Source organism: Rhinoderma darwinii, chromosome 3 (assembly GCF_050947455.1).
Source record: "Rhinoderma darwinii isolate aRhiDar2 chromosome 3, aRhiDar2.hap1, whole genome shotgun sequence".
NCBI classification, from domain to species: Eukaryota; Metazoa; Chordata; class Amphibia; order Anura; family Rhinodermatidae; genus Rhinoderma; species Rhinoderma darwinii.
Window position 1 is genome coordinate 146,180,855 of NC_134689.1, and position 144,179 is coordinate 146,325,033.

Below are 144,179 nucleotides of genomic sequence, written 5' to 3' on the forward strand. Positions count from 1 at the left end.
AACACTGCGCACCTGAATAAAATAGTACAAACACTGTGCCCCTAAATATTATAGCACCATAGACTGCGCCCCTGAATATAATTGTGTCAAACACTGTAGATAGCACCACACACAGCCCCCTGTAAATAGCGCTACACAGTCCTCCCCCTCTATAAATAGCATCACATAGCCCTCCCCCTCTTGTATATAGTGCTACACAGAAATCCCCCTTAGATATAGTGATACACAGCGCTCCCTTCTATATAGTGCTATACAACAATCCCCCCTTGTATATTGTGCTACACAGCGTCTCCCCCCTTGGACCTGCAGCTCTTGTAATTGCTCCGTATAATGTCCCCCGTAGCTGCCCCCACAGTATATTGCCACCCATAGCTGCCCCCACAGTATAATGCCCTTCATAGCTGCCTCTACACAGTATAATGCCCCCATAGCTGCTACACAGTATAATGCCCCTATAGCTGCAACACAGTATAATGCCCTCATAGCTGCAACAGAGTATAATGCCCCCATAGCTGCTACACAGTATAATGCCTCCATAGCTGCTACACAGTATAATGCCCCCATAGCTGCAACACAGTATAATGCCCCCATAGCTGCAACACAGTATAATGCCCCCATAGCTGCTACACAGTATAATGCCTCCATAGCTGCAACACATATAATGCCTCCATAGCTGTGACACAGTATAATGTCCCCATAGCTGCGACACAGTATAATGTCCCCATAGCTGCGACACAGTATAATGTCCCCATAGCTGCGACACAGTATAATGCCCCCATAGCTGCAACACAGTATAATGCCCCCATAGCTGTGACACAGTATAATGCCTCCATAGCTGTGACACAGTATAATGCCTCCATAGCTGTGACACAGTATAATGCCTCCATAGCTGCTACACAGTATAATGCCCCCATAGCTGCGACACAGTATAATGCCCCATAGCTGTGACACAGTATAATGCCCCCATAGCTGTGACACAGTATAATGCCCCATAGCTGCGACACAGTATAATGCCCCATAGCTGTGACACAGTATAATGCCCCCATAGCTGTGACACAGTATAATGCCCCCATAGCTGTGACACAGTATAATGCCCCCATAGCTGCAACACAGTATAATGCCCTCATAGCTGCCACACAGTATAATGCCCCCATAGCTGTGACACAGTATAATGCCTCCATAGCTATGACACAGTATAATGCCCCCATAGCTGCAACACAGTATAATGCCCTCATAGCTGCCACACAGTATAATGCCCCCATAACTGTGACACAGTATAATGCCCCATAGATGTGACACAGTATAATGCCCCATAGATGTGACACAGTATAATGCCCCATAGATGTGACACAGTATAATGCCCCATAGCTGTGACACAGTATAATGCCCCATAGCTGCAACACAGTATAATGCCCCCATAGCTGCTACACAGTATAATGCCTCCATAGCTGCAACACAGTATAATGCCTCCATAGCTGTGACACAGTATAATGTCCCCATAGCTGCGACACAGTATAATGTCCCCATAGCTGCGACACAGTATAATGTCCCCATAGCTGCGACACAGTATAATGCCCCCATAGCTGCTACACAGTATAATGCCCCCATAGCTGCAACATACTATAATGCCCTCATAGCTGCTACACAGTATAATGCCCCCATAGCTGTGACACAGCGTAATGCCCTATAGATGTGACACAGTATAATGCCCCCATAGCTGCGACACAGTATAATGCCCCCATAGCTGTGACACAGTATAATGCCTCCATAGCTGCTACACAGTATAATGCCTCCATAGCTGCAACACAGTATAATGCCTCCATAGCTGTGACACAGTATAATGTCCCCATAGCTGCGACACAGTATAATGTCCCCATAGCTGCGACACAGTATAATGTCCCCATAGCTGCGACACAGTATAATGCCCCATAGCTGCGACACAGTATAATGCCCCCATAGCTGTGACACAGTATAATGCCCCAATAGCTGCGACATAGTATAATGCCCTCATAGCTGCTACACAGTATAATGCCCCCATAGCTGTGACACAGTGTAATGCCCTATAGATGTGACACAGTATAATGCCCCCATAGCTGCGACACAGTATAATGCCCCCATAGCTGTGACACAGTATAATGCCCCCATAGCTGCTACACAGTATAATGCCTCCATAGCTGCAACACAGTATAATGCCTCCATAGCTGTGACACAGTATAATGTCCCCATAGCTGCGACACAGTATAATGTCCCCATAGCTGCGACACAGTATAATGTCCCCATAGCTGCGACACAGTATAATGCCCCCATAGCTGCTACACAGTATAATGCCCCCATAGCTGTGACACAGTATAATGCCCCATAGCTGCGACACAGTATAATGCCCCCATAGCTGTGACACAGTATAATGCCCCAATAGCTGCAACATAGTATAATGCCCTCATAGCTGCTACACAGTATAATGCCCCCATAGCTGTGACACAGTGTAATGCCCTATAGATGTGACACAGTATAATGCCCCCATAGCTGCGACACAGTATAATGCCCCCATAGCTGTGACACAGTATAATGCCCCCATAGCTGCTACACAGTATAATGCCTCCATAGCTGCGACACAGTATAATGCCCCCATAGCTGTGACACAGTATAATGCCCCATAGCTGCGACACAGTATAATGCCCCATAGCTGTGACACAGTATAATGCCCCCATAGCTGTGACACAGTATAATGCCCCCATAGCTGCAACACAGTATAATGCCCTCATAGCTGTGACACAGTATAATGCCCCATAGCTGTGACACAGTATAATGCCTCCATAGCTATGACACAGTATAATGCCCCATAGCTGCAACACAGTATAATGCCCTCATAGCTGCCACACAGTATAATGCCCCCATAGCTGTGACACAGTATAATGCCCCATAGATGTGACACAGTATAATGCCCCATAGATGTGACACAGTATAATGCCCCATAGATGTGACAAAGTATAATGCCCCATAGCTGTGACACAGTATAATGCCCCATAGCTGCGACACAGTATAATGCCCCATAGATGTGACACAGTATAATTCCCCATAGATGTGACACAGTATAATGCCCCATAGATGTGACACAGTATAATGCCCCATAGATGTGACACAGTATAATGCCTCCATAGATGTGACACAGTATAATGCCCCATAGACGTGACACAGTATAATGCCCCATAGATGTGACACAGTATAATGCCCCATAGATGTGACACAGTATAATGTCCCATAGATGTGACACAGTATAATGCCCCATAGCTGCAACACAGTATAATGCCTCCATAGATGTGACACAGTATAATGCCCCATAGATGTGACACAGTATAATGCCCCATAGATGTGACACAGTATAATGCCCCATAGATGTGACACAGTATAATGCCCCCATAGATGTGACAGTATAATGCCCCATATGTACGTACCTAATAAATAAAAAAAACATAATTGCTTACCTATCCCGGTTCCCACGACGGTGGGGGATGCTTCTCCTCCTCTGCACTGTCCCATGAGTGACTCCGTGCAGACAGGCGCGATGACGTCACTACATCGCGCCTGCCTGCACCGAGCCGCTCACGGCACAGTGAATGCTGGAGCGAGGCTCCAGCATTCAACCCAACTGAATCTGCGTCCTGTGGACGCAGATTCAGTTGGAAGCGGGCAGCGCGGCAGCGCTGCATAGTTTTTTAAGATTGTGTGCGGTTCGGGCCGCCCGAAACGCCCATATTATAATCCGCCATTGAGCATGCTTCATTGGATGGTGTATAAACGGATCCTTTCTCCCTAGATGCATTGCTTCGAGACGAGGATAGCTTTGTATATAGAGCACTCGATAGCATGGATCAAGAATAGGGTGTGCGGATCTGTACTAGGGAGCTGTACGGTCTCTGTTCCCTGTCATACAGAGTCCGCCCATCGCTCTGCACTGTGATTATGGCCTATTACACACAAGAGCTATAAATGCAAGCAAATACTATGTTGTCATTTTTTGCAGATTTCATACATTTCCTTTTTTTGAATACTTCAAAGATGCAATGGAACTTCAATCACTTTACAGTTTAGATGAGTTTTTTGCAGCGAAACACATTTGGGTATGTTCACACAGGACAGATACGCTGTGGAAATGTCCGCAGTGTATATGACCTAGCACTCACATGGAATTCTGGCTGAAAGTCTGCACCAAAATGTGGTGCAAATTTTCTTCTGGATTCGCCACTATGAAACGCAGTGCCAAGAAATTTTCAATACAAAATTTCCAAGTGTGTAATTACTTCACATATTTCAAAACACACTACAAATGACAATTACCCCCTCCCCAAGAAAGAGTAAAAACAAAAGAAAAAAAAAGTAGATTTCCTTAATTTACCTTAACCCTTTCAGGACCGAGCTCATTTTGGCCTTCAGGACCAGCCCTATTTTTTCAAATCTGACGTGTCAATTTATGTGGTAATAACTCTGGAATGCTTTTGCCTATCCAAGCAATTCTGAGATTGTTTTCTCGTGACATATTGTACTTTATGTTAGTGGAAAAATGTTGTCAATTAATTCATTCCTTATTTGTGAAAAACACCAAAATTTAGAGAAAATTTGCGAAAATTATGATTTTTCTAATTTTAAATGTATCTGCTTGTAAAACAGATTGTAATACCACACAAAATAGTTACTATTTCACATATTCCATATGTCTACTTTATATTTGCATCATTTTTTGAACTTAATTTTATTTTTCTAGGAAGTTACAAGGCTTAGAACTTTAGCAGCAATTTCTCACATTTTCAAGAAAATTTCAAAAGGCTATTTTTACAGGGACCAGTTCAGTTCTGAAGCGGCTTTGAGGGCCTTATGTACTAGATAGACTCCATAAATTACCCCATTTTTAAAACGGCACCCCCTCAAAGTATTTAAAACAGTATTCAGAAAGTTTCTTAACCCTTTAGGCGCTTCACAGGAATTAAAGCAAAGTAGAGGCGAAATTGACCAATTTGATTTTTTTTGCTGAATTTCATTGGTAATACATTTTTTTCTGTAAGACAGAAGGTTTTACCAGAGAAATGTAACTAAATATTTATTGCCCAGATTCTGTCGTTTTTAGAAATATCCCACATGTGGCTCTAGTGTGATAATGGACTGAAACACCGGCCTCAGAAGCAAAGGAGCACCTAGTGGATTTTGGGGCCTCCTTTTTTTAGAATATATTTTAGGCACCATGTCAGGTTTGAAGAGGTCTTGTAGTGCCAAAACAGTGGAAATCCCCCAAAAGTGACACAGTTTTGGAAACTATACACCTCAAGGAATTTATCTACGGGTACAGTTTGCATGTTGACCCCACAGGTATTTTGCTATATTTATTGGAGTTTGTCTGTGAAAGTGAAAATCAACTTTTTTTCTGAAAAAAATATAAAAAAAATAATATTTGCAAGCAATAAAGAATAAAAAAGCACCCCAAAACTTGTAAAGCTACTTCTCCCAATTACGGCAATACCCCATATGTGGTTCTAAACTGCTGTTTGGACCCACGGCAGAGCTCAGAAGGGAAGGAGCACCATTTGGATTTTGAAGCGCAGATTTTGCTGGATTGGTTTTCAGTTCCATGTCGCGTTTGCAACGCCCTGGAGGGAGCAAGACAGTGGAAACCCCCCAAAAGTGACCCCATTTTGAAGAATACACCCGTCAAGGAATTTTTCTAGGGGTATAGTTAGCATTTTGACCCCACAGTTTTATTGCTGAATTATGTGGAATTAGGCAGTGAAAATGAAAATCTACTTTTTTTCTGAAAAAACATAGAAATGTTTAATTTTTACAATGAATAAAGGAGAAAAATCACCCCAAAATTTGTAGCGCAATTTGTCCTGATTACAGCAATATGCCATATGTGGTAATAAACTGCTGTTTGGACCCACGACAGGACTCAGAACAATATTTGGCTTTTGGAGCTCAAATTTAGGTGGAATGGTTTTCGGGTGTCATGTCGCATTTGCAAAGCCCCCGAGATACCAAAAAAGTGGAAACCTCCCAAAAGTCCCTTTAGCGGACTGGAACAAGCGATCATTAGGTCGCTGGTACAATACACTACAATACTAATGTATTGCAGTATAATATCATTTTTACAGCGATCGCTGTTCCTGTCCATTAGTCCCGGGTGTCAGTTGTAATACACAGCAGACACCTGCAGAATATGGAGCGGGCGCAGCGCATGAGCCCACTTCATATATAACCCCCCGCACCACGACATGCTATTAAGTCATGGTGCGCGAAGGAGTTAATGCGCAGCAGATGATGCAAAGTGAAAATTAAAATTTTCCACTGATATGCCATTTTAATGCACACTATGTTGTGCCCAGTTTAAGCCACTGAAGACAAATACCTCATACAATGTTGAGCGGGTTCTCCCGGATATAAAATATCATATATGTGGACGTAAGCTGGTGTTTGGGCATGCTGTGGGGCTCAGAAGGGAGGGAGCACAGATTTTGCTTGGTAACTGTTCTGTTTGGGGTTTTGCTGGTATTTCAGTTTATATTGTGGGGGCATATGTAATCTGTGCGGAGTACATCAGGATATAATAAAAGGGTATAATAATGGGGTAAATAAATAATCCGCAGATATGTGGCCGATGTCGCACTGATAAATGGCGCCCGATCTTATCCGCTTTTGGACACTGCACAATTTCTGTCGCTATATTCTGAGAGCCAGAACTTTTTTTCTTTTTACTCCACCGGAGCCGTGCGAGGGCTTATTTGTTGCGGATCAATCTGTAGTTTTCATTGGTACCATTTGAGGGTACATGTGATTTTTTTAATCACTTTTTATTAGATTTTTTTGGCAAGCAAAGTGACAAAAAAACATAAATTCTGACAATGTTTTTTGCCTTTTTTTTATTTTTTTTACTGTGTTCACCGTGCACTATAAATGAAATTTTACTTTATTCTGCTGGTCAGTACGATTACGGCGATACTATATGTATATCTTTTTTTATGTTTTGTTGCATTTGCGCAATAAAATCACTTTTCGATAAAATAATTTTTTTTTTGTGTCACAATATTCTGAGAGCCATAACTTTTTTATTTTTCAGTCAAAAAAGCTGTGTAAGGGCTTGTTTTTTGCGGGACGGGTTGTCGTTTTTATTGGTACTATTTTGGGGTACATGCGACTTTTTGATCACTTTTTATTTTGGGAGGGCTGATGACCAAAAAATAGTGATTCTGACATGGTTTTTCAATTATTTTTTTTGCGGTGTTCACCGTGCGGGAAAAATAATATTATAGTTTTATAGTTTGGGTCGTTACAAACGCGGTGACACCAAATATGTGTACTTTTTTTCCTATAATAAAATACTTATTATAGGGAAAAAAATAATTTTTTGTTTTTGTAACTTTTATAACTTGTTTTTACACTTTTATAAAACATTTTTATTACTTTTTTTTTTACTTGTTTTACTTGAAGACCTGCAGCACTGATCGCTGCTATAATACATTTGTCCTGCCAAAAAGTACATCTGAACATTTGGAATAGATAGACCTCCCTCGTCTTTCTTTTTCTGTAGGGAATACAGTTTTATTCTTGAAACAAGGCCCTTCCATATTATATCCCTACGAATTGCGTCTATTGTTTTAAAGATTTTGTAATTCAACCATATTGGACTATTTATCAAAACATATAGAAGCTGAGGATGAAGTACAGATTTAACCAGTGTGGCACGCCCATGTAGAAAAAGTGGGAGTCTTGACCAGATTTTTACATTTTCTCTAAATTTAGTTACTAGGGGTTTTATATTCAATTCAACATATTTGTTGTCAATACTTACATCATTGCCGTAAAGATGCATAACTGCTCACCACATCTGATCCGGTGCAGCCCAGACTCCGGTGATCACATTGCAGGCCATGTGACAGCTTGAGCCCCTGATTTGATGCCGTAGTTGCATGGGATAAAATGTCACCCCTGGAGGCTAGAAGCACAGAGAAGAGCCGGGGGAACAAGGAGCCATCACTATGGCAACACCAGTGAGGTAAGTAAAAAGTTGTATTATTTATATTTGTTATTTTTTTGCAGTAGATTCCGATCTTTTCCACCTCAAATATGATAACATTTGCTATTTTTTTTAAAATTTGCACAATAGTGCATGTCTATCTAAGCTGCGAATTAAAAGTTTGCACTGCAGGTTAATTTATGCACATTTTCTCAGCGAGTATCTTCTGTAGTGTGTGGATGTGATTTGTAATATGCTGCAGATTTTTCATCCAGAAACCCGTATGGAAAATCCGCCAGAAATCCACCCTGTGTGAACATAACTTAATACTTTACAGTTCCAAAGTATTTAGGAATAGAAACACATAGTCCAGATAATTAGATGTGATGCCCATCTGCGGACTACAATTACAATGAGAAGAAGAAGAAGAAGAATCAATTACAAAAAATCAATAATAAACAGATTGTTGAATATTTAATTGGTCTACATTCTTGGAAAGCATTTACTTAAAAGAACAAATGGAAACAAAAAAGTACTGCAGCTCTGGTTCTATTGAAGTGAATAGGAGCAGAGCTGCCCTAACCCAGCACGGCCACTATACAATGTACGGAGCCAACTGCTTCCGGCACCGAACACTGTATAACCCCAGCTGCTGGAGGAAGCCAGAACAGCTGATGAGTGCGGGATCCGGGTGTCGGACCCCCACCGATCATATACTGATGACCTATCCTGTGGATATGAAAAACCGGCCCATGACCAGTAAACCCCTTTAATAAAAGAATATCTTCAATTGGCGGTTGTGAATTTGGACTAAGTTCCAAAGGAAGGAGCTTTTCTTAGAACATTCATACGCATTTATTTTTATTTAACAACTCAACGTATACATAGATTGCAGGCACTACTTCTATAAAGAAGAGCATAAGAAATACACAGTGACATAAGCGGCCGGTGTGATGATGAGGCTGGAGTTTCCATTCTGCTTTCCTTATTCATTAAGTTTCCAAATCAAGATCCCATAAAGCTTCTGAGAGCAAAGAAAAACATCCAGACTGTCATACTAAAGGAAAAAATGTCTTGCTTTATGAATAAAATTATTTCATGATCAGTCCAGTCGAATTAAAACGTTGGTTGAGAGACTGCTGAAACGTCAACATTGAACGAATATTGTAATTCATCACAGGACACTTCCATTGATCAAGAATATAACACCTTATATTCAATGTATCATGGAATCCCTCTACTGCTTTTATATACATTCTCTAAAGTCAAGCTGTTGTATATCTCTTCCTTCCTAGAAAAAATTCCAACTGGAAGCTACACCTACTTTATTAACTCAGGTTCATAGGCAGTGTGTCATTTCTTTATGTTGGGTCTTATTTCCTGGCAACCTCAGGTTTGCACAATCTATATGTGAGTTTGTATGTTTTGGAGGAAACTTGAAGGATAATTCACATCTGTGGCGTGGCTTACTCTTTAATGTAAAGTTGACTTAAGGAAAAACGAGACAAGAGCTGCATTTATGTCCTGTAGTTGGCATAGTCATTTATGTTATAGGTCTGCATAGTCCATTGATTGTGTAAAACAGGGACTTCACTATGAGCGGGTGTTTCTGCTGCCGAGTTATGCCAGGTGCAGTATATTTACCAAGTGATAAAAAAAGAATATGTGCAATAATAATATTTTTGCCATAATAAGAAGCCTGTTCTAGCTGGACATGTCAAGTGTTATTTTGTAGTTATGGAAACACTGTGAAATCCATCTGTTTCCATCACAGTTTAGATGGGTGCAAAAATAAGTAACAGGAAGTGTGAATTAAGCAATGGAATGATCTGAGCTCAGTACAGTCCCTAGGGGACCTGAGTAAGAGATGAAAAAAGAAAGTGAGACAAAGTAAGTGAAAAAGTCACAGTTCCAAGCATGTGTTTGCAATTGAGCATTTGTTCTGGAATAAGTCTGTTGAGACAGATAGATCTGAGTCAAGTGGAAAAAGTGCTTCAATATATTAAACAGATCTAATGTAAAAAAAAAAAAAAAAGAGAGCTACTGTAATCATACAACAGGGATGAGTATTCACAAGCTGTGCTTCCTTAGAAAACACCGGCCAGTTGGGCAGACCCACAAATTATTGTTAGCATAAGCCCATTTCTACCAATCATTTTATTTAACCAGTTCATGATTTTGGTATCTAGAAATAAATGTAGGTAACTTCTTGTGAATTTAATATCAGAGGAGTTGTCCGAGACTTAAAGAAATGAATTAGGGTGCTGGATATGTTAAAAAAAAAAATGCTACATGGATGTATTGCACGTCATCACTGCAAGACAAGCAAAGAAATATAAAAGATAAAAACCTGCAATTCAAAAGTAATATTACCGCTCTATAAATCCCTTGTAAGGCCACATCTTGAATATGGAATGCAGTTTTGGGCTCCAAATTCTAAAAAGAATATAGGAGAACTGGAGAGGGTTCCAAGGCGGACGACTAGATTATTAAGACGGATGGGAGGTGGTACTTCCAATAAAATTGGACTTGTTCAGCTTGGAAAAAAATAAGCTTTAGAGGTAATCTTATTAACATGTATATGTGCGGTCAATACAAAGAACTAGCACATGATCTGTTCTTTCTAAGGACTCTGCAAAGGACCAGGGGATATCCATTGCATGCGGAAGGATGACGTTTCAGACATCAACACAGGAAAGGGCTCATTACTACCTCTTGGGGTAGGGCATCAACTATGGAATGCCCTACCCCAAGAGGTAGTAATGGCAAATACCATGTCAGCATAAAAAGGCTAGATGCTTATTTACTGATGAATGGTATTGAGGGTTATATAACTAATCAAGCAAAGAAAAATTTGTAATTAAGTGAGAAAGTTTGAACTTAATGGACCTGTGTCTTTTTTCAACCTATGTAACTATGTAAAAAAAAAAGGCAGGGACTATCAGAGCATCTGTGCTGGAGTAGCGGATGTAACAGATGAGTAATGTTTCTTTTTTTTTTCTATAACATATCCAGGAGCCTGGTTCATCTTTTTTTTTTTAAGTCTCGGACAACCCCTTTAATATTTAAAGAAACAAAAAGATTCTGCAAGACGTGAAATTGAGTATAAAATAGTGGTTTTTTTTCTTTTTTCATAAATTTGCCACTTTTACAACGGTGCGGTTTTGCTGCTTTTTTTGCCACACGTGCTAACTGCATAGCGGCGGCAGATCCCAGTAAAATCGCTTTAGTTTCTGCAGTGCAGTTTTCGGCCACATGGCAAAACCGCACTGTGTGAATACACCATTATAGCATGTTCACATGTGGCAGATTCATTACAGTCATTTCTACAACTGAAAGAACTGTTCCATATACCAGAATGGGGTTGTAGCATGTGCATGGATTTCTGCAAGCCACATTCAGCATAAAAAAACTGCCATACTTCAAGCATGCTGTGGTTTTAAAAAATTGCCACTGTCCCATGAAAAGGCCACTAAGCCACAGCTGCATAAAGGTGAAGACTAAATGTAGAGGTAGCATGTGCATGTGTGCGGCTCTCTCCAGTCTATGCCATAAATGTCTAAAGTGGGAAAACCCTCTTTAACTGGTTCCCGACCGCCCACTGTATTTATACGGTGGTCGAGGTCCTTAAAGCCCGCGCCATAGTAAATATGCGGTGTGGGCTTTAGCTGGCTACCCTAGCGATTGGGCAGCTAAATGTCGGGTGCCCTGCAGTTAGTTATTGCCAGACACCCAGGAGAAAAGATAGAAGCGTTTTTTTACAGTTTCTGTCTTTTCTGATCTCTTGTACTCGGCGCCACATTTCTATTTTACTTGATATGCCGAAGTGCAACTTCTGTGGAGCCTTAAATTATATAAAGGTAAAAGAATAGGCTTCAACTTTATCATTTTAGTCTCTCCCACCAAAAATACAGATTACTCAGATTGCTGCAAAACCTCTGTCGGGGTCCCTCCATGAAACCCCGGTTGGGAAACTCTTAAGGGGCACACTAAAACCAGTGCTCTACATTCTGTCAATGATCTAAGATCTAACTTTCTCTATTATCCGAACCTCCCACTTCTGATTAATTCCCAACTTCTACAGTGTAAGGGCGGATTCACACGAGCGTCTGCATTTTGCGCGCGCAAAAAACGCTGTGTTTTGCACACGCAAAAGGTACTTGACAGCTCCGTGTGTCATGATCATATGGTGCGCGGCTGCGTGCTTTTCACGCAGCCGCCATCATTATGACACTCTGTTTGTATGTTTGTAAACAGAAAAGCACGTGGTGCTTTTCTGTTTACATTCATAGTGTTACTGCTGTTGCGCGAATCACGCACACATTGACTTCAATGGGTGTGTGATGCGCGAAAAACGCCGAAATAGAGGACCTGTAGTGAGTTTGACGCAGCAGACTCACGCTGCGTGAAACTCACGGACAGTCTGCACTGCTCCATAGACTAGCATAGGTCCGTGCGAGGCACGTGAAAAGCACGCGCGTTGCACGGACGTATTACACGTTCGTGTAAATCCACCCTAAGGCTGTAGATTGTAAGCTCTTGTGAGCAGGGTCCTCACCCATCATATTTGAATTATTAATTTGTTTTGTCACTATGTAATGTCTGATATTGTCTGTGTATATTCTCTCTGAATTGTAACGTTCTGCAGAATATGTTGGTGCTATATAAATAAAGATAGTAGTTATTAATAATAATAATAATAATAATAATAAGTGGTAGCCTCCTTTGGAAACTCAATACCTTACATCAGAATTAGTTTTGTACGGGAAAAAAATAGTTATCTTGTTGTAAAACACTCATGGCCTATTTTTAGGATGTTTAATCAGTGGAGGTTTAACTCCCGAGACCACCCATGATTAGCAAATGAAGTGGCCGCGGCTCTCCATTTAACGTTGCAGCCATTTTACACAGCCACGGTAACTCAGTCCAATAACTTAACCCCTTCCCGACATTTGACGTATCCATACGCCAGAGTCGGGTAGGGGAAGTATGGAACGGGCTCACGGAGTGAACCCGCTCCATACGATGCTGGTGTCGGCTGTATGTTACAGCCGACACTTCAGAGTAATGAGCGGCATCGTGCTCGAGCGCGATCCCGCTCGTTTAACTCGTTAAATGCCGTGGTCAATAGCGACTGCAGCATTTAAAATCGTTAGAAAGAGGAGGCGACCCCCTCTAACAGCTCATCGCGCCCCCTACAACGCAATCGTGGGGGGGGGGTGATGGTTGCTAAGGCTGCCTGGGGGCCTAATGAAGGCCCCCGGGTCCGCCATCCTTGTGCTCCTATTAAGCCCTGCCTCCGGCAGGGCTTAATAGAAGCCTGTCAGAGTCACGATATACTGCAATACATTAGTATTGCAGTATATCGTGCAAGCGATCTAACGATCGTTGGTTGAAGTCCCCTAGGGGGACTAATAAAAAAAAGGTAAAAATGAGTAAAATTAAGTTTTTTTTATGTAAAAAAAAATTAAAAATGAAAAAAGTTAAAAAAAAACCTTTTCCCATTTTTCCCCTAGAGCATAATAAAAAAATAAACATAATTGGTATCACCGCGTCCGTAAAAGTCGGAACTATTACAATGTATCATTATTTAACCCCCACAGTGAACGCCGTAAAAAGAAAAAAAATTGGAAACGCCAGAATCTCTATTTTTTTGGTCACCTCATCTCCCAGAAAAAATGAAATAAAAAGTGATCAAAACGTCGCATGTACCCCTCAATGGTATCATTAAAAACTACAGCTTATCCTGCAAAAAATAAGCCCTCATACCACTTAATCGACGGAAAAATAAAAAATGTATTGCTCTCGGAATTTGGCGACACAAAATAAATTAAATTTTTTACACTTAGGTTTTTACTTGTAAAAGTAGTAAAATATAAAAAAAACTATATATATTTGGTATCGCCGTAATCGTATTGACCCACAGAATAAATTTATCATGTTGTTTTAATTGCACAGTGAATTCCGTAAAAACGACGAGCAAAAACAATGGAGGAATTGCCGGTTTTTAAATTTTCTACCCCACAAATATTTTTTTCCCCATTTCCTAGTACATTATATGGCACAATAAATGGCACAATGAAAAACTACAACTCGTCCCGCAAAAATCAAGCCCTCATAGGACTATATCGACGGAAAAATAAAACAGTTATGACTTTTGGAAGGTAGGGAGGAAAAAACGAAAATGAAAATCTGAAAAAGGGCTGCGGCGGGAAGGGGTCAAAGCTGCAGTACCCAGCACAGCCGCATTTATGGACTAGCTGCTGTGCCTTTGTAAACAATGAAGGGGCCAGGGAAGCAGAGGTAGATTCACAAAAATACTGGTAATTTATACATGAATTAGGGAAGTGTAAACCTCATTAAGTAGATGTTAAAGTCTTAGGCCTCATGCACACGACCGTAGCCATGTGCACGGCTCTGATTTTCGGGTCGGCCGGCCACGAAGTGACAGCCGTGAGCCGCCCGCAAATCGCGGGCCGTGCACACGGCCACGGTCATTATTTTCAATGAGCCCGGACCGCAGAACAGGGCCGTAATAAGACTTGCCCGTTCTATCTGCGGTGCGGGCTCCTGGGCCATGCACGGACCGTGAAAACCACAGTTGTGTGCATGGCCCCATAGGAATGAATGGAGACGCAATTCTCCCATGGATTTTCGGGTGAATTTCTGCCACAAAAGCACGTTCGTGTGCATGAGGCCTTATATGTGAAAAATATTCCACAGCACTCACTTGATTATATTCTTTCCACTTCAATTTTGAAGAGGAGATGCAAATTCCATGTCCAGAAATCCCATCCAGACAAATGACTCGTATACAAAACTTGAGGACAGCATCAGTATGGCAAAAATATATCAATGGCAATGCTTGAGAAAGGCTCCTGTGGAGTCGAAATGTAGCTGTTTATTTTATATACTTGGGATGTGTTAGACTGGGTTCACACAGTGTTTTTTGCAGGCGGAAAATCTGCCTCAAAATTCAGTTTGGAATGTTGAGGCAGATTTTGCTCTGCCTGCACGCCGATTTTTGCAGTGTTTTTCGCACGCGGCCATTGAGCGCCGCGGGCAAAAAACGCCGCAAAATATGCTTTCTCGGCCTCCCATTGATGTCAATGGGAGGTCAGAGCCGTAAACACCCTTCTTTTTCCCGCGAGACTGTTTATACGCTCGCGGGAAAAGAACGCCTCCGCCTCCCATAGAAATCAATGGGAGGCATTTTCAGCTGTTTTTTGGCATGTCAAAAAACTCGTCAAAAATCTCTGTGTGAATTCCCCCTTAATAAACACAACTATATTTTTGCCATACTGATGCTGTCCTCAGGTTTTGTATAAAAGTCTTATATGTGATCATTGCAAAGAAAATCTGTGTCTACAAATTTACAGAGCAAATAAACCACAAAGATGTAGCAGCACCCTGCAGGCGCTAAGATAAATGCAAACATTGAAAATATGGATTAATTTAAATTGCATTACTGCTTTATTTACTATACTTATAAACATGAGGCTCGTAGCACACATTTTGATCAAATTGTGTGAGCCCACCTGCCACGACAAGGCAACCTAATATAAGAGGTCCGGTCCCTACACTGAGCATTATACCTGTACAATAGGATTCTCGCCTCTTTCTTGAAAACACAAAATGAATCCAGGTGCAGACATTTCCAGAGTAGACATTTAGAATTACCGGAGAATGCATTTAAGATAAACTTTTCATTACCTTATTTCAACAACTAATTCATAAGGTTGCAAAATTCACAGCAATTCTAATACAATTTTCTCTACAGCTCACATACTTCAATAAACTCTAGAATAATGCATGTGTTTAGCTCAGAGGGATGAGACAAGCTTTCTTGACCACTTAATACATATAAGCATGCACTGTTTTTCCAACAGATAACAAATCGTAGCAGATACTTTAATGCCGGCAGAATGAAATTCTATGTTCTCAGAGGCTGTGGCTAACCGCTGCTTAAAGTCTGCTCCTCATACATGATAGTAAATGAAACAATTATATGCACTGAGGCAATCTGCTAATGTGCTGTCACAATTCCAGGTCAGTAAGTATATTGATGTGGTGACTTTTCTCATTTAAGCTATTTAAAGTTCATATCGAAACATTATTTTCTTTTGCCTACAGTCCTTTAAATTGACAATAAACTTGGCTTCCCATATAATGCTGTGACATGAAGGCAGCATTTGCAAAGCTTTAATAATTCATTGAATTTTTCATAGTGCTAGCTAAGAGGAACCAACATGATGAGCCTATTTTATTTACAACTATGCAATGGTAGAAGTATAAACCTCTTTAAGTATATGTCAAAGCCTTTGGATTTTATGTTTTTTTTTCTTTTTTATTAAAATAATTTTTTATGCTAATTCAAACCGATGTTTCTACCAAGAGTCTTAGCAATCTGATGAATTTTTGAGAACATGAAAAACATATGGACTAGGTCTGATGAGAGCTACTATGTGAGTGGACAGGGACATTGCTGTAGGTGGTGCAGAGGGTAACAGTCGCACCATGGCCCTATTGCCTGAGAGGGCACATAAGAAGACACCAGTTTTCTAAATGACACATGGGAGGGACTGTTAAATATTTTGGATTCGGGACCAGGAGCTTTAAGCTATAACTCTGGTCAATAAAACAAGAACCAAAAAGTAGATTAACTCCTCCAATTTTCCTATTAGCATGTTCATCTTAGCTGCCCACACACATTGATGCTTATGGTAGTAGGAGAGCACTGGCATGGTTCAGGACTATACAGAATAGTAATTCCCTCGGAAGCTCAAACCTGCCAGATAAATTTTCCTTTCATGATCAGAAACTTTCATACACATGCTATTGGTGGATCAGCAGGTTATGGACCTTGGGTGTGATTCCTTCTCCATTAAAGCTAGCCCCAGACATTACATTACTCTTGGAGTATGGCATGGTAATAAAAGGACAATGTAAGGTCTATAGAAGGTGCCAATTGTTTCTCAACTTTTCATGTTACAATAAACAAAGATTTAACAGGTTCTCTTCCTGTCCAATCTTTTTATTTTCCTTTAAAAAAAAAAACACAACATAGGTATCTGCCAATCTTTTCTACTGAAATAATATATAATTCATTCAACAGCTATTGCAAGCTCATGGTCCATTTAAGAGTCAAATGTACAATGACAAATAAGATTTATGGAAGTCACATTTCGAAATAGACATTCTGCATTTCATGATGTGGTTTTTTTTTATCATCAGAGGCATTGCTAGGCACCCAACTGAAACAAATCAGAACTAAATAAACTATTTCAGTAGAGAAAACTAAAATTTTCTCCTGTATAGTTGTAAAAATGATAATAGAAGTTCTTCATCATGACCACAGGAGACTTATATCATAGAGTATCTTGATGAAGAAACTAAATTTTCTTTCCATCTATGGAATTACACTTTTCCCTTGTGAGTGACAGTCTTGTTGTCCAAGGTCGTTCATTTGACACTTCCAACTGAAGGGAAGCGCTCTCCAGTGATAGGTTATGGATTCTGCTAAATCAAATCAAGTTGACTTTGCCCCTGGACTTTTACAGCAAGTTCTTAATGAAACATTTGGTTCTTTATACACATATCATATTGAAACTAAAGTTACTGTGACTTCTTGAATTCTAGACAGTAAAAATATTATTAGAGGGCCACTAAAGAACAGCTTATTGAAAACTACTAATGTCATTCACATATATGTAAGGAAATGATCCTGGAGACTTCCTATCAGTGATCCTACTGATGAAGACTACAGCCTGCCTTTCACCAACCTGAAATGAAGGAGCCAGAGATTGTATTGAATCGCACATTCTATATATATATATATATATATATATATATATATATATATATATATATATATATATATATATATATGGGTTTAGTGTTCCTTTAAAGGGGTTGTCTGTTTTGGACAATCCCTACTTGAAAGAAGGGTTCCTTTATAATAGGCATATCACAGGAATGTAGATACAATTGAATATTCCTGCTGGAGCGGAATCCCCGGCCAGAGCATTGCCGACGCCCTGGCCGGGGATTCCGCTCCTGGAGAAGCCCCTGACGTCACTATCCATATATGGAGAGTGACATCAGGGGCTCCTCCAGGACAGAGATTCCTGGCCAGAGCATTGCCGATGCTCTGACCGGGTATTCCACTCCTAGAGGAAACCCCTGATGTCCCTGTCCATATATGGACAGTGATGTCAGAGGCTTCTCCTGGAGCGGAACCCCGGCCAGAGTGTTGCCGATGCCCTGGCCGGGTATTCCGCTCCTAGAGGGAGCCCCTGACGTACCCATATATGGACAGTGATGTCAGGGGCTACTTCTGGAGCAGAATCCCCAGCGCTCTGGCCAGGGATTCCACTCCTGGAGAAGCCCCTGAGGTCACTGTCCATATATGGACAGTGACATCAGGGGCTCCTCTGGGGAGCACCAAAGGTGCTATGTACAGGGAGGGGTGGTGTAGTGCTATCTACAGGAGGGTGTGTGGCAATATCTACAAGGGGGTGTTGGACAATATCTACAAGGGGGTGAGTGGGACACTATCTACAGGGGGGTGGTGGCACTATTTACAAGGGGGAGAGTGGCAATATCTACAGGGGGATGTGGCACCATCTACAGGGGCCTGTGTGTGGCACTATCTACAAGGGGGGTGTGCCATTATCTAAAAGAGGAGGTTGTTCATTATGTACCATAGAGTCTCATTAGCCTCAGTTATACAATGTTTTAGTCAGGCACACTGACCTCTTTAATTTACTTTTAAATTATTGCTATGTTAACTACCTTATATAACTATATTGCTTGTAAAATGTACAGGTGGGTTTTATGCTCGAGTTACATTAAAAAAAAAGTGAAAACAAAATTACATCTCATTGATCGGCAGAGAAACCAAACATGCTGAGGGGGAAGGAGATGTCAGAAAAGAAGTTGGGGTAGGGGGGGCACCAATCTGAACCTTTGCCCCGTGTGCTGGAGAACCTAGCTACGCTTCTGGCTTATCATAAAGTATCCCCCTGCTGGGACCCACAGCGATGAGCTGTAATCTGTAGGGAAACATGGAAGTGTTTAATTTCCATGCAACACTTCCACAGGATAAATAAATCATTACACAGTGCCTACCCAAATCAATGGGTTGCCTATGTAATGCAGGACAGGACAGGGCAGGGCCTTTGCAGCATTTTAAAACGGCTCTCCACCTTGGCTAAGAGATGAGGATCTTCAACAGGGGATGTAATAGGATATATAGTTTATAATTTAGGATTCTCTAAATTTGCCAACCTCTTTAAACATTTGAACCTCTGATTGCAGACTACATCAATTGTGTATTGCGTAGATTTACTGCAATACAGAAGAATGCTCTAATAATTGTGATTATTCTGGGGTTGAAGTAACGTTTACTTCGCAATAAATTGCTAAAGGCCCTTTTTCACAGGCAAATGATCAGCCGATCATTTCCCCATGTAAACATGGCAGTGAATAGTTGACAAATAAGAAAACACTCGCATCTTTTATGCGGCCCAAAAAAATTAGCATTTGTAGGCAGCACAACTTCCCGTGCTAACAGGGGATGGACTGCAGACAAGATGTTACACTGTATGGGGGCCAAATGATCGTATTAATGATAATTTATCTAAGCACTCACGATCATTGCTCTATGTAAATGGAGCAAACGAGCGGCAATTGACATGCTATTTTCGTCGATCAGTGCTGATTACCGTCAGAAAAGTCTGCCTGCATAAAAGGACCTTTAGTAAGAGATAGTGAATTGAAGGAGCTTTATATCTGGTGAGATTCTAGAGAAGGGATACGACAGTTCCTTATTTTATGTGAGTTAAGTCTTACTGGCCTTTCTATTATTGGAAAACAAGGCTGAGCGGTTATCAGGGCTGTTATGTAAGATGATTTTTTTTTAAGTCAATTCACCCTTGGCAGTTTAGGAAAGTAGGTCACTGCTGACGTCAGATAAGCATTCATCCGTCAAGAAGTTGGTGATATTTACATGACTTTACCTTACCTATTATAAACCTTTGATAAGCTCAGTGGTTAGACAAACCATTGAGAATTTAAAATCTCTAAAATATGAAATATTATTCATGTTAATAAAAAATAACACTGTACAAGACATAAATATGTATTCTTTCTTTAAACCTATATATAAGCATACATATATACAGGATGTAAGGTAATTCCTAAAATAGGAAATGTTACCTTATGCAATATAAATAACTATAATAAGAATTACATCTTACTATTCATGTATTTACAGGATGGAATTACAATGGTTAACATGGTCACTGCGGCCTCATTGAGTTAACCAGGGTGCTGTGGAGTTTGCTGCTTGATTTAAATTACAGACAGCAGATGCAACTGTCTAGTGAATTGCCGTATCTCCTGCCAAAGGGAAAGGCAGGGTGGCTCATGTAATATTGGGTGGTCCTTCTGATACAGAATGGGGTACTACTACTGACAATCAATGGCAGTCTGTCAGTTCTGTTGTCTATCATTCATGCTGTTTTCTGTTCTGATTGATGTGGGACCACTAAAGCAAATGGCATCAACCTGTGGTAGGTAGATTGCAAGGAGGTGGAAGCAGTCTCATACATACATGCCACCTGTTTCATTCCATGAGTGGGGAGCTAAGTAAGTTATAGATGTAGATGAGGAACTAAACTTAATATTACTGGGTTTTCAGGGAATGAAAACTATGCCACTTAACAACCACTTTCCTGAGCCAGGAATTTTGACATTTTACTTATTGGTACAGTATATGAAAATAATTGTCAAATATTTATCGTTAGCAATCTTCCATTTTGAGCTTTTCAATTGGTGATCTATCCACCGCTGGGCCATTAAAAGGGTTATTCAATGAGCTCTCTTGCAAAACAAACTGCAGGCATGAACTCAATATCAATGGGTAATGATAATAATCAATAATAAAAATTAAAATGACTATTTGAATATTGCATTCTGCCTGTCACATGTCCCACTGACTTGTCTCCAGATCTATGACTTACTATTCCTCGGGGAGCTGTCATTCTCAGTACTTAATAATGTAGCGTATTTTAGACCAATGAAATTGGAGTGGACAATTGGAGAGAATTGTGCCTAATTTTTTTAAAAGGCTCATGTCTCTTAATAAATCTAGTGCATTTGGAATTGTTTGACGATTTGAATTTCTTTTTATGCCTGCTTTACATTTTCACCACTAATTCTTGCCTTTTTTTAACCTTTGTCTTTGATAAAGGAGTCTAAAAGTACATTTACAGCATGAGCATGCCTGTTTTTCTTGCCTTTTTTTTGTTTTGGAGTGAGAAAACAAATGTTACAAATTGTAAATAACAAGAAGCACTACAACTTACAATAAAGGACTATGTTAGCATGTATTACAAATACAACCAGCTGAAATACCCTAAAGTGTATATGGGCCCCTCCAAAAAGTCCAACACCTAGGGCACTGAGAATAATTTTAAAGTATACCTCTCCCATACAGATAAAGTAAAGGCACACTTTAAGTAACTACTGATAATGGGTAGGAGCTTAACAATTCAAAGTAAACTAGATCGTAGTGAACGAGATTCACAGATGCGGTAGCAGGGCCGGACTGTCCATCTTGCAGTTCTGGCAAATGCCAGATGGGCCATTGAACAGTGGGCCACCCGCTGGCCTCCCAAACAATCAGTGTCGGCGGCCTGCTGCCTCTCTGAGGGGGCGGCGGTGTCACTGAAACCAGTCACCGACACACCCTCCTGCACCAATTATACCTGCCTAACAATGACGCTGATTGTCAGGGCAGAATGACTTCCTGTAATGACGGGGTAAGGAGACAGAGAGGTGATTTGCACGACCCGTCCTAGTCGACGGCGTACAACTGGGCGACGGTCCCTACGCTCAATACGTGCACGAGAGTCAAACAGACAAGGGTACACAGAAGCTAAGGGAAATGGAGCAGTTGCCCACGGCAATACCGTGAGCAATAAGAGTAGTAAACGAGTAGTAGTAGTGAACGAGTCAAACCAGGAGTGTACGAGGTACCAAACGCAGAGCAGGACCGTAGTCAGCAAAGCCAGGGTCAAAATGAAGCTGAGGTCAATAGGAACAGCAGAGCCAGGAAACAAGAGAGAATCACAGGCAAAGATCAGAAGCAAATGAAGGTATACATAGATCGAGGGCAGGAGCTAGAACCGTCTGGCCAGGCTGTGATAGGTTCTCCCACTCCTCAGCCTACCAGCCTGAGTGGTAGCAGATCGAGTCACTCTATCAGACCTAGGAGCAGATGCAGACTGATTAACCACAGGCGTCGACACAGAAGCTGTGTCTGGCAGATCCATCACAGTACCCCCCCCCCTTTTATGAGGGGCCACTGGACCCTTTCTAGGTGGACCTGGCTTATTGGGGAACCGAAGATGGAACCTCCTGAGCAATACCCCAGTGTGAACATCCCGGGCAGGTACCCAAGTCCTCTCCTCAGGCCCGTATGCTCTCCAATGGACCAGATACTGGAGGGAACCTCGGACCATCCTGCTGTCCACAATCTTGGCCACCTCGAATTCTACCCCTTCAGGGGTGAAAACAGGGACCGGAGGTTTCCTCGAGGTAACCAAGGATTGGGAGCAGCGTTTCAGGAGGGAGGCATGAAACACGTCGTGTATTTGACAAGACGGGGGTAACTCCAGCTGGAAGGAGACAGGGTTAAGGACCTCAATGACCTTGTACGGCCCTATAAACCGGGGAGCAAATTTTTTGGACGGAACCTTAAGACGCCTCTAGGTTCTTCTGAACCTGGGCCCAGACTGTGCACAGTTCCCGATGAACGACATCTACCTCGCGATTGTTGGAACCACCAGGTGAAACGGAGGAGAACCGTGGATTAAACCCAAAATTACAGAAAAAGGGGGAGACCTCTGACGAATTACTGACCCGGTTATTAAGGGAAAATTCGGCGAGGGGAATGAAGGAGACCCAATCATATTGACAGTCAGAGATAAAACACCTTAAATATTGTTCTAGAGACTGATTAGTCCTCTCAGTTTGGCCATTAGTTTCAGGATGGAAGGCCGAGGAGAAGGACAGATCAATCTCCAACTTTTTACAGAAAGCTCTCCAAAACAATGAAACAAATTGTACCCCTCTGTCAGAAACAATATTGACAGGAACCCCATGGAGACGCAGGATGTGTTTGACAAACAAGGTAGCTAACATCTTGGCATTGGGTAGTTTCTTGAGGGGCACAAAGTGGCACATCTTACTAAAGCGGTCTACTACAACTCACACCACCGACTTGCCTTGAGATGGAGGCAGATCGGTGATAAAATCCATGGAGATATGGGTCCAAGGTCTCTGGGGAATGGGCAAAGAACATAGTAAGCCCGCTGGTCGGGACCTGGGAGTCTTGGACCTAGCACAAATTTCACAAGCGGCGACGTAGGCCTTAACGTCTTTAGGCAACCCAGGCCACCAATAGTTTCTAGCAATGAGGTGCTTGGTACCCAGGATGCCAGGATGGCCAGATAGTGCAGAGTCATGATTTTCCCTGAGTACCCTTAGCCGGAATTGCAGGTGAACAAACAGCTTGTTCTCAGGAAGGTTCCCGGGAGCTGAACCTTGATCAGCCGCAATTTCGGAGACTAAGTCAAAATCAACAGAGGATATTATTATACCTGGGGGCAAAACACAAGCAGGATCTTCCTCCGAAGGAGGGCTGGCCATGAAGCTATGCGACAGTGCATCAGCTTTAATATTTTTAGACCCAGCCCTATAGGTGACCACAAAGTTGAATCTAGTAAAAAACAACGCCCATCGAGCTTGTCTCGGGTTTAGCTTCCGGGCAGATTCTAGGAAGACCAGATTCTTGTGGTCGGTAAGGACCGTTACCTGGTGCCTAGCAACCTCCAATAAGTGGCGCCACTCTTCAAATGCCCATTTAATGGCTAAGAGTTCGCGGTTGCCCATGTCATAGTTACTCTCAGTGGGTGAGAACTTCCTGGAGAAGTAGGCACAGGGACGGAGATGGGTGAGGGACCTGGTACCCTTGGACAAGACAGCACCCACTCCAACCTTGGAGGCGTCAACCTCCACGATGAATGGCTCCATTTGGTTAGGCTGAATCAGCACTGGGGCAGAGATAAAGCACTTCTTAAGGATCTCAAAAGCCTGGACCGCCTTCGGAGGCCAGTGGAGTAGATCAGCACCTTTGCACGTAAGATCCGTAAGAGGCTTAGCGATAACCGAGAAGTTAGCAATGAATCTCCTGTAATAATTAGCAAACCCCAGGAAGCACTGTAACGCCTTCAGGGAGGCAGGTTGGACCCATTCAGCCACAGCCTGAACCTTGGCAACCTTCATTAGGAGTGAGGATTTGACCCAAAAATGGTATCTCCTGCACCCCAAACACACATTTTTCGGATTTAGCAAAGAGTTTTTGTTTTCCCGAAGGGCCTGGAGCACCTTCCTGACATGCTCAATGTGGGAGGACCAGTCCTTGGAAAACACAAGTATGTCATCAGGGTACACTACAAGAAATACCCCCAGGTAATCTCTTAAAATCTCATTTATGAGACTCTGGAAGAACGTGGAAGCATTACAGTGAGGAGTGAGGATTTGACCCAAAAATGGTATCTCCTGCACCCCAAACACACATTTTTCGGATTTAGCAAAGAGTTTTTGTTTTCCCGAAGGGCCTGGAGCACCTTCCTGACATGCTCAATGTGGGAGGACCAGTCCTTGGAAAACACAAGTATGTCATCAGGGTACACTACAAGAAATACCCCCAGGTAATCTCTTAAAATCTCATTTATGAGATTCTGGAAGAACGTGGAAGCATTACACAACCCAAAGGGCATGACGAGGTATTCGAAATGACCTTCGGGCGTGTTAAACGCAGTCTTCCACTCATCCCCTTCTCTGACTCGGATAAGGTTATAAGCCCATCGAAGATCAAACTTAGAGAACCATTGGGCCCCCTGAACCTGATTGAAGAGATCAGGAATCAAAGGAAGGGGATACTGGTTCCTTACAGTGACCTTATTCAAGTTTCGGTAATTGATGCATGGCCTAAGACCACCATCCTTCTTCCCTACGAAGAAGAAGCCAGCACCTACCGGAGAAGTAGAGGGGCGAATGTAACCCTTGGCCAGGCTTTCCTGAATATATTCTCTCATGGCCTCACGTTCGGGACAAGAGAGATTAAATATCCTACCCTTAGGGAGCTTAGCTCCTGGTACCAAATCGATTGCGCAATCATATTCTCTATGAGGAGGTAACACTTCGGAGGCCTTTTTAGAAAAAACATCAGCGAAGTCCTGAATAAACTCAGGTAGAGTGTTCACCTCCTCAGGGACAGAATTAAAATTAACAGAAAAACAGGACATCATGCATTCATTACCCGAATTAGTAAGATCCGCAGTACTCCAGTTAAACGTGGGATTATGCATCTGCAACCAGGGAAGGCCTAAAACCAAATCAGACGGTAATCCCTGCATCACCGGTACAGAACACTGCTCCAACAATGGAATGGAATGGAATGGAATGGAGCCAACAATGAGTTCAAAAACAGGGGTATGCTGCATAAAATAACCATTAGCAAGTGGAGTGGAGTCGATACCCACTACTGGGACAGGTTTAGGCAAATCAATCAATGGCATAGCTAGAGACATAGCAAATTCCACAGACATAATATTAGCAGAAGACCCTGAATCCACAAAGGCACTGCCGGTGGCAGACCTACCCTCAAAAGAGACCTGAAAGGGAAGCAAGATCTTATTATGTTTCATATTTACGGGAAATACCTGTGCGCCCAAGCGACCTCCCCGATGGTCACTTAGGCGCGGAAGTTTTCCAGCTGCTTATTCTTACGCCTAGGACAGTTGTTCACTTGATGCTTGTCATCCCCACAGTAGAAGCAGAGACCATTCTTCCTGCGGAGCTCTCTACGTTGTTAGGGAGACACGGAGGCCCCTATAGTTGCATTGGTTCATCCAAGTTTTCCGTGGAAGAACGAAGCAACGGAACCTCAGGCGCCATCATGGTGGAGCCAGAGGAGAAGGCACAGAAACGTTCAAGTCGTCGTTCCCTGAGACGTCGGTCAAGACGTACCGCTAAAGCCATAACCTGATCTAGAGAGTCAGAAGAGGGATAGCTAACTAACAGGTCTTTCAGGGCGTTCGACAGACCCAATCTAAACTGGCACCTCAAGGCAGGGTCATTCCAGCGAGAAGCTTCACACCAGCTGACTCTCGGCAAAGGCAGTCTTGTCATTCTCGTCATAGATGAGCCCGAGAGCGGAAAAAAAAGGTCAACAGAGGAAAGTTCAGGGGCGTCAGGAGCCAAGGAGAAGGCCCATTCTTGGGGCTGTCCTGGAGCCGGGAGACAATTCTACCCACTCGCTGGCTCTTAGAACCTGAGGAGTGGGGCCTTAGACGGAAATAGAGTCTACAACTCTCCCGAAAGGAGAAAAAAAGTCTTCCAGTCCCCTGAGAACCGGTCAGGCAACTTGAGATGGGGTTCAAGAGGTAAGGTGGAGGGCACTAGCTTGTTAGCATCACGCTGGTCGCACCTCTGAGCCAGGGCTTGGACCTGTAGGGAGAGACCCTGCATTTGCTTAGCCAGGGTCTCAAGGGGGTCCATTGTAGTAGGAATCAGGGTAGAAAAGGTATATGAGCCTGTGATTATGTAATGACGGGGTAAGGAGACAGACAGGTGAGCCCTAATCTACCCGCCACTCAGTCCCTGCCTACTTGCACGACCCATCCTAGGCGACGGCGTACAACTGGGAGACGGTCCCTATGCTCAATACGTGCACGAGAGACAAACAGACAAGGGTACACAGAAGCTAAGGGAAATGGGGCAGTTGCCCACGGCAACACCGTGAGCAACAAGAGTAGTGAACGAGACGAGTCAAACCAGGAGTGTACGAGGTACCAAACGCAGAGCAGGAGCGTAGTCAGTAAAGCCAGGGTAAAAATGAAGCTGAGGTCAATAGTAAAAGCTGGAACAGCAGAGCCAGGAAACAAGAGAGAATCACAGGCAAAGACAAGAAGCAAATGAAGGTATACATAGACAGAGGGCGGGAGCTAGAACCGTCTGGCCAGGCTGTGATAGGTTCTCCCACTCCTCAGCCTACCAGCCTGAGTGGTAGCAGATCGAGTCACTCTATCAGACCTAGGAGCAGATGCAGACTGATTAACCACGGGCGTCGACACAAAAGCTGTGTCTGGCAGATCCTTTACACTTGCCCTGCCAATCAGTGCCTTTCAACGATGCTAGCATCGCGATGATGTCATCACACCTCTTCCATTGTTTAAAGGCGCTGATTGGCAGGGCAAGTCATTCTGCCCTGCCAATCAGTGCCACCGTTCAGCCCCAGCAGACCTGCTCAGAAGAGAGCAGGCCTGCAATGACACAGGATGGCGTGGGAACAAGATCAAGGTCAGTATGTAAAGTTGTTTATTTTACACTATCTACATGGGAGGCTATATGTGGGACACCAAGCTGGGCTATATGTGGGGCACTATGTACAGGGGGAGCTATATGTGGGGCACTATCTACAGGGGAGGCTATATGTGGGTCACTATCTACTGGGGGGTCTATATGTGGGACACCATATACATGGGGGCTATATGTGGGACACATAATACAGGGGGGCTATATGTGGGGCACAATCTACAGGGGAGGCTATATGTGGAACACCATCTACAGGGGGGGCTATATGTGGGGAAATATATACAGGGGGTGCTATATCTGGGGCACAATCTACAGGGGAGGCTATATGTGGGTCACTATCTACAGGGGGCTATATGTGGGACACCATCTACAGGAAGGGCTATATGTGGGGCACTATATACAGGGGGCGCTATATGTGGGGAGCTATCTACAGGGGAGGCTATATGTGGGGCACTATTTACAGGGGGCACTATGGGGGGCACTATCTACAGGTGGCTCTAAGGTAGGACTATCTATGGGGAACACTGTGTATGTGTGTGGGACACAGTGTATGGTGCTATTATTATCATCAGGGACACAGTGTATTGGTGCTATTGTAATCAGGGACACAGTGGCAAACTTTAGAAATGGGCTGTGGCCAGGAGAGGTCATCATAGAGGCCTGTACCGGATGGAGAAGAAAAGAGAAAAAGAACAACCAGAATCTGAGATCGTCACCAATGAGTCACTTAATATAAACGTTTATTCTGCCTCTAATCAGTACTGTAGTCACTGTATAATCTGCAGCGAGATAATGGGTGGTATGATTTTCTCTTTTTTGTGAAACAGCAACTCACAGCATATCCTTGCCATTGTTCGTTCCATGCTGGAAGCTGTAGTTTTACACCGTACAAACCTATACAACAGGGGTTGCACTAAATTGAGCTGTATTTGTGCTGGTGCTGTATATATGTATAAGCTTTGTTCTGGTGCTGTATTTATGTACTGACCTTGGTTCTGGTGCTGTATATATGTTCTGAGCTTGGTTCTGGTACTGTATATATGTAATTAACTTTGTTCTGGAGCTGTATACATGTACTGAGCTTGTTCTGGTGCTGTATATATGTACTAAACTTTGTTCTGGTGCTATATATATGTATGAGCTTTGTTCTGGTGCTATATATATGTATTGAGCTTGGTTCTGGTGTTGTATATATGTATTGAGCTTGGATCTGGTACTGTATATATGTAATAAGCTTGGTTCTGGTGTTGTATATACAGTATGTATGAGCTTTGCTCTGGAGCTGTATATATGTATTGCGTTTTGTTCTGGAGCCATATATATGTACTGAGCTTGGTTTTGGAGCCGTATATGTCAGAAATTGGTTCCATTGTTCGGTCCATGCTGGGAGCTGTAGTTTTACACCGTACAAACCTATACGGCAGGGGTTGCACTAAATTGAGCTGTATTTGTGCTGGTGCTGTATATATGTATAAGCTTTGTTCTGGTGCTGTATTTATGTACTGACCTTGGTTCTGGTGCTGTATATATGTTCTGAGCTTGGTTCTGGTACTGTATATATGTAATTAACTTTGTTCTGGAGCTGTATACATGTACTGAGCTTTGTTCTAGTGCTGCATATATGTACTGAGCTTGGTTCCGGTACTGTATATATGTAATGAGCATGGTTCTCGAGCTGTATATATGTACTGAGCTTTGTTCTGGTGCTGTATATATGTACTGAGCTTGGTTCTGGTTCTGTATGTATGTACTGAGCTTTGTTCTGGTGCTGTATATACGTATGAGATTGGTTTTGGTGCTGTGTATATGTAATAAGCTTGGTTCTGGTGTTGTATATACAGTATGTATGAGCTTGGTGCTGGAGCTGTATACATGTATTGAGTTTGGTTATGGAGCCGTATATATGTGTCATGTCCGTGGCTGCGGGCTGTCAGCTCCGTTCCTCCACTGACAGCCGCAGCCACGAGTCGGCAAGCGATGGCCCCAGCCTCCTCCTCAGGAGAAGCCAGCGCTCGCACCTACTCGCCAATGCAGGGTCCCGTAGGGTGCGCACGCGCGCTCATGCCCGCTCTTAAAGGAGCAGCGCGCGCACCGGACCTCGTTCCTGACCTTTGACCTGTGAGTACTCTGGACTATAAGAGGGGTCAAGCCCCCTAGTTCTATGCCTGAGCTTTGTTGTTGTATCCCTAGTCTGTCTTGCAAATGGCCCCCTAGTGTTTCCTGATTCTGTTCCTGTATCCTGAATCTAGTGTCGTGCTTGCTGTAGCCATGCTGTGCTGTATTCCACACCTGACCTGCCTCTCCACACCTGACATCCACCTGCTGCCAAGTTCCTGCCTAGCCTGCCTCGCTACTGTCCGAGCTGCCACATGTACCATATCCGAACTATAGACTTTGACCTGCGTCCTGTTGGCCAGCTGCCATACCGCCAAGACGGTACAGCCCAGTGGGTCCACGGACCCTTCGCGACAGTAAGATCAGGCCATGGACCCCGCTGGTCAATCCAAGACCATGACGACGTCACAATTTGGGCGCATTTGCTGGATCTCCAGTCTCGACAGGACCGACTCCTCCAAGCTTTGAACGCTCTCATTCGTCAGCAGGAAGCAAGAGCTGCCGTTCCTCCTCATATAACTCCTGGCAGTGTTGATCCTCAGACTACACCTCCTGGCAGTGTCGACCCGCGTTTTTCTTTGCCACTTCCGGACTGCTATGATGGAGACGCAGGTTCCTGTCGTGGATTTTTGAACCAGTGCCAGATCCATTTCAGCCTGTGTTCCAAGACATTTTCATCTGACGGCGCCAGGGTTGCATTCATCATTTCTCTCCTCACCGGAAAGGCTCTTGCATGGGCGAACCCTATCTGGGAGAGACAAGGACCTGAGACCCGTGATTTCCAAGCCTTTCTCCGGACCTTTCGCATGGTATTTGAGGAGCCTGGACGGGCCTCATCTGCAGCGGCTGCCTTGATTAAGCTACGCCAAGGAGACACCTCCGTGAGTGAGTACGCCATCCACTTCCGCATCCTGGTGGGAGAACTGTTGTGGAACAATGAGGCTCTGGTGGTGGCATTCTAGAATGCACTGTCCCCTAAGATTAAGGACAAACTTGCCGCTCGAGACCTGCCATCTACCCTGGATGACCTCATCCTTCTGTCCGCCCGGATTGACATACGGATCCGAGAATGCCACCAAGAGGTTCGTCGGGAGGGAGACCCTCTTAGTCTGGGACCTACTTTGCAGCAACCCCTGCTGTCCTCAGATGTCGATCCTCCTAAGGAATCTGTGATGATGGACCGGGGTAAGCTATCCACCCAGGAGAGACAACGCAGATGCACTAGGGTTGCTAGGAGCGACAACCCTGGGTAAAAAAGGACTTTCATCCAAATTGTCCATACCAGCGACTATAGTGTCCGGCCAGAGAATGCATCAGGTCTCTGCGTATCTGGACTCGGGATCCATCCGTAGAGACCTGGTGTACCTTCTTCAGTTGCCTACCACCCCTATGGAGAGCACGTTGACAATTGCTTCTGTAGATGGTCTACCCCTGCCTAACCCAGTTGTTGCTGTGATCAAACCACTGAGGTTCCAAGTAGGGGCCCTCCACTCCGAACTGCTGTCATTCTATATCCTACCCAGAGCAGTTGATCCTGTGTTGCTGGGCCTGCCTTGGCTCCGATTGCATGCCCCAGTCCTGGACTGGAATTCTGGAGAGGTTCTCCAGTGGGGCCCCGAGTGTCACAATCGTTGCCTGGGACAGATTTATTTGGCTCAGCCTCCTCTGCCTCAGTCACTGGCAGATTTGCCGAGTCATTTTGCTACATTTGCGGACGTCTTCAGCAAGAAAGAGGCGGAGACACTGCCACCACATCGGGCGTATGACTGTCCTATCGAGCTGGTTCCTGGTGCTTCCCTTCTCCGTGGCAGGGTATATCCTCTCTCTCTGCCAGAGACTCTGTCTATGCGTGCATGTGCAGCATATGTCCTTGTTGTAACTGGTGTGCGTGCGCATGTGTCCTTAGGTGTGCCTGCGCATGAGTCATAAGTGTGAGTGGTGTGCGTGTGCATGTGTCCTAGCTGTGAGTGATGTGTGTGCATGTGTCCTAGGTGTGAGTGGCACGAATGCCTCATGTGTCCATCTTGTTCGTTGCATCTGTGCGTCGTGTGAAGGAAGCGAGTGTGTGTGTATACGGCTGAATATAAAATTGAAATCATACTATTTAGTTACAGTATGGTGATATTTTAGCATTTTATAATGGTATAATTTGCAATCTTTCAACGTCAGTATTAGGCCATGATCACGCAATCAGGATTTGATTAGGACTAAGTCCCTGATTTCACACCTAAATCCCTTTCAAATCCACTAACATTCTTCATACATTACAGGTGAATGGGCTATTTTATACATCATTCACATGCAGCTGAAATAAGTCCGCAAAAAATTCTCTACAATAATGAGCATGTTCATTATTCTCATGGAAAAGCAGTGGATTCGTTGGAGTTATCAGGACCTATTCCTCTTTTCATTTACACTTGTTTTAATAAATCTCCCCATGTCTTGTATAGCTGAAAGGTGGTCCCATTTACTCCAACCCAACACTGGCGGCTGCGTATGGCCTGCGGTGGGCCTGTGGGTTTAAAAATGCCAGGGCTGATTTTAAGTCCCTGGGCGGTAGACACTCCTTTGTTGAACGCTGACCGTTGGCTGCTATAAACCATTTGACAAAACATTGCCAGTAAAGTCCAGAAAAAACTCCATTAAGTTGTTAGCTTTGTGGGGAGAGAATGCCTTGGCTGGTAGTGTGCCCATTCATGCTATGACCACAGTTGGCATATGAAACGCATAAGCGGACTGGTCCTTTGTCTTTATGTGCTAGGTGAATTTTTAATATTTATACAATAAAGTCCTAAGATTGCTTCATGAAGTGCTGGATCGTACCTTTAGTTTGCTGCTGTGGAAGACGCCTGGGACAGGGCGAGGTCCGGGCACTGGATCACTGGACACGATGAGCTGGAAAAATCTTTTCATTTTACTAAGTGTGCTCAATCAACCGGCAGTCACACTCCATGGTAATAGTTCGTAACGTCACAAGAACATTTGGTATGGTGGAAAATAGACTGAATAATAAATGTGGGGAAATGTGCTTGTTCTTTTTTAAAAATGTAGTTATATATTTTTTATTTTCAAAAACCTCCCTGTGCGCCCATATTGGAGAAACAATTTCAAAGATTATTACAGTCTCCAGGAGGTGATGGAGCACAGCCCCTTTCCGGAGAGACCAGGGAGTAATGGGGAGATGCATACAGAGCCTTATCGGTGTGTGTGTAGTGTTACGATTATTTCTTATCTAGAACTAATAAAATAGAATTGTAATTATCTTGTCCGCCTTATAATAATGAGATGCTCTGCTCATCCTTTCCCAGCTATACAGCAAAGCTGACAAGTGAGCAACAGGGAATCGGAAGCGTCAGCCTATTGTGACTGCTTTAGTGGCCAAATTGAATAGTCACATTGAAAAAAGAATGTTTATAATAAAAGACTGGTTTAAATAATGTCATCTTCTAATAATACATTTCCTTTAATCCTTTTGTGTGGCTAGCTAGGTTAAATTCTTGGATGTTGTGGTATAATAAATCCTAACCTGCAGATCAAAATTAAGAGGGAAGAATTTACACTATTTACTATTGAGTCCTTCCACTGAAATTCACAAGCAATTCACTAATGAGTATGATCAGCTGTACATTCAAGGCTTCAAAGTGAACCGTTAATTTTCACTTAGACTTTTTAAAATGTAAAATGAAAAATGTAAAAGAAAAGCTTTTCTTATGTAGGGTGGCTAAACCGGCTGGAGCAATTATTGGCTGTGAAGTCTGGCGATTATCAGGTATTTATGAGGAGCAGTATGATAGTAGAGTAACTAAAATCTTAGGGAATATTTCACGTCCGTATAATAGTTTATATGGCTACCTACCAATCTGGAAGGTGATATCATATTATTAGAGCACGAATGAGCAGGTTCAGGGAGAGTTTCTATCCTACTGCAGTAAGGTTTCTAAATAAGCAAATGTGATTGTATAAACGGAGCTGGCCTAATGTATTTCTTTTCCTATATGTTCTGACTGTTTTTGCTTTTACCTGCTACAATGTGTAAATTTCAAATGTTTTATTCTGTGATTGACGTAGTTTGTAATAAAGATTTCAATTCTACTCAAATAAAGCCTGAATTATAAAATTTAAAAAATCCTATTATATTTCATACAAATATATTTTCAGAAAGTAGACATCTAAACTTGTAAAAATGCCTTCACAGCACTTTACACTCATGGGCGCCTTCATGAAATTTTGCATTAAAGCGTAAGGTTTTTTAAAAAATGCATAAAAAATCATGTTGTGGCAAAAGTCTGCCCGAAGCAGAGCCTAAGACGCACAACCCCTCCTAAAAATAATAGATGTAGAGTTCATACATTCCACTTATGTCTATTTCAGTAAACATCTGAGTCATAAAGTCAACAGATTTCCTGATTAGGCGCAGGGGGTGATCGGATGTGCAACTGCTCATCTACTCTCTCCTTTAGTAGAAAAAAAAAAGACCCCCTAAGTGTGAGAATTAGAGATGAGCGAACCGGGACAACCGAACCCGGTTTCGGTCCGAACTTCCGGTAAAGTTCGGTTCGCAGCGAATCCGAACTTCACCGGGTTCGGCCGAACCCGTTTTGACCGAACCCGGTCAAAAACATTATACAAATCGGCAGCCACTTATCTCTATCAATCACTGATAGAGAAAAGAGGCTGCTGATTAAAAATAAAATAAAAAGCATTTCATACGTACCCGGTCGTTGTCTTGTTAACGAGTCCCTCTTCTTCCTCCAGTCCGACCTTTTCTGACGCGGCAGCCTGTGATTGGCTGCAGAGGCCTCTGCAGCCTGTGATTGGCTGCAGAGGCCGCGGCAGCCTGTGATTGGCTGCAGCGCTCACAAGGCTGCATCGTCATCAAGGAATGTCGGGCCGGATGTCGAGAGGGACGCGTCACCAAGGCAACGGCCAGGAGACCGGACTGGAGGAAGCAGAAAGTTCTTGGTAAGTATGAACGTCTTTTTTTTTACAGGTACTGTGATCGGTAGTCACTGTCCAGGGTACTGAAACAGTTACTGCCGATCAGTTAACTCTTTCAGCACCCTGAACAGTGACTATTTAGTGTATGTGCACACACACTAATTACGTCCGTAAATGACGGACGTATTTCGGCCGCAAGTACCGGACCGAACACAGTGCAGGGAGCCGGGCTCCTAGCATCATACTTATGTACGATGCTAGGAGTCCCTGCCTCTCTGCAGGACAACTGTCCCGTACTGTAATCATGTTTTCAGTACGGGACAGTAGTTCCACGGAGAGGCAGGGACTCCTAGCATCGTACATAAATATGATGCTAGGAGCCCGGCTCCCTGCAGGGTGTTCGGTCCGGTACTTGCGGCCGAAATACGTCCGTCAATTACGGACGTAATTAGTGTGTGTGCACATACCCTTACTGACGTCACCTAGCAACGCTGCCGTAATGATGGGTGCACACATGTAGCCACCCGTCATTACGGGGCCTCATGCACACGACCATAAAAACACCCGTTATCACGGGTCGTAATTACGACCCGAAATAGCGGGCCCATAGACTTCTGTTAGCCACGGGTACCTTCCCGTTTTCTCACGGGAAGGTGCCCGTGCCGTTAAAAAGATAGAACATGTTCTATTTTTTTATTTTACGGGCCGTGCTCGTAATTACGACTCGTAACTACGAGCACGGCCGGCCGGCCACGGGCAGCCGGCCGCTTTTGCGAACCGTGCTGTCATTATAATTATAGCAGCACGGCCCGTAAAATAGAAAAATAGAACATGTTCTATTTTTTTAACGGCACGGGCACCTTCCCGTGAGAATACGGAAAGGTACCCGTGGGTAACAGAAGTCTATGAGCCCGTTATTGCGGGTCGTAATTACGACCCGCAATAACGGGTGTTTTTACGGTCGTGTGCATGATGGGAGCACGGCTCGGAAAAACGAACGGCTGCCCGTGCTCATCTCCTGAAATACTCTGTGCTGCCTTAAACTCTGTGGACAGGTCAGGATCCTGTTTCTTTTAAATGCTGCTAGGGAACCCGCTCGATCCACTATATAAGGCTACGCTACAGTGCAGCATTTAAAAGAAACAGGATCCTGACCTGTCCACAGAGTTTAAGGCAGCACAGAGTATTTCAGGAGATGAGCGTGCAGATTCAGTGCTGTTGTGAACTCTGCTCTTACCATTACGTAGCTCTCAGTCTGTTATCTCTCCTCCACTCCTGTCCTCAAGAACACCTTCACATGATTGCCAAGTCACCACGTAATGGTAAGAGCAGAGTTCACAGCAGCACAGAGTATTTCAGGAGATGAGCGTGCGGATCTTGTGCGTGGTGGTGACTTGCCAATCATGTGAACGTGTTATAGAGGACAGGAGTGGAGGAGATGTAACAGACTGAGCTACGTAATGGTAAGAACAGAGTTCACAGCAGCACAGAGTATTTCAGGAGAGGAGCGTGCAGATTCAGTGCTGCTGTGAACTCTGCTCTTACCATTACGTAGCTCAGTCTGTTACCTCTCCTCCACTCCTGTCCTCAATAACACCTTCACATGATTGGCAAGTCACCACCCCGCACAAGATCCGCACGCTCATCTCCTGAAATACTCTGTGCTGCTGTGAACTCTGCTCTTACCATTACGTGGTGACTTGCCAATCATGTGAAGGTGTTCTGGAGGACAGGAGTGGAGGAGAGGTAACAGACTGAGAGCTACGTAATGGTAAGAGCAGAGTTCGCAGCAGCACTGAATCTGCACGCTCATCTCCTGAAATACTCTGTGCTGCCTTAAACTCTATGGACAGGTCAGGATCCTGTTTCTTTTAAATGCTGCACTGTAGCGCAGCCTTATATAGTGGATCGAGCGGGTTCCCCAGCAGCATTTAAAAGAAACCGTGTTTGTGTATGTGTGTTTGTGTATATATGTGTGTTTGGGTATGTGACTTTGTCTGTTTTTGTTTTTATATGTGTGTGTGTATATATGGGTGTGTTTGTGTATATGTGTTTTGTGTATATGTTTGTGTATATATGGGTGTATTTGTGTAGATGTTTGTGTGTGTTTTTGTATATGTGTATATGTGTGTATATGGGTGTGTGTTTGTGTGTATATATGGGTGTGTTTGTGTATATGTGTTTGTGTATATGTGTGTTTGGGTATGTGTGTTTTTGTTTGTATATGTGTTTGTGTATATGTGTTCGTGTATGTGTGTATAACTGTGTGTGTGTGTGTGTGTGTTTGGATATGTGTGAGTTCGTGTATATGTGTTTGTCTGTTTATGTGTGTGTGTATATCTTGTTGTGTTTGTGTATATATGTGTGTCTGTGTATGGTTGTTTGTTTGTGTGTGCGTGTATATATGTGTGTAGGAGAGTAGAAGTATTGGTATTGTTCACATTGATAACTGTTTTTTTATGTTGTTGCAGATTTTGATGTACCGATTGGACTACATCTACGATTCGTTGGACTACTGCGTAGATCTGCGTTTTTTCAAATTTTAATAAAATGGTTAACGAGGGTTTTGTTGGGGATTTCTTATTTCAATAAAAAAGAATTGTCTTTGTGTTTTTTTTTCAAACTTTATTAGTGCCTAGATAATGGCAGTTGGCTGATTGACAGCGTCCATTATTAAGGCGGTACTTAGTGTTAGCCGGTGCAGAGGCTAGCACTAACCACCCATTATTACCCCGGTACCCACCACCACCAGGGGTGCCGGGAAGAGCTTGGTACGATCCAGTACCCGACCATCTGTTGTGATGGTCGGGTACTGGGGCGGCCGTAGGCTGGTATTATGAGGCTGGGAAGGGCCAAAATCAGTGGACCTTCCCACCCTTGTAATGCTAGGCTGCTGCTGCTGTGTTGTATCGGGCTGGTTATAAAAATGGGGGGGACCCCCACGTCGTTTTTTTTTTGGAATTTAACAAATTTAGCAATAGACGGGTCCCCCACATTTTTAATAACCAGCCATATACAAGGCCGCAGCAGTCTGGCATTACATGGGTGGGAAGGGCCACTGGTTTTGTCCATTCCCAGGCTAATAACACTGTGTTGTATGTGGCTGGTTATGATAAATTGGGTGGAACCCCATGTCTTTTTAAAAAAAAAAAATGTAAATAAATAAATAATTTAAAAAAATGACGTGGGGTCCCCCCCACTTTTATAACCAGCCAGATACAAACAGCAGCAGCAGCCTAGCATTACAAGGGTGGGAAGGTCCACTGTTTTTGGCCCTTCCCAGCCTCATAATACCAGCCTGCGGCCGCCCCAGAGCCCGACCATCACAACAGATGGTCGGGTACTGGATCGTACCTGGCTCTTCCCGGCACCCCTGGTGGTTTTGGGTACCGGGGTAATAATGGTGGTTAGTGTTAGCCTCTGCACCGGCTAACACTAAGCCTCGCATTAGTAATGGATGTTGTCACTCAGACAGCGGCCATTACTAAAGTGGTAATAATAAAATTTGAAAAGAAAAAGACAAAGATATAGATAAAATATTTTATTGAAATAAAGCACCCCCAACACAACCCTCATTAACCATTTTATTGTAGAAAAAAAACCGTCATCGAAGTAGTCCTCGAAACCGACGTAGTCCAAACACCAAACCTGTAAAAAAATAAAATAATGAAATAAAACATGTCGTAGGCTTAGATTCAGTTTAATGTGTGATACTGACTGTTATACCATGTATAGAAGCCTGCCGTGAAGTTGACTTAGATACAGGGCGCCAGCAGACAGTATCATACATGGCCATACATACATACATATATACAAATATACATACATATATACAAACATACATACATACATATATACAAGCATGCACATATATACATGCAAATATACATACATGCAAACATACACACATATATACATGCAAACTATCATACATACATGCATACACACACACACATGAAAACATACATACAAACAAACATGCAAAGATACATAATACATATATACAAGCATGCACAAATATACATGCAAACATAAATACATGCAAACATAATTACATACATGCACATATATATATATATAAACATACATGCAAACATACATGCAAAAATAAAAACATGCAAACATACATACATGCACATATATACATACATACATGACAACATACATACAAACATACATGACAACATACATACATGCAAACATACATACATGCAAACATACATACACACATGCAAACATATATACATGCAAATATACATACAAACATGCACATGTATACATACATGCCAACATACATGCAAACATACATGCACATATATACATACATACATGACAACATACATACATGCAAATATACATACATACATACACACATGCACATACATGCCAACATACATGCACATATATACATACATACATACATGACAACATACATACATACATATATATATATACACACATGCAAATATACATACAAACATGCATACATACATGCAAACATACATTCATGCAAACATACATGCAAACATACATACATACAAATATACATACACACATGCACATATATACATACATGACAACATACATACATACATACATACATGACAACATACATGCAAAAATACATACATGCAAACATACATACATACATACATGCAAATATACATACAAACATGCACATATATACATACATGCCAACATACATGCAAACATACATGCACAGATATACATACATACATACATGCCAACATACATACATGCCAAAAAATAATAATAATACGTTCATACTTACTTTCCTCCTGTCCGGCCTCCAGCGATGACGTTTCATTCATGTCGCCGCTGCAGCCTGTGATTGGCTGCAGAGGCGGTCACGTGGGATGAAGCGTCATCCTGACGTACGTGACCGCCACTACAGCCTGTGATTGGCTGCAGCGGCGAAAGGGATGGAACGTCATCGCTGGAGGCCGGACAGGAGGAAAGTAAGTACGAACGTATAATTTTTATTTTTTTATTACATTTAAATGGTATTTTCCGCGCGCCGAGCATGTACTGTGAAGGTTGCTGAAAGAGTTAGTGCAGCCCATTAACTCTATCAGCACCCTGGACAGTAGCATGCTCGGCGCACGTAAGTGACAGGTTCGGTCAGAACTAGTTCGGTCCGAACCGAACTTTTTTGTGAAATTCGGCGAACTAGCCGAACCGAACTTTTGATAAGTTCGCTCATCTCTAGTGAGAATCATATATTCTATCTTTTTTGATAAGAGGGGTAATAATATGAAGTAAAAGAGCATATATCACCTTCCTCCAGTCACTGGAGGCTGTACAGGGTGAGAGATGACAGTAACAGGCTGTGATTGGTCTTACCGCTCTTCCCCTTAGGGTATGGCTACATGTGGTCTATTCGCTGAGAAATTTTCAACAGAGTTTTCTGTGCAAAAAAATATGCAACATTTTTGCAGTATAAATTGACACGCTGCTGTGAAATTCCATACAGCAGGTAACTTTCCGCACATCTTTCCTGCGGGTTTATTCTGCAGCATGTGGATGAGTGCTGCTACTGTAAACTCTGCAGAAATTCCGCAGTGGATTCACAAAATGTGGCCTTGTTCACATCTGTGTCAGTCTTTCCATTGTTGTGCTCCGTCAGAGGAGCAGAACAATGAAAATACCTGAAGCACCGGATCCATTGTACAACAGACACCATCGGTGCCCGAAAGAAGCCATTGACTTAGATCGTTTCGATCGGGTTTCCGTTGGGGTGTCCATGGTTTTAATTGAGACAAGTATTTAAAGTCTTGTTGTATTATATCTGTCATTGACATTAAAAGGGTTAAATGTGTATAAGCGTCAATCATTTTCTGGATTACACTGGAAGTATTTTCCTAACCTAAAGTAAAGACATTTTCCTATGTAATCTATTAAACAGTATAAGGTGTAACCCCTCATCGTTTTCAAAATAACTCTTCAAAAATTTAAAATGAGAAGACTCATTAACCCCATACAAAGAGTGCTAGAAATGGCTTCAGCACTCTTGAGCATGTACATTAATAATACTGGTAGGGTGCTTGATTTGTGACGGTGACAACCGATCACTATTGTCTGGCTTGCAAGTAGGATTCTTAGTAATAATGGGCTGTTTATAACTTTATTGGAAATGCAGTAAATGTATTTCCAACAAAATTGTATTCCTTAATATGTGGAAGTGAAAAGGGCTCATACACATGTCAATAGCATATGCACAGAACCTACATGGAATTCCTATAAGGGTGCAGTTACACATGGCGTATTTGCCTTATATTTCCGCGGCATAAAAATACACTGCAGAAAACTTTACAATGGCCAATGGGAAAAACATTTCTTAATTTGTTGCAATATTTTTCCTATAGGATTTCATTGTAAAGTTTTCTGCAACATATTTTTATGCTGCAGAAATCAGAGGCAAACGCGGCATGTGTAACTGCACCCTAAGTCCATATTACCGTCCAGAAGTCTTAGTGTGTGCCGCTATACTGTGCATCCCTCGCTCAGGCATCGCATTTGGTCCTACAAGCAAAACTTTTAGTGGAGATTACTCTACATAATACGCCATGTGATGGCAATCATGAGAATCCACACAAAAAAAAACTGTGTCTAATTGGAGGTACTTTATAAGCTCGTATAACTTTACCACACAGATAGGCAAGATGGCATGAAGCCTAAATGTTTATGTATGCATTGTGAAATATTTTGAAATAAATAAAAAAAACTGTTCAAAAACGATATAAGGCTATGTTCACACAGAGTATTTTGCCGAGTTTTTTGACGCGGAAACCGCGTCGCAAAACTCGGCAAAAACGGTCCGAGAACGCCTCCCATTGATTTCAATGGGAGGCGTCGGCGTCTTTTTCCCGCGGGCAGTAAAACTGCCTCGCGGGAAAAAGAAGCGACATGCCCTATCTTCGGGCGCTTCCGCCTCTGACCTCCCATTGACTTCAATGGGAGGCAGAGAAAGCGTATTTCGCGCTGTTTTATGCCCGCGGCGCTCAATGGCCGCGGGCGAAAAACGGCGCGAAAAACGGCGTGCAGGGAGAGGAATATCTGCCTCAAACTTCCAAACTGAATTTTGAGGCAGATATTCCTCCTGCAAAATACCCCGTGTGAACATACCCTTAATACTTTTTTTTAGCCAGTCAAAAAAATAATGTTAAATTTTCTATAATTATTATATAGATTACAAGTCAAATGTCAACATAATATAATGCTACTTCATTCATTAATAAGATCCTGAGGTATCCAATTTTTGGAATCATGAAATCTCACTCCGGGTACGCTGCTGCAGGTATTCCCAAAATGTGAGACCTATCTAAGTCAATGAGATGTGTTTCTATATGAGACGGTATAAATAAAAGCACCGTGTCTGGCATTGTAGAAAAGGGTGTCCTTCCCGTCATATTTTAATGACAAACTAAGAATAGATTACACTTATTCTCTTATCAGGTATGCACCAGATTCACGTTTTTTAAAGGACATTATTTTAATATTTTGAAAATCCTTTTTATGCCAAACAACTTATGTTCTTAACTCTCTATGAAAAGGAATCCAAATAGAGAATATGAAAAACCGCTATAAAATATACTGTATCAAAATAAAAGGATTATAATTGAAATGTAAATGCAGACTATTTAAAAGCTTAACAACCTTAATTCACGGCACAGCCTGAGCGACTACTAGGATATGCAAGAGATTCCACTGGGACCACAGATAACAAAAAGGGTTGGAAAAAAACCAGACATAATAGGAATTTCAGAATTTCCTTGTTAAATTAGAGAAAGGATGTTTAGTGTACTATACTAAAAGCAGGTTAGAATAACCTTCCCTTAGTTCATTCTAATTACTGAACAGGAAATTGCATAATCTGCTGAAAATCATCAAATGAATCTGTTTCAAAATAGCACGCGCCAGATAATTGAATTATCCCATACCTTAGTTTTTATTGCACATTAAGGGCACGGCCAGACGTGGCAGAATTTTTCCGCTGCAAATGTTGGTGCAGATTTGGGGCAATTACGCAACGAATCTGCAGCAACATTTGCATATTTGACAGGTAATTCAGACGTTGCAGAAAACACAGCGGACTTGCCACAGATCTCAGTTTTTGCATTGCAAAGGCTGAAATCCGCAGTGAAATTCCGCTTCTTCTCCGCAACAGTCAGTGCATGCTGTGGAGGGAAAATTCTGCACCGCAGCCTATGGTCCGCAGCGGGGTTTTCCACAACGTCTGAAGTAACTTGCATAAAAATGTATTGAAACAAATGTATAAAACGGCCGCTGGAGAATTCCACTGCGGACTGTCCGCAGCAAAATTCCACAGCAATTCCGCCATGTCTGGCCGTGCCCTAATTCTTCCAGCGACGGCACCTTCATATGGACACATCGCATGTATGAAGGCTTTTGCTGGTAAAGGCTTTGCTCACACATAGTACACTTTTTTCACCTACAAAAAATAAAAAATTACAGACAAAGTATGAATTTCCATTCACACAATGGGGGAGATTTATTGATACTGATGCACCTTGCACTGTCAGCACACGTTGTATTCATAAGACCACTTTCACCTGGCAGCATTCTAATCAAGATTTTCCATCAGTATTTAATAGCCAAAACTAGGAATGGGTTCAAAACATGGAAGAGCTGTAAATCTTTCCATTATACTTATCCTCTTTGTAGGTACCACTCATAGTTTTGGCTTCCAAATACCAATGCACAATACTAATCAAAAGTGGCCTAAGGCCAGGATCACACACACATTTTTCATGCAGTTTTTGGCTCAGTTGTATTAGCCAAAGTCAGAAGTGGATCCAAAAGGAAGGAAAGGTGTAAATAAAAGACTGATGTATCTCCTTTCTTTTGTGTCCACTTCTGGTTTTGGCTGAAAAAAAAACTAAGACAAAAACTGCATCAAAACTGTGTGTGTGATCCTGGCCTTTGGGTAGATTCACAAACGGGAGATGTGTTGTAGAGATTTCTGTGACTTAAAATCAGTTCCATTCATCTGAATAGGGTTGTTACTCCAGCAAGTATATGGAATTCTGCACGTTCTATTTAGATGAATGGAACTGATTTTCGATCACAGAAATTTTTGCAACAAAATCTGTTGCCTGTGATTCCACCCTTATATTCAAGAAAGGTGACATCATGCAGAACCAGAAAACATACATACTGAACATACTTATGATGCAGGGAGTCCAGTGATTGGTCTCTTAGCGGACATTGCTTCCCATCTGTATGAGCATCTTAGGCCCTGTTCACACAGAGTTTTTCTGCCGTGCTTTTTGCCATGGAAACCGTGGAAAATTGACTCCCATTGATTTTAATGGGAAGTGGAGGCGTTTTTTTGCTGCGAGCAAAAAAAACGCTCGCGGGAAAAAGAAGCGACATGCCTTATCTTGAGGAGTTCTCACCTCAAAAACCCCATTGAAATCAATGGGAGACGTAAATAAACACGATTTTTTAATGTGTTTTTTTGCCGTGAGTTTTGCCAATTTTTTCCGGTAAAAAACGCTTGCGGTTATTCCATCTTTTTGTTGAAGAGAGAGCTAAAAAAAAAAAAAGCCTAACAAAACGCGGGAATAAAATGAGTGTGGTGCAAAACCACTTAAAAAAAACCGGAGCTGATTTTTCCAGGCAGAATTTTGTGAACATACCCTTAAACATGTCTTCCTTAGTTTGTCTATTATTTGCTTTATTGGCTTGATAGTGTGGTTTAAACCAAGCACAATGCATACATTACATAAAGTCATTTTATACAAGAAGGCAGGTTTAACCATAACAAGAACTCGCTAAATAATTGAAATGCCATGGACATGGATATTAGTACAGTCATTTTTTGTATCTTCACAATGATCGTAGCTACATTTTAGCACCATCAAAACGCTGCATGTGGTGTTTCTGATAAACTGGTATATACAGTGAAGGAAATAAGTATTTGATCCCTTGCTGATTTTGTAAGTTTGACCACTGTCAAAGTCATGAACAGTCTAGAATTTTTAGGCTAGGTTAATTTTACCAGTGAGAGATAGATTATATAAAAAAAAACAAAAAAAAAAAACACATTGTCAAAATTATATATATTTATTTGCATTGTGCACAGAGAAATAAGTATTTGATCCCTTTGGCAAACAAGACTTAATACTTGGTGGCAAAACCCTTGTTGGCAAGCACAGCAGTCAGACATTTTTAGTAGTTGATGATAAGGTTTGCACACATGTTAGATGGAATTTTGGCCCACTCCTCTTTGCAGATCATCTGTAAATCATTAAGATTTCGAGGCTGTCGCTTGGCAACTCGGATCTTCAGCTCCCTCCATAAGTTTTCGATGGGATTAAGGTCTGGAGACTGGCTAGGCCACTCCATGACCTTAATGTGCTTCTTTTTGAGCCACTCCTTTGTTGCCTTGGCTGTATGTTTCGGGTAATTGTCGTGCTGGAAGACCCAGCCACGAGCCATTTTTAATGTCCTGGTGGAGGGAAGGAGGTTGTCACTCAGGATTTGACGGTACATGGCTCCATCCATTCTCCCATTGATGCGGTGAAGCAGTCCTGTGCCCTTAGCAGAGAAACACCCCCAAAACATAATGTTTCCACCTCCATGCTTGACAGTGGGGACGGTGTTGTTTGGGTCATAGGCAGCATTTCTCTTCCTCCAAACACGGCGAGTTGAGTTAATGCCAAAGAGCTCAATTTTAGTCTCATCTGACCACAGCACCTTCTCCCAATCACTCTCAGAATCATCCAGATGTTCATTTGCAAACTTCAGATGGGCTGTACATGTGCCTTCTTGAGCAGGGGGACCTTGCGGGCACTGCAGGATTTTAATCCATTACGACGTAATGTGTTACCAATGGTTTTCTTGGTGACTGTGGTCCCAGCTGCCTTGAGATCATTAACAAGTTCCCCCCGTGTAGTTTTCGGCTGAGCTCTCACCTTCCTCAGGATCAATGATACCCCACGAGGTGAGATTTTGCATGGAGCCCCAGATCGATGTCGATTAACAGTCATTTTGTATGTTTTCCATTTTCTTACTATTGCACCAACAGTTGTCTCCTTCTCACCCAGCGTCTTACTTATGGTTTTGTAGCCCATTCCAGCCTTGTGCAGGTCTATGATCTTGTCCCTGACATCCTTAGAAAGCTCTTTGGTCTTGCCCATGTTGTAGAGGTTAGAGTCAGACTAATTAATTGAGTCTGTGGACAGGAGTCTTTTATACAGGTGACCATGTAAGACAGCTGTCTTTAATGCAGGCACCAAGTTGATTTGGAGCGTGTAACTGGTCTGGAGGAGGCTGAACTCTTAATAGTTGGTAGGGGATCAAATACTTATTTCTCTGTGCACAATGCAAATAAATATATATAATTTTGACAATGTGATTTTCTTTTTTTTTTTTAATATAATCTATCTCTCACTGGTAAAATTAACCTAGCCTAAAAATTCTAGACTGTTCATGACTTTGACAGTGGGCAAACTTACAAAATCAGCAAGGGATCAAATACTTATTTCCTCCACTGTAACTCTGGAGCAACATTCTGTGGAGGTTTTTTTTCTCAGAATGACTGAAATGCAGTGTACCCACAGTTACTTCAAGACTGACAAATTGTTTCAAATACATTTGCCTGGTTTGGTAAAAAAAAAAACCCTAACTGAATGTTCTTCATCTTCACCTTCACCTTAGGCCCTGTTCACATCTTCGCTGTAGGCTCCATTAGGGGCCCCCATCACAGATTCCACCGAAAATAATCGGAAACAATAGTACAGCATGCTACTCTATTGTTTCCGGTAAATCCATGGACACCCCGACGGAAACCCATTAAAGTCAATAGGTTCCGTCGGATGCCGGTTGTCTTCGTTGTTCAACGGAGTCTGCGCCTCTGCCATTTTCAATGTGCTGCTCCTCTGACGGAGAAAAACAACGGAATGCCGAACGCAGATGTGAAAGAGCCTTACTGTTCATATCTCATTATGCCTGAAAATGTTGTTTTACAAAAGGATTCCTTCCCTATAAGTATTACCTGCAGGGTATTAGTATTATTTTATTGTTTGAATTTGCCCTGCTTTATATCCGTTTCTTTCGATTTCTTGATTTTATTCTGCTTATAATAGTATTTCATGGTGCTTGTATTTATTACTGGTGTATATTTATGTAGCTACATAAGACTCTAGGAAGTACTGCTTGGGTTATACTAGGACATCTAGTGGTAGCTTTATAATTTGTTCCCTCAATGAACGGTTACTAGAAAAACGTTCTCTGTTTACTTGTGGTACTTTACATGTGGTTCTCTATAGAAAACCGTTTTGGGACATTTCCTAGAACTGTATCTTTAAAAAAAGAATCACCCTGTGTGAACCCAGCCTTTTGCGACTACAGTGGAAATTCTATCATTTGCCTTGGCAACTTGAGACAATCATCTCTCTGCTCACTGAAGGACTACAGAAACATTGAAAATAATGAACATTTGTTAGGCAATATGGCAACAATTCCCACTTCAACCCACAGAAGGGAATACAACAATATCAATTCTGCGCTTGCTCACAAATTGAGATCTCATAATCTTAGCTTCTATAGCAGGCTAAATGGTTACATAGTTACTTAAATTAATTATAACCCTTAAAGGAATTTTCTTATAACGACAACCCCTTTTCAAAATCAAGCCAGGTGGTCGCCATAGGTCTGATTTCTCTCACCCCCAGTGGAAATGTAGTATAACATGCTGACCATTCAATAAAATAACCGTCCATGTAGTGCAAGGTCCAACAGAGCGACTATCTGTTTTGGCACATAGTGGGGGTCCCAAGTGTTAGACCCGCATCTATGACATCCACATTCCCTAATACTTCATATCTGCCACCCTCTAATACGTCTGAACCATAAATGTTTATGCATTTAACTTATTACTGCTATGATAATCCTTCGCAATGTGGATAAGGCTAAACATTGTTTCCCACATTCGCTTCTGTAGTCCTTGGCAGCACACAGCTCTTTCACAAGTGTTCCTATTTTATTGGAGATTCTGTCTCCAATAAAATAAAATGCTTTTTTCAAAATCTGCAAAAGGAAGCTCAAACATATAAATATCAAAGACACATAACACTGCCTAGTACCAATTTATACATACTTCTATGAGCAGATTCCAAGGCAGCATATCTATTAGAGCCAATTGTTGGACTTTGCAAATGCATGTGTTCCTTTTCAATATTCCAGTTGATGTTTTTTATATAAGAAGACTTTAGGTAATTCATAGCAAAAACAAATAATGAAAGATAGGGTCCTTTTACACTGGGCAATATGGGCCATGAAAACGAGTACCGATCTTGTTGATCGGCGCTCGTTTGCGCCCTTCACAAGGAGCAATGATTGGTTATGTATGGAACAAGCCATAACTATGTAACCATAAAGCCTGCTATAGAATTTGAAATGATAATTTCTTTACTACGATCGTTTGTCCCTATATTTTCATCATGTCGGCAGCACATCTCCCTGTTTACATTGGGTTTCCGTTTGACTTTCCATTCATCTGTTCCATCAGTGGAACAGACAAATGGAAAGACAAACGAATAGTTTCATTTTTGTTTGCATTACCATTGATTTCAATGGTATTTTTTTTTGTTCCAGTTTGCTTCAGTTTGCCTCCATTCTGCTAGGTTTTAGTTTTTTTAATGGAAGCAATAGCGCAGCACACTACGCTATTGCTTCCATTAAAAAACGGAAACAGGAACTCAGAGATTGAAAACAGGGATGGTAACAAGATGATGATGTCAGACTGATTACGGAATAAACGGATGATGGGTGATGATAACAGTCAGATGAAACCAAACAGATAATAATTGATGATAAGAGCAAACTCTAACTAGCTCTCCCTATATCTATCCCTGGATTTGTCCCTAAGCATTGACCCTAACAGCACACTACTTACCCTCACTGTCCCAAACACTGTCCTTAATGGAGTCCCTAATCTGCAGACTGTCCTTAACACAGTATTAGAAAAAGACAAGAAGAACACGGTACAATTGAGATACGAAAAAACAAGACCAAACACTGAAGCAAACAAGTACTGAGGAAATATAAAACAGAGCTGGAAAAACACAAGACTTGGCTGGCAACATACTATCAGCGTAGAACAAGCAAACACACCTAGCAAACTATCACCAACACCCGAAATGCTGAGACCAGGTATTCTTAAGGAGAGGCAGACCAATCAGGTCACTCTCTCTAAACGGGCCACAGTGACTCACATCAGGGTGGTCACCCGAGCTGCACTGAGGAATCAGCTGTGCAGCAGTTGCTTTAGCAACTGCAGCAGCTGCTGCTTAATAGCAAGTAGATGATGAGAGTGCAGGAACAGAAATGCTGCTCGGAAAAATAACACTGTTTTTATGTTTTGCTTGAAGTGTTCCTTTAAGACATTTATATTTTGCCCTTTTTTAAATAACCTAGCCAGAATTCAAGTAGACCTATTTTGGTCCTTGTGTAATAGACACTGAAGCAAGGAAAGTAGTGCTTGTAATACATTTTTGCCCCATCTTAAGAATATACAGCTGTGCTGGGAGGCTTATCCACCGATTTAAATTTTTTATTTTTTTTCAGAGTTCATGCCCAGTAAGTTTTATGTGTACTGCGCCATTGGCTAAAATGTCTGCATTGCTTTCATGCTTTGCAGTCCTGTCCTGAGCATGTGGTTTCTTCATCATTTAGTTCTAAACATATAAATGAGACTGGCAGACAGCATCTTTCTTTGTCTATTCTGGCAAAAAAAAAACAATGGTAAGCAGGTGGCTCTAACACAAGTGTCACTGCAATTTCATGTTGGCTTAGTCAAAAGAAAGAATTATTCTGTGTTCAGTTCTTTACCATTTTGTAAAATAATTCCATGCACAAGAATGTACAATTTTTTTTTAATAAACACAAAGTATTTATACTGTATACTTGCAATAAATCAGCTTGTAATATAACGGTATATAGTAACCATGATCGGCTTACTGAAGAATATAGTAAATGGACAAAGTAAGTGTAAGAAGGGTTTAATAGATGTTTGTTTGTTTTATTAAATTACCTTTCTGCCCAAATAATAACATTTACATATGCTCTTGAATATTCCTCTTCCATTAGTCTGCATATGATTTCCCGTGTTAGAGCAAGAGTTTGTGCTCCAGAGCTGCTCTTCCTACTGCGAAAGCAGAAAGTTGCAACCATAGTCAACCATTTTAGAGTTACAGAAATGAGTCTTATGGTCACCTAACCCCTTAAAAGTATATACATTTGCCCCCCTTGTCAATTTGTATGTTACTCTCATAGTAATGCCCTGTGACTTCTGTTTCTAACTAGATTTGTATACCAGTAGAAGTTGCTCTTGCCCTGAATACTCACTTGACAGACCAAATCCTGGGAGCCAAGAATACAAACTTTTCCTTTTACAGTTTTCATAAATTTTATAACTATTAATTTCCATGCATTTCATAGCCTAGCAGAAGAGAGCTATAATAATATGCGTAAGACATTAGTCTAAATTAAAAGAAAATATATAGTGTTTTAATAATGTACCCTGTGGCACAGCTCTACAAGGGACTTTGAAAAATAAATGTAAACAGGCTGTAATGAATACTTCTAGCATGCAAAAAATATTCATTGTTGAGAGCAGATAAAAACATTATTAGAACGAGAAATAAATGTAGTGTGAACTACCCGTTTCAATACTCCTGCACTGAGAAGTGAAGTTTGGACTGGTTTGTCACATCATCACCCTACAATTATACTATAAATAGAAAAACACACACGCACAAACATACATATATACATACATACATACATACATACATACATACATACATACACACACACATACATACATACATACATAAAATCTCAAACCAAGTGGTGAAGTGGAAACATTTCTCCGTCACCTAGAGCCATAGAATGTGCCAAGCATATAAAACACAAGTCAGGGCAAAAGATCATTCTATGCAATTTTCAAGGGGAAAAAATGTCAGTAGCAGAGAATATTTCAGCAATAAGGTCAACCAGGAGAGAATTCTGGGATAATGCACAATAGTCCACTGAGATCCCACTTCAAAAAATAACTACAATAGATGTCAGTTCTCGAGTTCTACTGTTATCCCAGTTGGTTACACTGAAATAGATGATCTTAATGGCAGCATGTGAATGAAGTATTACCAATGACGTCTGCAAAGAGCTAACTGCCAGTATCGCCCACTGTTATCAACACAACCAGTGAGGCAGGGAGTAATAAAAAATTGGCTTTGAGTTAATTTAACTATTACTAACTGCCTTTGTATTATATAAAAAATGCATTGAAGACTGTACCTGGTAAAAGGTATTTTTCTATTACATTTTCTCTTCTAATGGTAATGGAACATATTTGAAATATTCACCTTTCAGTTATCCACAGCTTTTCTGTAGCTACAGTCATGAACAATTTTTGTTGGCATAGAAGAAATTTCCCCTAAGAACTAATTCAAATAAGCATATTAAATATTCATCCATGTTAGTTCTGTATTTGGAAGGTCCGGAATATGGATAGTCAAGGATGGGGAACCTTTTTTCTGCCAAGGGCCATTTGGATATTTATAACACCATTCGTGGGCCATACAAAATCATCAACCTACAAATTACTCTGCTACATTTGGTCAAACATTTCATTAACTCACCCCAAATGTTATGGCTGGAGCTGCTTCTCTTTGGTGAGGCGTGTGATGTTAGCCGGTATTGATGATGTTACTACTGCCGTCGGTCAGTCTGGAGTGCAGTCGACTCTTTAAGTTTTGAAAATAAGTGCTCGCAGCAGTAAGTTGCTCCGACTTACTTAAAGAGGCTCTGTCAACAGATTTTGCAACCCCTATCTCCTATTGCAGCAGATCGACGCTGCAATGTAGATAAGAGTAACGTTTTGTTTTTTTCAAAAACAAGCATTTTTGGGCAAGTTATGACCATTTTTATATTTATGCAAATGAGGCTGCTGCTGCAGAATCAACTGTAGCCTCTGTCGCCTGGTGCCAATGTGTCCTCGCTCGTCCGACACGATGCAGGACCTGGGGCAGGAAGTGACGTCACAGCGTGATCTCAAGAGAACACGCTGTGTGTCTGTGCACTGCCAGAAGCTGGGTGTTAACGAAGAGAAGTGGATGATGCTGATTCGTCAGCATCATACACTTCTATTCACAACGCCCAGCTAGTAAAAGAAGTAAAAACGCCCAGATGTACGCACACAATACACGCCCACTTGGACATAACTTTAAAAACGCCCAGTTGTACTTAAGAAAGCCTCATTTGCATAAATATAAAAATGGTCATAACTTGGCCAAAAATGCTCGTTTTTGAAAAAAAAAAAATGTTACTCTTATCTACATTGCAGCGCCGATCTGCTGTAATAGGAGATAGGGGTTGTAAAGTCTGGTGACAGGAAAACTCCTTTAAAGAGGCTCTATCAGGGACATTTATGACATATCCACTGGATATGTCATAAATGTCAGATAGATGCTTAAGCGTCCCACATCTGGGACCTCTATGTGTTTTTCGGCTGATTTTCGCCTATGAAAAAAAAGACAGCGTAGCTCGCTGAGCTACACTATTTCCGTAACTCCCATAGTAGTGAATAGCAGTTACGGATACAGCGTAGCATGCAAATTACGCTGTTTCCATAAATACTATTCAGTTATATGAAACTTACGGAAACAGTGTAGCTCAGCAAGCTACGCTGTTTTCTTCTTCATAGTCGAAAATCACACGAGTCAGCAACAACACAAAGAGGTAGAACGGGGTTGAGGGGGCCCCGTTCTAGAGATAGATCTGGGACCTGCATCTATCTGACATTTATGACATATACTGTGGATATATCATAAATGTCCTTGATGGAAAAAAAACTTTAAGTCACCTGACCTTACTTCATGCGTTTAGGACAGGTCCTATGTCTAAACTACAGCTAAAGGTCTACATTTAGGCCTCAGCTAAGTTTCTACATTTTAGGTCAGGAGCAGGAGGAGGGAAGATGCAGCCAAGTACTGTCATTTACGAGTAGTGAATGAGGATGTGGCGGTCTGAGTGAAGAGGTCAGTGCGTGCCAGCTCGGGAGTGGACCAGTCCAGTGACCTGCCCTGAGTCATCTGACCTCACGTCACTGACTCAGGTCAGGTGACCGGACTGGTCTACTCTTGTGCACCGACCTCACACAGACCGCCGCCACCACCATACTTGGCTCCGTCCTCCCTTCTCCTAAGGCCTTATTTACACAAGCGTGTTAAACGTCCATGTTACGGCTGTTGAAACAACGACCATCCCACAGACCTTTGTAATTCAATGTGGGCGTTCACACGACCGCTGTTTCAACGGACCGTGTGAAGGGTTCGTGGGAAAATAGGACATGTCCTATTTTTTCACGCTTCACGCATTCCCTCCATAGACTCATCTATGGGGGATGCGAGACATCGCGTCCCGCAGCGCAGAGAACGGAGGCACGTCGGACGTGAAAAACTTCAGTTTTCACGTCCGAGATGCGCAACGCTCATGTGAATCCAGCCTAAATGTGAGTGAGTAGGGCGGACGAGGCGGCAGCGCGGTCTGCGTGAGGTCGGTCCGGACAAAATGATCCCACCTGTGTTCTAAGTAGTCATTCCAACCATGCACACAGCCATATAGTTTATGCCTTTGTTTCAAATATTCAACATGTTCTATATTGGTACAATATTCTATCCTTAAAATGCAGCTGAAAAAAAAATACTGATACAACAGAAAGCTTTAAAAAAAATACAGACACTATGCATAAATATGGTGGTCAATACAGACAGGAAAAAAAATAAAAATCAGTATTCTGTCCGTATTTATCTCCATAGTTCAACCATGTTTAAATCCCCTCTTATGAATGAAGCCAATGGCATGCTTCTTTAAAATAAACACAGTTAATTTATGTAATCTCTCATATAATGTAGGACTTACACTACCGTTCAAAAGTTTGGGGTCACCCAGACAATTTTTTGTTTTCCATGAAAACTCACACTTATATTTATCAAATGAGTTGCAAAATGACTAGAAAATATAGTCAAGACATTGACAAGGTTAGAAATAATGATTTTTATTTGAAATAATAATTTTCTCCTTCAAACTTTGCTTTAGTCGAAGAATGCTCCATTTGCAGCAATTACAGCATTGCAGACCTTTGGCATTCTAGCTGTTAATTTGCTGAGGTAATCGGGAGAAATTTCACCCCATGCTTCCAGAAGCCCCTCCCACAAGTTGGATTGGCTTGATGGGCACTTCTTGCGTACCATACGGTCAAGCTGCTCCCACAACAGCTCTATGGGGTTGAGATCTGGTGACTGCACTGGCCACTCCTTTACAGATAGAATACCAGCTGCCTGCTTCTTCCCTAAATAGTTCTTGCATCATTTGGAGGTGTGCTTTGGGTCATTGTCCTGTTGTAGGATGAAATTGGCTCCAATCAAGCGCGGTCCACAGGGTATGGCATGGCGTTGCAAAATGGAGTGATAGCCTTCCTTATTCAAAATCCCTTTTACCTTGTACAAATCTCCCACTTTACCAGCACCAAAGCAGCCCCAGACCATCACATTACCTCCACCATGCTTGACAGATGGCGTCAGGCACTCTTCCAGCATCTTTTCAGTTGTTCTGCGTCTCACAAATGTTCTTCTGTGTGATCCAAACACCTCAAACTTCGATTCCTCTGTCCATAACACTTTTTTCCAATCTTCCTCTGTCCAATGTCTGTGTGCTTTTGCCCATATTAATTATTTTCCTTTTATTAGCCAGTCTCAGATATGGCTTTTTCTTTGCCACTCTGCCCTGAAGGCCAGCATCCCGGAGTCGCCTCTTCACTGTAGACGTTGACACTGGCGTTTTGCGGGTACTATTTCATGAAGCTGCCAGTTGAGGACCTGTGAGGCGTCTATTTCTCAAACTAGAGACTCTAATGTACTTGTCTTGTTGCTCAGTTGTGCAGCGGGGCCTCCCACTTCTCTTTCTACTCTGGTTAGAGCCTGTTTGTGCTGTCCTCTGAAGGGAGTAGTACACACCGTTGTAGGAAATCTTCAGTTTCTTGGCAATTTCTCACATGGAATAGCCTTCATTTCTAAGAACAAGAATAGACTGTCGAGTTTCACATGAAAGCTCTCTTTTTCTAGCCATTTGGAGAGTTTAATCGAACCCACAAATGTAATGCTCCAGATTCTCAACTAGCTCAAAGGAAGGTCAGTTTTATAGCTCCTCTAAACAGCAAAACTGTTTACAGCGGTGCTAACATAATTGCACAAGGGTTTTCAAGTGTTTTCTAATCATCCATTAGCATTCTAACACAGTTAGCAAATACAATGTACCATTAGAACACTGGAGTGATGGTTGCTGGAAATGGGCCTCTATACACCTATGTAGATATTGCATTAAAAACCAGACGTTTGGAGCTAGAATAGTCATTTAACACATTAACAATGTATAGAGTGTATTTCTGATTAATTTAATGTTATCTTCATTGAAAAAAACGGTGGTTTTCTTTAAAAAATAAGGAAATTTCTAAGCGACCCTAAACTTTTGAACGGTAGTGTAGATGAAAGGGATATTCCCATCAGAGAAAGTGATGGCATATCGCTAGGATCTGATCGGTGAGGGTCCTGCCAGACAGACCTGAAATTAAAGAGGCTGGTTTAGCGCTGTGGCCTCTTCACTTTTTCTTCCTTGCACAGCTATGCCCCCAGCTAGGGCCGATTCTAGCTTTTCTGCTGCCAGAGGCAAAAATTTAAATGGCGCCCCAAAGATTGACATCTCCACGGCTGTTCTACATCACTAGCAGCCTCCTCCAACTTTTGCGGATGCGCCGTTGCCTCGTACTCCCCTAGCATGCGCGGTGAAGCGATGAAGCCGCGCAGAGTATACCTCGCTGCACGGTAGTAGTACAAGGCAATGGCGTATACGAGACAGTTGGAGGAGACTGGTAGTGATGTATAACAGCCAGGGGGATGTCAATCAAGCATGGAAAGGTGGGATAGTGGCACCGCCCCATGACCCTTTAATGAGTAATTAGCGTATATTTCATGCGCCGGTTGAAAAGTTTTTTTGAAAAAAACATACAAGGGAATGTTTGGAAATATTGTCAGGTGATATATTACCGCATGGTGGCGGTTCAAGGGGTTAAAACTACCAGACAGGTTCCCATTAAATATACAATGAATTCAAAACAATTCCATCTGGCCTGTAATTTTATTATAAATATATCCTATATAATTATAGCTCCAGAACCAAACTCTGACATATATACAATACCAGAACCAAGCTCAATACATAAATACAGCACCAGAACAAAGCTCAGTACTTATGTACAACACCAGAACAAAGCTGAGTACATATATGCAACACCAGAACAAAGCTCATTATATAAATACAGCACCATAACCAAGCTCAGTACATAAATACAGCCCCAGAAACAAGCTCAGTACATATATACAGCACCAGATCCAAGCTCAGTACATATATACAACACCAGAACAAAGCTCAGTACATAAATACAGCACCAGCACAAATAGCTCAATTTAGTGCTACCCCAGCCGTATAGGTTTGTATGGCATAAAACTACAGCTCCCAGCATGGCCCAAACCAGGATAAGGATATGCTAGGAGTTGCTGTTTCACAAAAAAATATCATAACACTCATCATCTCGCTGCAGATCATACAGTGACTACAGTACTGATTAGAGGCAGAATAAACATTTTCATTAAGTGATTCACAGGTGACGCCTTCTTTGATTATAGTTGTTCTTTCTCTTCTCTTCTCCATCCGGTCCAGACCTCTGTGATCACTTCTCCCGGCCACAGTCAATTTCTGCAGTTTGCCGCTCATAGGTCTTCAGCTTCTCACTTTTCAAATATTTCTGCAACTATAAACGAAGATAAAATTCTCATTCTGTCATACACTACACCCCTAAATATAATAGTGCCATACACTGTGGCCCTGAATATAATAGCACCATACACTGTGTCCCACACGCACAGTGCCCCATGTAGATAGTGCCCCCCTATATAGCCCCCTGTAGATAGAGCCCCCCATAGAGCCCCCTGTGTATAGTGCCCCCCTATGTAACCCCCCGGTTTCAGTGGTGACGCCGCCTGAGACGAGATGCTCATCCCATCTCATGGACAGTGCGGCCCTGCCCCCAGCCACTGGCTGTGCAGGGGATTGCAGCACAGATACCTGCACAGCTGGTAGCCAAGAACGTCTATGTGCAGTGAAAGGCTGGATTCACACGCCGCAGATTTTGTTGCAGAAATGTCTGCGAAAAAGTTTTATTAATCTAAGTAGAATTGTTTCTGCAACAGGTGTATGGATTTCAGGAAGCAATATTCAGATGAATTACATTTTCAGTCGCTGAAATTTCTGATGCAAATTCTGCCGCATGGGACTGCCTCCAAAATCTTCAAAGGGGAAGTAGCGTTAAAGAAGGACTGTGGCACTGGCTATATGTTATTGCTTTCTGTAACGAAAATAGCCTTTTAAAGAGGATTTGTCATATTTATGCTGAGGAGTGACAGACACGCTAATTTCAGCGGGCTCTCACTTATTTGGAAAATCGCCGTAGTTTAGAAGAATTGATATCTTATACTTGTGGTGAGCCAGATGTGATATTCATGCTGCCCCGCCCTCAAACTCCTTATTCACGCTTTTCTCCCTATTACTATGCATAGTATTGTCAATATATACAACTGAATACAAGTCAGCTGAACTGACCTCACAATCAGTGACGTAACTACCGCGGTAGCAGCCATAGTGGCTGCTACGGGGCCCGCGGCTTGAGGGGGCCCGCGCCGCCAGCCGACACGCCCCCCCATTTGCCCAGTGGCACCGCTAGCAGATGTTATGGCTGCTACAGTGGTAGCGCCGCTACTATGGGGCTCGCGCCGCCGAGCCCTCTCATGCCCGTAGGCGTCGCTAGCACCAGAGGGGGCCCCGGTGCTAGCGACAGCAAAATACATGCATTAGCCCTTAATGGCCTTATAATGATGCTGATTGGCGGGGCAAAATTACTTGCCCCGCCAGTCTGCGCCTTTCAACGACGCTAGCAGCGCGATGACATCATCTCGCCGCTTCCGCGCTTGAAAGGCGCTGATTGATGGGGCAAGTCATTCTGCCCCGCCAATCAGCATCATTGAACGACGCGTTGTTCAGCTCCAGCAAACCTGCACAGAAGAGAGCAGATCTGCATTGCCATCGGACAGAGCGGGAACGGGATCATGCAAGTATGTAAAGTTTTTTTCTAATAAAACTGTGAGTGGCATTATCTATAGTGAGGGCTCTATATACAGGGGTGGTCTATATGTGGGGATGTGGGGCACTATCTACAGGGGTGGTCTATATGTGGGGCACTATCTACAGGGGTCTATATTTGGGGATGTGGGCCACTATATACAGGGGGGTCTATATGTGGGCCACTATATACAGGAGGGTCTATATGTGGGGTTGTGAGCCACTATCTACAGGGGGGTCTATATGTGGGGCACTATATACAGGGGGAGCTATATGTGAGACACTATACAGGGGTGGGCTACATGTAGAGCACTATCTATAGGGGAGCTATTTTTTTAGGGCACTTCCTATATGGGTAGGCTATATTTGGGACAATATATACAGGGCTGGGTTACCTGTGGGGCATAGCTAAAGGGCGGCTCTATGTAGGGCACTGTCTACAGGGCTGGGCTATATGTGGGACACTATATACAGGGGGAGCTATATGTGAGACACTATCTACAGAGGTGGGCTATACATGGAGCACTATATAGGGGAAGCTATATGTAGGGCAGCACGGTGGCTCAGTGGTTAGCACTATTGCCTTGCAGCTCTAGAGTCCATATGTGGGCACTACGTACAGAGGACTATATGTAGGGCACTATCTGCAGAGGCTCTATGGGGGTCACTATCTACAGGGGGCTATGGGGGCATGGGGGCACGGTGTGTGTGTGACATAGTGTATGGTACTATTATAATCAGGGACACAGTGTACGGCGCTTTTATAATTAGAGGTGCAGTGTATATGGCGCTTTATTATATTTAGAGGTGTTGAGAATTTTAACTTCGTTTATAGGTGCAAAAATGTTTTAAAAGTGAGAAGCTGAAGACATCTGAGTGGAAAACTGCAGACATGGGTCATGGCCGGTAGAAATACATCATAGAGGTTTGGACCGGAGGGAGAAGAAAATAACTAGAATCTTAGACGTCACCGGTGAGTCACTTAATGTAAATGTTTATTCTGCCTCTAATCAGCACTGTAGTCACTGTATGATCTGCAGTAAGATGATGGGTGGTATGACTTTTTTTGAAACAACATCTCCCAGCATATCCTTACCATTTTTTGAGGCATGCTGGGAGCTGTAGTTTTACGCCGTACAAACCCATACGGCAGGGGTTGCACTAAATTGAGCTGTATTTGTTCTGCTGCTGTATATATGTACTGATCTTAGTTCTGATGATGTATGCAAGTACTGAGCTTGGTTCTGGTTTTGTATATATGTACTGATCTTGGTTCTGATGTTGTATGTATGTATGTATGTATGTACTGAGCTTTGTTCTGGTGCTGTATATACATATGAGATTTGCTCTGGTGCTGTATATATGTAATGAGTTTGGTTCTGGGGATGTATATATACACTGAGCTTGGTTGTGGTACTGTATATATGTCAGAGCTTTGCTCTAGTGCTGTATTTATGTACTGAGGTTGGTTCTGGTGCTGTATTTATATACTGAGGTTGGTTCTGGTGCTGTATTTATATACTGAGGTTGGTTCTAGTGCTGTATTTATGTACTGAGCTTGGTTCTGGTACTGTATATATGTCAGAGCTTGGTTCTGGATCTGTAATTATATAGGATATATTTATAATAACAAAATTGCAGGGCAGATGGAATTGTTCTCAATTCATTGTATATTAAATGGGAATCTGTCAGATAGTTTTAACCCCTTGAACCGCCACCATGCGGTAATACATGACCTGACAATATTTCCAAACATTCCCTCTTATGTTTTTTTCAGATGCAGCAAAATCTTTAAAATCCACTTTTAAAACGGAGCAACTCATTAGAGGGTCATGGGGCGGTGCCGCTATCCTGACGAGTCACATAGTCCTGCCTCCAAACTCACCTTTCCATGTTTGAGTGACATCTCCCTGGCTGATACAACTTTCTCGGATGCACCATTGCCTTGTGGCACTATACACAAGGGGGGGGCTGTGTGGCACTATACACAAGGGGGAGCTGTGTGGCACTATACACAAGGGGAAGCTGTGTGGCACTATACACAAGGGGGAGTTGTGTGGCACTATACACATGGGGAACTGTATGGCACTATTTACAAGGGGGAGGGCTGTGGCTCTATCTACAGGGGGCTAAGTTTGGCACAATCTACAGGGGTCTGTGTGTGGCATTATCTACTACCGGGGGTTGTGCTGCACTATCTACTATGGGGGGCTGTGTGGCACTATATACAAGGGAGGGGAACTGTATGGCACTATATACAGTGGGGGCTTTATGGCGATATCTACAGGGGGCTGTATGGCACTATCTACAAGGGGGAGGTGGGGGCGCTATCTACAAATGGGGTGTGACACGGTCTATAGGCGGGGCTATATAGCACTGTTTACAGGAGGGCTGTATGGCACATTCTACAGGGGGCACTATTTATAAGGGGGGCTTCTTGTGGCACCCGGGGGCCCTGGTCAATAGTTTGATATGGGGCCCAGTCATTTCTAGTTACGCCCCTGCTCACAATAGTATGTTTATGTAGGGTGAGATTTGTCATGTAATATCCTCTTGACACTTGTAATGTCCTTATGAACTTATAGCTATATACAGGCACCTAAGCGGCCTCCAAAGATGTTATTTAAAACTATTTGTGGGTGTGCTCTTTTCAGTGCTGCAATGCCAGAAACAGACCATAAACAAGTTTCTGGAAAAAATTAAACCCTTTTAATCCTTGACAACCCTTTTTAAATATCATGGTTACAAAATCTATAATTTCAGCATCTAATTATCTGATGACTACCAGCTATGTCATGGACAGTTACTTCAGGAGCTTTACCAGGGCCTGTGTTCCCAGGCAGAGGAAGCATCAGGAAGCACTCTGCCTGGGGACTCCGACCCTGGGAAAGTTCCTGGTGTCACTGTCCATATGAATCGACCGGGAGGTCATAAGCTTTCCCAGATCCAGAGTCCCCGGGCAGAGCTTCAGGTAGCTCTCTGCCTGGGGATGGTGAGAGAGGGTTAGGGGTGTTCGGGCGACATTTCCCATTGTATGTCTATACACTCGGATGTGTTGCATCCTTCCAATTAAGGTATCTGTTGTGAATCCTCCCAGGATACAACTCAGACGAGAGGCAATAATACAATATGAATGGATATTGTAGAAGAATGATCGAGGCACTCACCGAAGCTGGCAAAACAGTTTCTTTATTACAAAAAGATCTCGGTCAGGATGTGGAATTGCCTAAGGCCGTTTCACGTGCGTACACGCACGTGAAACGGCCGTAGGCAATTCCACATCCTGACCCAGATCTTTTTGTAATAAAGAAACTGTTTTGCCAGCTTCTGTGAGTGCCTCGATCATTCTTCTACAATATATTTAGCTGGTTGTGCTACACTTTCGATGAGCAACTCCGTGGCAATTTACCTGCATTTATCCAAATAGAAAGAGAGCCATTCTTCTACACTCCCATTCCAATTGTGCGGTTTTGGCAGTGCCATCCCTTTTCCTTCTTCCCATTTCACACTATGAATGGACTCTGAAAGTTGCAGAGAACCTTTATAGATATGAAGTTTATGCGGAGAACAACTTTTTTCTCCATGCAATTATGTCATAATAGCACTGATACATGGATTCAGTTAAGGTTTTCCCAGTTCCCCTGAGCAAGCAATAAAGGCATTTTCGGACATTTCGGACCAGTTCCGCTGCGGATTTTGCCACTAATTTATGACCAATCCCAAAAAATCAGGTTTCAGCCCATGCATTGCAAAGTCTTAATTTTGCGGTAAAAATATGCAGATTCTCCGCAACAGAATGAGCACACTCTGCTTTCATTGCTCTGCACTGCAAATCCGCTGCAAATCCGCCATGTCTTAAAGCGGGCCACGTCTCACAATATTTTGACAGTTTTTCTCATGAACTGCATACATATACCGCCATGAAATGGCTAAATAATTCTCCCATAAAGTGTCCCCATAATGCTGCCTGCTAAGCCCACATAATACAGCCATTTAGTGCCCAAATAGTGTACAGTATCAAAATAATGCTGCCTTAATACCCCTATCTACAGCGAAAAACGAAAACTCGTCTCAGGGTTCATTTTAATATAGGGTGGTAAAGAGGTTAAAGGTGAAAATACTTAATGGTCTAGGGTGGTGATATAATTAATAGGGACACCCCTAGCTATCCAATCCCCTGTAGTGGTCATACAGATCAGTGCAGCACATCAGTTATAAAGGACTGTGCGGCTGTGAATTAACAATTGCACAGTTCTCTCTATTGTTAAGCAGATCGCTCAAATAATGTAAATGAAAACTCTTCCGACTACAGGAACGGACAGGTTGCTCCTGTGGGTTCTTTCCTTGGGGGCACCCTAAGAAACTGGAGTTCTGGGCAAATGCCCAGTTTGCCACCCCTAAAATATATATATTAAGGCACTAATTGTTTATAATCCAAAATCTGTCCATGTACTGAGAAAAATGCTAAACATTACAGTTCCCAAATGAGAACCACAACACCACTTAATAATTCATCCTTTTCGACTGCATGAGGTCATCTCTTACATCCACATTCAACTCTGTATTTAACCAGTTTGAGATATTATAGACTAATAAACTATATATTAGGTTTATCATTTAACATCAATATACAAGAAATTCAATATGAATTATGCCGTCAGTAATAATTCAGCACAGACTATTTTTACTCAGGGTCAGAAGCTACAAAGTGGCGTCACTTTTAACAGTATGATAATATAATGGAGTTAGCTTTCAAGAGATTGATCTGGCGCAGGCTCATTTGCTAGGTTTTAGTGTTGCTATAGAGAGCCATTAAAGTGTTTGTGAGTGCCTTCTTTAAAACCAAGACAAAGCTATCAGGTTTGATAATCCTTGGCGTGCAACTCCCAAGAGCATGACGTATTCTCCTTAACAGTAAATGACCAAATTCTGGCTTGTGTAACACATTATAGCTTGTTTGGTATTAGGAACAGGGATTTGTACAAGGACTAATAAAGGCTAGACACGAATCAGGGAATTCACATATTACGTCTAAGCTAAATTGCTATAACCTCTTTAGAAAGGAAAACAAAATCTCCCTACATTCTTTTCCTGCAGAATGGTGAGGCTCCCATAATATAAAACTCTGATGTTTATCACATTCACCCTCGCCATTGTCTTTATAACAAGCAATGCTTCTGCTGGGGGAGAATTTTGAATTGCAAATTGAACAGCTGCCCGAGTACTTTGGACACAAGAGATCATTGAGGTTTAATTCTGAATATCCCTGCCCATGTGCAAAAGGATTAACCATTAAGAGACGTCACAGAGTCTCAGACACTGAATCACTAGTGTTCTGCTATTTTAGGTGAGAATTGTCTATGCTCATGTTTGAGGGAGGCTAAAGTCCACTTGAAGCTGTGACAGTGGACTGTGAGCCACAATAGTGGCAGACAGTTGCCCCCTGGCAGCAGATGCATCCTGTATCATACACAAAGGATAAGAAACAACCATATAGATTGGATGCAATGTTACACTCTCTGTCAGTCACACCAGCCATTAAAATCATTACGAGAAAGTGTTAACATGTAAAGTAGGCAAATAGTATATATAGATTCTTCCTTGAAGTAAATCATACCAATAGTTAGTTTGTTAGTTCATATTTACTTCCTAAAGGAGATTAGCAGAAGAATACTCAAGCACATTTGTCTATATGGCTGGTCCACACTCCTGCAAAAGTAGGCTAAACCCTAGCACAATGGAGAAGGGAAACGTTCCCTAAAATTACCTTAGGCGAATGTTTGCCCTCTACTTTCTGCTCACTTTTACTATTTATTAAAAAGAAAAACACCAGAGAGCAGTTCCCCCCAACCTGTATAAAAAGGCACCATTTATAATGAAGACATATTAAAGGGTTTGTCCGTTTTCAAGATCTCTGCTTGTTGTAAGAACCTTTATTGTTTACTTCCAGTGGATATATTTCTGTCCATGGTCATGTGATGGACACAGGTGTTATGATCATTAGAAGACAGCTCTGATATACAATACTGTAACGAGTCGTGCACCTGTGTGTCCATCAGCTTTTATTATTTACTATATTATGATTCACTTTAGTTCTGACTTCTGCTCCGTTACTTATCAAGCCAATGATTCACATTGTTACAATGATTTCTCTGTTAACAATTTTCAGGCTTATGTTTTGGCCAGTTTGCAGTTATTTGTGTTTCATCTATTCTCTAATGTTTTTCTACATTTCGTTGTAAAATTTAAAACTTTTAATAAACATATAAGTTTTAAAAAAAATAGGTTTTCTGCTTTATACAATACCTTTTATAGGAAAAGTTCTTATAAAATGTTTTGCCGCTGTTGGCACCCCCAGCAATTAGCTGTAATTTCAGGAGAAACCATGGAAAGTGCTATTTCCCTGCAATTGTACTCATTGCAATGAAACAGACACTCTTTGTGGCTGCGCTCTGCTTCGACTAATCGATGGAGGTCCCAAACTAGACCATCTACAATTAAATGAGAATTCCCTAATGGGTTTTTGAAAATTTTTTAATTTTTTTAAACCAGACATCTGCTGTAATGAAGAAAAATGTCCAAGACGAAAAAAAAATTCGGAGATGTAAGGATTATTGAGCATCAGCCTTTTTTACTGCTAGTAAATTATATTTAAGCTGAATTCTGAAAGGTGGATCATGCCAATGTTCGATCTTCTATTTTCACTGTTTAACATTACTCATTGCTAAATGCAGGGAAAACGTTGCTTAAGTATGCTTGGATTGGCAATTACCAGCATACGTAATAATAAGTTATTAGTTATTCTTAATAAAGAAAGCTAGACATCAAATATTTTAGATCTGATTAGGGATTAGGATATGTGAATACTTCGTTGAGTATCTGTGAAAAGCCAGGTGGTAATATTCCATAAATGTCACAAAATGTGATCAGACAGAGAGAATAATAATCAGGCTTCTTTACTAAAATAAATGCAAGAAAAATGTCTAAAGCAAGCAAAATGTGGATATTTTAGACATATGAACTAATAACATGGGGTTGATAGTTGGCTACAATATATCGGTGTAGGAAAGAGACAAAAATGACACCACAGTTGTGGCTTACTATCAGTGTATATGGCAGGAAAACCTCCTGATTTGTACGCTAAAGAGCCCATAGATTTTAATGGACAAACGTATGCCAAAGGGTAGACTCTAAGGAAACGTTGACGTACTATTCCGTCATGCTGAGCGCGTCGTTTGCTCTAAGTGAGTTAATAGTAGGTCATGGAGAAAATACAGGGACGTTTTCCCCCGGTGTGTTCATGAGCTGTCATAACTGCTGTTTCCGACAGCAGGCTATCACAGCTCAATGTGCAGGGACCAATCGAAGTGGTCCCCGTCGATTAACCCCTTAGAAGCCGTATTCAATTGCGATCGCGGCTTCTAAGGGCTAAGAACACCATCGACGGACCCGCAATGTGATCGCAGGCTGCCGATGGTTGCTATGGCAAACTAAGTGTAAAGGATCTGCCAGACACAGCTTCTGTGTCGACGCCCGTGGGTAATCAGTCTGCACCTGCTCCTATGTCTGTGAGACTGACTCCATCTTCCACCACTCAGGATAGCAGGCTTAGGAGTGGGAGAGCCTATCACAGCCTGACGGAGCTAGCTCCCGCCCACTGTCTATTTATACCTGCCTTTCCTGTTCCTCCTTTGCCTGTGATTCTGCTCTGCTTGTTTCCTGGCTCTGTTGCTGCTGCTGCTTGAACTACTGACCCTTTGCTTGTTATTGACCTTGGCTTACTGACCACTCTCCTGCTCAGCGTTTTGTACCTCGTGAACTCCTGGTTTGACTCGGCTCGTTCACTACTCTCGTTGCTCACGGTGTCTCCGTGGGCAGCTGCCCCGTTTCCCTAGCTTCTGTGTACCCTTGTCTGTTTGTCTGTCGTGCACTTACTGAGCGTAGGTACCGTCTCCCAGTTGTACCCCGTCGCCTAGGACGGGTCGTTGCAAGTAGGCAGGGACTAAGTGGCGGGTAGATTAGGGCTCACCTGTCTGTCTCCCTACCCCGCCATTACATAATCACAGGCTCATATACCTAGTCTACCCTGGTCCCTGACACAACTATGGACCCCCTTGAGACCCTGGCTCAGCAAATGCAGGGCCTCTCCCTACAGGTCCAAGCCCTGGCTCAGGGGGACAACCAGCATGATGCTACCCTGGTAGTGCCCCCCACCTCACCTCTTGAACCCCACCTCAAGTTGCCTGACCGGTTCTCAGGGGACCGGAAGACTTTTTTCTCCTTTCAGGAGAGTTGTAGGCTCTATTTTCGCTTAAAGCCCCACTCCTCAGGTTCTGAGAGCCAGCGGGTGGGTATAATTATGTCCCGGCTCCAGGACGGGCCCCAAGAGTGGGCCTTCTCCATGGCTCCTGATGCTCCTGAACTTTCCTCCGTTGATCTTTTCTTTTCTGCTCTCGGGCTCATTTATGACGAGACTGACAAGATTGCCTTTGCCGAGAGTCAGCTGGTGACCTTACGTCAGGGTAAGAGACCTGTTGAGGAGTATTGTTCTGACTTTAGGAAGTGGTGTGTAGCTTCTCGGTGGAATGACCCTGCCTTGAGGTGCCAGTTTAGATTGGGTCTGTCGAACGCCCTGAAAGACCTGCTAGTTAGGTATCCCTCTTCTGACTCCCTAGATCAGGTTATGGCTTTAGCGGTACGACTTGACCGACGTCTCAGGGAACGACAACTTGAACGTTTTTGTGCCTTCCCCTCTGACCCCCCCATGATGCCTCCCGAGGTTCCGTTTCTTCGTTCTTCCACGGAAGACTCGGATGTACCTATGCAACTCGGGGCCTCCCTGTCCCCCCAACAACGTAGAGAGTTCTGCAGGAAGAATGGTCCCTGCTTCTACTGTGGGGATGACAAGCATCAAGTGAACAACTGTCCTAGGCATAAGAATAAGCAGCCGGAAAACTTCCGCGCCTAAGTGATAATCGGGGAGGTCACTTGGGCGCACAGGTATTTCCCGTAAATATGAAACCTAATAAAATCTTGCTTCGCTTTCAGGTCTCTTTTGGTGGTAGGTCTGCTACCGGCAGTGCCTTCGTGGATTCAGGGTATTCTGCTAATATTATGTCTGTGGAATTTGCTATGTCTCTAGCGATGCCATTGATTGATTTGCCTAAACCTGTCTCGGTAGTGGGTATCGACCCCACTCCTCTTGCTAATGGTTATTTTACACAGCATACCCCTGTTTTTGAACTCCTTGTTGGCTCCATGCACTTGGAGCAGTGCTCTGTACTGGTGATGCAGGGATTATCGTCTTTTATATTATCATTTTTGAATTAGGCCTTCCCTGGTTGCATTTGCATAATCCCACTTTTAACTGGAATACTGGGGATTTTACCAAATGGGGTAATGAATGCATGACGTCATGTTTTTCTGTTAATTCTATTTCTCTCCCTGAGGAGGTGAACACTCTACCTGAGTTTGTTCAGGACTTCGCTGATGTTTTCTCTAAAGAGGCCTTCGAAGTGTTACCTCTTCATAGAGAATACGATTGCGCAATCGATTTGGTACCAGGAGCTAAGCTCCCTAAGGGTAGGATATTTAATCTCTCTTGTCCCGAACGTGAAGCCATGAGAGAGTATATCCAGCAATGCCTGGCCAAGGGTTACATTCGCCCCTCTACTTTTCCGGTAGGTGCTGGCTTCTTCTTCGTAGGGAAGAAGGATGGTGGTCTTAGGCCATGCATTGACTACCGAAACTTGAATAAGGTAACTGTAAGGAACCAGTATCCCCTTCCTTTGATTCCTGATCTCTTTAATCAAGTTCAGGGGGCCCAATGGTTCTCTATGTTTGATCTACGGGGGGCGTATAACCTTATCCGCATCAAAGAGGGGGATGAGTGGAAGACTGCGTTTAACACGCCTGAAGGTCATTTCGAATACCTCGTCATGCCCTTTGGGTTGTGTAATGCTCCCGCGGTCTTCCAGAATTTCATAAATGAGATTTTAAGAGACTACCTGGGGGTATTTCTTGTAGTGCACCTTGATGACATACTTGTGTTTTCCAAGGACTGGTCCTCCCACATTGAGCATGTCAGGAAGGTGCTCCAGGTTCTTCGAGAAAACAAACTGTTTGCAAAGACCGAAAAATGTGTGTTTGGGGTGCAGGAGATACCATTTTTGGGCCAAATCCTCACTCCTCATGAATTCCGCATGGACCCCGCCAAGGTCCAGGCTGTGGCGGAATGGGTCCAACCTGCCTCCCTGAAGGCGTTACAGGGCTTCCTGGGGTTCGGTAATTATTACAGGAGGTTTATTGCTAACTTCTCGGTCATCGCTAAGCCTCTTACGGATCTCACTCGCAAAGGTGCTGATCTCCTCCACTGGCCTCCTGAGGCTGTCCAGGCTTTTGAGGTCCTTAAGAGGTGCTTTATCTTGGCCCCGGTGCTGGTTCAGCCCAACCAAATGGAGCCATTTATCGTGGAGGTTGACGCTTCCGAGGTGGGAGTGGGGGCTATCTTGTCCCAGGGTACCAGGTCCCTCACCCATCTCCGTCCCTGTGCCTACTTCTCCAGGAAGTTTTCACCCACTGAGAGTAACTATGATATTGGCAACCGCGAACTCTTAGCCATTAAATGGTTTATAGGGCCGTACAAGGTCATTGAAGTCCTCAATCCTGTCTCCTTCCGACTGCAGTTGCCCCCATCTTTTCGAGTACACGACGTGTTCCATGCCTCCCTCCTTAAACACTGCTCCCCGTCCTTGGCTCCCTCGAAGAAACCTCCGGTCCCTGTTCTCACCCCTGAGGGGGCAGAATTCGAGGTGGCCAAGATTGTGGACAGCAGGATGGTCCAAGGCTCCCTCCAGTACCTGTTCCATTGGAGAGGATACGGGCCTGAGGAGAGGACTTGGGTACCCGCTCGGGATGTTCACGCTGGGATATTGGTCAGGAGGTTTCACCTTCGTTTCCCCAGTAAACCAGGTCCACTTAGAAAGGGTCCGGTGGCCCCTCATAAAAGGGGGGCTACTGTAAAAGATCTGTCAGGCACAGCTTCGGGGTTAACGCCCATAGATAATCAGTCTGCACCTGCTTCTATGGCTTTGAGACTGACTCCATCTTCCACCACTCAGGGTGGCAGGCTTAGGAGTGGGAGAACCTATCACAGCCTGGCCAGACGGAGCTAGCTCCCGCCCTCTGTCTATTTATACCTGCCTTTCCTGTTCCTCCTTTGCTTGTGATTCTTTTTGTTTGGTGTCCTGGCCCTGCTGCAGCTTCTTGTACTATTGTCCTTGCTTCATATTGACCCCGGCTTGCTGACTACTCTCCTGCTCTGCGTTTGGTACCTCGTACGCTCCTGGTTTGACTCGGCTTGTTTACTTCTCTTGTTGCTCACGGTGTTGCCGTGGGCAACTGCCCCTTTCTCCCCCTAGCTCTGTGTACCCTTGTCTGTTTGTCTGTCGTGCACTTATTGAGCGTAGGGACCGTCGCTCAGTTGTACCCCGTCGCCTAGGGCGGGTCGTTGCAAGTAGGCAGGGACTGAGTGGCGGGTAGATTAGGGCTCACTTGTCTGTCTCCCCACCCCCCGTCATTACACCTGTCCTCAATAACACCTTCACATGATTGTCAAGTCACCACGTAATGGTAAGAGCAAAGTTCACAGCAGCACAGAGTATTTCAGGAGATGAGCGTGCGGATCTTGTGCCGGGTGGTGACTTGCCAATCATGTGAAGGTGTCCTTGAGGACAGGAGTGGAGAAGAGGTAACAGACTGAGAGCTACGTAATGGTAAGAGCAGAGTTCACAGCAGCACAGAATATTTCAGGAGAGGAGCGTGCAGATTCTGTGCTGCTGTGAATTCTGCTCTTACCATTACGTAGCTCAGTCTGTTACCTCTCCTCCACTCCTGTCCTCAATAACACCTTCACATGATTGGCAAGTCACCACCCCGCACAAGATCCGCACGCTCATCTCCTGAAATACTCTGTGCTGCTGTGAACTCTGCTCTTACCATTACGTGGTGACTTGCCAATCATGTGAAGGTGTTCTTGAGGACAGGAGTGGAGGAGAGGTAACAGACTGAGAGCTACGTAATGGTAAGAGCAGAGTTCACAGCAGCACTGAATCTGCACGCTCATCTCCTGAAATACTCTGTGCTGCCTTAAACTCTATGGACAGGTCAGGATCCTGTTTCTTTTAAATGCTGCACTGTAGCGCAGCCTTATATAGTGGATCGAGCGGGTTCCCCAGCAGCATTTAAAAGAAACAGTGTGTGTGTTTGTGTATATGTGTGTGTATATATGGGTGTATTTGTGTATATGTTTGTGTGTAGATGTTTGTGTGTGTGTTTTTGTATATGTGTGTGTTTGTGTATATGTGTGTATTTATGTGTGTGTATTTGTGTATATGTGTGTGTTTGGGTATATGTGTGTGTTTGGGTATGTGTGTATTTGTTTGTATATGTGTTTGTGTATATGTGTTAATTCGTGTATATGTGTGTGTATATGTGTGTATCTTGTTGTGTTTGTGTATATGTGTGTGTGTGTGTCTGTGTTTGTGTATATGTGTGTGTTCGTGTATATTTGGATATGTGTGTTTTTGTTTGTATATGTGTGAGTTCGTGTGTGTGTGTGTGTGTGTGTGTGTGTATATATCTTGTTGTGTGTGTATATATGTGTGTGTTTGTGTATGGTTGTTTGTGTGTGCGTGTATATATGTTTGTAGGTGAGTAGAAGTATTGGTATTGTTCACATTGATAACTGTTTTTTTATGTTGTTGCAGATTTTGATGTACCGATTGGACTACATCTTCGATTCGTTGGACTACTGCGTAGATCTACGTTTTTTCAAATTTTAATAAAATGGTTAATGAGGGTTTTGTTGTGGATTTCTTATTTCAATAAAAAAGAATTGTCTTTGTGTTTTTTTTTAAACTTTATTAGTGCCTAGATAATGGCAGTTGGCTGATTGACAGCGTCCATTATTAAGCCGGTACTTAGTGTTAGCCGGTGCAGAGGCTAGCACTAACCACCCATTATTACCCCGGTACCCACCACCACCAGGGGTGCCGGGAAGAGCTTGGTACGATCCAGTACCCGACCATCTGTTGTGATGGTCAGGTACTGGGGCGGCCGTAGGCTGGTATTATGAGGCTGGGAAGGGCCAAAAACAGTGGACCTTCCCACCCTTGTAATGCTAGGCTGCTGCTGCTGCTGCTGCTGCTGTGTTGTATCGGGCTGGTTATAAAAAATGGGGGGAACCCCCACGTCGTTGTTTTTTTTTTAATTTAACAAATTTAACAATAGACGGGTCCCCCACATTTTTAATAACCAGCCATATACAAGGCCGCAGCAGTCTGGCATTACATGGGTGGGAAGGGCCACTGGTTTTGTCCATTCCCAGGCTAATAACACTGTGTTGTATGTGGCTGGTTATGATAAATTGGGTGGAACCCCATGTCTTTTTAAAAAAAATAAAAATAAAAAATAAAATTATTAAAAAAATGACGTGGGGTCCCCCCCACTTTTATAACCAGCCAGATACAACACAGCAGCAGCAGCCTAGCATTACAAGGGTGGGAAGGTCCACTGTTTTTGGCCCTTCCCAGCCTCATAATACCAGCTTGCGGCCGCCCCAGAGCCCGACCATCACAACAGATGGTCGGGTACTGGATCGTACCTGGCTCTTCCCGTCACCCCTGGTGGTGGTGGGTACCAGGGTAATAATGGTGGTTAGTGTTAGCCTCTGCACCGGCTAACACTAAGCCTCGCCTTAGTAATGGATGTTGTCACTCAGACAGCGGCCATTACTAAAGTGGTAGTAATAAAATTTGAAAAGACAAAGATATAGATAAAATATTTTATTGAAATAAAGCACCCCCAACACAACCCTCATTAACCATTTTATTGTAGAAAAAAAAAACGTCATCTAAGTAGTCATCGAAACCGACGTAGTCCAAACACCAAACCTGTAAAAAAAAAAAAAAAAAAATGAAATAAAACATGTCGTAGGCTTAGATTCTTTTTAATGTGTGATACTGACTGTTATACCATGTATAGAAAAGCCTGCCGCGAAGTTGACGTAGATACAGGGCGCCAGCAGACAGTATCATACATGGCCATACAGACATATATACAAACAAACATACATGCAAACATACATACAAATATACAAACATACATACAAGCATGCACATATATACATGCAAACATATATACATACATACATGCAAACTATCATACATACATACATACAGTGAAGGAAATAAGTATTTGATCCCTTGCTGATTTTGTAAGTTTGCCCACTGTCAAAGACATGAACAGTCTAGAATTTTTAGGCTAGGTTAATTTTACCAGTGAGAGATAGATTATATAAAAAAAAACAAACACAAAATCACATTGTCAAAATTATATATATTTATTTGCATTGTGCACAGAGAAATAAGTATTTGATCCCTTTGGCAAACAAGACTTAATACTTGGTGGCAAAACCCTTGTTGGCAAGCACAGCAGTCAGACATTTTTTGTAGTTGATGATGAGGTTTGCACACATGTTAGATGGAATTTTGGCCCACTCCTCTTTGCAGATCATCTGTGAATCATTAACATTTCGAGGCTGTCGCTTGGCAACTCGGATCTTCAGCTCCCTCCATAAGTTTTCGATGGGATTAAGGTCTGGAGACTGGCTAGGCCACTCCATGACCTTAATGTGCTACTTTTTGAGCGACTCCTTTGTTGCCTTGGCTGTATGTTTCGGGTTATTGTCGTGCTGGAAGACCCAGCCACGAGCCATTTTTAATGTCCTGGTAGAGGGAAGGAGGTTGTCACTCAGGATTTGACGGTACATGGCTCCACCCATTCTCCCATTGATGCGGTGAAGTAGTCCTGTGCCCTTAGCAGAGAAACACCCCCAAAACATAATGTTTCCACCTCCATGCTTGACAGTGGGGACGGTGTTCTTTGGGTCATAGGCAGCATTTCTCTTCCTCCAAACACGGCGAGTAGAGTTAATGCCAAAGAGCTCAATTTTAGTCTCTTCTGACCACAGCACCTTCTCCCAATCACTCTCAGAATCATCCAGATGTTCATTTGCAAACTTCAGACGGGCCTGTACATGTGCCTTCTTGAGCAGGGGGACCTTGCGGGCACTGCAGGATTTTAATCCATTACGGAGTAATGTGTTACCAATGGTTTTCTTGGTGACTGTGGTCCCAGCTGCCTTGAGATCATTAACAAGTTCCCCCCGTGTAGTTTTTGGCTGAGGTCTCACCTTCCTCAGGATCAAGGATACCCCACGAGGTGAGATTTTGCATGGAGCCCCAGATCGATGTCGATTGACAGTCATTTTGTATGTCTTCCATTTTCTTACTATTGCACCAACAGTTGTCTCCTTCTCACCCAGCGTCTTACTTATGGTTTTGTAGCCCATTCCAGCCTTGTGCAGGTCTATGATCTTGTCCCTGACATCCTTAGAAAGCTTTTTGGTCTTGCTCATGTTGTAGAGGTTAGAGTCAGATTGATTCATTGAGTCTGTGGACAGGAGTCTTTTATACAGGTGACCATTTAAGACAGCTGTCTTTAATGCAGGCACCGAGTTGATTTGGAGCGTGTAACTGGTCTGGAGGAGGCTGAACTCTTAATGGTTGGTAGGGGATCAAATAATTATTTCTCTGTGCACAATGCAAATAAATATATAAAATTTTGACAATGTGATTTTTTTTTTTTTTTTTTATATATAATCTATCTCTCACTGGTAAAATTAACCTAGCCTAAAAATTCTAGACTGTTCATGACTTTGACAGTGGGCAAACTTACAAATTCAGCAAGGGATCAAATACTTATTTCCTTCACTGTACATGCATACACACACACACACACACACACACACACACACACAGACGAAAACATACATACATACAAAAAAACATGCAAAGATACATACATACATACAAGCATGCACAAATATACATGCAAACATAATTACATACATGCACATATATATATATATATAAACATACATGCAAACATACATGCAAAAATAAAAACATGCAAACATACATACATGCACATACATACATGACAACATACATACCAACATACATACATACATACATACATGACAACATACATACATACATACATGTAAACATACATACATGCAAACATACATACATGCACATACATACATGACAACATACATACCAACATACATACATACATACATACATGACAACATACATACATACATACATACATGTAAACATACATACATGCAAACATACATACATGCATACATGCATGACATATATATACATGCAAATATACATACACACATGCACATATATACATACATGCCAACATACATGCCAACATACATACATGACAACATACATACATGACAACATACATACATACATGACAACATACATACATGCAAATATATACATGCAAATATACATACAAACATGCACATATATACATACATGCCAACATACATGCAAACATACATGCACATATATATACATACATACATGACAACATACATACATACATGACAACATACATACATGCCAACATACATACATGCCAACACACATACATGCCCAAAAAAAAATAATACGTTCATACTTACTTTCCTCCTGTCCGGCCTCCAGCGATGACGTTTCATCCATGTCGCCGCTGCAGCCTGTGATTGGCTGCAGAGGCGGTCACGTGTGATGAAGCGTCATCCTGACGTCCGTGACCGCCACTACAGCCTGTGATTGGCTGCAGCAGCGAAAGGGATGAAACGTCATCGCTGGAGGCCGGACAGGAGGAAAGTAAGTACGAACGTATTATTTTTATTTATTTTTTATTACATTAAAATTGTATTTTCCGCGCGCCGAGCATGTACTGTCAAGGTTGCTGAAAGAGTTAGTGCAGCCCATTAACTCTATCAGCACCCTGGACAGTAGCATGCTCGGCGCACGGAAGTGACAGGTTCGGTCCGAACTAGTTCGGTCCGAATCAAACTTTTTTGTGAAATTCGGCGAACTAGCCGAACCGAACTTTTGATAAGTTCGCTCATCTCTATTCGTTAGCGTCATACACTTTTCTATACAATGCCCACTTGGTAAATAGAAAAAAAGAACGGCAGTTGGGAATTTAGGAAAAGTTTGAATAAATCGAAAAACGTAAAAACTTTAAAAAAAAAAAGTTTATTATTGACAAAGAAAAACAACAACCAGTAGTTATCTACATCAAAGCGCCTATTAGACTAGGTAGGAGATAGGGAAGTTATAAACTGGTGACAGAGCCTCTTTAAGGCCTCATGCACACTTCCATCACCATTTTCACGGCCGTTTCTCACGGATCCGTGTGTCCCTTATGGTATCCGTGTGGTTTCCTTGTGTACTCGGCTTCCGTTAAAAAAAACGGAAGGTATTGAACTTTATTTGAACTTGTCACATGTCCCAGTCTGTGAACTTTGGCACGCCCTGCCGTTGCTAGAGCAACGGATCCGTCAAAAACGGACGGCACATGGAATCTTTCTGTGTGCCGTCCATTTTTTTGACGGACCCATTGACTTCTATGGGCCCCACGGTCTTGGAATCACTGACCAAAGTAGGACATGCCCTACTTTTCATGGAACAGAACAAATCCGTCAAAATAACGGAAGTGTGCATGGGCCCATTGAAATGAATGGGTTCAGAGTGATATCAGTGACAAAAAACGGATAGCACCCTGACGGAAAAAACTGAAGTGGGCAAAACATGAACGTTTTTCTTTATGATCCACACTTTTTATAGATTTCCCATTGCCATGAGTTCTGTACTGCAGGAAAGGTTTTCATAACAGACTGCACAATCCTTTCTGGAAATAGCTGGCATTACTCCAGTGTAAATTTATTTTGCAATTCTAGGATATGTATGCTTCATTCTAGGAAACGTTTTATATAGAGATACAAGTAATTATACTCCTCCCGTGTTTCCTGCAAATATATTGGTTACACCTCTGTATGCTGTAAATTGTTAAAGCGTATCCCTTTAACCCTGCCAGGACCATTCATGCTATTACCATCCCTCTGTAAAATTATGTGTTAAAGATTATTTTTCCATAACATTTCATATCAATTTAATGAAGTACAGTAAAAAATAGTGCAGTACCGTGTTAGCCAGAAACAATATGCAATGTTAAATACTTTTGTGTAAAAAATGACAAAAGCGTAGTAGGTATGATACCTTTATAGAACAAGGAAATCGGTGTGATCCAGCGCAAGAAAAAAGTTGTACAGAGGTATATTAAAATGGAAACTTGTTCCGATTTTATTGGATATAAAAATAAAAACAGGGAGAACTTGCTCCCACAAAGGAAAGGTGGATATATGAAAAGAAGATAGGTGTGATACCTTTATATCAATTTAATTAAATGTAAAGGGGTTGTAAACAGTAAACTGATAGAATAAAATTATCAACTAAGATACTCTGAATAGAGGACTAGAGGCCTGTCACTGTCCACCAAAACCCCAAAAGATGTGTTTGCCGACTATATACTACTGTAGGATGTGATGACTAGCACCGAGTTTTCTCAGTAAAGCCACATTCACATGGCAGTATTTTGGTCAGTATTCGTAGGCCAGAACGAGGAGTGGGTCCAAAATACGGAAGAGGTAACAAATCTTTCCATTCTACTTTCTCTGTGAAAGTTACACTCCTTACAAATACTGAGGCAAACTACTGACCGAAATGCTGCCGTGTGACTAGACTATGTTATTCCCTCCTGCGTAATTCCGCAAAAAAACATACCGCATTGTATAGGTTTTCTTTTAACATAGAAACATATGGGTGACGTATACCACTACATAGCATACGTCACAGGCATCTGTTAAACGTATACGTCCTGAGCTCTTCAATAGCTTGTTATAACGTATCCGTTAAATGGATACCATAATAGTCTATGGGTGACGGATGCCTAACAGTTCATGTTTAACAAAGTGGAAGCAGCAAACAGACTTCATTCTCAAGAAAATACCTGCTGGTTTATGTCACCACATTCGTGTCATCAGTATTTAGCTTCAGTATTTGTAAGCCAAAACCAGGAGTGGGTCCATAATACGGGTACAAATCTTTCCATTCTACTTTTTCTAAGTGAAGATTTCACGCCTGGTTTTTGCTTATAAATAGTGATGCAAAATACTCACCACAATACTGCCTTGTGAAAATGGCCTAATGGTCCTATTACATGGCCCAACGTGGGCCGTGTAAACGAGCGCCAATCAATAAGACCGTTTATTGATCGGGGCTCGTTTGCTCCTTTCACAAGGAGCATTGATTGCTTATGTATAGGGACAAGCGCTCGTTACTCCATATGGAGGCGTAGTACATTCGATTAAACAAATATCTTCTAAGGATAAGCAAGTTATATTAATACTGATGTTGTTATACTTTTTAAAAAAACATGACTCAGTATATTATGTCTAGTGCATGATGCTATACCATCTAAATAGCGATACAACATTTATCCCTGTAGTCTACCGAGTATCCATTGCTTGCAGGGGTTTTACTTTTTCTTATATACCTCAAAATGTCTGGCTATGCAGCATAGATGAATACCTAAATCTTTTTCACTAGATATACACCTGCGCATCCACCATGATTTCTTCTATGCTATAGACAATACTTTATATAGACTTACATTAGTCCATTTAAAAAATAGTGATGTAAATTGTTGATACCATTGTTCTTTGATCCATTCTGTCCAAATGTTTATTTACACTGTATGTAAACATTTATGTTTCGGTTTTTAAATATGTAATTAAATAAAATATTTATATTTTTTATACATACATGTCTATCCTTTTGGTTTCAAGCTCCTAATTTATTCGTTGTTTGGTCTACTATATTTGAGGAGTCTAACCACCGTATTGTTATGGACTTCAAATGAGTACAAGTTCAAATGGACGCTCGTTTGTCGGATCATTGGCCCGTGTAATAGTGCCTTAACCCCTTCCCGCTGCAGCTACTTTTGGACCAAATGACAGAGCCCCATTTTTAAAATCTCACGTGTCACTTTATCTGGTAGTAACTTTGGAATGCTTTTACCTTTCCAAGCGATTCTGAGATTGTTTCCTCGTGAGAAATTGGACTTTATGTTAGTGGTAAAATTAGTTTGATACATTCAGTATTTAATTGTAAAAAAACACCAAAATGTAGCAAAAAATTTCAAAAGTTAGCATTTTTATAAATTTGAATGTATCTGCTTGTAAAACAGGCAGTTATACCACACAACATAGTTACTAATTAACATTTCCCATATGTCTACTTTATATTTGCATAGTTTTTTGAACATTTCTCATTATTTTTTTCTATGACGTTACAAGGCTTAGAAATTTAGCAGCAATTTCTCACATTTTTAAGAAAATTTCAAAAGGCTATTTTTACAGGGACAAGTTCAGTTTGAAGTGGCTTTGAGGGGCCTATACAATACAAACCCCCATATATCATTCCATTTTGAAAACTGCACCACCTCAAAGTATTCAAATCAGCATTTATAAAGTTTCTTAACCCTTTAGGCATTTCACAAGAATTAAAGCAAAGTAGAGTTGAAATTTACTAATTTCATTTTTTTTGCCCAAATTCTTTTTTAATCCATTTTTTTCTATAACACAGAAGGTTTTACCAGAGAAACATAACTCAATATTCATTGCCCAAATTCTGCAGTTTTTAGAAATATCCCACATGTGGCCCTAGTATGATAATGAAATGAAGGACCAGCCTCAGACCTCAGAAACAAAGAAGCACCTAGTGGATTTTGGGGCCTTCTTTTTATTAGATTATATTTTAGGCACCATGTCAGGTTTGAAGAAGTCTTGTGGCACTAAAAATAAGGAAACACTCCAAAAGTGACCCCATTTTGGAAATTATACACCAACAAGAAATTAATGTAGGTGTGTAGTGAGCATTTTGACCCCACAGGTGTTGTTTCATAGATTTTATTAGAATTAGGCCATGGAAATAAAAAATGTAACTTTTTCCAATAAGACAGTTTTTTTAATTTCCACAAGGACTAAAGGAGTAAAAGCACCACAACATTTGTAAAGCAATTTCTCATGAGTAAAACAATACCCCATATATGGTCATAAATGGCTGTTTGGACACACGGCAGGGCTCAGAAGGGAAGTAGCGCCATTTGACTTGGAGCTCAAATTTAGCAGGAATGGTTTTCAGAGGCCATGCCGCATTTGCAAAGCCACTGAGGGGACAAAAAAGTACAAACCCCCAACATATGACCCCATTTTGGAAACAATACCCCTCAAGGAAATTATTTAGGGGTATAGTGAGTATTTTGAACCCACAGGTTTTTTGCAGAAATGATTGGAAGTAGGCCGTCAAAATTAAAATCTACATTTCTTCTGAGTACAACAATACCCCATATGTGGTCATAAACGGCTGTTTGAGTATATGGCAGTCTCAAAATATAAAGAGCACCATGCAACATTTGAGTCCTACTATGGTGGTATTTACTGCTCTGTGTCATGAAAAAAGAGGCTCTGGGGTGTCAAAATATTAGAAACCCCAGAAAAGTGACCCCATTTTGGAAACTACACCCCTCAAGGAAATTATTTAGGGGTATAGTGAGTATTTTGACCCCACAGGTCTTTTGCAGAAATTATTGGAAGTTTGCAGTGAAAATGAAAATGTACACTTCTCAATAAAATGTAGGTTTAGCTAATTCCTTTTTATTTCCACAAAAACTAAAGGAGAAAAAGCACCCCAACATTTGTAGAGCAGTTTCTCCCGAGTACAGCAATACCCAATATGTGGTCATAAACGGCTGTTTGAGTATATGGCAGGGCTCAGAACATAAAGAGCACCATGAAACATTTAAGGCCTACTATGGTGGTATTTACTGCCCTGTGTCATGAAAATAGAGGCTCTAGGGTGTCAAAATATTAGAAACCCTAGAAAAGTGACCCCATTTTGGAAACTAAACCCCTAAACAAATTTATCTAGAGGTATAGTGAGAAATTTTAGATTGAAAAGTAACACCCTTCAAGGTATTCATCTAGGGGTACAGCAAAAAATAAATAATTTGTGAAGTGACAGCCCTCTAGGTATTCATCTAGGCGTATAGTGAGAATTTTACATTTGTGAAGTAGCACTCCTCTAGGTATTCATCTAGGGGTATAGTAATCATTTTTAATTTGTGCAGGAAGTGAGGACTACCTGCAAAACCCGCAATGGAGGGAGAGGGAATGGCAGGCCAAAAAATAAAAATAAAATGCCTCAGCAAAAAAAGATTTGCTGAGACAATCAATCTGGATTTATTCTTCTCACCCAGTTTTGCAATCTGGATGAGATAGACAGTCCCTTGACTTCTTGGTATAGTGAGAATTTTTATATTTGTTTTAGTTTTTTTTTTTTTTTTAAATAAACATTTAAATGAGCAATGGGGCTGGTCAGTAAAAAAAAATATAATAATAATTTGTCATGGTCAATAAGGGAGACAGAAAAGGTGTATAAAGAATAAATAGAATAAAAAAATCCAAGGAGGTATGATATATTTTGAAACATTGTTTCATGCACAGGCCGGGCTTTGTGGGACACGTCTCACATTGGTATGTGGTGTTCTTACGAATGCCTTGCTTGGCGTACACGCCCAAAAAATTTTTGGGGCTTCTATTTTTTTCAGTGGGGGGTATTTCTGTGGAGAAATGCTGGCCGGGAATTATTCTGCTGACGGAAGGACCAGATGAGGTGCCCTCCCCTTCCTGGTCAGAAAATATCAGGGCCTTAATGACTTTCCTGAAATTGCAGGAACGTGTCCTTACTGCCGGCATATCTGCAGAGGACAAAGGCGTTGTATAAAGCAATCTGTGTAAGATGGACAGAAAGCTTTTTATACCACACCTTTGTCTTTCGCATGGCGCTGTATGGTTTTATGACCTGGTCAAACAGGTCAATGCGACCCGTCTATTTATTGTACTCCTGTACGTAAAATGGTTTGGGGACTAGGGTGGTGGATCTGCGTACAGGGACAAGGCTGCAGCTGCCATCATGAATGTGGTCAGTATAAGGACGTCTGTCACATTTGGTACGTGGACCCACTGGGCCGTACCGTCTTTACGGTATGGCAGCTGGCCAACAGGACACAGGTCAAAGTCTATAGTTCGTATACGCGTAACTGTGGTAGCTTCCGACAGTAACTGTAATGGCGGGGTAGGGAGACAGACAGGTGAGCCCTAATCTACCCGCCACTCAGTCCCTGCCTACTTGCAACGGCCCGTCCTAAGCGACGGCCTACAACTTGGCGACGGTCCCTACGCTCACTAAGTGCACGACAGACAAACAGACAAGGGTACACAGAAGCTAAGGGAAATGGGGCTGTTGCCCACGGCAACCCCGTGAGCAACAAGAATAGTGAACGAGCCGAGTCAAACCAGGAGTGAACGAGGTACAAAACGCAGAGCAGGAGAATAGTCAGTCAAGCCAGGGTCAATATGAAGCAGAAGACTAGTAGTAAGTAGCAGCAGCAGAGCCAGGAAACAGACTGAAAGAATCACAGGCAAAGGTGGAGCAGGAAGTGAAGGTATAAATAGACAGAGGGCGGGAGCTAGCTCCATCTGGCCAGGCTGTGATAGGCTCTCCCACTCCTCAGCCTCCCAGGCTGATTGGTGGAAGAAGGGCTCACTCGACCAGACTTAGGAGCAGGTGCAGAGTGAGTAACCACGGGCGTCGACACAGAAGCTGTGTCAGGCAGATCCTTTACAGTAATGAGGCAGGCTCGGAAGGGACTTTGGCAGCAGGCAGACACCAGGCGCGGTGTAGTACGACAGGCGTGGTACAAAGGACAGCACGACTCCAACTCAATACGGCACTTGACCAGGATAGCATGGCATATAGGTTACAGGTAGCAGGAACGGGAAACACTGGGAACTGGAAGACACTAGGAGACCATTTGCAGAGACAAACTAGAGTAACAACAACAAAGCTCAGGCAAGGCAGGAAGGGTCTGGGGCAGGGGCGTAACTAGGAAAGACTGGGCCCCATAGCAAACTTTTGACTGGGGCCCCCCTCCCCTGGGTGTCACACAACCCCCCCTTGTAGATAGTGCCTTTTTTACAGCCCCCCCTATAGATAACGCCATACAGCCCCCTGTAGAGAACGCTGTATGGCATTATCTACAAAGGGGGCTGTATGGCGTTATCTACAAAGGGGGGGCTGTATGGCGTTATCTACAAAGGGGGGGCTGTATGGCGTTATCTACAGGGGGGCTGTATGGCGTTATCTACAGGGGGGCTGTATGGCGTTATCTACAGGGGGGGCTGGATGGCGTTCTCTACAGGGGGGTCTGTATGGCGTTCTCTACAGGGGGGCTGTATGGCGTTATCTACAAAGGGGGCTATATGGCGTTATCTACAAAGGGGGCTGTATGGTGTTATCTACAGAGGGGGCTGTATGGCGCTAACGCCATACAGCCCCCTGTAGAGAACGCCATACAGCCCCCCTGTAGAGAACGCCATACAGCCCCCCTGTAGATAACACCATACAGCCCCCCCCCCCTTAGAGAACACCATACATCCCCCCCCCCTTTAAAGAACGCCATACATCCCCCCCTTTAGAGAACGCCATACATCCCCCTGTAGATAACGCCATACAGCCCCCTCTGAAGATAACGGCATATATCCCCCTGTAGATAACGCCATACAGCCCCCTCTGTAGATAACGGCATACATCCCCCTGTAGATAACGCCATACAGCCCCTTCTGTAGAGAACGCCATACAGCCCCCTCTGTAGATAACGCCATACAACCCCCTTTGTAGATATCTACAAAGGGGGTTGTATGGCGTTATCTACAAAGGGGGGGGCTGTATGGCGTTCTCTACAGGGGGGGCTGTATGGCGTTCTCTACAGGGGGGCTGTATGGCGTTCTCTACAGGGGGGGCTGTATGGCGTTCTCTACAGGGGGGGCTGTATGGCGTTCTCTACAGGGGGGGCTGTATGGCATTCTCTACAGGGGGGGGCTGTATGGTGTTCTCTACAGGGTGGCTGTATGGCGTTCTCTACAGGGGGGGCTGTATGGCGTTATCTACAAAGGGGCCTGTATGGTGTTATCTACAGAGGGGGCTGTATGGCGCTAACGCCATACAGCCCCCCCTGTAGAGAACGTCATACAGCCCCCCCTGTAGAGAACGTCATACAGCCCCCCCTGTAGAGAACGCCATACAGCCCCCCCCCCCTGTAGGGTACGCCATACAGCGTCCCCCCTCCCAAAAAAATGCGACCTACAGTGTGTCCTACAAAAGACATGCATCCCCTATCCACAGGATAGGGGATACATGTGTGATCGCTGGCAGCGATAGGGAGAACGGGGGACCAAAAGTCCCTCAAAGCTCTCCATGACTAACCTCTGACTAATCCCCTGTGGATAGGGGATACATGTCTTTTGTTTATTGGCAGAGCGGGGAGATAATTCCCTGCTCTGCCATAGTCGTGTTCAGTGGCGTCGCTCTGTAGCAGCCATAGCGGCTGCTAGCGGAGCCTCCGGCCATGGTGGGGGCCCGTGCCGGCGGGCGACATGGGCCCCCTCATGCCGCGGGCCCCATAGCAGCCGCTACGGCTGCTACGGCGGTAGTTACGCCACTGGTCTGGGGCCCTCTTATAGTCCAGGGTGCTCATGGGCTAATTTGGAACTTTAACTTAGGTGCGCATGCTGACCCTTTAAGAGCGGGCACGAGCATGCATGCGCACCCTGCGGGACCCAGCAGAGGGAAACGAGCGCTGGCGTCTCCTTGAGGAGGATATACTGGCCAGCGCTCACAGATCCATGGCTGCGGCCGTCATTTTTGCTTTTTCTTCCCCACCAGCCATAACTTTTATTTTTCCATAATGTACTGGGAAAATGTAAAAAAATTCTGTGGTATGGAATGGGAAAAAACAGCAATTCCTCCATTGTTTTTTGTGTTTAGTTTTTACAGCGTTCACGGTGCAATAAAAACGGAGATATCAAATTTATATTTTTTTTATGTTTTACCACTTTTCAAAAGGAAAAAACTCTTGTTTTAAAAACAAAATTAGTTTTGTGTCGCCACATTCTGAGAGCCATAACTTTTTTATTTTTCCGTCGATTGAGCTGTGTGTGCGGGCGAGTTTATTAATACCATTTTGGGATACATGTTACTTTTTGATCACTTTTTATTCAGTTTTTTTTTTAGTTTACTAAAATAAATGATTTATATTAAATACGCAGGTAAAACCGCTGCAGAGAAACCACAGTGTTTCCATGGCAATATGTACAGCACAAGCACAAGTTTTGCTGCGGATTCTGTGACTCATTGACCTGAGGTTTTTTGACATTCCGCTGCAGATTTTCTGATGTAGAAAACCTGCCTGTGAAAACATGCCCTAAGGCCTTCCTTTATATATTTCTCCTGTTTACGTTACATTCCTGGTTTTGGCTTAAAAAATACACGCAAAATCTGCACTGTGTGAACAAGGCCTCATTGTTCTTATATTCCATCCTATGTTCCATGACAACATGATGGTGAGTGATGACCAATGCACTTTTCTTGCTTGCTATAATAAATGTTTTAAACAATAAACTATTTTTGTATTGAGAATGATTTCTCATTTACACAGGTTGATTATTGGTAAACTCCTTGTCTTCTGTCATATTGAGCAGAACACATGTATTCTACATATATCTATGTAAATGGACCTGTTAGAGCAGTTGAATACATACATGCTCAGAGACTACTATGTTTACCTTGTTCATGTACAGATTTTTCAGGAAATTTTTATTTCACATTCTTATGTGAACAAGATTTAGGTTTAGGTTTGTTTGTCTTTGAATAAATCTATGGGGTGATGTTAGTCAACCATACTGAATGGGCACTCATGTGCAGAATACATTTATTACATCTCAATGAAATGTGGCAAACCACACAAAAACTATATATTGAAGATGGGGCACTTTAATTCCTCCCAAACAAACGGACATGTACAGTATATATTTGTCCTGTTGTTGGAAGTGCATGGGACTCATTCCAACACAGTCCTGATGGGAAGTTTTTCTCAACATAAAACTCCACGGTGAGTACTGACATTACTTCATAGTGGGTAGAGGAAAAGTATGGTGAGGGAATTCCGCCCGAAAAAGTCAATACTTATCTCAATTACATTGCCATAGCGATGCGTCCCTCTGTTCTTCAGCCCGGCAGCCTGGCCTCCTGGGATGACGCTGCAGCCCATGTGACCACTACAGCCTGTTATTGGCTGCAGCAGTAACATAGGATGAAACATCATCCCAGGAAGCTGGTCTGCACAGAGAACAGAGGTAAGTATAGACTTTTCAAATAAAATTTTAGTGGGGAAAAAAAAAAGTGTTTTTTCCCTGATTTGCAATTTTTGCGTTGGAATTGCAGCTTTTACGCCGTAAAAATCGCAACATTTGTTATTTGTTGAGGATTTTACCCCCCCCCCCCCCCCCCCCACACCTATTTAATCAAATGGGGAAGAAAATTAACAAAAGTGCAGTGATTCCACAGCATAAATTGATATGCTGCGGATTCCAAAACTGCACCGCAGGTCAATTTGTGCACATTTTCTCAGCTGATTTTTTTCTGCAGCGTGTGGATGAGATTTGATCAAATCTTGTCCACTTTTCTCCTACTGTAATACGCTGCAGATTTTCCACGATTAAATTCGTTGTGGAAGTCCGCAGCTAATCCGCCAAGTGTGAATATACCCTTAAAGGGACCAATGTGAGTACACTCCCTATATGCAATACGACTCTTCGTCATGTGACCGGTCCGGCTGTACTCTATGTCCAAGCAGAAGCAGTAGTACAGCACAGTACATGATGTACAGCGGGATCGGTCACATGACAAAGTCATATCGCCATTAAAGAAGGCTGTGCAACTAAACTTCCGCTCCCGCAGCAGCGCTATAAAAATCTGTGAAAATCCCAGAATCAGTGCAACAGGGACCGGAATGTATACCAGTGTGTGTACTGACATACTGCAGTGAGTACACCGCTAATCATTTTTGGTCTCCGCATAACCCCTTTGAAGCGTTTTTTGGATGCAGTTTAATTTGACACAAAAATTGTGTGTGTGAAGTAGGCCTTAGGCCAGGATCCCACACACACCGTTTTAATGCAGGAAATTTTTTTTAAACCAAAACACAAAAGTAGACACAAAGGAAGGGAAATGCATTAGTCTTTTCTCTATACCTTTCCTTCCCATTGGATCCACTTCTGAGTTTGGGTAAAAAAAACAGAGCCAAAAACTGCATTAAAACTGCGTTTGTGATCCTGGCCTTAGAGTATATATACACAAAGCAGTTTGTTTTGCGGAAATTTCTGCGACAGAAAATCTGTTTCATTTATCGAAATGGCGTTATTTCTGCAACATGTGCATGGGTTTCTCCAGGCCATATTTAGATCAATAGGACAGTCACAGAAAGTCCTGCAACAAATCTTCTTTGACTCAATAGACCCTAAGGCCTCATGCACGCGGCCATGTTCGGTCAGCATGTCGGTCGCATTTCCCGGACCAAACACAGTTCAGGGAGCCGGGCTCCTAGCATCATAGTTAGGGCTCGTCCACACTCTGTGGAATTGACGCGTTTTTTCTGGCCGGAATTTCGGACGGAAAAAACGCAGCAGAATACAGTAGCAGCATTGTGTATGAGATTTAACAAATCTCATCCACTTGCTGTGTCAAATTTCCAAGCAGAAATTTACCTGCGGTCAGGGCCGGCCTTAGGCTACAGGGTGCCCTGTGCAAAATTGCACTTAGGTGCCCATACTCCATTTATGATTGTTAAGTATTGTCGGCATTTGGTGCTTTTGTTTGTGCATTTGTCACGCCGAAAAACGCGTAAAAAATGCTTGGTTTAAGCGTCATATTGACAACAATGGTATTGCGCGCCGTTAGTGCATACAACGCTTTTTGTTTAAAAATGTTTAGTGTAAAAAAAGATGCGTCAGGTAAATTCTTTTGCACGTAAAACGCGCCGAAAATGTGCCAAAATCATACCTAATTTCTATAGTCAATAGGAGATCTGATTGAGCTGCAAAAAAACATGCCGAAGTCGTGCAAAAAAAGCGATGAATACGCATCAAAAGCTCCTGTAGTTTAACCTCTTAACGCCGAAGGAAGGATATATCCATCCTCAGCAGCTGCTAGTTCGCGCAGGAGGACGGATATATCCGTCCTGTGATGGCGCGGGTACTGCCAGTGTACCCACGCGATCAGCGGCAGGAGCACGGCTGTTATACACAGCCTGGCTCCTGCTGCAACTGCCGGAATCGAAGCGCGCTCCGATTCCGGCAGTTTAACCCATTAAATGCCGCTGTCAATAGTGACAGCGGCATCTAATATGTTTGACAGAGGGAGGGAGCTCCCTCTGTCACCCCATCGGCGCCCCCGCAAACAAATCACGGGCTTCCATGACAGCCGGGGGTCTAACAAAGACCCCCAGGTCTGTCTTCCGCAACTGCCTGTTAGGCGATGCCGGAGGCATGACCTAATAGGTTGCCTGTCAGTTTTACACTGACAGGCAATAATGCTTTGGTATACGAAGTATACCAAAGCATTATATATGCGATCGGCACATCGCATAGTGTAGTCCCCTGGTGGGACTAAAAAAAAATATGTCAATCAGTTAGATAAAGTTTGTGAAAAAAAAAAGAAAAAAAATTACAGTGAAAATCAAATAAAACTACTTTTTTTGCCCAAAAAGTGGTTTTATTTAGTAAAAGTGTCAAAACAAATCACACATACACATATATGGTATCCCCGCGATCGTAACAACTTGACCAATAAAATTAACACATTAATTAAACCGCCGGATGAACGGCATCCAAAAAAAACGCAAAAAACAACTGCAAAATTCGCTCTTTTCTCCCATTACCCCCCATAAAAAATTAAATAAAAATTAATCTATAAGTCCTATGTACCCCAAAATAGTACTAATGAAAATTACACATTGGCCCGCAAAAATCAAGCCCACATACGGCCACATTGACGGAAAAATGCGGCGATGCAAAAACAAGTAATTTCTTTCTAAAAGGCTTTTTATTGTGCAAACGTAGAAAAAACATATAAAACCTTTACATATTTGGTATCCTCGTAATCGTGCCGACCCATAGAATAAAGATAACATGTTATTTACGCTGCATAGTAAACGGCGTCAATTTATAACATGAAAATCAATGCTGGAATAGCTGCTTATTTTCAAAACTCTCCTAAAATAAAGTTAATAAAAGTTAATCAATATATTATAATCATCTAAAAATGATGCCATTACAAAATACAACTCGTCCCGCAAAAAACAAGCCCTTATACGGCTATGTCGACGGAATAAAAAAAAAGTTACGACTCTTGGAATGATACTGTGAGAAAACAAAAAATAATCCTTGGTTATTAACGTGCAAAATGGCCCGGTCATTAAGGGGTTAAAGAAAGAACTTTACAAAAACAATAGTGTTTTTAAGGGTATGTGCACGCACAAAATAAAAAAAACGTCTCAAAACTGTCTTTTGACAGCGACGTGTAAAATTACACCTCGTGGGAACAGAACATCGTAAGACCCATTGCAAGCAATGGGCAGATGTTTGTAGGTGTAATGGAGCCGTTTTTTCAGGCATAATTCGAGGTGTAAAAAGCCAGAATTACGTCTGAAAACACTGCGTATGAACATACCCTTATAGTTCCTATAGGTTTTTAATCTCTAAATATAGGAATGTTCTATTCACAACAAAAAAAGAGATCTTATAAAAAAAGACGAAAAATTTAACAATAAAATATATTAGAAAGTTACAGAAATTTTTGTTACACAATGATTAAGCTTTATTCAAGTAAAACCAGATAACTCTTTAACGTCTCCTTGCCGTCTCCTTGCAAGAGGCAGCTTTCATGTCACAATGAACCCGTTATCTATATTCTAAGATTATATGAAAGGCTAATACTGTATAATGGCATCCAGTGGCACCTCATTAAACTTATGAATGAGGGAGAAACAGCTGCTGGGCCTCACTCCCTCTCCCGCTGCTCTGGAGCGGATTAACCCTGTCTACACAGGAGGGCCCCTTCATTTTACAAGCAGCTTTTGTTCTTTATACTGAAGTGAAGCATGTCCGTGACACTTTACAGCGCTGCTAAATCATTGCTACAGCCTTGGGCTGTTTTGACAGCAGGATACAATTTCACACACATTGTTTTGGCTTTGTTTGCTGGCCCAGGATTGGCTGAGAGCTCTGCACTTCCAGCCAATCACAGGCTGGTTGTTAGGCTGCCCTTTCTATTTTTAGCTGATCTGTGTATACACTCACTAGTATAGACACCCGTGAGAGTTGTACCAGAAGGAAATGAATGACATCTTTAAAAGCAGCAGAACTCAGTAAATCCCTTTGAACGCTGCATATATTTCTAGTTTTACAAATGAGTCCGATAAATATTTACATAGATAATGTGAAATGCCGCTGAGCTCAAAATGAAAGAGCCATCACACACATTTTACTGAAAATGAACTGATAAGTTGTAAATGTATCCAGTTATGTCTGGACCTTACCTTTCATAGCATATACTGGTAGATTTATCCGTATACCTGCACAGAGTTATTTAGATGCATTAGTGCAGAATATAAAAAGTTACATGGTGGAAATGAAACAAAGCGGCAATAGTAGAGGACAAGTAACAGCACCAGGACTTCAATGATGATGGAGAGATGTTGGTTTATTCACCACAAAGTGAACAGAATGAGCAACGTTTCCGTTCACACCTGAACATAACATTCTGTTCACTTTGTGGTGAATAAACCAACATCTCTCCATCATCATTGAAGTCCTGGTGCAGTTACTTGTCCTCTACTATTGCCATTTTCTATATGTATGTGTATATACATCCCCAAGTATATGTAGGCTTAGTGCCTGTTCTGGGTGTGTGTACAGCGTAGGTTCCCAGTTCCCACCTCATAGAGGTCGTCCTGTCATGGCAAGTGGTCTCACACAATTTGATCAAAATGTGCGCTAAGAACCTCCCTATTGTAAGTAGATTCAGCAGTAATGCATATTTATTTATATTTAGTGGCTTAGGTGGCATTAGTGTCCGCAGAATGCTGTCACCATTTTCTTGTGTGATATACACAGTATATATATATATATATATATATATATATATATAATGGCAAGGAAGCAGCACTCAAAAAAATGTGTGTGTGTGTATGTGCATTGTGACAACCTGGGGACCACTTAGCTCACAGGATCGCCATCTCCAGGGTAAGATGGCTGGCACACATAGAAAATTCACGCAAGCTCATTGAATAAAAGTTTAAACGAGCGGCAGCTAGCTTTATTGTCTTCACATATGAAAGATGGTTTTACACAGCAGTTCAAAACAAACCCTAGGCCGTCCAGCCTCTAACTCAGTGGCGTAACTACCGCGGTAGCAGCAGTAGCGGCTGCTACGGGGCCCGGGGCTTGAGGGGGCCCGTGCCGCCAGCCGACACGCCCTCCCAAATGCCCGGTGGCGCCGCTAGCAGCCGTTATGGCTGCTACAGGGGTAGCACCGCTACTGTGGGGCCCGCGCCACCGAGCCTTACACAGGCACTCTCATGCCTGTAGGTGTCGCTAGCACCGGAGGGGGCCCCGGTGCTAGCGGCAGCCAAATACATGTATTAGCACTGAATGGCCGGGCATGTTCCGTGCCTGACCATCCAGTGCCTTACAATGACACTGATTGGCTAGCGGCGCGATGACATCATCGCGCCGCTTCCATGCTTGGAAGGTGCTGATTGGCGGGGCAAGTCATTCTGCCCCGCCAATCAGCGTCATTGATGGACGCTCATTCAACTCCTGCAGACATGCTCAGAAGAGAGCATGTCTGCATCGCCAGTGAACAGCGTGGGAACCGGAGAATGTGAGTATGTCAACTTTATATATTTTTTTCCTCATAAAAATGTGAATGGCGTTATCTATAGTGGGGGGGTCTATCTACAGGGGGGGGGTCGTCTTTATGTGGGCTATTATATATAGGGGGGTCTATATGTGGGGCAGTAGCTACAGGGGGGTCTATATGTGGGGCAGTAGCTACAGGGGGGTCTATATGTGGGGGTGTGGGCCACTATATACAGGGGGGTCTATATGTGGGCCACTATATACAGGGGGGGTCTATATGTGGGGCACTAGCTACAGGGGAGGTCTGTATGTGGGGATGTGGGCCACTATCTACAGGGGGGTCTATATGTGGGGCAGTATATGTGAGACCCTATACAGGGGTGGGCTATATGTAGAGCACTATCTATAGGGGAGCTATTTTTTAGGGTACTTTCTATAGGGGTGGGCTATGTGTGGGACACTATATACAGGGGTGTGTTACCTGTGGGGCACTAGCAACAGGGTGGCTATATGTAGTGCACAGTCTACAGGGGTGGGCTATATGTGGGACAATATCTACAGAGGTGGGCTATACGTGTAGCACTAACTATAGGGGAAGCTATATGTAGGGCAGCACGGTGGCTCAGTGGTTAGCACTATTGCCTTGCAGCTCTGGAGTCCATATGTGGGCACTATCTACAGGGGCTTCTATGTAGGTCACTATCTACAGGGGACACTATCTACAGGGGGCACGGTGTGTGTGTGTGTGTGTGTGTGTGTGTGTGTGTGTGTGTGTGTGTGACAGTTATATTTAGATGTGTTGAGAATTTTAACTTTGTTTACAGGTGCAGAAATGTTTTAAAAGTGAGAAGCTGAAGATATCTGAGCGGAAAACTACAGAAATGGGTCATGGCCAGGAGAAATCCATCATAGATGTCTGAACCGGAGGGAGAAGAAAAGAACTAGAATCTGAGACGTCACCGGTGAGTCACTTAATGTAAATGTTTATTCTGCCTCTAATCAGTATTGTAGTCACTGTATGATCTGCAGCGAGATGATGGTGGTATGATTTTTTTTTTGTCAAACCGCATCTCCCAGCATATCCTTATCATTGTTTCGGCCATGCTGGGAGCTGTAGTTTTACGCCGTACAAACCTATGCGCAGTGGCGTAACTACCGCTATAGCAGCCATAGCGACTTCTACGGGGCCTGCAGCATGAGGGGGCCTGTGCCACCCGCCGGCACGGCCCCTCGCATGGCCGCAGGCTCCGCTAGCAGCCGCTATGGCTGCTACAGCGCGACGCCACTGAAGGGGTTGTTCCTACAAAAGACATGCATCCCCTATCCACAGGATAGGGGATACATGTGGGATCGCTGGGACGCCCAGCGATGAGGAGAACGGGTGACCGAGAGTCCCCCCTAAGTTCTCCATGACAAACCTCGGACTTCCGTAGTCTGTCTGCAGCTCCATGGAAATGACTTGCGCACCGGTCGTGCTTGTGCGCATGCGTGACCAGCGCTCCTTTAATTTTTATTGAACTGTGCAGACGCCGGAAGTCCGAGGTTAGTCATGGAGAACTTCGGGGGACTTTCGGTCCCCCGTTCTCCTTATCGCTGCCAGCGATCACACATGTATCCCCTATCCTGTGGATAGGGGATGCATGTCTTTTGTAGGACAAACTATAGGCCGTTTTTGTTTTTGGGGGGGGTCTGTATGGCGTAATCTACAGAGCGGGCTGTATGGCGTTATCTACAGAGGGGGCTGTATGGCGTTATCTACAGAGGGGGCTGTATGGCGTTATCTACAAGGGGCTGTGTATGGTGCTATCTATAGGGGGCGCTGTGTGGTGGAATCTATAGGGAGGCACTATCTACAAGGGGGGGGGGGGTTGTGTGATACCCAGCAGAGGGGGGGGGGCCAGTCAAAAGTTTGCTATGGGGCCCAGTTTTTTCCTAGTTACGCCCCTGCTCTAACTAAACATTGTGTCCCTCACTAAGAGACCCTGAGCCTTGTGCCCAGCACCTCAAAACATAGGCAGCTTTACCTTACACGTTGGTGACTCTCACAGGCTAGCATGCCTGTCTTCCCCAGACTAAGAGCCCTGTGTGAACTGCACACACCTCAATTAAATAGTCGCCTCAAGTGAAGCCTAACTAATCTCAGTAGACAGCCCAAGACATGGACTGTCTGTATGGAGTGGAAGCCGCCCCTCTCCTTCACACTCCAGCAACCAGGCTGTCCAGTAGCTGCACTGCACTGCTACAATATATATATATATATATATATATATATATATATATATATATATATATATATATACACACAGTCCAAACACAGATGATCACAGCACTCCAACAGATCCAGAAAATCAGGCCATGTGCTCGTCACCAGGGGATGAATCAATTCCCCAATTTAAATAGAGAAAGACATAGAACACAGTAACGGCACCAGGACTTCAAGGTACATGAAAACAGGCTGTCTTGAGGTGAATAAATCCACCCTGTTTTCATCTACCTTGAAGTCCTGGTGCCGTTACTGTGTTCTATGTCTCTCTCTCTCTCTATATAAATAAATATATATATATATATATATATATATATATATATATATATATATATATATATATATATATAGTCATTTAGAAAACCCATTTTCATACACCCTTATATGAAATGGGGAGTGGTTACAAAGAGTGTCTCCTGCTCTGGGGGACTTGTCCTGTGCTGTATTACACACACAACCTATTGATCTGAATGGACACTGTGTGATGCTTAATTTCACCAGTGGTGGCGCTGCAGGGAAATTGAACACTTACTGCCAAGTTTCTCCACAGATTACAGCTGATCACTGGGGGTCCTATCAAAGGGACACTGTGTGATCACCTCATTGTTACAGGGACCATTCTAACAAGTAGGGATTGTACAAAGCAGAGAACCCGTTTGCACAATATTTAAGTATCCAGCGGCTAAAATACTAACCCAGACCCGTTACCTACTAATCAGCAACTATAATGCATTAATAAGTAGTTTATGGTTAGGCTGCTCTGGGGTTGTATTGCATGGGGCCATACTTCTAGGGGTGAATATATCCATACCTACGACCTTGACAGATCCTGTACGGCGGCACACAGAGAACATGCGTCGTCAAACTAGGGAGTCGTGCATCCACCATGCACTGCCATACAAGCTCACATTGCTCTGCTGTCTGCATGAGCCCTTAAAGCGGTTGTCCACTACCGGACAACTGATGACCTATCCACTGGATAGGTCATTAGTATAAGATCTGTGGGGGTACGACACCCGGACCTCGCACCGATCAGCTGCTTTGGCTGCCTACGGGAATCGGATGTCATTGCACAGTATGCAATGTATGGTGCTGGTAGCAGTTGGCTCCATACATTGCATAGTGGCCGTGCTGCAGAACTGCAGTTCTGCTCCTATTCCCTTGAATAGGAGCAGTACTGCAGCTCAGCCGCTATTCCGTGACTGGAGCCATCTGCTTACGGCATGGACGTCCGGTGGATAGGTCATCAGTTGTCCGGTAGAGGACATCACCTTTAACTAAACTGGTTTCACTCTAATCCATCAGAAATGTAGTAGTCAGATTGATCTCTTTGTTAAATAGTTATATTAATGTCTCTGCTCTTTGCCAGTCTTTACACTAGCTACTTGTTTCTTCTAGAATTAAATGTTGTTAGTAGTCTCTCCAGCATGTTGTACCTTGCCATTTTTTACTACTGTCTGCTTATCTGTTCTCTCCCATTCTTACAAGATTCCTCCCGTGCTGCGCCTACATTGTGGAATGTTTTGTCTTGAACCATAAGAGAAATTACTAACATCGACCTTTACTTCTTCACCGTCTGCTTTGTTTTTAACTTTGCTATATACCTCACTGTGTACTTCATATCTCTGTTGCCACATATACTGGTTAGGTAACTGGTACATTCAGCATTTCCATTGAAAGTAAAAGTGGCTCATCCCTGGACAAAATCAGCACTTTGTACCTTTTATTTCTTCCCTTGATGTACTTTACAATGTAAGCCTATGGGCAGGGTTCTCTCACCTTTTGTCTCATTGCCAGATTTTGTATGTTTTTCAGTATGTCATTTTATATGTTCCCTGCTGCTGTTTTAGTGGCACTAGTACCACGATGCATGCACAACACTATAACATAGCTTTAGTGTGTATTTAGTAATGTAATAGTTGATGGTTACATGTTCAATAATATTAGTTAAAACAGAAGTTTTACTTTGGCAATATCAGCATTTTATAGAGGAATAGCCTACTATTGGTTTGTTGCCCCACAGACATTAGTAAAGATTTATCAAAATTGGCGCAAAGTAAAAGTGAAGGAGTTGCCTACAGCAACCAGTCAGATATCAGATCTCATTTTTCATAGGCCCTTTAGGAAATTATTCATTCTTATGGACAACTGCTCCACTTTTCCGTTGCACTAGTTTTGATAAATTTCCCCCATTGTGTTCCTGTTATGTACATGACATATTGCATTGTCTATTATAAGAAACAATAGAACACAATGTAGTGAGAAGTCAATGCATATTTCCCAATCCGATATCCCCTGTTAAACCACGTCTCTACAATCCCCGCCCATACACACCCAGTTCAGCCCACACAGTATCATGCTCCCATAGTGCCTCCCCACAGTATAATACCCCCCATAGTGGCACCACACAGTATAATGCCCCATAGTACCTCCCACACAGTATTATGCCCACATAGAACTCCCCACACATGATAATGACCACATAGCTGCCTCCCACACAATATAATGCCCTATAGTGTTCCACACACAGTATAATAGCCCCCAAAGTGACCTCCAGAAAAGTATAATGCTCCAATAGTGCCCCCACACAGTATAATGCCCCATAGTGTCTTCCGCACTGTAAAATGCCAAATAGCTGCTAGTGCTCCCCAGACAGTATAATAGCCCCCATAGTGGCCTTCACAAAGTATAATGCTCCAATAGTGCCCCCACATAGTATAATGCCCCATAGTGTCTCCTGCCTCTCCGTGGAACTACTGTCCCGTAATGAAAACATGATTACAGTACGGGACAGTTGTCCGGCAGCGAGGCAGGGACTCCTAGCATCGTAAATAACTATGATGCTAGGAGCCCAGCTCCCTGCAGTGTGTTCGGTCTGGGACTTGCGGCCGAAATACATTCCGTCCTTTACGGACCGAACATGCTCGTGTGAATCCAGCCTTAGGTCTGCTAGGAGACTGAGACAGGACGTGATGTTTTATGATTGACAGATGCAGACAAGAGGATATAATTTGGGCATCACACAGAAAGATCACTGCAATCCATTATTTTAAATTGCATGTTAACATGCATCCTGTTAACATTGTTATATTGATAACAATCCTTTTATATGGCATGTAGTATCTGTTACGTCAGTCACATGTCAATTAATTCCATCTGAGCTTTCCGTCGGAGCGAGGCCCTGACTGACACCATAGGTTTCCGTTTCCATCACCATTGATCTCAATGGTAACGGATCTGGTGCCAATGGTTTCCGTTTGTCTCCGTTGTGCAACGGTTCCGTCGTTTTGACGGAATCATTAGCGTAGTCTACTACGGTATTGATTCCGTCAAAACGACTGAACCCTTGCACAACGGAGACTAACAGAAACCATTGGCAGCGGATCTGTCACTATTGAAATCAAAACCTATGGTTTCCGTTTGTGTCAGTCAGGGCTTCGTTCCGGCGGAAAGCTCAGACGGAACGTCGGAACGGAGCCCTGACGCAGATGTGAACGAAGCCTTACAGTGATATTCAGATACTCTGTGGTATAAATAGTTGTTGTATTTTTGTGCCCAATGTTTACCATGAAAACATGTTTGATTTAGTTATTTCCTAAGCAGTGTACTTTTTGCATACATTAAACGGCAATTTTCCTGCTATCCATGTATACTTGTATAATTTGTTTATTTTTCTTTCTTTTTTTTTGTGCCTCTTTGAAATGTTATTGTGCTGTGAATCCAGCCTGTAGATGCAGGGAATTGTTTAGCCCATTTAAGAGAATTCACTATAAGGGCGGGTTCACACATGGCGGATTTTCACTTAAATTCCGCTGCGGACACTCCGCAGCGTTAATCCGCAGCGGAGCCGTTTCTCCATTGACTTTCACTTTAATTTAGCAGTGTTCGTTTACACGATGCGTACAATTCCGCTGCGGAGCATAGGCTGCGGAGCGGAATTTGGTGTCCGCAGCATGCAAGGGATGTTGCGGAGCAGTGGCGGACTGGTTGCGGACTCATGGCGGAATTTCTCCATTGACTTCAATGGAGATTCTAAGTTCCGCAATGAAGTCCGCAGCTGTCATGCACATGTTATGTGTGGTGCGGAGCGTATTGGTTTTTTAACATGACATTTCTTCATTCTGGCTGGACCTATGTATTTCTAGGTCTACAGCCAGACTGAGGAAGTCAATGGGGCTCCCGTAATGACGGGAGCGTTGCTAGGAGACGTCAGTAAATAGTCACTGTCCAGGGTGCTGAAAGAGTTAAGCGATCGGCAGTAACTGTTTCTGCACCCGGGACAGTGACTACCGATCCCAATATACATGTATCTGTAAAAAAACATATAAGTTCATACTTACCGAGAACTCCCTGTTTCTGTCTCCAGTCCGGCCTCCCAGGATGACGTTTCAGTGTAAGTGACGGCTGCAGCCAATCACAGGCCAAGCACAGGCTGCAGCGGTCACATGGACTGGCGCGTCATCCAGGGAGGTCGGGCTGGATGCCGAAGGAGGGACGCGTCATCAAGACAACGGGCGGTAAGTATGAATTTCTTTTACTTTCACTAGGGAAAGTGCTGTCCCTTCTCTCTATCCTGCACTGATAGGGAGAAGGGAAGCACTTTTCCCGCAGTCCGCAGCAGCTAGTCCGCATCAATTTTCTGCACATTTTGTGCAGATCCGCAGCCGTAATCCGCAACCCGGATTAGGTGCGGCATTGATGCGGACAGTTGCGGAGGAATTCCGCCATGTGTGGTCATGCCCTAATAGCCTTGAGTTCTTTCCTTTATGAAGAATCTAGAAGTCCCTTAAAATATGCAATTTATGAAAAACTATAAAATTTAACAGAGCTGGGGGAGGGGAACTACAAACCATTGCATCGTTTCAAGGCAATATTCTCAGTGGGGTTTTTTTTTGAGTGACTGTACTAAATATAATGATTTTATTTCTCTATTGTGTTGGTGACTGAGTTTATACATTTGTATAAAAATGTATGTTGGAAAAAATTGGTTTATGTTTAAATCTTGGCACATACATTACTTTCTATAGTAGACTATATGCATCTAACTAAAAACACTTCAGCCTCATTTCCAAGTTTGCTGTGGTTCGTCTTACATTTTACATATTTAGCTAAAAATTACAGTGGGTGTAAAATGCTGTACAAAAAGAACATTCAATTGGTTTCAACAAAACCTGCAATTATTACAAAGTCAAATCATTCCTAACACTAGTACTGAAAAATACAAAACTCGCCTTTATTTATGTGCACAATGTAGTAAATAAAAATAATTAACACTCAGCAGTCAAATGCCCCACAGATAAAACCTTCTTACAAAAAAAATTACATTTCAATCAATGTATATCATAGTATATTGAGGACACGTAAAAATCTGTAAACAATAATCATAATTCAAAAAAAGGCAAAAATATCACACAAAAATCAAATACTTAAATAACACTACTTACTGACAGTGTGTGGGATTAAAGAGTCACTCCAGACTCCAATAACTTTTTATCTCAATTTATGTTTTGGGGTACATAGGAATGTAACATAATGTTGACCTCTATTGAAAGTCTTAAGTATAAATGGATCTGTCAGGATGATTTGCTTCGATTTCCATTTGCAGTACTGTAAGAAAGTGGTGGTTTAAGATGGTAGTATTTTTTATTTTTTTTGCTTCAATACTACCATATGTTAACCATAACCATATGTAAGCCTGAGGTGAGGACCATGCAACATTGTGTTGCAATAAATAGCACAAAACAGATTAACCCTTTTGCCTCTTTGCATTTTAGCGGTCATAATTTTTTTATAGTCATAGTGACATGTCAGAAGTTTGGATTGGTGGGGGTCCGAGCACGGAGATATCCACCAATCGCTAGAACGAAGTAGCTGAAGCGCTCGTGTGAGTGCTCTGCCGCTTCATGTCTGTTCGGCTTTTTCCGGAAAGCCGATGTATCGGAGTACGGGCTCATAGACTTTCTATTGAGTCCGTACACAGATACATTTATTTACGGAAAAAGCAGAACAGACACGAAGTGGTTGAGCGCTCACACGAGCGCTTCAGCTACTTAGTTCTAGCGATTGGTGGGGGTCTCCGTGCTCGGACCCCCACCAATCCCAACTTCTGACATGTCACTATGACGTCAGAAGTGTGTCAAACGTTTAGCTACGCTTTAAGTGGACAAGTGTTACTGCTAGCAGTGGTGTAACTACCGCCGTAGCAGCCGTAGCGGCCGCTACGTGGCCCGCGGAATGAGGGGGCCCGTGTCGCCCGCCGGCACGGGCTCCCACCATGGCCGGAGGCTCCGCTGGCAGCCGCTATGGCTGCTACAGCGCGACGCCACTGAACACTACGGCAGAGCAAGGAGTATCTCCCCGCTCTTCCATTAAACAAAAGACATGTATCCCCTATCCACAAGATAGGGGATACATGTGTGATCGCTGGCAGCGATAGGGAGAATGGTGGACTGAAAGTCCCCTGAAGTTCTCCATCACAAACCTCGGACTTCCGGGGTCTGTGTCGGCAGCTCCGTAGAAATGAATGGCGCGCCGGTCGCGCTTGTGCGCATGCGTGACCAGCGCTCCTTTCATTTTTATTGAGCTGCGCAGACGCCGGAAGTCAGAGGTTAGTCATGGAGAACTTGGGGGGACTTTTGGTCCCCCGTTCTCCCTATCGCTGCCAGCGATCACACATATATCCCCTATCCTGTGGATAGCGGATACATGTCTTTTTTCTTTTCACAGTTGTAGGTCGCATTTTTTTGGGGGGTTGGGGACGCTGTATGGCGTTCCCTACAGGGGGTGATCTGTATGGCGTTCCCTACAGGGGGGGCTGTATGGCGTTCCCGACAGGGGGGGCTGTATGGTGTTCCCTACAGGGGGAGGCTGTATGGCGTTCCCTACAGGGGGGGCTGTAAGGCGTTCCCTACAGGGGGGCTGTAAGGCGTTCCCTACAGGGGGGGCTATGTAGCGTTCCCTACAGGGGGGGCTGTATGGCGTTCCCTACAGGGGGTCTGAATGGCATTCCCTACAGGGGGGGCTGTATGGCGTTCCCTACAGGGGGGCTGTATGGCGTTCCCTACAGGGGGGGGCTGTATGGCGTTCTCTACAGGGGGCTGTATGGCGTTCCCTACAGGGGGGGCTGTATGGCGTTCCCTACAGACCCCCCTGTAGGGAACGCCATATAGACTCCCTGTAGGTAACGCTATACGTCCCCCTGTAGGGAACGCCATACAGACCCCCTGTAGGGAACGCCATACAGACCCCCTGTAGGGAACGCCATACAGACCCCCTGTAGGGAACGCCATACAGACCCCCTGTAGGGAACGCTATACAGACCCCCTGTAGATAACGCCATACAGCCCCCTCTGTAGATAGCGCCATACAGCCCCCTCTGTAGATAGCGCCATACAGTCCCCCACTGTAGATAACACCATACAGTCCCCCACTGTAGATAACACCATACAGTCCCCCACTGTAGATAATGCCATACAGTCCCCCACTGTAGATAACGCCATACAGTCCCCCACTGAAGATAACGCCATACAGTCCCCCACTGAAGATAACGCCATACAGTCCCACACTGTAGGGAACGCCATACAGTCCCCCCCTGTAGGGAATGCCATACAGTCCCCCCCTGTAGGGAACGCCATACAGTCCCCCCCTGTAGGGAACGCCATACAGTCCCCCCCTGTAGGGAACGCCATACAGTCCCCCCTGTAGGGAACGCCATACAGTCCCCCCTGTAGGGAACGCCATACAGACCCCCCTGTGGGGAACGCCATACAGTCCCACCTGTAGATAACGCCATACAGCCCCCTCTGTAGATATCTACAAAGGGGGTTGTATGGCGTTATCTACAGAGGGGGCTGTATGGCGCTATCTACAGGGGGCTGTGTGTGCCGCTATCTACAGGGGGGGCTGTATGGCGCTATCTACAGGGGGACTGTGTGTGGCGCTATCTACAGGGGGGCTGTATGGCGTTATCTACAGGGGGCTGTATGGCGTTATCTACAGGGGGGTTGTATGGCGTTATCTACAGGGGGGGCTGTAAAAAAGGCACTATCTACAATGGGGGGGGGTTGTGTGACACCCAGGGGAGGGGGGGGCCCCAGTCAAAAGCTTGCTATGGGGCCTAGTCTTTCCTAGTTACGCCCCTGACTGCTAGATAAGGAAAATGGGTGTCACAGCACCGCAAGTTTTAGATAAAAGACACGCTAAATGCTTTGACTTACTAGTAAATGCTGCTTTATAGCAACTAGTAAGATAAGTCTTCATAATAAAATCCACTGAACCACAAAAGAACAATGTGGCTTGGAATGCAGTATTGGCCCCCACGTAGGGCACAAATGTATATCCCACATTGACTCTTGATGTCAATAACTAAGAGACAATTTTGTGATTGCTCTAATGCTATGGGACACCATTAGACGCTGTTAGGACCTGTTGTACGAAAGATCCGGCACCACATCCCGGTTTCCGTTATATGGAAGCCACGACGTAGATGTGAACAGAGCCAAGACGTAGATGTGAACAGAGCCAAGACGTAGATGTGAACAGAGCCAAGACGTAGATGTGAACAGAACATAAAACCAATTTACCTTAGTGCTCCCAAACTAATTTTAGAATATACATTATGTCACACTTTTAATGGTGCTTCTTCAAATGATGCCAGCTGATAATGTGGCATTTAGATCAGAAACAATTTTGTATCCATGCTGTAGACATAATAAAATAACAACCTCTGCTTCTTATCCATGCCCCCAGTGTGTATTATTAGGCGCAGACATCTTTCTTTACTTTTGCAGTTGTTCTGTTAATGACATTTTCTATGTAAACATAAACACAAAAATTTGAACAGCACATTCCAACTTAGGCCGGATTCACACGAGCGTGTGCGTTTTGCACGCGCAAAAAACGCGGCGTTTTGCGCAAACAAAAGGTACATAACAGCTCCGTGTGCCAGCAGCGTATGATGCGTGGCTGCGTGATTTTCGCACAGCCGCCATCATTATGACACTCTGTATGTTTGTAAACAAAAAAGCACGTGGTGCTTTTCTGTTTACATTCATAGTTTTTACTGCTGTTGTGCGAATCACGCGCGTCACACGGAAGTGCTTCCGTGTGCTGCGCATGATTTTCACGCACCCACTGACTTTAATGGGTGCATGATGCGCGAAAAACGCACAAATATAGGACATGTCGTGAGTTTTACGCAGCGGACATACGCTGCGCAAAAATCACGGACAGTCTGCACGGCCCCATAGACTAACAAAGGTCCGTGCGAGGCGCGTGAAAATCGCACGCGTTGCACGGACGTATATCACGTTCGTCTGAATAAGCCCTAAATTATATAAAATGTGTATGCAGGTGCAAGAACACCTGTGACTGCAAATATACAGCAGAAAAAAAATGGCGACAGCACCCTGCGACACTAATGCCACCTAAGCCACTAAATATAAATAAATATGCATTACTGCTAGATCTACTTATAATAGGGAGGTTCTTAGTGCACATTTTGATCAAAAAGTGTTTGCCCACCTGCCACGACAAGGCGTCCTCTGTAAGGTGGGGACATACGCTGCACATACACCCAGAACTGGGACTAAGCCTACATATATACCTGGGGATGGTAGGATCCAGCATTGAACTGATTAAAATCACCCAGGGCAGAATGGGAGGAGTACATTTTCTATGTAAAGGTTCAAACATTCTTAGGGCCCATTTACATGAACATGAATAACGTCCGTGTTCTGCGCATGTCAATCATGCGCAGCACACGGACCCATTGATTTTAATGGCGCCATTCACACATGCAGGCGTTTTCACGCAGCGAGAGTTCGCTGTGTGAATCTCACTGCATGTTCTATACTGGTTTGTTTTCACGCGCCTACCCGCCCACTGAAGTCAATGGGTGCATGAAAATCACGCACTGCACACGGATGCACATCCGTGTGCGGTGCATGATTTGAACATCAATTAGATTGAAAATAATAAAAAATAAAGATGTGCTTTGCGAGTGAGTGAATAACGCATGCCACTCGCAAAGCACACTGATGCATAACGCAACACACACAGACCAGATTCACGTGCGTTCTTATACGCTCGTGTGAATGTAGCCCTAAGGAATCAAAAAATATCACCAATGCGGTCTATGATTCCTGGATAGGACAATTTTGATATATTAACCAAGGCCAAAAAACAACAGGAAAAAGTACACTATAAATTTGGACTTCAGTTGCACGTAAAAGTGATCAGTCCAACCAAGTCGATTTTCTTGGTACAAAGACGTGTGAATAGGGAAGGTACAGTTAAGAGATTATTGTTATCCCAGAGTTTCTGTATCAAAACATTTAGAACATTGTTTATTGAACCTTGTGATATTTTTGCTCTTACAAAAATATTTTGCACAATGTCTTCTCATGCACAAATATTTATTTATTTTATTTCCCATTGCTTGTATAGTGCAAACATATTTCGTAGCACTGTACGCAGATTGTAATCACATGAGTCCCGGTCCCATTGGGACGTAATCTAATTTCCTTATTTCACATACTTTGTATTGACTATTTCACCGGAAGACAATTCAGCTACCTGTATGGAGGGGAGAAAGAAACCAGAACACCTGGAGGAAATACACAAATACATTTTAATGCCATGCTACCAGAAAAACAGACTGAAATATATTTGCTCCGATTTCCTGCAAACTTGATTTGTGCATCCAGTTGGCAGAGGCTCAGCAGAGGGCAGAGACGGGTCCTCATATAGCAGTACTAATGGCATTAAGGCTATGTCTACATGGTGAAATTCTATCCCTGCAATTCTATCTACGCATTCTATCCATGTAATGTTCTCAGGTCAGTGCGACAGCCCGCTTGTTATTTTTGCTTATCTCTTCTATAAATGCATCGGTATTTGAAGCAGGATCACAATGTTCCTTAGGGTATGTTCACACGGCTTATTTACGGACGTAATTCGGGCGTTTTCCGCCTCTATTTACGTCCGAAAATGCGCCTCGATAGCGTTGGCAAACATCTGCCCATTCATTTGAATGGGTCTTACGATGTTCTGTGCACACGGTCATTTTTTTTTACGCCCCGCTGTCAAAAGGCGGGGCGTAAAAAAGATGCCCGCGTCAAAGAAGTGCCTGTCACTTCTTCAGACGTAAATGGAGCCGTTTTCCATTGACTCCATAGAAAAACAGCTCCAATTACGTCCGTAATGGACACAGCAAAAAGCGCCTGCACATGCCATTACGGCTGAAATTACGGAGCTGTTTTCTCCTGAAAACAGCCCCGTAATTTCAGCCGTTACGGACACTGCCCTGTGAACATACCCTAAGGCTGGGTTCACACGTGGCGGAATTTCACTTAAATTCCGCTGCGGACACTCCGCAGCGTTAATCCGCAGCGGAGCCGTTTCTCCATTGCCTTCCACTTCTATTTAGAAGTGTTCGTTTAGACGAGGCGTAAAATTCCGCTGCGGAGCGGAATTTGGTGTCCGCAGCATGCTCTGTCTGTTGCGGAGCAGTGGCGGACTCATGGCGGAATTTCTCCATTGACTTCAATGGAGATTCTAAATTCCGCAATGAAGTCCGCAGCTGTCATGCACATGTTATGTGTGCTGCGGATGCGTCTTGCTTTTTTGCCATGACATTTCTTCATTCTGGCTGGACCCATGTATTTCTAGGTCTACAGCCAGACTGAGGAAGTCAATGGGGCTCCCGTAATTACGGGAGCGTTGCTAGGAGACGTCAGTAAATAGTCACTGTCCAGGGTGCTGAAAGAGTTAAGCGATCGGCAGTAACTGTTTCTGCACCCTGGACAGTGACTACGATCTCAATATACAGCAACCTGTCAAAAAAATTGAAGTTCATACTTACCGAGAACTCCCTGCTTCTGTCTCCAGTCCGGCCTCCCAGGATGACGTTTCAGTCTAAGTGACGGCTGCAGCCAATCACAGGCCAATAACAGGCTGCAGCGGTCACATGGACTGCCGCGTCATCCAGGGAGGTCGGGCTGGATGCCGAAGGAGGGACGCGTCACCAAGACAACGGCCGGTAAGTATGAATTTCTTTGACTTTCACAAGGGAAAGTGCTGTCCCTTCTCTCTATCCTGCACTGATAGGGAGAAGGGAAGTACTTTTACCGCAGTCCGCAGCAGCTAGTCCGCATCAATTTACTGCACATTTTGTGCAGATCCGCAGCAGAATCTGCAACGCAGATTCTGTGCGGCATTGATGCGGACAGTTGCGGAGGAAATCCGCCACGTGTGGCCATGCCCTAAGTGTTGCAGCCACATTTCATTTCACCTATATGCAGACGGATGTGACACAATGTATTAGGTCTTATTTTCCTTTGTGACAACTTTACATCCCATGTCACCATCTAAGTCTCTTCTGCAGAATATAAAGGAATTGTTTTACATAATGCCTGTTTTATTGAGTTCAAAATGAGCTCTAATTTTATAATATACATTATTCAAATGGGATTGCAGCCCCTTTTAAGTAGTAAATTCTGACTGTATGGCCCTCGGACTAAAAAAATCTTGTGAATCCCTATTCAGGAGTGAAAATGTTCAACCTCTCAAAGGTTATGTGCACATTTATCATGGAAAATTAATATTTATAATGAAAATAAATAATTGAAGCACTTGAGAGCATTAAACTGCTTGCTGAATTCTGGTTTTCTGCTTTCATTTTTAAAATCTGATTTCTGTGCTACTGTATTGATGGGAAACCTCAATTTTAGAGCCCAGTAAACATTCCCTTTGAGGCGATCTATCTATCACACTCTTTACCATGTATGGCCTCTTTCACATCTGCCTTGGAGGCTCCGTTAGGTGCCTACGTCGCAGATCCGGCCAAAAATATCGGAAACAGCGCAGCATGTTGCACTATTGTTTCCGTTAAAACAGCAGACACCCCGACAGAAACCCGACAAAACCCATTTAAGTCAATGGGTACCGTCGGCAGCCAGTGGTGTCTGTTGTGCAATGACACTGGCGCTTCCGGTATTTCTAATGTTCTGCTCCTCTGACGATGCAGAACAATGGAAAGCCAAAGGCTGGTGTGAACACAGCCTAAAAAATACATTCTGGAAAGGAGTTGTGCCTTATGTATTTTATTTTTAGTTGCTTATATAGCGCCAACATATGCTGCAGAGCTGCACAGGAATTGCCATCACTCACATCAGTTTCTGACACCAGTGGGTTCACAATCTTATCTCCTTATCACAAACACGCACGCCAAGGACATTTTCCTTTAAGGCCAATTAACCTACCAGTACCTTTTTGGAATGTGGAAAATACAGGAAGAACATTCAAACTTCATGCAGATGTTGTCCTTGGTCAGATTCAAAGCCAGACCCTAGTGCTGCAAGGCAACGGCTAACCACTGAGCCACTGTGGCTTGTTTCATCCCTGAGAATGTATGCCTTGCTTTAACAGTGCAATTTGTGACAATATTACATTAGGGACCATGTATAAAAATTTATGAAAAAGTAAAAATAGAAACTTCTGTATGAAAATATTGGTAGAACATAATGGCACAAGTAATGCTTCTTTCACATCTGCATCGGGGCTCCATTCATGGGTTCTGTCAGACCTTTCCGTCAGGGGAACCCATGAACGGAATCCAAACTGAAACAAACGGAAATCATAGGTTTCCATTTGAATCACCATTGATTTCAACGGTGACGGATCCATTGCAAATGTTTTCCGTTTCTCACAGTTGTGTAAGGGTTTCGTCGTTTTGACGGAATCAATACTGTAGTCGACTGCGCTACTGATTTAGTCAAAACGACGTACCCTTACACAATCGTCACAAACGGAAACCATTTGCACCGGATCCGTTACCATTGAAATCAATGGTGATTCAAATGGAAACCTATGGTTTCCGTTTGTTTCAGTTTGGATTCCGTTCATGGGTTTCCCTGACAGAAAGTTCCGATGGAAACCCATGAACAGAGGGAGTCCCAACGCAGATGTGAACAAACCCTTAGGTTAAAGCAAAAATCACATTGCAATAAGACTCTCGTATAAACACAGAATTAGGCCCCATGCACACGACCGTATATTTCATCCGTAATTACGAACCCATTCATTTATATTGACCACGGACACCTTACAGTATTTTTACTGATGGGTGTTCGTGCCGAAAAAATTATATAACCTCTCATATTCGTGTCCGTAATTACGGCACGGACTATCCCATAGAAGTCTATCGGCGCTTCTGTAAATACGGACGGCTGCGGATGTGCATCCGTAAATCGTCCATATTTACAGAAGCGTTGCTATGCAAAATGTTGGTGACATCATTTGCAGCCTCCCTCTTTTTTTATGGATCCGTATATACGAATCAAATACGGATGCAATACGGACCATATTTACGGTCAGTAATTATGGATAGATGAAAATACGGTAGTGTGCATGGGGTCTAAGGCACTGTTCACACAGAGTTTTATTACACATTCTTTGCCTCGAAAACCGCGTCAAAAACCGTGGCAAAAAAACGGTTGAAATTGCCTCCCATTGATTTTAATTGGAGGTGGAGGCGTTTTTTTTGCACTCGCGGGAAAAAGAAGCGACATGACCTATCTTGAGGCATTTTCCACCTCAAAAACCCCATTGAAATCAATCGGAGATGAAAAACATGCTACGAACGGCCGCAGCTTTTTTTGACAGGTTTATGGCAAAAAACGCTCATGGTTTTTTCCTTTGCCTGTTAAAGTTATAAAAACGCGTCAAAAAACGCCTGTGGTGCAAAACCACTTAAAGAAAAAAACCGGAGCTGAAAAAAACTGCAAAAAAAAAACTGTGTGAACAGGGTCTAACAATTTACAATTGATTCCCACATGATGCTATGTTTATGAACCTGGAATGGATCCCCATGTTTCAATACATTTTAAAAACTGTACATGTATACACTGAAGAACATTTTTAATGAATTGATAACATTAATGATGATATCACCACAGAACAACACTTTCCTGTGCCCCTTGGTGTGTGGGTATGGCCATTACTAGTCTTTTTAATCATTTCAATGGATTATCCCAAGTAATTTCGATATGTGGGCCCTTAAAGGCTGACCATCATGTATTAACATGTTCACTCTTTATAAATGTCTTCCTTTATGACACTACCCGGCCTCACTTACTACTGAGTGTATATGTGCTTCATCAGAGACAAAACTAGGGCTTTCTTTCAGCAAGAGAAAAAATTCTGCTTGAAACCCCTTCCCCACAAAGTACCTATAAATCCCTGTATGCTAACGTGCATACATGCAGGGCCGGCCTTAGGATAGATGGTGCCCCGTGCAAAATTATCTTTCTGCGCCCCAACTTATCATACAAAAAATACCCCATAAAATAGTATAATGCCCCCACACAGTATAATGCCCCTTTAGTGCCCCCATACAGTATAATAATTATATTTAATGATATAATATATTATAACCCCTTCAAGTACACAGTAGTTTGTCCTCTAATTGTGCCCACACAGTATTATGCCCCCTAAGTGCCACACACATTATATTGCGCCCTGTAATACCCCTGCACAGTATAATGTCCACTTAGTGGCTTCCACACAGTATAATGTCCCCATCCTCTGGATGCCACACACAGCCCCACACACAGCCCCCCTCCCCCTTGTAGATAGTGCCCCCTGTAGATTGTGCCATACTGCCTTCCTGTAGACAGTGCCATAATCCCCCACCTCCTCCTTGTAGATCGTGCCATCAGCCCCCCATCTTCACCATGTAGACAGAGCCCCCAAACAAACAAAAAATTGAACTCACCTACAAACTGAGCTGCTCCGGGATACTTGCGTAGGCCGGCGTGATCCTGTAACTTAGTACAGAGTTTTCCTACCTTTTCGGACTCGAGGCATCACTGGAAAAATAAAATTTCCTCAGGGCACCCATACCAAAAATTGTTTCAAGACAGAAAACGGCTAAAAACAAGCACTACACTCTTAGGGTATGTTCACACGGCCTATTTACGGACGTAATTCGGGCGTTTTGGCCCCGAATTACGTCTGAAAATAGCGCCTCAATAGCGCTGACAAACATCTGCCCATTGAAAGCAATGGGCAGACGTTTGTCTGTTCACACGAGGCGTATATTTACGCGCCGCTGTCAAATGACGGCGCGTAACTAGACGCCCGCGTCAAAGAAGTGACCTGTCACTTCTTTGGCCGTAATTGGAGCCGCTATTCATTGACTCCAATGAATAGCAGCGCTAATTACGGCCGTAATTGACGCGGCGTTCAAGCGCCTGCACATGCCGGTACGGCTGAAATTACGGGGATGTTTTCAGGCTGAAACATCCCCGTAATTTCAGCCGTTACGGACCCCCGCCGTGTGAACATACCCTTAGGGTATGCTCACACGCCCTATTTACGGACGTAATTCGGGCATTTTAACCTCGAATTACGTCCAAAAATACGGCTCCAATGCGCCGGCAAACATCTGCCCATTCATTTGAATGGGCTTTACGATGTTCTGTGCCGACGGTCATTTTTTTATGCGCCGCTGCCAAAAGACGGCGCGTAAAAAAGACGCTCACGTCAAAGAAGTGCTTGTCACTTCTTGAGACGTAATTGGAGCCGTTTTCCCTTGACTCCATGGAAAAACAGCTCCAATTACGTCCGTAATGGACTCAGCTAAAAGCGCCTGCACTTGCCATTACGTCTGAAATGGCGGAGCGGTTTTCTCCTGAAAACAGCTCCGTGATTTCAGCCGTTACGGACGTGTACGTGTGAACATACCCTTAGGGTATGTTCACACAGCATTTTATGTAAGGCAAAAAAAATCTGCCTCAAAATTCCTTCAGGATGCAAAAGACGCAGGCAAAAAAGCACAAAACGAGTGCTGTAGGTATTTTCTGCCTATTAATTTCAATTGGAGCTCAGAGGTGGAAACCACTTGAAGACTATCAGCCCCCCACTCACAGTAAAATGGCCATCGCCCCCCCCCCCCACTCACAGTAAAATGACCATCAGCCCGCCACTCACAGTAAAATGACCATCAGCCCGCCACTCAGCGTAAAATGACCATCAGCCCCCCACTCACAGTAAAATGAGCATCAGCCCCCCACTCACAGTAAAATTACCATCAGCCCCCACTCACAGTAAAATGACCATCAGCCCCCCACCCACAGTAAAATGACCATCAGTCCCCCACCCACAGTAAAATGACCATCAGCCCAGCACTCACAGTAAAATGATCATCAGCCCGCCACTCACAGATTCCCCCTGTAGATAGTGCCACACAGCCCCCTTGTAGGTGGTGACATACAGCCGCTGTAGGTAGTGCCACACAGCCCCCTGTAGGTAGTGCCACACAGCCTCCAGTAGGTAGTGCCACACATCCCCCTTGTAGGTAGTGCCACTCATCCCCCTTGTAGGTAGTGCCACACAGCCTCCTTGTTGGTAGTGCCATGCAGCACCCTGTAGGTAGTGCCATACAGCCCCCTGTAGATAGTACAACAGAGCCCCTTGTAGGTAGTGCCACATAGCACCCTGTAGGTAGTGCCACACAGCCCCCTGTAGATAGTGCCACACAATTCCTTGTAGGTAGTTCCACACAGCACCCTGTAGGTAGTGCCACACAGCACCCTGTAGGTAGTGCCACACAGCCCCCTGTAGGTAGTGCCACACAATCCCTTGTAGGTAGTTTCACACAGCACCCTGTAGGTAGTGCCACACAGCACCGTGTAGGTAGTGCCACACAGCCCCCTTGTAGGTAGTGCCACACAGCCCCCTTGTAGGTAGTGCCTCACAGTCCCCTGGTAGGTAGTGCCACACTGCACCCTTGTAGGTAGTGCCACACAGCCCCCTTGTAGATGCCCCTCTCCTCCCGGTAGATAGCACCACTGTAGCTCCCTGAAGGAGGGGAATCCCCTTGTGGCCAGGGATTCAACTCCTGGAATGCTCCGCTTGATGTCCATATATGGACAGTGACATTAGGGCCAACTCCTGAAGCGGAGATACCTCCCTGCTCTTCTATAGTGGCGTCGCTACCGCTGCAGCAGACACAGCAGCTGCTAGCGGCGCCGTCAGCCATGGGGGGGGGCCGTTCCAACGGGCGGCACAGGCGCCGTCATGCCTAGTGTCGCCAATAGCAGCTGCTATGGCTGCTATAGCGGTAGCGGCGCCACTGAGTGTTGAAGCGCCCGGGTGGAAAGGCAGCTGCTGAGTCGCCGGGCCCGGGCGCTTCTGAAACAAGCAGAGGAAGGGAGCTGGCGCAGCGACCCTTCCACCTGCTGGAGTGATGTGCCCTGTGCAATGGCGCAGGTCGCACACCCCTAAGGCCGGCCCTGCATAGATTTGTAGTTCAGAGATCCAATTATCAGCCTGCCTGTCACTGTGTGTTGTGACGTACACGCTAAAAATGTCCATAGAGCTCCGCTGTCAGGTGGAGGGCAAAAGAGTGTCCTTTTAGCCTCTGTTGGGCAGTATACCGCAAAAAAAATACTGCACAATTCCATCGTGCAGAGTTCAGTAAAAAATGTATGCGTTAAATGTTATTCGTTCATTTTTTTTTTTTTAACATGGAGCCTATTGGTGACAGATGCCACTGTATGCCATCCATCACAGGCAACCGTTGAAGGGATGCAGTTATAGCCTATGTGTTACGGATGTGTTAAACGGATGCCTAACAGTGGCATTGTCACCCATATCATTTAATGGATATGACATGAAAAGGGTCATGAGTTAATGACTTATCCATTAAACAGATATCAATATAGCCTATATGTGACAGATGCAACTGTTAGGCATCCGTCACAGCTTACGTTTAACATATACGCCTTCAGCTTTTTACGTGGTATACGTCAAACGTAGGCCAAAAAACGTGATGTGAACATAGCATTAGCTATGTCCTTGTGTCGCATTAAAGTACAATAAGATGTATAGAAACAAATGTAAAAAAACGGCTGCTGCAGAATTCCACTGTGGACTGTCCGCAGCGAAATTCAACAGCAATTCCACCATGTCTAAACCTGGCCTTAGGCCCCATGCACACGACCGTGCCCGCAATCACGGCCGGCCGCCGACTGACTGCCGCATTTTTGGTCCTTGTTCAAATACAAAGTATGGGAGCACGGCCCGCAAAATGCAAAAGAACGGACATGTTCCATAATTCCCAGAACATTTCCACGGCACGGACACCCTTCCGTAGTGCTACGGAAAGGTGTCCGCGTTCAATGAAAGTGAATGGGTCCGTTTTTGCGGACCGCAATTGCGGTCCGCAAAAACTGAGGTTTTTTACGGTTGTGTGCATGGGGCCTAAAAGGGGTTCTCTGAGACTTTGATATTGATGTCCTATCTTTAGGATAGCTCATCAATATCAGATCGGTGGGAGTCCCACTCCCGGTACCCCTGCTATCAGATGACTGAAGGTGGCGCATTGACGAAAGCCGCAGCCTCTTGTTATTTTACCAGCACAGCGCTGCAAATTTCCGTAGGAGCTGTGCCTGGGATTGAAGTTCTGATCCTATTCAATAGAATCCTAGGCACAGCCGATATAGATGTGTACGGCACTGTGCCTGGTAAACTATGAAGAGCACAAGGCGTTCGTCGCCACAGCCCCTTCAGACAGATTACCGGTTGGGGTGCCGGGAGTCAGAACCCCACCAATCTAATAGTGATGATCTATCCTAAAGATAGACCGTCAATATAAAAATCCCTTTAATACCTGTATGTCAACTAATATTTCTCTTGATTTTTCCTGACATGAGGCTAATTTTTAACACTCGCATGTTGTGATCCTAATATTAGTTGCAGTATACGAAGGATAAGAAAATTATCTGTGCTTTGCTAATCTATTTTCTCCTCAAGGATCATTAGAAAATTGTATTCCGCACATACAATACACCTCAATACCAGCACTTCTCCACCGAACAAAAAGCTATTTATGTAATGCTCAATATGTATATCATTACTTTCACTTTCAATAGCAATTTAAAAATATATAACTTATGTTACAAAGCAACATCAAGTTTATTAACATATATAATAACAAAATAAGACTAAGAAACAGATTAAAAGTAAAGAAATACTGAAAAACTTAATGAAATAGGAATAAAGCACATCTATTGAGAGCTCAGAAAATCAAAGAAAAAATACATCTAGAATGGCATTTGATTTGGAGTATGTTATAACATCAAAGGGATTTTGGATTCCAGAATGTAATATTCTAAATGTTGAAAAATTCCTTCCCTTTGGACTGAATGCCACCTAGTGGTGAAACATTACCATGAAAAAGGTACTTTTCTACAATGTGCAATAGTAAAGTACTAACCAAAATGTGTCTAAAAAAAATTGGAAAAAAACCCTCACTATAAGGGTATGTTCACACGGCAGCCTCCGTTACGGCTGAAATTACGGCGCTGTTTTCAGGAGAAAACAGCTCCTGAATTTCAGACGTAATGGCATGTTGCAGGCGCTTTTCGCTGCGTCCATTACGGACGTAATTGGAGCTGTTTTTCCATGGAGTCAATGGAAAACGGCTCCAATTACATCTCAAGAAGTGACAGGCACTTCTTTGACGCGGGCGTCTTTTTTACGCGCCGTCTTTTGACAGCGGCGTGTAAAAAAAATGACCATCGGCACAGAACATCGTAAAGCCCATTCAAATGAATGGGCAGATGTTTGCCGACGCTTTGGTGCCGTATTTTCAGACGTAATTCGAGGTTAAAACGCCCGAATTACGTCTGTAAATAGGGTGTGTGAACCCAGTCTAATAATCCACAACAATAATAAGTCTTACTTTTAACCCCTTAGTGACCAGCCCATTTTAGGCCTTACTGACCAAGCTATTTTATTCGTTTTTCTATAGTCGCATTCAAAGAACTATAACGTTTTTATTTTTTCGTCTACATAGCTGTATGAGGACTTGTTTTTTGCGGGATTAGTTGTGCTTTTTAATAGCACCATTTTTGGGTACATATCATTTTTATATTAACTTTTATTAACCCTTTTGGGGGGGATTATAAAAAAAAACTGAAATTCCGCCATTGTTCTATGCGTTTTTAAATTGACGCCGTTCACTATGCGACGTAAATAACATGTTACCTTTATTCTATGGGTCGGTACGATTACGGCGATACCACATATGTAGAGGTTTTTTTATGTTTTACGACTTTTGCACAATAAAAACACTTTTGAACTAAAATTATTTGTTTTTGTATCGTCGCTTTCCAAGACCCGTAATTTTTTTATTTTTCCATCAATGTAGTGATTTTTTGGGCTTGTTTTCTGCGGGACAAGACGTAGCTTTGATTGGTACTGTTTTGGGGTACATGGGACTTATTGATTCATTTTTATTATGACTTTTTTGGGGGGCAATGGAAAAAAATTGCAATTTCGCCATGGTTTTTTGTGTTTTTTTTTTACGGTGTTCACTTTGCGGTTTAAATTACATATTAACTTTATTAATGGAGTCATTACGGTCGCGGCGATACCACATATGTGTACTTTTTTTTTTTTTTTTACACTTTTACTAAATAAAACCACTTTTTATGGAAAAAAATGGTTTTATTTATTTTTTTACTGTACTTTTTATTAATAATCTTTATTTCACTTTGATGACTGATTTTATTAGTCCCACTAGGGGACTTTACTGTGCGATCTTCCGATCGCTGCTATAATGCTCTGGTATACTTCGTATACCAGAGCATTATTGCCTGTCAGTGTAAATCTGACTGGCAATCTGTTAGGACGTGCCTCCGGCGCGTCCTAACAGGCATATGTCCAGGGCAGACCTGGGGGCTTTTATCAGGCCCCCGGCTGCCATGACACCCCATCGGAGACCCGCGATTGCATTTGCGGTGCCGCCGATGGGTGACAGAGGGAGCTCACTCCCTCTGTAAACAAAGTTAAATGCCGCGGTCGCTATTGACGGCGGCATTTAACGGGTTAAACGGCCGCGATCGAAGTAAACTTCGATCGCGGGCGTTGGAGCAGGAGATCAGCTGTCATCAGACAGCAGAGCCCCGGCTCCTGCCTGCACGGGAGACCCGTGCAGGACTTAGACTAGGCTGATGTGAAAAGGCGTCAGCCTAGCCTAAAGCCCATTAGTGAATCACATAAAAAGGCGTATTAGTGGTCACTAAGGGGTTAATTACACTATAAAAACATAATTTCTTGAGTCCTTCTTAGGAACATAAATTTTGCTGCTGCACAGGACACAATTTGCAGCCACTCCTGTACCTTTTTTAGAGCTACAGTATATCCATGGCTCTCTAGCATCCTGCGCACAATTTGGAATGATATACTGTATTTACCGAGAGCAGTGCTAGGTATGTTTTTATATGTAAGCTGGAGATTCTATAGAATGTGGCCATAGATGGTTTGGAGAATGTGGCTGTGAATCTCTTTCATAAAGAGATTATTCAACATGTTACATGTAACCCTCTATAGGAACAGAGATATAATAGATCAACAATCGGTAAAACAACATCAGCATTGTGAGAAACTAGACATGGACCGCACAATCCACAGTATATACGTTGATCTGAGCCGCTAGGCATAATTTAGAAACATGAACATGAGGTTCTTTGTAAACATTTTGATCAAACTGTATAAGCCCACTTGCCACTTCACGGCGACCTCTTTAAAGTGGGTCCCTACTCTAGCGGTTGCAGCACCGCATGGCGGCTACCGCCACCACAGCACCGCTCCTGCAGAGGGAGCAACCCAGGGGCCCAAAAGCACCCATGCCAAGCCTCCTTGGTTCTGGGCCACATCCCCCCACAAGTGCAGCACTACAGCAACAGACACCACCATACAGCACCACAACATGTGAACAGATGGAATGCGCTCACCTTGCCATGCGCCCCCAGTGGCTAACTGAGAGCACAAGCAAGAGCAGGAACACTTATGAGGTCATTCTGGAATTAAAATCAGCTGGGTATTTTTTCAAATGCGTGGAGTGCTGGTACCAAGTAAAACAAAAGAAATGAGGAGGATAGACTATACAATATCAGCATTGTGAGAAACTAGACATGGACCGCTCAATCCACAGTATATACGTTGATCTGAGCCGCTAGGCATAATTTAGAAACATGAACATGAGGTTCTTTGTAAACATTTTGATCAAACTGTATAAGCCCACTTGCCATGCGGTGCTGCAACCGCTAGAGTAGGGACCCACTTTAAAGAGGTCGCCGTGAAGTGGCAAGTGGGCTTATACAGTTTGATCAAAATGTTTACAAAGAACCTCATGTTCATGTTTCTAAATTATTCCTAGCGGCTCAGATCAACGTATATACTGTGGATTGAGCGGTCCATGTCTAGTTTCTCACAATGCTGATATTGTATAGTCTATCCTCCTCATTTCCTTTGTTTTACTTGGTACCAGCACTCCATGCATTTGAAAAAATACCCAGCTGATTTTAATTCCAGAATGACCTCATAAGTGTTCCTGCTCTTGCTTGTGCTCTCAGTTGGCCACTGGGGGCGCATGGCAAGGTGAGCGCATTCCATCTGTTCACATGTTGTGGTGCTGTATGGTGGTGTCTGTTGCTGTAGTGCTGCACTTGTGGGGGGACGTGGCCCAGAACCAAGGAGGCTTGGCACGGTCTGAAGGCATGGGTGCTTTTGGGCCCCTGGGTTGCTCCATCTGCAGGAGCGGTGCTGTGGTGGCGGTAGCCGCCATGCGGTGCTGCAACCGCTAGAGTAGGGACCCACTTTAAAGAGGTCGCCGTGAAGTGGCAAGTGGGCTTATACAGTTTGATCAAAATGTTTACAAAGAACCTCATGTTCATGTTTCTAAATTATGCCTAGCGGCTCAGATCAACGTATATACTGTGGATTGTGCGGTCCATGTCTAGTTTCTCACAATGCTGAATCGGTAAAACAACCTTATTGAACATTGGTTAATTAAAATATAATTATTATTTTTTTCTATAGAGTGCTATAATAAGACGTTTATCGTGGGAAAATCAAGAACAGCACAGGAATCCAGCAGTGAACAATAGACTACGCCTGATGCATGTGACATTTTTTAACATGAGTAAACCTGCAAACCTAGAAGTTTTATACACCTGGTGTTTGTATAACATGCTGTGGGATCATGTCAGTTAATAGTTGTGCAATGAAGTAAGGAAATGTTCTCTCTTGGCGTTAATACATGCAGAGTAAATGGGGTGAATGGAAATTGTCAATCACTTTAACATATTATTAAATGGCATCTCTTCAAAAAGCACTATAAGGCCTTGTTCGCACAGCACAGATTTGATGCATTTTTTTTAAACCAAATCCAGGAATGGTACCTAAAAAGAAGAAATATATAAAGGCAGGCCTTTAAGTGTCTCCTGTCTTGGATAGAAATCTGGTTTTGGCTTAAAAAATGCATGCAAATCTGCACTGTGTGGACAAGACCTAATAAATAAGCAGTTAACGTTAACCCATGCAATTTACTTACACATTCATGCTTAAAAATGCCTACCCTCCCATCCAACTGTCGGAAAGCGGTGTATCCCTCTGGCCAATCAAAGTAAGAGGTGGTCCATTTTAATTAGCTTTAGACTAGCCTCAGTGCCAGTTATAGGAGTTTGTACCCTGTTTTGGTTTGTGCTTTGCAACTTGAATTGAACTCAAACTGTTTTTCTGACGACTATTTCGGATTCTCCATTGTATCGCATTCTGTTCCTACCTGATCACTGTTACCTGACCCTCGGCCAGTGGTGGATTAAGTGTACCATGGGCCCTGGGCTGTTGACACAACATGGGCCCCCTCCTTCTCCCTTGCAATGCAACTCCCCCAACACCATTTTCCCTTGCAAGATGCCTAAACACTGCTTTTCTTCTTTCAACTTTTATTAAAACTTTAAAACAAACAATCCTATTAATATTTTTCAAATGTAAGACCGTAGTATATAAACATAGATGTGATCAATAATAGCTCGATCCTGCTTGACAAGCAGGGCCCGCTGTCACTGATCCCGTCAGTTCCGCGGACCTGACGGATACAGATTTTAGTGCTAGATACAACTGCTCTGAATAAAAGATACAAAGCGGCTGTACCTCAAAGTAGTTTTTAAAAGGTGTACATAGCCTTTAACACGTCAAATAAAAAATGTTAACACACCTGTCTTTGTGTATGGTCTCAATAGAAAGTCTATGAGTCTACTGCACTATCGATTCCGCCCAACAAAACGGAAATCTTATGGAACGGAGACAAACGGAAACCATTTGCAACGGAAACATTACCATTGAAATCAATACAAACGGCAGCTATAGTTTCGGTTTGCCTTTCCGTTGATGGTTTCCTCCAACTGAAAGGTCTGACGGAACCCATCAACAGAACGCCGACGCAGATGTGAACACACCCTTACTGTATCAATAATGCAGTCAATTCAGGAGGTGGTGTGCAGAGAACTGCATCGCTGATTTCTAGCGCGTCCAGGAGTGTTACAAGTCCAAAAGCATATGTCCCCCCTCTCACACAAAAAAAAGATTTATATACATGTACAGTTATTAAAGCATATCACTATACCAGATGAAATATTACCTGCATACTGTTACTGAACACAATTCACTATTATAAGACCAATATTCCCAATAATAACACAATATAAGGTCCAAATAATACCGCCACATAGTGACTGAATAATATCCCCATACTGTTACTGAATAATTTCACCACACCATAACACCATAGTGACTGTATAATACCCCCATACTGTTACTGAATAATACTTCCACGCCATAACCACATAATGACTGAATAATACCCCATACAGTTACTGACTAATACCGCCTCACCATAACAACATAGTGACTGAATAATACCCCCATACTGTTACTGAATAATACCTCCACAACATAACCACAGTGACTGAATAATACCTCCATACAGTTACTGAATAATACCGCCACACCATAACCTTATAGTGACTGAATAATACCTCATACAGTTACTGACTAATACCGCCACACCATAACAACATAGTGACTGAATAATAACCCCATACTGTTACTGAATAATACCCCCATACTGTTACTGAATAATACCCCCATACTGTTACTGAATAATACCCCCATACTGTTACTGAATAATACCCCCATACTGTTACTGAATAATACCCCCATAATGTTACTGAATAATACCCCCATACTGTTACTGAATAATACCTCAATACTGATACTGAATAATACCCCCATACTGTTACTGAATAATACACTCATAATGTTACTGAATAATACCTCCATACCACAACCACATAGTGACTGAATAATACCCCCGTACTGTTACTGAATAATACCTCCATACGGTTACTGAATAATACCCCCATACTGTTACTGAATAATACCTCCATACGGTTACTGAATAATACCCCCATACTGTTACTGAATAATACCACCACACCATAACCACATAGTGACTGAATAATACCCCCATACTGTTACTGAATAATACCGCCACACCATAACCACATAGTGACTGAATAATACCCCCCATACTGTTACTAAATAATACCACCACACCGTAACCACATAGTGACTGAATAATACCCCATACTGTTACTGAATGTCACGAAGGGTCTGTGGACCCACTGGGCCGTACTGCCTTGGCGGTAAGGCAGCTGGCCAACAGGGACCAGGTGAATGTCTATAGTTCTATAGGTACCTGTGGCAGCTCAGACAGCAGCAGGGCAGACTTGGCTGGGACTAGGTAGCAGCACGGCACGACTTTGGCACAGCTCAGTGCTAGACCAGGAATGTATGGATTGCTAGGAACAGGAACTGGAAACAAGTATAGGTACAGGCGCAGGAACTGGAACAGGGACTGGAACAGGAAACACACTAGGAGGCCATCACATAGACAAACTAGGGAACACAACAACGCTCAGGCATAGAACTAGGGGGCTGGACCCCTCTTATATTCCAGGGTACTCACGGGTCAAAGTTCATCCACGAGGTCCGGTGCGCGCGCTGCCCCTTTAAGAGCGGGCACGAGCATGCGCGCGCACTCTACTGGATCCAGCTGAGGTGAGTGAACGCGAGCGCTGGCGTCTCCTGAGGAGGAGGCTGGGGCCAGCGCTTGCCGACTCGTGGCTGCGGCTGTCAGGGGGAGGTTTGGAGCTGACAGCCCGCAGCCACGGACATTACACTGAATAATACCTCCACGCCATAACCACATAGTGACTGAATAAAACCCCCAAAATTTTACTGAGTAATACCACCACACCATAACTACATAGTGACTACATAATACCACCATACTGTTACTGAATAATACCGCCACATCATAACCACATAGACTGAATAATAACCCCATACTGTTACTGAATAATACCACTACACCATAACCAGATAGTGACTGATTAATACCCCTATACTGTTACTGAATAATACCACTACACCATAACCACATAGTGACTGAATAATACCACCATACAGTTACTGAATAATACCGCCACACCATAACCACATAGTGACTGAATAATACCACCATACTGTTACTGAATAATACCTCCACACCATAACCACATAGTGACTGAATAATACCACCATACTGTTACTGAATAAAAGCCACTATATGAAGACCAAAATGAAAATAGAATCCAAAATTCTGCAATCAGAAAATAAAAATGGACTAGAAAAAAAGTCTATGTATCAGTACCAATATCAACTATCATGCATCAAAAAGATAGACATTACAAACAGTGTCATTTCTTCTCACATATCAGATTTCAACGTCATACAGTACTTTTCCTTTTACTGTTTTTTCATATTCTGGAAGGAAATAAAGTAAGTCTTAAAGCTAAGTACCAATGACATATATTTTATTAAGAAATGTCTTGGGACTGCTGAGTGTTTGTAAGGAAGATAACAGTGGGTGGCAGCATTGCTTTGTAAGTTTAACATAACTTGGAACTGTTATTCCTATGTAGCTAAAAAATAAAAATATAATCAGCAAAGTAATGGGTTTATTGTAGACATGACCTTATTTTGATTTATCAATAAAGAATATAGTGAGATATATAATAATAATAATAATAATAATAATAATAAATATTATTAGATACATAATAAAAATAATAATAGTAGTAATAATAATAATATAAAAATAATCATAATTCAAATACATTTATTCACTCAGTAAAATATTTAAACAGTCCCAGTAGAAGAAAATATAAAATTATACATGTTATCTAAAAATGCAGGCTTGTTTTATGCCAGCATCCTCACATGGCTTAAAGCAAGCGTGGGGAACTTCTGGCCAGCGGGCCATATAAGGCCCGCGAGATCATTTGGTCTGGCCAGTGCTCACTCAGACTGCGCTGCCGCCGCGTCATTCACTACTTGGCTCCGTCCACCCTACTCACTCACATTCAGGAGCAGAAGGAGGACGGTCTGAGCCAAGTATGGTGGCGGACTCGGTGCGTGCCGGCCCGAGAGTGGAACAGAGCGGTCACCTGACCTCACGTCAGTGACGTGAGGTCAGATGACTCAGGTCAGGTGACCGGACTGGTCCACTCCCGGGCCAGCACAGTCCAGTCACCTGACCTCATGTCAGTGACATGAGGTCAGGTGACTAGACTGGTCCACTCCCGTCACAGCACGCACTAACCTCACTCTGAACGTCGCTCCCGCCGTGTAACTCCCTACTTGTCTCCGTCTGCCCTACTCACATTTAGGAGCAGAAGGAGGGCGGCAGTCTGAGATAAGTACGGCGTCGGTCTGAGTGAGGCTGGTGCATGCCGCCCGGGGAGTGGACCAGTCCAGTCTTCTGACCTGAGTAACATACAGCCGACACCGGCATCGTATGGAGCGGGTTCACTCCGTGAGCCCGTTCCATACTTCCCCTACCTGACTTTGGCGTATGGATACGTCAAATGTCGGGAAGGGGTTAAAGTCATCTGCTGTCCCTGCTGTGACCAGCTCCTGCGGTAGGCTAATCCACAGATTCACAGTAAAGAAGGCTTGTCGCCTCTGCAGATTGAACCTTTCTTTCTCCAGACGGAGGGAGTGCCCCCTTGACTTTTGAGGGGGTTTTATATGGAACAGGTTTTTACTATATTTCTTGTATGGGCCATTCATATATTTATATAAGTTAATCATGTCCCCCCTTAGTCGTCTCTTTTCAAGGCTAAATAGGTTTATTTCTTTTAATATTTCCTCATAATTTAGATTCTCCATGCCCCTTATTAATTTAGTTGCTCTCCTTTGTATCTTTTCCAACTCCAGGTCATCTTTTCTATGAACTGGAGCCCAGAACTGAACTGCGTATTCTAGATGAGGCCTCAATAATGCTTTGGTAGTGGTAATATTATATCCCTGTCCCGCGAGTCCATGCCTCTTTTTTTTTTTTTTTTTTTTAAATCTTTATTTTCATGACCGAAAAGGTCCATTTTGTAAAACATTTGGGGTACAGAATTACATAAGAGTACAGAAAGTATAAATGCAGCATACATATAAAGAGCTGCTGTGAAAGCCAATATTCCCACGCAGGAGAGTAGTCTACATGACTCCAGGCCCCCTACGAAGAGGACTGATTCAATGGCCGCATAAGAGAACGAAGAGAAAGTTACAAGAAAAAAAAAGAAATAGAGGAGGGTGAGGAGCAGATTAAAGTGAGTGGGGTGTCCCACAATGACATCCCTCAAAGCAAAGAGCGCTACTCAGGCCTCATATAATGTCTTTATAGGAGTCAGAACCATGAAAAGCAATCCAAGGAGTCCATGTTTGGCTAAACTTGGTGTGCGAGTCGTGAATGATGGAGGTCAGATCCTCCATGTGCATGAGGTCGTTGACCCTTGAAACCCAGAGGGACAAGGTAGGGGAGAGGAATCCTTCCATCGTAGTGGGATGCAATGACGTGCTGCCATCACTAAAAAGTGAAGCAGGGAGCGTTTGTATACATTCACCAGAATATCGCAGTGATGGAGAAGGAAGAAGGCCCCATCCATGGTTATGCCGGTGTCTGTGACCTCAATTATCACACGTTCCCAAAATGAGGTAAGAAGAGTACATGACCAAAAGGTGTGGAGGAGGGTACCATTCTCCCGCCCACATCTCCAGTACATGGGGGATGCTGTAGGGAAGATGCGGTGTAAACGGACCGGGGTCCTGTACCAGCGAGATAGAAGTTTGAAGCTAGCTTCTTGAGAACGTGAACTGATCGAGGTCTTGTAGGCCAGAGTGAGGATACGTTTGCTTTGTGTGATAGAAAAGGAGATACCCAAATCAGACTCCCATTTAGAAAGGTAGTCGGGGGGGGGGGGGGGTAGGTCAGGGGGGTCCATAAGAAGTTTGTAAATTGTGGACAACATGTATCGGGTTAGGTCAGAGCCAACACACAGGTCCTCCAGGGGGGTTCTGTCTTATTGATAGGAAGAGGGGGGCGAAATAGAGGAGCAGAAGTGACGGAGTTGAAGGGATCTCCAGTGACCCAATAGCGGAAGGTCAGGCACCTGAAACATGTCAGAAATAGAGAGCCATTCAAGACATGCCAGAAATAGAGAGCCATTCAGAGAAATTGAGCTGCTCTGAACTTCCCCGAAGCAAACCAGGAACAAAAGACTGGATCATTCAAACCAGTGGAAAAGGAGGGATTCCCCAAAATTGGATACATTGGGGAGTGTAATGGGAGTAGGGATGTCCTCACTGAGGCTAGGGAGCAGCACAACAGCGTTGGGCCAATAGTAAGGTGTTGACGGAGAAGGTTGAGTTGGCTACGGTCTAGCCAGGGAATGGCCGCAAGAAGCACCAAGGAATAACTTTGCTCAAGGCCCATGCAGGGTTTAGAGATTGCGTGTCTGCACCAGTCAACTACCCGCGAGAGATGGGACGCAGTGTAGTAGGACCTAACGTCAGGAAGTGCCAGCCCTACTGATTCTCTAGATCGACACAGAAGTGTGCGTGAGAGTCTAGGCGATTTACCACTCCAAACGAAAGATATTTGGAGAGAGTTGACCTCCTTAAAAAATTTAATTGGAATGGCTATGGGAAGGGTCTGGAATAGATATAGGATCCTTGGAAGCACATTCATTTTGAAGGTAGTGCATTGACCCATCCATGTAAAAGTACCTTTCGACCACCTGGCGCAGTCCAACCTAATATCGGTGAGGAGGTGAGGGAAGTTCAATTGGAAAAGATCTTTCAGATCAGCTGGAATGCGAACACCAAGATATTTTAGAGCTACCGGGTTCCACTTAAAGCTAAAAGAATGTTCCAGGGTCATTAAGAGGTGGGGGGAAGGGAGATATTCATTGCTTCCGATTTGGATGGGAAGGGAGACGGTCGGGTTAGTAAAAAAACAATAAGTCATCAGCATATGCTGCCACTTTGTTGACTGTGGCATCCGTCTCCAGCCCCTTAATGTCAGGATTTGCTCGGACGTGCCGAAGAAATGGCTCCAAAGTCAGCACAAAGATCAAGGGGGACAGAGGGCAACCCTGTCTGGTTCCATTATGAATCGAGAACCCCTCCGAGAGGATTCCGTTCACACGGACCCTAGCAGATGGGCAGGAATATTATTATCCAGCCCATCATGTGGGATCGAAGGCCAAGACGGAGAAGTGTTTCTTCCATGTAAGTCCAATTGACTCTGTCAAATGCTTTTTCAGCGTCTGTGGACAGAAGCATAAGTGGCATATTGAATATCCTAGCCTTATGAATAAGGTTGATAGCCTTAGTCGTGTTTTCCCGTGCCTCTCTGCCCAACATGAAACCCGCTTGGTCCGTGTGAACGACACCTCCCAGCAGGTGGGCCAGACGCACAGCCAGAATCTTTGCAAACAATTTTACGTCTGTATTGAGGAGGGAGATCGGTCTGTAGCTTGCACATTGTGAGGAGCCCTTCCCAGGCTTGGGAATCACTGCAATATGTGCCCTAAGAGCATCAGGGGGGGTGGGAGATGAGGTGGAAAAGGAGTTGAAGGAGGCTAAAAAGTGCAGACTTTTTTGTAATAAGGGAGTGTAAATCCATCAGGACTGGGCGCTTTACCCGATTGAGAATGTTTTAGAGCGTAGGACAGGTCCTGTAAGGTAATTGGCTCTTCCAGATCAGTGAGATTATCGTCCGATAGAAAGGGAAGGCCAGAGTCTACAATGTAGGCTCTCTGAATAGCGTGGACGGGTTGGTTGAGTCCGCATTATACAAAGAGGCATAAAAGTCCCGAAATGTCGAGGCTATATCCAGAGGTAGATGGACACGGGTTCCAGAGGAGGACGTAATAGAGGGTATATAAGCTTGGGCCTGTTGAATACGCAATGCTCTGGCAAGCGATTTATTAGTTTTGTTGCCATATTCATAGAAATGTTTACACTTGGAAAGCGTAGCTTTAGCCTTGGACATCAGAAGGGTTCGAAACTCCTCCCTTTTTTGAAGGAGTGCTATCCGACAATCGGGATCTCTGGAGCGTTTATGTCAGGTCTCAAGGAGTTCAATCTCTGATAATAGGTCGGCAGTGGCTGCAGCACGTTCCTTCTTCAACCAAGCGCCATGTTTGATAAACGTACCCCTAACAACACATTTGTGAGCCTCTCAAACTATACGTGGATTAGTGACTGCAGTGGTATTAGTTGCAAAATAGTCGTCTATCGAACGTTGAATATTAGAAATAACCACTGAGTCGGTGAGAAGGGAAGGATTCAATTTCCATTGATAATGACGGATGAGAGGGGAGTTTAGGGAAAGGGACAGGGTGGTGAGGGCATGGTCCTAGAAGGAGATCGTATCAATGTCGGCAGATCGTAGAGAATGGAGAGAGTGGTGTTTGATAAAAAATAGGTCAATTCGGGAGTAAGTATCATAAACAGAGGAATAGAAAGAGAAATCCTTATCTGCCGGATGTAGGAGACGCCAGGTGTCTACCAATTGGTGATCGTGAAAAGACTGCACAATACGGCGAAGTTGGGACAGTGAGAATGACGATGACCCAGTGGACGTATCCATAGTGGGATCCAGCGCGACATTAAAGTCTTCGCCCAGGACAATGGTACCCTCCCCAAACTCCTCCAGGGCATCCAGAAAGCCAATAGGGGCCGTACCTTGGCCTGCATTGTGCAAGTACAGAGAGGCGAAGGTGAGTAGAAGCATTCGTCCCATATCATCACCACGAGACTCCAGGAACTCCCAAGGGAGGGATCGTGAGATCAAAATAATTGTCCCCCTGGATTTCGGGTCAGTAAGCATGAGGAAACCACAAGTTAGACAACTTAAAAGGCTTCTGCTCACACAGAAGGGTTTCCTGAAGAAACGCAACATGCAGGTGCCTACTCTTTAACTTATTTAAAAGAATGGGTCACTTTCCAGGGCTCTGTAAACCCTTGACATTCAGTGACCCTATCTTCAGATCCAACTGTATATGTTGTGCCATATCCGCAGCGGGATGAGAGGCAGGGAGGGATGGAGAAGTAAAACGAACTGAAGACGGAAATAGAGTAGTTAGGGAGAAGAAAGAAGGAGAGAAACACGCAAGAAAGAGGCCCACCGTTCGACTCCTCAGTGGTATGAAACCTGTGGAGAAAGGGTGTTAAATTTACGGGGACTAAGAAAACCACAGGGCCCCCCCCCCCCCCCGCACAGCAAGCACCACAGTCAACCAATAAACCAATTCTTCCGCCGCTTGCTGTAGGGAAAGCGACGGAGGCACAAACACTTGTTGAACCAACCTCTGCATCCCAGTACCCAGGAAAAGGATGTATGTTATATGTGTCCTGCTAATAAGAGGGCTGAGTTCCATATCAGCCGGCCCTGAGTATAAGGACACCAGCATCCCTATAAACAACCAGAGGAGGTCTCCATTACCATCAGGCGGAAACAGATCGATCCGCATAATGGGCATGGGAGCCCGCACCACACACATCAATAAGCATACTAGTATCAATAGCATTAGTCTGTAAGTAAGAAAAAGAGCAACCCCCAAGCGGCTCAACAGAATAATACCCAACCAATCTAACATCCTGAGATGTATATGAAAAAACCCCTTTAGTGTCACAATATGGGAGGTGATGAGAGAAAAAGTGGTGGTATGGGAAGGGGGAAAAAAGGGGGGGTAAGGGATTGGATGAGAAGGGACCCAAGGGGAGGAAATTAGCAGCGATAAGTAAGGCACATTTTGGGAAGTAAACAATTAATAGGTATACATGCGTGTCTATGAAAAATTAATTAATGCCAAGTCAGTGCTAACCTATGGGACTCCACAGTCGTGACTCATAATATAGGGCGCGAGACCTCTGAGAGTCAGGAGAGGGAAGGTATAAAAAAAATGGGGGAGGGATGGCTGGACTGAGAGAGGGGGTGGTGTACAGAGGAGGGGGGTTTGGAAGGACGGTAATGGCGATGGGGAAGGAGATGGGGACCGGGGGGCTCAATAATGACAACTGTGGTATTCAGTAAGTAGAAAATAGCAGCCCACCTCGAGCTCATGTAATACTAAAAGATTTACACGCATCTCTAGAAAGAATGGAGTAAGGCAAAACCAGTGTAACATTTGTTCTTGCAAAATATAGTAACCTAATATTGGAATAAGTCTCATCACAGGAACACAGCATTATGTATAATCACTGAAATGTAGTTCAATGCATTAACCTGTAAGAAACCAAAGACTTGTAAGCAGGACATAACATAGGGAGGCAATGTGGAATGAAGATTCAAGTCGACCGTGCAGAAGAAGGCACCAGCTCTTATGTCCCAGATTATGCCTCAGGTGGGACCCTCAGGGACAGATCCACTATGGGTAGATGTATCGCCATCGGGAGTGATCTGCTGATGAAAGGCTGGCTGGATCGTCTGGAGCGGCGCCATTGAGGTTGTTCAACTCTTTCCAGAGCCAGCCAGTCAGGGACTGGAAAAGGGTCGATTTGTAGAAAACTAAACAAGCCCTCAAGATCCGAGAAATGGCGTAGAAGGAAGAAGTCAGAGTCTTTCTTGACAACCACATGGAACGGGTGTCCCCATCGGTAGGTAGCGCCTGCGGCTTTAATTTTTTCTAGTAAAGGATGAAGAAGTCGTCCCATATACAATGTTCTTGGTGAAACATCTGGATATAGTGTAACCGTGCTACCATCAATGACCAATGGTCCATGTGACCATGCTCCTCGAACAATGGCGTCCTTATCAGTGTAGTAATGGAGGCGGCATAGAATGTCTCGTGGATTGGATGGGTCAGTTGGACCTGGACGTGATACCCTGTGAATGTGGTCCATTAAGAAAGTCGCTTCTGGAGGTCTGTTGGTGAGCTTGTTGAAAATAATAGGGACCCTTGTGGATAGCTCATCTCGCGGGCCAAGATCTGGGAGGCCTTTCAGGCGGACATTGTTCCTGCGTCCCCTAGTTTCCTGGTCATCTAATTGAAGTGCCAGGGATTGTAGGTGAGTTCTATTCACAATAGCTGCACGTTCCAGGGAGTCCACTCTGGAGTCAATTGCAGAGATGTTTTGCTCAGTAGCATGTGCCCTAGGGTCTATTCTGTCCACTTCCAAGCGCAAGTCTGATATGTGTTGCTGGTGGGATTATTCAATCCTTCTAACCAGTGAATCAAAGTCCTGTCTAGTAGGGAGGGCTTGTATCATTTCCCTCAGAAGCTGTAAATCAGCATGGAGTCCCGGCGACTCAGTCTGCCCTTCTGAGCCACGTGGCAGCGGTAAAATGGCGGGCGCTACCCCTATGGTGAGAATGCTGGGGTGAGGTGTAGGGCTTACCTCAGTCTACTCTCCACAGCCGTGGAGTCCATCACCGGGCACTGCAGCGTGAGGTACGGGTTGTAGCCGAGGCGGAAGAGGGAGGACATCTGATGCCTCAGAAGACTGGAGCGGCGTCTGCACGTCCGCCATTGCGGCCGAAAGTCCCGAGGCTGTCTGCGACAAGGAGAGGTACCTGTCCATGCTTGTGCTGCGGCCGGAGGATCGGGGTAAGGAATGGGAGGCTGTAGGGCAAGTTCCCCTACGTTTTCCGGGCATCTCCTGCCGGTTATACCAGGTGATAACCTATATCGTGTGCCTGCTTGCACGGAGCTCCCCCAAGATGCGAGCTCACGGCTCCATAGCTAAGCCACGCCCCCGTCCATGCCTCTTTTAATACACGACAATATATTCCTGGCTTTAGAAGCAGCTGATTGACATTGCATGCTGTTATTTAGTTTATGATCTACAAGTACACCCAGATCCTTCTCAACAAGTGACTCCCCCAGTGTAACTCCCCCTAGGACATATGATGCATGCAGGTTGTTGGTACCCAGATGCATAACTTTACATTTATCTACATTAAACTTAATTTGCCAAATGGATGCCCATACTTAGTGTGTCCAAATCAGCTTGCAATTTACTACCATCTTTCATAGACTGAACATTACTACATAGCTTGGTGTCATCTGCAAAAATAGAAATAGTGCTATTAATCCCATCCTCTATATCATTAATAAATAAGTTGAATAATAGTGGTCCCAGCACGGAACCCTGGGCTACACCACTTATAACCGGGGACCATTCAGAGTAGGAATCATTGACCACAACTCTCTGGATATGGTCCTTGAGCCAATATTCAATCCAATTACAAACTATACTTTCTAAACCTATAGTCTTTAATTTACCCATTAGACGTCTATGAGGGACAGTGTCAAATGCCTTTGCAAAGTCCAAAAACACTATATCCACAGCGGCCCCTCTGTCTAGGCTTCTGCTCACCTCTTCATAAAAACAAATCAGGTTGGTTTGAAAACTTCTGTCCTTAGTAAAACCATGCTGGCTGTCACTTATAATACTATTTTTTGTCACATAATCCTGTTTATAGCCCCTCAAACATTTTCCCCACGATGGATGTTAAGCTTACTGGTCTATAATTACCCTGGGAAGACCTAGAGTCCTTTTTGAAAATAGGCACCACATTTGCCCTGCGCCACTCCCTTGGCATCATACCAGTCACTAGAGAATCTCTAAATATTATGAAGAGTGGGACAGAAATAACTGAACTAAGCTCTTAAAGAACTCTAGGGTGAAACCCATCTGGTCCCGGGGCCTTATGTACATTTCTTTTATTTTATTTAGCTTGGACCATCTCTACATTCGGCCAATTCAGTATATCAACTGATGTATTAACAGCACTGGCACAGCGTACATCAGCTGCTCTTTCTTCTATTGTATATACAGAGCAAAAGAACCAATTTAGTAACTCTGCCTTCTCTTGATCCCCTGTGACCAACACCCCATTACCACTATCTAGGGGTCCTACATGTTCAGACCTTGGCTTTTTTTGCATTTACATACTTAAATAATTTTTGGGGATTTGTTTTACATCCTTGGCCACCTGCCTTTCATTTTGTATTTTTGCTGATTTTATTACCTTTTTACAGATTTTATTAAGCTCTTTATATTTTACAAAGGCTAGAGCTGTACCCTCAGATTTGTATTTTTCAAATGCCCTTTTTTTGTCATATATTGCCTTTTTTACAGAAGTTGTAAGCCATGTGGGGTTTAATTTTAGTTGTTTATACTTGTTACCTATAGGAATACATTTTGCACTATAATTACCCAAAGTAGATTTTAAAATCTCCCATTTATCATTTGTACCATTATTTGACATCAGTTGTTCCCAGTCTATGTCATGAATTTCAGCCTTCATCCTGGGGAAATTGGCCTTCTTAAAATTAAAGAGGCTCTGTCACCAGATTTTGCAGCCCCTATCTGCTATTGCAGCAGATAGGCGCTGCAATGTAGATTACAGTAACGTTTTTATTTTTAAAAAACGAGCATTTTTGGCCAAGTTATGACCATTTTTGTAATTATGCAAATGAGGCTTGCAAAAGTCCAAGTGGGTGTGTTTAAAAGTAAAAGTCCAAGTGGGCGTGTATTATGTGCGTACATCGGGGCGTTTTTAATACTTTTACTAGCTGGGCGCTCTGATGAGAAGTATCATCCACTTCTCTTCAGAACGCCCAGCTTCTGGCAGTGCAGATCTGTGACGTCACTCACAGGTCCTGCATCGTGTCTGACACATCGGCACTAGAGGCTTCAGTTGATTCTGCAGCAGCCTCGGCGTTAGCAGGTAAGTCAATGTAGCTACTTACCTGCAAACGCTGATGCTGCTGCAGAATCAACTGTAGCCTCAGGTGCCGATGTGTCCTCGCTCGTCTGACACGATGCAGAAACTGTGAGTGACGTCACAGCAGTGATCAGGCAGAAGCTGGGCGTTCTGAAGAGAAGTGGATGATACTTCTCATCAGAGCGCCCAGCTAGTAAAAGTATTAAAAACGCCCCGATGTACGCACATAATACACGCCCACTTGGACTTTTACTTTTAAACACACCCACTTGGACTTTTGCAAGCCTCATTTGCATAATTACAAAAATGGTCATAACTTGGCCAAAAATGCTCGTTTTTTAAAAATAAAAACGTTACTGTAATCTACATTGCAGCGCCTGTCTGCTGCAATAGCAGATAGGGGTTGCAAAATCTGGTGACAGAGCCTCTTTAAGCGTTTTTGCCCTCTCAGCCTGTGTTTGTTCTTTACAGTATAGGTAAAATTTAACTATATTGTGATAACTGTTACCAAGGTTTTCACGAAGATTGACATTCCCAACAAGCTCTGCATTATTAGAAATGACCAGATCCAACAGAGCTTCACCTCTAGTCGGTTCTTCCACAAATTTGCCCATAAAATTTTCCTGCAACAGGTTGAGTAAATTTCTCCCGTTTGCAGTTGAAGCCGAACCATGACCCCAATTATTATCCCTGTAATTAAAATCTCCCATTACTACTAGAGTACCCCCTGTGCTGTCCACTCCATTTATTAATATAGCTGACCTTCCATCTCCTCAGTTATATTGGGGGTCTATAGATGACACCAAAAGTAATTTTTTCAGTGTTTACCTCCCTTTGTAATTCCACCCACAAGGTTTCAATCTTCTCACAACCTTCACCCACTATTGTTTCTTTCACACTCGCCTTCATATCACTTCTCACATACAGACATACAACACCACCTTTCCTATTTGTCCTGTATGTCCGAAACAGTGTAAAACCCTGTAGCTTAACAGCCCAGTCATGTGAAGAGTCCAGCCATGTTTCAGCAACACCAACTATATGTATATTTTCCTCCAGTACCAAGGCCTCTAGCTCCCCCATTTTGCTTGCTAGACTTCTGGCATTGACATATACTTTAACTTGACTTTTATTTTTTCATTTTCAGTATCAGAAATTTGATTATTTGACATTAGTTGGGCATTTTTATTTTCATTGCTGTTTTCTCCTTATCCTGTTGTGTAGTCCTCTCACCATAGTCTATTTCTCCCCCCACTAATATAGTCTCACCCCTCTCCAACATGACTACCCCTTTATTTTCTACATTGACCTCCCTTCTCATCATTAGTTTAAAGGGAATGGGTCGGTAGAAATTTTAATTTTTTTTTTAGTTAAACAATTAGTATTTGTCACGGACACAGGGTATGTGGACCCACTAGGCCGCTCCGCCATAGCGGGGATGCAGCTGACCAGGTCACAGTCTATACAAGAGTCAATGGCAGACTGTAACGCTTGGGTACCTGAAATAGTCCGGACGGTGGCTGTGGCTGTGGCTTCAGCACGGATGGAGGCTGGTGCGGCAGGTCGCGCCAGACGTGGCGGGCAGTATCCGATGAAGCAGAAGATACTGGACGTGGCAGAAGACACTGGACGTGGCAGAAGACACTGGACGTGGCAAACGACACTGGACGTGGCAGACGACACTGGACATGGCAGGTAGGCACTGGAACTAGAACAATACGGAACGGGTAGCAGGGCACGGGTAACAGCTGGAACGGGAAACACTAAGGGACCTTTTGCGAGACAGACAGGGATAGACTAACAACAACAAGGATCAGAAGGCCAGGGGCCTTCTTATAGACCAGGAAATCAGGGCAGTTGATGATGATGACGAATAATTTGTGCGCGCGCTGGCCCTTTAAGGCCATGCGCGCGCACCCTACGGGACACAGCAGGACGGAGCGGAAGTGAGCGCTGGCGTCTCCTAGGAAGGAGACAGGGACCAGCGCTCACGGATCCATGGCTGCGGGCGTCGGGGGGTGAGTAAACCCGACGGCCCACGGCCATGGACGTTACAGTATCCCCCCTCTTACGCCCCCTCTTCTTGGGACCAGAGCGGGAGAGGAACTTTTTAATGAGAGCAGGAGCACTGAGGTTCTCTTCTGGCTCCCAGGACCTCTCCTCAGCACCAAACCCTTTCCAGTCCACAAAATAGAAAGTCCTTCCTCCTACCCTCGCAGTCCAGGATCTCCTTTACCTCGAATACATCAGAAGGGCCGCTGGGAGCAACTGTGGAACTAGAAGTCTTGCTGTAGCGGTTCAGGACCACTGGTTTCAGGTTGGACACATGGAAGGAGTTAGGGATTCTGAGGGTAGGAGGCAGCCGCAGTTTATATGAGACAGGGTTGATTTGTAGCAGAATCTCGAAAGGACCAAGGAACCTGGGAGCGAACTTGTATGAGGGTACCTTCAAGCGAATGTACCGAGAGGACAGCCAGACTTTAGTCCCCGGAAGAAACTGAGGCGGCTCTCTTCTCTTAGTATCTGCCTTTCGCTTCATGTGATCTACTGCCAGCAAAATAGAGGACCGGGTCTGTTGCCAGATTTGCAGGAAGTCCCCATATGCAGAGTCAGCAGCGGGAACCTGAGATGAAGTCGACACAGGAAGAGGGACTCTGGGATGTTGACTGTACACGATGTGAAACGGAGTGGAATTGGTGGACTCACTTGTGTGGTTGTTATATGAAAACTCGGCCCATGGAAGAAGCTGTACCCAGTTATCGTGCTGTGAAGAGATGAAGTGGCGGAGATAATTTTCCATGATCTGGTTGATCCTCTCAACTTGCCCATTGGATTGGGGGTGATAGGCAGAGGAAAAGTCCAAACTCACATCCAGGGGTTTACAGAGGGCTCTCCAGAACTTAGAGGTAAACTGAACCCCCCAGTCGGAGACAATGTGAAGAGGCAAGCCATGCAAGCGAAAGATGTGCTGAATGAAGAGACTCGCCAGTCGGGGAGCAGAAGGTAGCCCGGTCAGTGGGATCAAATGTGCCATCTTAGAGAACCAGTCCACCACCACCCAGATGGTGTTGCATCCTGCTGAGGGAGGAAGGTCTGTGACTAAGTCCATTGCGATGTGCTGCCAGGGGGCACTGTGTACAGGCAGAGGTTGAAGCAGGCCGGCAGGCTTGGAGTGAGTCACTTTGTTAGAGGCACACACTATGCAAGCAGAGACAAAGTTCAGAACATCTTTAGGTAGCGTGGGCCACCAAAAGTGACGAGCAATCAGGTCTTGGGTTTTACGGACACCAGCGTGCCCAGCAAGTTTAGAACTGTGTCCCCAGCGGAGAATTCTTTTTCTGTCTGCCAACCGAACAAAAGTTCTCCCCGGAGGGATATTTCTAAGCTGCAGAGGATTGGCGGTGACAACGCAGGATGGGTCTATGATAGTCTGAAGGGACTCCACTGTGTCTTCCGTCTCAAATGATCTGGACAGGGCATCGGCCCTTACATTCTTGTCAGCGGGGCGGTAGTGGAGCAGAAATTGAAAACGGCTAAAGAACAGCGACCACCTGGCTTGACGAGGATTCAGTCTTTGAGCGGACTGAAGGTAGGTGAGGTTCTTGTGGTTGGTGAAGATCAGGATGGGGTGAGCTGCGCCTACTAGAAGATGTCTCCACTCCTCCAGGGCCAATTTGATAGCCAGTAGCTCCCGATCTCCAATGGAATAATTGCGCTCAGCAGAAGAAAACTGTTTTGAGTAGTAGCCACATACTACTGCCTTTCCTTTGGAGCTCCTCTGGAACAGAAGTGCGCCTGCACCAATAGAGGAAGCGTCCACTTCTAGTGAGAACTGCCGAGATACGTCAGGATGATGGAGGATTGAAGCTGAAGTTAAGGCTTTCTTGAGGCTAATGAATGCGGACTCTGCCTCTGGAATCCACATCTTGGCGTTCACACCCTTCTTGGTAAGGGTAGAGATGGGAGCCGTCAGAGAAGAAAAGTTCGGAATAATCTCTCTTTTTAACGAAGAAGAAGCCTGCCCCGGCCGGGGAGGAAAATTTTCGAATAAAACCCCTTTCCAAGTTCTCCTTGATATAGGCTGACATCGATAAAGTCTCTGGCAACGAGAGAGGATATACTCGTCCACGGGGAAGAGAAGCATTGGGAACCAGTTCAATGGGACAGTCATAATTCCGATGTGGAGGCAACGTCTCAGCCTCTCGTTTGCAAAAGACATCCGCAAAACTGGCATATTGAGATGGTAGGCCAGAAAGTGACTGAGGCAGAGGGGGCACAACAGGACGGACTTGTGACAGGCAATGGCTATGGCATCTGGAACCCCATTGAAGAACCTCTCCAGAATTCCAGTCAAGTGTCAGGGCGTGTAGATGGAGCCATGGCAGACCCAGCAGGATAGGATTGATAGCCTTGGGTAGTACCAGGAAGGTGATCTGTTCTGAGTGAAGAGCTCCGACCCGTAGTGTCAACGGCTCTGTGATGAGCATGATCGGATCAGGCAATGGTAGACCATTTACGGAGGCAATAGCCAGGGGTCTCTCCAGACGGACTGTGGGTAGACGAAACCGATCCACTAGATCCTGCTGGATAAAATTAGCAGCCGCTTCAGAGTCAAGATAGGCGGAGGAAGGATGTGATGTCTCTCCGGTGACGATGGCCACAAGAATCGATAGTCTGGAAGAGGTTTTAACGTTTGGAGACGTTCCACCTAGAGTTGCCTCTCCAATCAACTCTAGATACTGGAGTTTCCCGGTTTCTGTGGGCATTGGCGCACAAAATGACCCTTGAGGCCACAATACATACAAAGTCCAGAGGAGCGTCTGCGCTGCTTCTCCTGTTCAGATAACCGGACTCTGTCTACCTGCATGGGTTCTTCAGGTAGCGCACTAGGAGAAGACAATAGTGGTCTCTGGACAGAGGGTGCTGGTCTGTGGACCCGGCTCTCCTGACGAACCTCTTGAGAGCACTCCCGGATTCTCATATCAACCCGGGTGGCTAACAGGATGAGGGCATCCAAGGTAGAAGGAAGGTCGCGGGCTTCCAGTTCGTCCTTGATGTGAGAGGACAGTCCCTGCCAGAAGGTCGCCACCAGTGCCTCATTGTTCCATGCCAGCTCGGATGCTAGGGTACGGAAGGAGATAGCATACTCCCCTACTGTGGAGCCTTCTTGCTTGAGGGTCAACAGAGTGGCTGCAGCAGAGGATGTTCGACCCGGCTCCTCGAACACGGCACGAAAGGACTGCAGGAACAAGGCTAGGTCCGCGGATACAGGTCCTTGTTGCTCCAAGATTGGGTTCGCCGATGCGAGGGCCTTGGCAGCGAGGAGGGAGATAATGAACGCCACTTTGGCCTCCTCGGAGGGGGAGAGATGAGGCCGTAGCCTAAAATGCACCGTACATTGATTTGAGAAATCCTCTACATGCTCTGGGGTCACCGTCGTAGCGAGGAGGAAGAGGCAGGGGAACTGTGGATCCGGAACAAACAGGAGGAGCAACAGACAGTGGCACAAAAACAGCTTCAGGATGAAGAACCGGAGGTGGAACAGCGAGTAGATCCAGGCGGACCAGGATAGAATTCACCGCCTCAAGGAGTTGATCCTGACATGTGCATAGGTCCTGCATCTCTGTCTGAATCTTCTGTACTGCGGTCTTGGGCTGGCCAGCGGGTTCCATGGCCTAAGCGTACTGTCACGGACACAGGGTATGTGGACCCACTAGGCCGCTCCGCCGTAGCGGGGAGGCAGCTGACCAGGTCACAGTCTTTATGAAAGTCAATGGCAGACTGAATCGCTTGGGTACCTGAAATAGTCCGGACGGTGGCTGTGGCTTCAGCACGGATGGAGGCTGGTGCGGCAGGTCGCGCCAGACATGGCGGGCAGTATCCGATGAAGCAGAAGACACTGGACGTGGCAGAAGACACTGGACGTGGCAGAAGACACTGGACGTGGCAGACGACACTGGACGTGGCAGACGACACTGGACGTGGCAGACGACACTGGACGTGGCAGACGACACTGGACGTGGCAGACGACACTGGATGTGGCAGACGACACTGGACGTGGCAGAAGACTACTCCAACGCAGGTAGGCACTGGAACTAGAACAATACGGAATACAGGAACGGGTAGCAGGTCACGGGTAACAGCTGGAACGGGAAACACTAAGGGACCTTTTGCGAGACAGACTGGGATAGACTAACAACGCTCAGGCAAGGATCAGAAGGCCAGGGGCCTTCTTATAGATCAGGAAATCAGGGCAGTTGATGATGATGACGAATAATTTGTGCGCGCGCTGGCCCTTTGAGGCCGTGCGCGAGCGCGCGCACCCTACGGGACACAGCAGGACAGAGCGGAAGTGAGCGCTGGCGTCTCCTAGGAAGGAGACAGGGACCAGCGCTCACGGATCCATGGCTGCGGGCGTCGGGGGGTCAGTAAACCCGACGGCCCGTGGCCATGGACGTTACAGTATTTAAGTGATTACACCTTGTTTTAATTTTTGAAAAACGGCCAAATAAAAAAATGGCCGCGAAAAAGAAGTGCAGGTCAATTCTTGGGACGTTTTTTGGACCAGTTTTTCATTGACTCTATAGAAAACAGCTCCAATAACGGCCGTAAAAAAACTCAGTGAAAATCGCGAGTGGCTTAAAAAACGTCTGAAAATCAGGAGCTGTTTTCCCTTGAAAACATCTCCGTCTTTTCAGACTTTTTGAGTTTGCATGTAAACATACCCTAAGAAGAGACCCCATTTTGTAAACTACCCCTCAAGGCATTTATCATTTACCTGGACATATGACAGGGCTTAGGAGTGAAAGAGCAAATGTGCATGTGAGGCCTATTTTGGTGATTTTCGCAGTATTGGCCCACAATTGCAGGGCTCTGGGGTCAAAAAAATGTAAAACAGACCCCCAAGTAATGACTCCCATTTTGGAAACTGCACCCCTCAAGGCATTTTTTAAGGGGTGTAGTGAGCATTTTGACCCCACAGGTTTGTTTTTTTTTCATTAGAAATGAATGCTAAGTGGATGGTGCAAAGGGAAAATTGCAATTTTCCACTGATGTGCCATTTTAGTGCACAATATGTTGTGCCCAGTTCGTGCCACTGAAGACAAATACCTCCTAAACTGTTAAGCGGGTTCTCCCGAGTATGGCGATGCCATATATTTGGACATAAACTGCTGTTTGGGCAAGCTGTAGGGCGCTCATGAGTAGGGGCATGCCATTTTGCTTTTGGAGCGCAGATTTTGCTTTGTAGTTGTTCTGCTTGGGGTGTTACTGGTATTTCTGTTTATAATGTGGGGGCATATGTAATCTGTGCGGAGTACATGCGTATAATAAGAGGATATAATAATGGGGTAAATAATAATCCGCAGATGTGTGGCCAGTGCAGCACTGATAAATGGTGCCCAATCTTATCCGCTTTTGGAACACACTGCACATTTTATCGCCAAATTCTGATAGCCAGAACTTTTAAATTTTTTCTCCAACAGAGTTGTGTGAGAGCTTATTTGTTGTGGGACAATCTGTAGTTTTCAGGGGTACAATTTTAGAGTACATGTGATTTTTTTTTTATCACTTTTTATTTAATTTTTGGGCAAGCAAGGGGACAAAAAAACAGCAATACTGACGAAGTTGTTTATTCTTTTTATTTATGGCGTTCACCATGCACTTAAACTTTCATATTTTCTGTATTCTGCGGGTCGATACGATTAAGGCGATACCATATGTATAACGTTTTTTTAAGTTTTGCAGTGTTTGCATAATAAAATCACTTTTTTTTTTTAAATCATTTATTTTTTGTGTCACCATATTCTGATAGCCATGACTATTTTATTTTTCCGTCAAAAAGCTGTGGGAGGTTTTGTTTCTTGCGGGACGGGCTGTAGTTTTTAATGGTATAATTTTGGGGTATATGCAACTTTTTGCTCACTTTTTTTATTCTGTTTTTGGAGGGTTAGTGACCAAAATACTGTGATTCTGGAATTGCTTTGTATTTATTTTTTTTTTACGGTGCTAACCGTGCGGGTAAAATAGCATGATATTTTTATAGTTCGGGTTGTTACAGACGCGGTGATACCAAATACGTGTAGTTTTTTTTATAATGTTTTCGGTTTTTTCCTATAATAAAAGACTTATGGGGAAAAAGGCAGTTTTTGTTTTTTTAACTTGAAACTTTTATTTTTTTACTTTTTTACAACATTTTTATTAACTTTTTGTAACTTTTTTTTTGTCCCACTATGGGACTTGATGGCATGAAGCCCTTATCGCTATTCTAATACACTGCACAACCTACAAAGTGCAGTGTATTAGATCTGTCAGCTATTCACTGACAGCAAGCCTATTAGGTTTCGCCTCCGGGCGGGCCAAATAGGCTTCCATATTAGGAGGCCATTGTTAGGCGGGTGCCGATCGTTGCCATAGCAATCATCGGGTGCGATCTAACCAGCTAGATGCAGTGATCACTTTTGATCGCTACATCTAAGGGGTTAATCGGCCAGATCGGAGCCCAGCTCCGATCCTGGACATTTCAGCAGGGTGTCAGCTGTGACAAAGAGCTGACTCCCGCGGCTGATGACGCAGGCTCAGCTTCTGAGCCTGCTCCACCTTCTTGGCCCTGATAGAAAGCATTTTAGGGCCCGCCTCCGGGCAGGGCCTAAAAGGCTTCTGTACTTGGCAGACAAGCAGGCCAATGCTAGGCCTGCGGTTGCCATGGCAGCAATCGGCATACACGAGACTACGTCAGAAGGGTGTTGACAGGCTAGAAACCATCTAGATGCAGTGATCGCTTTTGATCTCTGTATCTAAGGGCTTAATCGGGCAGATCGGAAGCTCGGTCCTGATAAATACAGTGGGGTGTCAACTGTAATATACAGCCAACACCCAGCAGTGATGGTGCTGGTTCAGCTTCTGAACCAGCTCCATCCCCATCATGTGCAGTTACGTGAGAAAGCGCTAAACACACTAGCGTCTCGACGTAACTGTATGTGATTTTGCGGGAAGGGGTTAAGTATAGTGTAACAGCACATTGGTATCACCACGCTGATAGGAGGATGGACAATCAGGAACCCATATAAGGGGAAACCTCGAGAAAAGAGAGATGGTGAACCGTGTGGAGTACAGAAAAGGCTACCAGTGGTGTGCAGTGGCAAAGAGTGAGATATGATGAGCATAGCGGGCTTGCCTCATTGCAGGAAGGTAGTGCAAGGCTGGAGGCTGCAGCATCTGGGGTGGATGTTGAGGGGGACATAGGCCTCTGCAGAACCAAAGCAAATACTGCTGTGGTATGGAGTAAAGCAATAGGCAGGAGTCACAGAGCAGACACTGAGCTTCCAGACTAATACAAAGTATAGAACAGACAGATGCAGGCCACGAAGGTAGGTGGCTATATGTGGGACACTAAGAGGGGGCTATATGTGGGGCACTATATACAGAAGGAGCTATATGTGGGACACATTCTATAGGGGAGGCTATATGTGGGTCACTATCTACATGGGGGGATATATGTGGGACACCATATACCGGGGGGCTATATGAGGGACACCATATTCCGGGGGGCTTTATGTGGGACACCATATACCGGGGGGCTATATGTGGGACACCATATACCGGGGGGCTATATGTGGAACACCATATACAGGGGGGCTATATGTGGGGCACTATCTACGGGGAGCACTGTGTGTGTGTGTGTGTGTGTGTGTGTGTGTGTGTGTGTGTGTGTGTGTGTGTGTGTGTGACAAAGTGTATGGTGCTATTATAATTGGGGACATAGTATATGGTGCTATTATAATTGGAGGTGCAGTGTATGGAACTTATATTTAGGGGTGCATGTCATATTTTCATATTTACAGTGTGTGTAACCATGAGAATTTCATCTTCCTTTATAGGTGCAGAAATGTTTGAATAGTGAGAAGCTGAAGATATCTGAGTGGAAAACTGCAGAAATGGGCCGTGACCAGGAGACGTCATCATAGAGGTCTGGACCAGATGGAGAAGAAAAGAGAAATAGAACTAGAATCTGAGACATCACCGGTTAGTCACTTAATGTAAATATTTATTCTGCCTTTAATCAGCACTGTAGTCGCTGTAAGATCTGCAGCGAGATGATGAGTGGTATGATATTTTTTGGGTGAAACAGCATCTCCCAGCATATCCTTACCATTGTCCGGGCCATGCTGGGAGCTGTAGTTTTACGACGTACAAACCTATACAGCAGGGGTTGCACTAAATTGACCTGTATTTGTGCAGGTTCTGTATTTATGTACTGAGCTTGGTTCTGATGTTGTTTATATGTACTGAGCTTTGTTCTGGTGCTGTAGATATGTACTAAGTTAAATTCTGATGCTGTATTTATGTGCTGAGCTTGCTTCTGGTATTGCATATGTCACGTAGGGTGCGTGGACCCACTGGGCCGTACCATTTTAACGGTATGGCAGCTGGCCAACAGTACACAGGTGAAAGTCTATAGTTCCTATGGGTGTACCTGTGGTAGCTTCAGACAGTAGCAAGACAGGCTCAGATGGGACTAGGCAGCAGGTAGGCACCAGGCGTGGTGTAGCAGGACAGGCATGGAACACAGCGCAGCACAACTCCAACTCAATACGGCACTTGGACCAGGAAACCAGGGGATACAGGTAACAGGAACGGGAAACACTGGGAACTGGAAGACACTTAGGAGACCATTTGCAGAGACAAACTAGGGAAACGATAACAATGCTCAGGCAATGTGGGAAGGGGAAGAGCCCTTCTTATAGTCCAGGGTGCTCATGGGCTAATTTAGTCCTTAATTCAGGTGCGTACGCTGGCCCTTTAAGAGCAGGCACGAGCGTGCGCACGCACCTTACCGGACACAGCAGAGCGAAGCAGAAGTGAGCACTGGCGTCTCCTGAGGAGGAGATGGGGACCAGTGCTCACAAATCCATGACTGCGGCCGTCAGGAGGTAAGCAAACCTGGTGGCCCACGGCCATGGGCATGGCAGCATATATGTACTGAGCTTAGTTCTGGTGCTGTATATATGTACTGAACTTGTTCTGGTGCTGTATATATGTAGTGAGCTTTGTTCTGGTGATGTATATATGTACTGAGTTTGGTTCTGGTGTTACATATATGTACTGAGCTCGGTTTTGGTGCTGTATATATGTATGAGATTTGTTCTGGTCTGCATACAAACCTATACAGCAGGGGTTGCACTAAATTGACCTGTATTTGTGCAGATTCTGTATTTATGTACTGAGCTTGGTTCTCATGTTGTTTATATGTACTGAGCTTTGTTCTGGTGCTGTAGATATGTACTAAGTTAAGTTCTGATGCTGTATTTATGTGCTGAGCTTGCTTCTGGTATTGCATATGTCACGTAGGGTGCGTGGACCCACTGGGCCGTACCATTTTAACGGTATGGCAGCTGGCCAACAGGACACAGGTGAAAGTCTATAGTTCGTATAGGTGTACCTGTGGTAGCTTCAGACAGTAGCAAGACAGGCTCAGATGGGACTAGGCAGCAGGTAGGCACCAGGCGTGGTGTAGCAGGACAGGCATGGAACACAGCGCAGCACAACTCCAACTCAATACGGCACTTGGACCAGGAAACCACGGGATACAGGTAACAAGGAACGGGAAACACTGGGAACTGGAAGACACTTAGGAGACCATTTGCAGAGACAAACTAGGGAAACGATAACAATGCTCAGGCAATGTGAGAAGGGGAAGAGCCCTTCTTATAGTCCAGGGTGCTCATGGGCTAATTTAGTCTTTAATTCAGGTGCGTACGCTGGCCCTTTAAGAGCAGGCACGAGCGTGCGCACGCACCTTACCGGACACAGCAGAGCGAAGCAGAAGTGAGCACTGGCGTCTCCTGAGGAGGAGATGGGGACCAGTGCTCACAGATCCATGACTGCGGCCGTCAGGAGGTAAGCAAACCTGGTGGCCCACGGCCATGGGCATGGCAGCATATATGTACTGAGCTTAGTTCTGGTGCTGTATATATGTACTGAACTTGTTCTGGTGCTGTATATATGTAGTGAGCTTTGTTCTGGTGATGTATATATGTACTGAGTTTGGTTCTGGTGTTACATATATGTACTGAGCTCGGTTTTGGTGCTGTATATATGTATGAGATTTGTTCTGGTCTGCATACAAACCTATACAGCAGGGGTTGCACTAAATTGACCTGTATTTGTGCAGATTCTGTATTTATGTACTGAGCTTGGTTCTGATGTTGTTTATATGTACTGAGCTTTGTTCTGGTGCTGTAGATATGTACTAAGTTAAGTTCTGATGCTGTATTTATGTGCTGAGCTTGCTTCTGGTATTGCATATGTCACGTAGGGTGCGTGGACCCACTGGGCCGTACCATTTTAACGGTATGGCAGCTGGCCAACAGGACACAGGTGAAAGTCTATAGTTCGTATAGGTGTACCTGTGGTAGCTTCAGACAGTAGCAAGACAGGCTCAGATGGGACTAGGCAGCAGGTAGGCACCAGGCGTGGTGTAGCAGGACAGGCATGGAACACAGCGCAGCACAACTCCAACTCAATACGGCACTTGGACCAGGAAACCACGGGATACAGGTAACAGGAACGGGAAACACTGGGAACTGGAAGACACTTAGGAGACCATTTGCAGAGACAAACTAGGGAAACGATAACAATGCTCAGGCAATGTGGGAAGGGGAAGAGCCCTTCTTATAGTCCAGGGTGCTCATGGGCTAATTTAGTCTTTAATTCAGGTGCGTACGCTGGCCCTTTAAGAGCAGGCACGAGCGTGCGCACGCACCTTACCGGACACAGCAGAGCGAAGCAGAAGTGAGCACTGGCGTCTCCTGAGGAGGAGATGGGGACCAGTGCTCACAGATCCATGACTGCGGCCGTCAGGAGGTAAGCAAACCTGGTGGCCCACGGCCATGGGCATGGCAGCATATATGTACTGAGCTTAGTTCTGGTGCTGTATATATGTACTGAACTTGTTCTGGTGCTGTATATATGTAGTGAGCTTTGTTCTGGTGATGTATATATGTACTGAGTTTGGTTCTGGTGTTACATATATGTACTGAGCTCGGTTTTGGTGCTGTATATATGTATGAGATTTGTTCTGGTCTGCATACATGTACTCAGCTTGGTTCGGGTGTTGTATATATATGTACTGAGCTCGGTTCTGGTGCTGTATATATGTCAGAGCTGGGATCTGGAGCTGGAATTATATAGAATATATTTATAATAACAAAATTACAGGGCATGGAATTGTTTTCAATTCATTGTATATTTAATGGGAACCTGTCTGGTAGCTTTAACCCCTTGAACCGCCACCATG

At 43.8% G+C, this 144,179-nt stretch overlaps 1 protein-coding gene across 1 annotated transcript in view; it reads left to right on the plus strand.

Annotated features, from left to right (window-relative positions):
* The first annotated feature begins 140,807 nt into the window (after positions 1-140,807).
* The window catches only part of PLEKHG7 (pleckstrin homology and RhoGEF domain containing G7), a 99,575-nt gene continuing 96,203 nt past the window's right edge, over positions 140,808-144,179 (plus strand). The window contains exon 1 of the mRNA XM_075856822.1: positions 140,808-140,905. Coding sequence (XP_075712937.1) covers positions 140,861-140,905 — 45 coding nt within the window. The 5' untranslated portion in view covers positions 140,808-140,860. The remainder of the gene's footprint in view (positions 140,906-144,179) is intronic.